Source organism: Coregonus clupeaformis, chromosome 19, assembly GCF_020615455.1.
Source record: "Coregonus clupeaformis isolate EN_2021a chromosome 19, ASM2061545v1, whole genome shotgun sequence".
NCBI classification, from domain to species: domain Eukaryota; kingdom Metazoa; phylum Chordata; class Actinopteri; order Salmoniformes; family Salmonidae; genus Coregonus; species Coregonus clupeaformis.
The window spans coordinates 44,876,415-44,997,846 of record NC_059210.1 but is presented as its reverse complement, the minus strand read 5'-3'; the positions used below and the strand labels follow the sequence as shown (position 1 = coordinate 44,997,846).

Below are 121,432 nucleotides of genomic sequence, written 5' to 3'. Positions count from 1 at the left end.
GAGGGCAGAGAGAGAGATATGACAGAAGAAAAGTCTGCAGATCAGTCTGTTCAGGCAGAATGTTGGAGGATGCAGGGTTTCAGTACTTCAGAGAAGAAACATGATGACATGAATCACTACATTCGTTTACACCCCTCTCACACCCCCATGCACACACGAACTCACACACACACACACACCGGTCCTTGGCTCCCCTCCAGTCTAAAAGACCGAGCCAGGTTTTAGGTCAACCTGAGCAGGAATCCACAACACTCAGCTGAAGGAGGATAATGTTTTTTTTTAAAGAGGGAGAAAAGAGGGGAGGTATAAAAGAAGAAAAGTGTTGTCCCAGGGGCGGGGGCAGCGGAAGTGGGTCTTTGACACTATGAACAAAATAGAATTTCCTGGGCGGATAAAAGTATGGAAAGAGGGATAGATAGACGTATAGAGAGAGGAGTAAATAGAGGTAGTCCATTTAAAGAAGGATATAGAGACCAGAGCAGAGCAAGCCCCTGAGCTGCAGAGTTATTCCACTCCAGTAATTCCCAAACTGTGTTGTGTGCTGTCTGTCTCCCACATCAAGGCTTCAGAGTTATTTGTGATCCTAAAAACAGCCCAAACAAATGTCTAGCCAAATCCTAGACACCAATTATGAAATACTTTTCTCATTGAAAATGTTTATTGGGGGGGCTACTCTAAATCTTCTGCTCTGTGCGAGTTAACCCACACAGTGCTCAGTGTTGCAACTTTTGGTATGCTCATGGTATGGCTAGAAGTTTGAGAGAGTTTACCTTCAGGAGAAGTATGTGTATGTGTGAGAGAGAGAGAGAGGGGAGAGGATTAACGGACACGCCTGGTGCCCAAATTGAGGACTTGTATGTCGTGCAGCTGAGAGCCGAGTGAAAACTAATGGATATGGTTCAGTCAGTCGTCCTGGTGAGCCCTTCCCAGCTAGCTAGTTTATGCTGGCTAGTTGGCAACGACAACAGCGGTGGCGCTAGTTTCAAGTTGTACAGGATACACATGGTATACACGTCCAACGAAATGCTTACTTGCAGGTTACATATTCGAAAAAGTCAATTATCACACAATTTTGATCACAACGCATTTCGTGTGTATTACACGATATTCTTTCTTCATAACGCATTCGTGTACATTACAGAAATTCCCATTTGTTGTGGCTAATGTTAGCTAGGCTAGCTAGGTGGTTAAAATGAAAGTTATTGTTAAGGGTTAAGATTAGGGTTAGGTAACATGCTAGCTAAGTAGTTAAAGGGTTAAGGTTATGAGTTAGGTTAAAGAGTTAAGGTTAGGGGAAGGGTTAGCTAAAATGCAAAGTAGTTGCAAAGTAGCAAAAAAGTAGTAAGTAGCAAAGTTGCTAATTAGCTAAAATTGTTTGTGATGAGATTCAAACACGCAACCTTTGGGTTGCTAGACGTTCACATTCGAACACGCAACCTTTGGGTTGCTAGACGTTCGCGTTATACGCCCACCCATCCTCCGACCAACCTCCCTCCTATTGTTTCTGTTTTAAGTAATCTACTGTCTTTATCTGTGATTGAAATTCACTGTTTACTGCACACAAAGAAATACACTTTTTCGTGTGCCTGTCACGAATTTCCAATAATTTCACAATAATCTGTGATACTGGGTTGACAGTCTACCCACTGGGCACACACTGGTTGAATCGACATTGTTTCCACATTGAAATTACGTTGAACCAATGTGGAATAGACGTTGAATTTACGTCTGTGCCCAGTGGGTAGGCCTACTGGCTACTGCTGCTCAATGGGTAGAGTTTGCGCTGCCGGAAACACAACAACAAGGGGCACAGTGTGTCCTTAGGCCTGTGTCCTGCTTGCTGAGCACTGCTGTCCTACAGTAACTTAGAGGGAAGTACCCACTGGGCAAAAACTGGTTGAATCAACGTTGTTTCCACGTCATTTCAACAACCAAAAAAAATGTGATGACCTTGAACCAATGTGGAAAACTGATTGGATTTGAAAAAAATCATCAATTTAAGGGAGTTTCATCTTATTTTCTCCCAACTTTTAACCTACATCCAATGACATGGTGACTTTTCTGTTGTTGAATTCATGTTGAATTCACATTTGTTGCTTTTGTAGTCTGGTAAAAAGTGCATGAGTCACAACTTCGGCAGACAAGTTTTTAAATTCTAGACTCAAGCATAAACTAGTAATACTACCTAGCTGTGGAGGGCTCATTAGGACGTCTGACGAAACTGATTAAACCGAATCCGTTCGTCCCCACTCAACTCTCGCTGCCCGACATACTTCAAAAATGTTGGGCACCAGGCGTGTCCATATAGCCTCCGCTGAGATAGAGATCCTGCCTGCATCCAGATGTTTCGTGTTTCTGTGACGCACATCGCTCGGTGACATCAGGGAAGAGGAGTTGAAGTCTAGGGGGACGCAGTTTAGAGAGACCGTGTTGGAATAAGGACATAACTTGTTTGCGCTTCTTTGTTTGTCAAATTAACGTCTCAAATGAACGGTTTTGAATTTCAAATTATCGCATTTAACTAGGCTATTTAAACTCATTGTCACTACTATGGAGTAACTTTTCGTGCGGATTTGAGGCGCGCAAAGTGTAAACTGAAGGGGAACTTTCTTTCTGCGGAGGTGTTCACACACTCTCACAACCAGCTGTGGGGGAATGGAGGTCCGCTGGCTGAAGACCCTGCTGTGTGTGTTGTTGAGTGTTTGTTCGTCCCTTCGAGCCCACCCTATAGATCATGATGACCATGAGAACGGTATGTGTATTCGATATTGGCGCCCGCAAAACTGGTTCTCAGAACAATGGTTAGGTTGCACTTTGTGTGTGTTTGTGTGTGCGTGTGTGTGACATGATTTGATGATCAGATTAAAAGTATGCCTGCCAGCATCTGTTTGTCATTGTATCACATTAATCAGTGACTGTGTTGAAATGTTAGACTACTTTTTGCATTAATTTAGGATCAGTGACATCGTAGGAACATTGACACTGGGTGTAGGCTGCACAGTCTCTATCTCCACCTCTCTGTCCCGATCTGGCACCACAGGGTCAAAAGTGATCTCATGACCTGGTCAGGTAAATCTCTGGGTCCTATTCGTAGTCTATGAAAAAATAGTATTATTATAAATAGCTCCCTTTTTCATCTGTGCTATGACTATAGGGCAGGGCTTTTTCTTGTCGGGTCATATGAAATGGAAACACTCCTGGCCTAAGGTGGATGAAACCCTTTCAAACTACCACAAACCATGTTATTATTCATTCTGAATCTGATATCAAAAGAGCCAGAGACAACCACTTCAATGGACAACATACAGTACTGTGTAGTTTAGTGAACTACTATAGCATGGCTGAATGTTATGCAAAGAATGGTTACAATGTCACATTAACTCTATACATACACAATGTTAAGCAGTGGATTTGAAAAATAAAAAAGACAGACAGGTTTCAATGTAGAAAAGTCATCTAATTTTATGTCAGAAAACCTATTATTTGTTCATCTGACCACAGTGCTCTTCTACAATTATTAATTATGTAAGATTTATGTGAGGCAGGGTTACATGTAACACTATACACAGTGGACATTGTAACAAGGCAGGGTTACATTTAACACTATACACTATGTGCACGTCATAAAACCACTAACCATGTGTTGTTGTGCTGGTCTCCATTTGGCCACAGATTATCCATTATATTGACCAGATACTCTAGTGGTCACTCTAACAATGAAAATATATAGGCAGTCGGGAGGGGGAAAGATCAGGTGGGACCATTTTAGCTAATGTGTCCTATTTACAGTGCATTCGGAAAGTATTCAGACCCCTTGACTTTTTCAACATTTTGTTACATCACAGCCTTATTCTAAAATGTATTAAATCGTTTTTCCCCCTCATCAATCTACACACAATACCCCATAATGACAAAGCAAAAACTGGTTTTTAGAAACTTTTGCAAATTTATTAAAAATAAAAAACGGAAATATCACATTTACATAAGTATTCAGACCCTTTACTCAGTACTTTGTTGAAGCACCTTTGGCAGCGATTACAGCCTTGATTCTTCTTGGGTATGACGCTACAAGCTTGGCACACCTGTATTTGGGGAGTTTCTTCCATTCTTATCTGTAGATCCCCTCAAGCTCTGTCAAGTTGGATGGGGAGCATTGCTGCACAGCTATTTTCAGGTCTCTCCAGAGATGTTCGATGAGGTTCAAGTCCGGGCTCTGGCTGGGCCATTCAAGGACATTCAGAGACTTGTCCCTAAGCCACTCCTGCATTGTCTTGGCTGTGTGCTTAGGGTCGTTGTCCTGTTGGAAGGTGAACCTTCGCCCCAGTCTGAGGTCCTGAGCGCTCTGGAGCAGGTTTTCATCAAGGATCTCTCTGTACTTTGCTCCGTTCATCTTTCCCTCGATCCTGACTAGTGTCCCAGTCCCTGCCGCTGAAAAACATCCCCACAGCATGATGCTGCCACCACCATGCTTCACCGTAGGGATGGTGCCAGGTTTCCTCCAGACGTGACGCTTGGCATTCAGGCCAAAGAGTTCAATCTTGGTTTCATCAGACCAGAGAATCTTGTTTCTCATGGTCTGAGAGTCCTTTAGGTGCCTTTTGGCGAACTCCAAGCAGGCTGTCATGTGCCTTTTACTGAGGAGTGGCTTCCGTCTGGCCACTCTACCATAAAGGCCTGATTGGTGGAGTGCTGCAGAGATGGTTGTCCTTCTGGAAGGTTCTCCCATCTCCACAGAGGAACTCTGGAGCTCTGTTAGAGTGACCATATGGTTCTTGGTCACCTCCCTGACTAAGGCCCTTCTTCTTTGATTGCTCAGTTTGGCCAGCGGCCAGCTCTAGGAAGAGTCGTGGTGGTTCCAAACGTCTTCCATTTTAGAATGATGGAGGCCACTGTGTTCTTGGGGACCTTCTATGTTGCAGACATTTTTTGGTACCCTTCCCAGATCTGTGCCTTGACACAATCCTGTGTCGGAGCTCTATGGACAATTCCGTCGACCTCATGGCTTGGTTTTTGCTCTGACATGCACAGTCAACTGTGGGACCTTATATAGACAGGTGTGTGCCTTTCCAAATCATGTCCAATCAATTGAATTTACCACAGGTGCACTCCAAACAAGTTATAGAAACATCTCAAGGATGATCAATGGAAACAGGAAGCACCTGAGCTCAATTTCGAGTCTTATAGCAAAGACTCGAGTCTAATAGCAAAGTCTGAATACAGTGAGGGAAAAAAGTATTTGATCCCCTGCTGATTTTGTACGTTTGCCCACTGACAAAGAAATGATCAGTCTATAATTTTAATGGTAGGTTTATTTGAACAGTGAGAGACAAGAACAACAAAAAAATCCAGAAAAACGCATGTCAAAAATGTTATAAATTGATTTGCATTTTAATGAGGGAAATAAGTATTTGACCCCCTCTCAATCAGAAAGATTTCTGGCTCCCAGGTGTCTTTTATACAGGTAACGAGGTGAGATTAGGAGCACACTCTTAAAGGGAGTGCTCCTAATCTCAGTTTGTTACCTGTATAAAAGACACCTGTCCACAGAAGCAATCAATCAATCAGATTCTAAACTCTCCACCATGGCCAAGACCAAAGAGCTCTCCAAGGATGTCAGGGACAAGATTGTAGACCTACACAAGGCTGGAATGGGCTACAAGACCATCGCCAAGCAGCTTGGTGAGAAGGTGACAACAGTTGATGCGATTATTCGCAAATGGAAAAAACACAAAAGAACTGTCAATCTCCCTCGGCCTGGGGCTCCATGCAAGATCTCACCTCGTGGAGTTGCAATGATCATGAGAACGGTGAGGAATCAGCCCAGAACTACAAGTACTAAGTAATTTTTTGCAGAGGGGTCAAATACTTATTTCCCTAATTCAAATGCAAATCAATTTATAACATTTTTGACATGCGTTTCATGTTCGTATTTTGATTGGCTCGCTTGCTGATCTGTCTGTCAGTTCTGATTCATTGTCTTGTCTGTCCCTCAGTGATTGACCTACTGGAGGCTCTCAACATGTCCCGCCCCTTAAAGGGTGTATCCAAAGTCCAGGGGGAGTGGCCTGGAACCCAGGCCTACAAACTCCGCCCCCGCTCACCTCACCTGACCCTTCCCAAACAATACTCCAACTACCTTGTTTCCTCTCTGCAAGGCAGTCTGGGAATTCACCTGGTGGGACGTCAGGGCGCAGACTCCAGTGGCACTCTGCTCTCTTTCTCCTCCTCCTCCTCTTCCTCGCCCCTCCTCCAACTCTACTCCTCTACCCGCTCCAAATCTCTGCGTCTGGACCACCAGGCTGGCTCGGGAGGCCAGGGGCTTGCCAGCGTACTGTTCCCAGGAGGAAGTCCCTTCTCTGGGGGAGGCTGGGTGCGGTTGGCCCTGAACCTGGAAGCTGGCCATGTGTCTCTGTTTGTGGACTGTAGAGAGGCGGTGGTTATACAGAGAGACAAAGAGGAGAGAGTCAAACTACAGCTGCCCCCAGACCTAGTCATCACACTGGCCAGCACACAGGGTGACATGGAGAGCAAGTTCACTGTGAGTAAACACACTCACATACACATATTCACACGTACACACATGCAAGTATGCACTCCATAACGGTTTCTCTTTCTCTCTCTCTCTCTCTCTCTCTCTCACTCGCTCTCTCTCTCTCTCTCTCTCTCTCTCTCCCCCCCTTCTATCTCTCCATCACTCTCTCTTTATAGGGTTATGTGCAGACAGCTGAGATCTCTACCAGAGCGTATCAGAGGCGTCCGTGGCACTGTGACAACATTACAGGTAAAGGATTTTTAACCTGGCTATTGGTTTTATGGCTACTTTGCCATAAAGGCAAGTCCATGTCATTCTCTACGAATGAGGAACTGAGTATACTAATCTACAGTGCATTCGGAAAGTATTCAGACCCCTTGACTTTTTCCACATTTTGTTACGTTACAGCCTTATTCTAAAATGGATTAAATAAAAAATGTCCTCACAATACCCCATAATGACAAAGCAAAAACAGGTTTTTAGACATTTTAGCAAATGTATTACAAATAAAAAACAGAAATACCTTATTTACATAAGTATTCAGACCCTTTGCTATGTGACTCGAAATTGAGCTCAGGTGGATCCTGTTTCCATTGATCATCCTTGAGATGTTTCTACAACTTGATTGGAGTCCACCTGTGGTACATTCAATTGATTAGACATGATTTGGAAAGGCACACACCTATCTATACAATGCATTCGGAAAGTATTCAGACTCCTTCACTTTTTCTAAATTTTGTTACGTTACAGCCTTATTCTACAATTGATTCAATAGATTTTTCCCTCATCAATCTACACACAATACCACATAATGACAAAGCAAAAATAGCTAATTTATTAAAAATATGAAGCTTAAATATCACATTTACATAAATATTCAGACCCTTTACTTAGTACTTTGTTGAAGCACCTTTGGCAGCGATTACGGCCTCGAATCTTTTTGGGTATGATGCTACAAGCTTGGCACACCTGTATTTGGTGAGTTTCACCCATTCTTCTCTGCAGATCCTTTCAAAATCTGTCAGGTTGGATGGGGAGCGTCGCGGCACAGCTATTTTTAGGTCTCTCCAGAGATGTTAGATCAGGTTCAAGTCCGGGCTCTGGCTGAGCCACTCAAGGACATTCAGAGACTTGTCCTGAAGCCACTCCTGCGTTGTCTTGGCTGTGTGCTTAGGGTCGTTGTCCTATTGGAAGGTGAACCTTCGCCCCAGTCTGAGGTCCTGAGCGCTCTGGAGCAGGTTTTCATCAAGGATCTCTCTCTGTACTTTGCTCTGTTCATCTTTCCTTCGATCCTGACTAGTCTCCCAGTCCCTGCCGCTTAAAACATCCCCACAGCATGATGCTGCCACCACCATGCTTCACCGTAGGGATGGTGCCAGGTTTCCTCCAGACGTGACGCTTGGCATTCAGGCCAAAGAGTTCAATCTTGGTTTCATCATTTACATTTTTACATTTTCGTCATTTAGCAGACGCTCTTATCCAGAGCGACTTACAAATTGGTGCATTCACCTTATGATAGCCAGTGGGACAACCACTTTACAATATATCAATTTTGATTATTATAAAAAAAATGTTGGGGGGGTGGGGTAGGGGGAGGGTAGAAGGATTACTTTTATCCTATCCCAGGTATTCCTTAAAGAGGTGGGGTTTCAAGTGTCTCCGGAAGGTGGTGAGTGACTCCGCTGTCCTGACATCGTGAGGGAGCTTGTTCCACCATTGGGGTGCCAGAGCAGCGAACAGTTTTGACTGGGCTGAGCGGGAACTGTGCTTCCGCAGAGGTAAGGGGGCCAGCAGGCCAGAGGTGGATGAACGCAATGCCCTCATTTGGGTGTAGGGACTGATCAGAGCCTGAAGGTACGGAGGTGCCGTTCCCCTTACAGCTCCGTAGGCAAGCACCATGGTCTTGTAGCAGATGCGGGCTTCAACTGGAAGCCTGTGGAGTGTGCGGAGGAGCGAGGTGATGTGAGAGAACTTGGGAAGGTTGAACACCAGACGGGCTGCAACGTTCTGGATGAGTTGTAGGGGTTTAATGGCACAGGCAGGGAGCCCAGCCAACAGTGAGTTGCAGTAATCCAGACGGGAGATGACAAGTGCCTGGATTAGGACCTGTGCCGCTTCCTGTGTAAGGTAGGGTCGTACTCTGCGAATGTTGTAGAGTATGAACCTACAGGATCGGGTCACCGCTTTGATGTTAGCGGAGAACGACAGGGTGTTGTCCAGGGTCACGCCAAGGTTCTTTGCACTCTGGGAGGAGGACACAATGGAGTTGTCAACCATGATGGCGAGATCATGGAGCGGGCAGTCCTTCCCCGGGAGGAAGAGCAGCTCCGTCTTGCCGAGGTTCAGCTTGAGGTGGTGATCCGTCATCCACACTGATATGTCTGCCAGACATGCAGAGATGTGATTTGCCACCTGGTTATCAGAAGGGGGAAAGGAGAAGATTAATTGTGTGTCATCTGCGTAGCAATGATAGGAGAGACCATGTGAGGATATGACAGAGCCAAGTGACTTGGTGTATAGAGAGAATAGGAGAGGGCCTAGAACTGAGCCCTGGGGGACACCAGTGGTGAGAGCACGTGGTGCGGAGACAGATTCTCGCCACGCCACCTGGTAGGAGCGACCTGTGAGGTAGGACACAATCCAAGAGTGAGCCGTGCCGGAGATGCCCAACTCGGAGAGGGTGGAGAGGAGGATCTGATGGTTCACAGTATCAAAGGCAGCAGATAGGTCTAGAAGGATGAGAGCAGAGGAGAGAGAGTTAGCTTTAGCAGTGCGGAGAGCCTTCGTGACACAGAGAAGAGCAGTCTCAGTTGAATGACCAGTCTTGAAACCTGACTGGTATGGATCAAGAAGGTCATTCTGAGAGAGATAGCAAGAGAGTTGGCTAAAGACTGCACGCTCAAGAGTTTTGGAGAGAAAAGAAAGAAGGGATACTGGTCTGTTGTTGACATCGGAGGGATCGAGTGTAGGTATTTTGAGAATGGGTGCAACTCTCGCTCTCTTGAAGACGGAAGGGACATAGCCAGTGGTCAAGGATGAGTTGATGAGCGAGGTGAGGTAAGGGAGAAGGTCTCCGGAAATGGTCTGGAGAAGAGAGGAGGGGATAGGGTCAAGCGAAAAGGTTGTTGAGCGGCAGGCCGTCACAAGTCGCAAGATTTCATCTGGAGAGAGAGAATCTTGTTTCTCATGGTCTTAGAGTTCTTTAGGTGCCTTTTGGCAAACTCCAAGCAGGCTGTCATGTGCCTTTTACTGAGGAGTGGCTTCTTCTGGCCACTCTACCATAATGGCGTGATTTGTGGAGTGCTGCGGAGATGGTTGTCCTTCTGGAAGGTTCTCCCATCTCCACAGAGGAACTCTGGAGCTCTGTCAGTGACCATCGGGTTCTTGGTCACTTCCCTGAACATGTTCGGTCCCCTCAAGGATAGTAAAAAATATGTTGTGTTTGTGCATGTGTGCTCGTGTGTGTGGCCGCTTGTGCGTGCTCGTGCGTGTGTATGCTCTCTGGACTCTGGGGACTAGTGTAGATATTATCTGTGATCGCCCGGCTACTTCCTATATGTTGTTTATTTATGAGTTCTAAGTTTAGAGTCTGACTGTTAATTCACATTTTCAGACTGATTAACTCTGTTTTTGTATTAGATCAACTGATTACTGGCTTCCTCCTCTCCCTCCGTCTTTCACTCCCCCCCGCTCACTCTCTTTCTCGCTGTTCTTCTCCTCTCACCCTTCCCCTCTTTCTCAGATTCTCTGCCCAGCCCTCCCCGTGCCCAGCTTAATAGCTCTGCTCCAGTAGACAGTGTTGACAGTGGACCTGGGCTGGAACCTCAGCAGGATATAGCCAACGACCAGCCACATAACCCCTCTCCCCACCCCCATCATCCCCAGGGCGACCAGCCCCAGAGAGGTGGGGTGCTTCTGGGTCCTCCAGCAACCCAGGGGGTGAAACCTGTCTCTCAGACCCAGGGCGAGGATAGGCTGAGGGGGTTGGAGGAGAGGCTAGAAGGCCTGGAGCGCATGCTGGACATGGTCAAGGCCCAGGTAGCCACAGCAAAGTCATGTATTATAATGTGATGTTTATTTAAAGATTTCAATGGACAATTGAGGTATACTCATCATTATCCACGCAAGACTGACGATTGACTATGTATTTTTGTGTGTGTGTGTGTCTGTGTGTGTGTAGAATGTGGACCTGCAGGCTCGTGTGCAGTATCTGGAGGGGTGTGAGTGTGTGAGGCGTGGGTGTGTGTGGGAGGGGAGACAGGTGGAGGAGGGGCATCGCTGGGAGACGCACCGGAACACGTTCTGTACCTGCACCTCTGGACAGGTCACCTGCTCTGCTTCTACTGACGGTAGGTACCGTACTGCACACACACAAACACAGGCACACCAGTGTTTCCCACTAGTATTTTTTCCAGAAGCGGTGGCAAAGTTAGTGTGGGGGGAGTGGGGAATCTACACATTTTGCCATGGGGCAGAGATACATTTTCACAGTTGTAATGCTAGTTTCCTGCAATTCTACAGATTTTGTCATAGGGCTGAGAGAAGAAAATGCTGTTTTAAAGCTAATTTCCTGCAATTCTACACATTTTGCCATGGTTTCACACTGGGCACAGATGTCAATTCAACGTATTTCCACGTTGGTTCAACGTCATTTCATTGAAATGACGTGGAAACAACGTTGATTCAACCAGTGTGTGCCCTGTGGATTTTGCCATGTTATTATGCTATCTGAGTCACTCAAACATATAACTAAATCAATGCCATGACATTTTTTGAATTTTAAATTCTCCCTGGCTGTCTAGTTTTTATTTTGGTGATTATTATTCTCAAAGATGATCTTATTTAAAAATATATAGCTCCATGATATTTTCTACGTACAGTACTTTATATCTGGTTTTAGGATAATATTTTTTGGGAGTGGTGGCAACGATTTATGAGTATAGGGGAAACACTGTGCACGCACACACACATTCACACACATGCACAAGACACAACCAACACTCACCCACACAAGCATCCAAGGTGTGAAACAAACAGAGGCATTCATTGCTGCCCCCCCAGAATCCCGCCCCTGTCGTAATGGGGGTGTGTGTGTCTCTTTGACCTCTGACCTTGCTGGGTTCCGCTGCCTCTGCCCCCCCTATACCACCGGGACATACTGTGAAACACAGCTGACACAGGTACTACCACATAGGATAGACATTTAAACTATTCTAGATTAGTGTATTAGATTAAACTAAACTTTACCATACTAGTGGAGTGTGTTGGTGTGATTCTTGTGTGATCCTTGTGGCTGCTTGGTTTATCTGACAGGTCAGAAGAACATTTGACAGGCTTGAGGTGGGTCAGAACTCTGACAGGTTTGGACACCACTTTATAGAGTTTTGTGTTTTCTAGAGTTGTGTGTGTTGTAGAGTTTTGCTGTGTCCTGCAGAGCTGTGCATTTTCTAGAGTTGTGGGTGTGTGTGTACTGTAGAGCAGCGATTCCCAACTTTTTCCTTTCTGGGGAAATCACTGTCAAAAGCGCTTGAGGACCACCATTCACAGAGTCGCGATTTTTATTAAACATAAAATATCTTAGCAGTCAAATTTAGAGTTCATTTTTACAGCGAATGTAACAGATTAAATGCCTATTATTACAGATGGATGTTTGTTAAAGAATTTGCATTGTGATAAGTAATGTAAAATTGTTTATAACATCATTATGTTATTATTTTTGGAAGAAAAACTAATTAAAACAATTGCGGCCCACCTGCAGTACCCCCGCAGACCACACGTTAAAAACCACTGCTGTAGAGTTGTGTTGTAGAGTTGCTTGTGTAATGCAGAGCTGTGTTTTCTAGAGTTTTGCATTGCTGAGTAGTTAATGTTGTACATTTTTCCTGAGATGTAAATAGCGTGTAGTGATCTGCTGTGGGGTAGTGCTGTGTAAGAGTTAGAGCTGTGTTGGTAAACAATCTGGGTTGAGTTTCCCAAAAGCTTCATAGCTAAAGTGGTACTTTTCTCTCAAGGACTGAGACCCAAGTTACTCTGAAAGCCGATTTATGGTCTATCCAGGTCTGCAGTGGCCATACAACATTTACAGCTATGCGGCCTCCGCAGAAGTTAGAGCATTCATACTTCTTACTCTTCGGGGAGCTGTCATACGCATCCAATAAATTGGTCTGCACCGCACCATTCGTAGTGATTCAGGGCTAATCTCTATAGCCATCCAGCTAATTACGAGCAACTGGCTAAATGAAAAGACAAGACCGTACCTCTTCTGAGATGTTGGAGTCCGTGTCCCGGTGCTTGACATAGGTTGCCCAGCCAAGATAGCATGGAGTAAAAAGGCTGCACAGTTTTCCCACCTGCATCTCCATTCCAAATCTTCCAATTGCCCCCCAGCAAAATTAGCATAGATTTAGGCTATTGTTTATATGTGTATTTCACACTATGTTGAGGTAAAAATTGTATAATGCTTGTATGGATGTCAACCCCAATACATGTTCATGTCATCGTTATCAATCAGCTGCATTACAGTTAAAAACAACTTTGACTACCACTTTTTCTAAACCTGAAAAGGGACAACATCTAAATGTTATGGAGCGAAAACACCCAAATATATCCAAATGGGATTTTAGTAACCATATTATGGCCCTGTTACAATACATCAATCATGACGGATTTGACAAATATCCAATTTGTTAGATCAAATTTGTTGAATGTGCGCCAATCCAGCAGCCTTCTATCCCCCACTATCTGCATTCCATTGACCTCTTTACCGCATCTATCCGCATTACCTCCCCAATCTCTTTCCAGGAGTTCAAACTCATTTTCGTGTCTTTGAAATCCCTACACGATTTCAAAGACACAAAATATGTATTTTATTTGTGAACTTGTTCTTATCAGTGGTGAGGGGAGGATGGCTCATAATAATGGCTGGAACAGAGTTCTCCATGTTTGTTCAAAGTTCTCCATGTTTGTTGTCAAGGAAGGTGTCAAGGAAGTGAGTTTGTGTTTATATAGGATGTACCATCCCCACCTACCATCAACCAATCATTTCAATGCGGAGCTATACGGTGCTATGTGGAGCCCTCTGCATTGTTACAACATTTGGCGTACGGAGCTCGATTTGGCCTCCGTAAGTCTCTGGAGGCTTCGCAATTGCGTCACACCCGCCTTATGGAAACCTCCGGACCGCAGTCCGGATCAAGCATAAATTGGCTTTTAAACAAAGTGCTTCATTCATTGTCAAAAATACATTTCGCAATTGTTACTCTCTCACGCCTGGTGCGGCTAGTTTGTTGAGAGAAAAACTTAACGTTAGCTATGAGGCTTTCCGGAAACTCACCCCTGCTTTGTAGTACTTCATGCCTAACATTAGACTAGCATTGTCCTGATGTTTAATGGAGAATGCTGCACTGGGTTAGGGAGGGTAAGAGGCACTGTGTGTGTGATTGTGTGTGTGTGTGTGTGTGTGTGTGTGTGTGTAGGCATGCTGGCAGCCCCGTCCAGAGGGCAGCTGTAGAGGTCAGAGTTCACCTCAGCGTCGCTGGTTCTTCAGCCCTGCCCACGGCCGCTGTGACCACTTCCTGTTCTGCACAGGAAACAGCAACAACAACTTCCTCTCCCTCGAGGCTTGCCAGGAGCAGTGCATGATGGGAGCCTGCTGCTTCCGCCTGCCCAAACCGAGTCCTCTCATTGGCTACGACAGCCAGGGCAACGGTCGCCAGGGAGATAACACAACCTCTGACCAGGAGCAGAGTGGGAGGGGCCAAAAGGAGGATGAGGCGTGGTTTGGAGAAATAACTGACAAGAGGACATTGGAGGAGGACGGATCTGAGCACTTTGGTTACCAGTGGATCAACCTGACCAAGCCAGACCAGCAGAGAGAAAGAAAGGAGGAGAGAGGGAGAGAGAAAAATGCTAGTGGGTTTGACTCTAGAGGGATGGATACTGATTTCACCTACAGCTGTGAGTACCTGTCTGTGTCGGCCTGTCAGGCCAGGGTCAGGGACCTCCACGGAGAGGGAGAGGCTGTGAGTTTCTCTCCCGGCCAGCGCTGCTCTGATGTGGACTGCGGCCACGCCGGTGGCTGCCTCTACCATAGCCTGCCACAGAGCTACGGGGAGAGGTTCAGGCATGGCTGTGAAGAGTGTTTGTGTAATCAAAGCGGAGCGGTGCAGTGTGGGTGTAGTCAACTGACACAGCGGAAGGAGATACGAGACCTGACCCTGAAAGAGAGACGTCAGTACCAACGAGCCATCAGGAGACTCTACGCACAGCCAGGTACACCTGTGTACAGCTAACTCCCAACTACATTTAGCTAGTTACACCTGTGTACAGCTAACTCCCAACTAGCTAGGTTCACCTGTGTACAGCTAGTCTGCACTAGGTACACCTGTATAGCTAACTCCCAACACAGCCAGGTTGTAACGATCCCGGCTGTCTGAGTCGGGTCCTGGCTGGTGACTAGTGTTCCTGTTCGTAATCTCCAGTTTCCCGAGGGTTCGGGAACGCTCCGGGGAGCGCTCTTGTTTTCGCACCTGCATCCCATCAGCAATCTGCACACCTGGTCCTGATCATCACCCTTCTTAGGCTCTGGCCTAACATCCAGTTCCTGCCGGATGCGTTAGCCATGAACAGTATGTTTGTCAGCGTATCAGCCTTGAGTTCTAGCGTTAGTTTTTGTTGTTTTGCACCTTGTTGATTTGCTGTGTACTCACCTCCGTTTTGTTCTGTCTGCAGTCTCTCACCCGGAACCTTCACCCAACCTCTGCCTGATGGTCGGCGGCTGCCGAGCCATGTCTGGACCTACCACTGCACCCTCAACAACCCATCCACGCCACCCGCTCTGTCCCTGGATTATTCAGCCTCACTCGGGAGTCAATTAATAAACACTCACCTTTTTCTCTAAGTACCTTGTCCTGGTCTGCTTCTGGGTTCTGGCGTAGTAAACCGTGACAGAGGCCGGATCGTTCTGTCACGGTTTACTACGCCAGAACCCAGAAGCAGACCAGGACAAGGTACTTAGAGAAAAAGGTGAGTGTTTATTAATTGACTCCCGAGTGAGGCTGAATAATCCAGGGACAGAGCGGGTGGCGTGGATGGGTTGTTGAGGGTGCAGTGGTAGGTCCAGACATGGCCGGCAGCCCGACCATCAGGCAGAGGTTGGGTGAAGGTTCCGGTGAGAGACTGCAGACAGAACAAAACGGAGGTGAGTACACAGCAAATCAACAAGGTGCAAAACAACAAAAACTAACGCTAGAACTCAAGGCTGATACGCTGACAAACATACTGTTCATGGCTAACGATCCGGCAGGAACTGGATGTTAGGCCAGAGCCTAAGAAGGGTGATGATCAGGACCAGGTGTGCAGATTGCTGATGGGATGCAGGTGCGGAAAACAAGAGCGCTCCCCGGAGCGTTCCCGAACCCTCGGGAAACTGGAGATTACGAACAGGAACACTAGTCACCAGCCAGGACCCGACTCAGACAGCCGGGATCGTTACACAGGTACACCTGTGTACAGCTAACTCCCAACTACATTTAGCTAGTTACACCTGTGTACAGCTAACTCCCAACTAGCTAGGTTCACCTGTGTACAGCTAGTCTGCACCAGGTACACCTGTATAGCTAACTCCCAACTAGCTAGGTACACCTGTGTACAGCTATAGTGAGCTCCAAAAGTATTGGGACAGTGACACATTATTTGCTGTTTTGGCTCTGTACTCCATCACTTTGGATTTGAAATGATACAATGACTATGAGGTTAAAGTGCAGACTGTCAGTTTAAATTTATTTTCATCCATATTGGTAGACTGTTTAGAAATTACTGCACTTTTTGTATCATGATGAGTGAGAACGTTACAGACACACACATATCATACTCCCCCAATTATGCTAACCTCCCCTGTTATTGTAATAGTGAGAGGTTAGCATGTAACGGAAACCCTGGTACACCTGTACAGCTAACTCCCTAGCAAGCTAGGTACACCTGTATAGCTAACTCCCTACTAGCTAGGTACACCTGTATAGCTAACTCCCTACTAGCTAGGTACACCTTTATAGCTAACTCCCTACTAGCCTGGTATACCTTTACAGCTAACACTAACTCTAATAACCAGCTGCACCTGTTCAGCTTACTCTACTAGCTAGATACACTTGTATAGCTAACTCTACTAGCTAGATACACTGTACAGCTTACTCTACTAGCTAGATACACGTGTACAGCTAACTCTCTACTAGTCAGGTACACATGTACAGCTAACTGAGATTTGTTCTCTCTGATACCTTAGATCAGTCTTGTTTTCATGTTGGTTTTTGTGTAGGTGTATGGGACGGTTTCACCAAGCTGAGAGCTGAGTTCTCCCCTCAGGCTGGTGGCCACACCTACTTCCTGCCCTGGCAGCGCTACTTCCTGCGGGTGGTGGAGCAGGAGCTCCAGGCTGTGTCGTCATGCCAACTGGGTGTTCCGTACTTCGAGTGGACGGTCGACTCTGGTGATCTTTTGACCTCAGCTGTCTGGCAGGCCGAGATGTTTGGAGGGGACGGAGAGAGAGAGAGGGATGGCGAGAGGGAAAGGGATGAAGAGAGAGAGAGGGATGGAGCGAGTGAGGGGGATGGAGAGCAAGAGAGCAACTCTGTCTCAGGCTGTGTCCCCCACCACTCCTTCCAGGGCTTGTCTGCACGGTTCCGCTGGTCCCCCTGTCTACGACGGAGCTTCAACACCTCGGTTAGCCTCATGATTTTACAATTTTCCTCATGTTTAAGGCTGTATACACTATGAAAGGATTACTGTATGTCATTGCTAAAGGTCATTAAAGTGATCTTTATTTGTCTGTCATGTTTTCCTCTGACGTTGTCCCTTGGTCTCAGCAGGTGTCTGTGCCTGACGCGGTGAGCGTCCAGAGGCTACTGTCCCAAGGGAACTTCCTGTTGTTCTCCCAGGCTCTGCAGGGGCTGTCTGGGCTATTTAGGCTCTGGGTGGGGGGCCACATGGCCTCTCCTCTGGCCGCCTACGATCCCCTCTACCTCTCACACGCCGCTTTCATCGACAAGCTCTGGACACACTGGCAGGACAGGCACAGAGACGTGCACACTCACGAAGAAGCTCATGGGCACACTCACGTACACACACAGTACCCGGTGAGGCAGCGTCACGTGAAGATGAAGCCGTTCGGCATTGCTCCTGATGATGTGATGTCTTCACGGGAACAACTGTGTGTGGTGTACGTACCCATAACCCTCGGAGCTCCCTGTAATGTGACATCATCACTCCGTGCCGAAAGAGGGAAGGGCCGCCGCAGAGCAGCGAAAGACACTGCCAGCTATCACAGAAAGAGACAAGATACACACAACAACCATATACACAGCACCTATGATTACAATGCACAAGGCTATGATGGCTTTGACCACAGTGGTTACAATCGCAATGGATATGACAGACAAGGTTTCAACCGCATGGGCTGGGACCTGCTTGGTTATAGTAGGGATGGTTTGGACCGTGACCACATCGACAGAGAGGGCTATGACATTTCTGGATACAACCGCTATGGGTTTAACCGCCAAAATGTTACATGGTTCGGGATGCGCTGGGATGGATTGTTTATGAGGGAGGAAGAGAGAGAAGAGGAGAGTCAGGGGGAGAAAGAGAAGGAGAGTGAGGTGAGAGAAGAGGAGAGTGGAGAGAAGGAGGAGAGAGAACGAGAGAAGGTTATGTCAGAGCTCTTTAGCGACAGTGGCTACAGTGTTTATGGTTTTGACCCCTTTGGTTTGGACCGGGGTGGTTTTGATGCGTTTGGCTTTCGACCAGACGGTTACGATAAGGACAGCTGTAACTGGTTCTACAACGGACCGCACTACCTACGGTTCTACTACCACACCCAACAGCAGCTCATTTCAGCCAATCAACACACTCTTAACCACATTACAAGAATCTGCCCTCCAATCACAGCCCTGCCTCAGCACTGGCCTTTGCAGGATTGGATGGCTCTGGACCCAGAGGAGAGCCAAGCCCTGATTGGTCAGCTGGAGCGGGAGTGGGCGGGACAGAAGCGTTCTGATGACGACTACACCCACAAGATGATGTCACAGAGGGGACGTGGCATTTGGCTGCCGATCACCCCAGACAGCAGGTAACCATTGGTCAATTAGAGAGGTGATGTAAACAGTAGCCAATGAGTAGTGAGTAGATCGCTTTACAGTAGAAGTTGTTCTTGTATCTTCTCATAGGTTTGTGTGTGTGTTGTAGGTTTTGTTTTGAACTACACTGGTTCTCCGGTTGTCCTCTTGGCTCTGCCCCCATGACCTGCCCTGACCTCTGCCGTGAAGCACGTTGTCTTGGTAACCCGATGGCTGAGTGTCGTTTGCGGAACTGTGGCTCCTGCTTCACTGAGTGGCTTGACCCAACCACCGGAGCATACGTCATCTGCCAGGGCTGGTAACCAATGCTGACCGGCGCCCATGTCATTCAGCGTAGTGGAAGATGACTAGAAAATGCTTTTTTGTCATGAAAAACCAATGCAGTTCGACATTAGAGCCTTCATGAGGGGTTGTAGTGATAACCACGGCAAGTTACCAAGACTGGTTACCAAGTCTGGCACACCCTGTATCTTTCCAGGACTAAGCTGGAACTAAAGCCCGCATTCCCTGTAGCACTTCCTTTGAACATTTAACTGAAGTAGGATATATTTAGACATCAGGAGGTGTAATCAATGTACCACACTGTATTCGATAAAGCGAGTGAATGTTTCTAGTGTTCTTTGTTGCTGCTTTACACTCTTCATCTATTAAGCTGTTTACCCACCACATTATATCCCCCCCACACACACACACAGTACCCCGGTATTCGTAAAATGTGTCATTGTTCTATCATGTTCCCTACATAAATGAAAAGGTTACTTTTCAAACAAGTTCCATCTCCACACACACACAAATACACACAGTAGGCCGGTATATGTGGAATGGGTCTCTGTTCTGTCATGTTCCCTATAGAAACGACCCTGTTGGAATGTACTGTAAACATGAAATTATGCCTTCAATCTCTCTGTCTCTCCCACCCTCTTTCTCTCTCCGTCTTCTCTTCATTTCTCTCTCTCTCTGTCCATCCCTCACACTCTCATTCCTACCTCTCTCTCTTTTCTCCTGTCTTAATCAGTCTTTTTTTTTCTTTCCCCCGCCTCTCTGTCTACTGTCTTTGTCTCCTCTGGTTTCTTTCCCCCTCTCTCTCTTAATTGTTTCTGATGGCATCCAGCCAACACACACACAGTCAGTCACTTTTATGCAGACACAAACACTCACTCATACACTCTTTGATCTTTCTGCGTTGGCCTGCATGCTCGGATGAGTGGCGGAAATGCTTCCTGGCACAGTTGGTGAGCAGCCTCACACACGCACGCACGTACACACACACATACACACACACACACACACACACAAACTGTTACTCTGACAAGTCAATCGTGTGTTAATGTACTCACCGGGACAGTCTCTAACTCTGTACCACCGCAGGCCCCTCTGTTTATGGTCACAGCCGTAAAACATCTGTGTGTGTGTGTGTGTGTGTGCATGTGTGGGTGTCTATGTGTGTGCTATATGAGCAGCATTCTGTTGTGTCATTACTAAAGAGGAAAGCCAGATGTTCTCCTAACTGACCTGGAGAGAGAGAGAGGGAGGGAGAAAGAGGGAGGGGGAGGGAGAGGGAGAGAGGGAGGGGGAGGGAGAGGGAGAGAGGGAGGGAGGGAGGGAGGGAGGAGGGAGAGGGAGGGAGAGAGAGGGAGATAACACACACTCCAGTAACCAGGGTATTATTTCTTCTTAGATAGGTCTGATTGTTTGTCAGATTAGTAGATACAGCTGACAACTAGACACTGATCCCCCGCCCCCCTCCTCAGCCCACTACCCCAGTATACCTTAAACACATCCATCATATACACACACGTACTTGCTAGCGTACACACACAAATGTGTGTGGACATAGACAGATACGAGTACATTTAACACACATACACACACCTCCCTAACCTCTCTCTCTTTCTGTCTGTAGGGTGTAAGTTGGACGGTCGTCCCTATAATTCCTCTATCAACACCATCGATGGCTGCCAGACCTGCACCTGCAAGGTGAGTATGTCTGCCATACATTGACACACAGGTACATACAGTACGTACCAACATACACTTACATACGTTGACTAAATGGTGATTCTTTGCTCTCTCTTTCTGTGGGTTGCGCTAGGAGGGTAGTATGGTGTGTTCCCCCCCTTCCTGCCCCCCCGTCGACTGCTCTGAACAGGAGACACTTCATGGAGAGTGCTGCCCTAGCTGTAGAGGTTTGTATAATTCATACACTCTGTCAGAAGAAATTGTGTGTTCTTATTACTGACATATGCATTTATTTGTGATGGGGTGTCTGTAGGTTGTATCCATACAGGCATCCGTTACCACCACAGAGCTAAATGGAGACCATCAGAAAACCCCTGTAGTCTCTGTTACTGTCTGGTGAGTCTCTCTCTCTCGCTCTTTTTCTCTCGCTCTTTCTCTCTCGTTCTTTCTCTCTCTCTCTTTTTCTCTCTCTCTCATCCTCTCTTTCTCCTTCTTTCTCTCTCTCTTTTGCTCTTTCTATTTCTCATAATCCTCTAGAGATGGCTTCATGTGCTGACAGGAATTTACTTTTACTGTAGATTAATTTCCTGACCTTTAACTTTTGCCAGGAGGGTGTTGTTAAATGTGAGACAGAGAGGTGTAGCCCTCCATGTCGGAACCCCGCCTCCCCACCACCCAATACCTGCTGCCCAGTCTGCCATGGTGAGACACCCGCTCTGCATGTGCGTGTGTGTGTGTGCGCGCGCGCATGTGTGTGTGTGTGTGGAATTGAGTATACAGTGACAGTGTGTGTTTATGTGTGTTTCAGGTTGTGGAATGAATGGCCAGGACTTCCTGAATGGAGCCCAGGTCCCTAGTGTAGACCGCTGTCAGGAGTGTGTGTGTGTGGTAAGACTTTGAGAGAGCTCTGTCTCTGTAAGTCGCTCTGGATAAGAGCGTCTGCTAAATGACTAAAATGTAAATGTAAATGTATGTCAAATATTTGTGCATACAGTATGTCTAAAACGGCTCTGAAGTGTGTGTGCGTGTTTCTCGTCTCTCTCTCTCTCCTCAGAATGGAGATGTCCACTGCTCGCCTCGACCCTGCCCCGCCGTTTCCTGTCCGAACTCTGTCCGTCGCCCCGGAGACTGTTGCCCACGGTAGCACACACATAAAGCCTCCAGTATCATAGCTGTAGTAGCACATGTAGTTAAAAATGCATCGCCTTTCGCCTGTGTGTGTTATAGGTGTGAGCAGTGTGAGTATGACTCTCAGGTGTTGATGTTCCCCTCCAGGACAGATCCCTGTCTCCGCTGCCATTGCTCTGTGAGTACTGACTATGTGTGTGGATGTGTTCAAGTCGGGAATCAGTATGGCCACAACAAAAAAGTGACATATTGGAAGTATATGAATAGGCTGTTGAGGTGTCATTTGATGTGTTTCTCTCTCTCCTATAGGCTGGAAAGTTGTCATGTGATATGTTTCTCTCTTACCAATAGGCTGGAGAGATGTCATGTGAGCGTATGGATGCATCATGTCCTCCTCTGCGTTGTAGCCACCCTGCCAAGCCTAGAGGACAGTGCTGTCCCACCTGTGATCGTGAGTTCAGCCGTCCGCAGTCTTCACACTCTATCTTCTAACCTTCACCACTATCTACCCCATCGGATCTCTTTGTGTGTGTGTCTTTGCAGAATGTGAGTACGAGAGGAGAGTCTACGTTAATGGTAACGTTTTTAACCCAGCTGGAAGTGGACCCTGTGTCCAGTGCAGCTGCAGGGTGGGTCTGAACACACACACATAGATATACAGTGGGGGAAAAATGTATTTAGTCAGCCACCAATTGTGCAAGTTCTCCCACTTAAAAAGATGAGAGAGGCCTATAATTTTCATTATAGGTACACGTCAACTATGACAGACACACACATTCATGCACATACTAATGAACAATACGTAAGTTCTCAGTGTGTGTGTGTGTGTGTATCAGGGTGGAAATGTGAGGTGCCAAGAGGAGAGGTGTCCTCCGGTCCAGTGTTCCAACCCCATCATCGACCCCCAGTTCTGCTGCCCCATCTGCAATGGTACCACACACAACTGAAGATTATTTTGCAACAATGATAACTTCCTATACATACAGAGATAAAGACAGGAATATATCTTAACTTTATCAATCCTTCACCCCCCTCTCTCTCTATAGTGTGTGTGTTGGAGGGGTTGGAGTATGAGGAGGGTTCTCAGTGGCAGGCTGAGGGCTGCTCCAGCTGTACCTGTCTAAACGGAGAAGTGGTGTGTACACACACACACTGTCCCCCCACCGCCTGCACACACCCCACCAAGACCACCGGTAAGACTGTGTGAGTGTGCATGTCTGTCTGTGTGTATTTATTTGAAATGGCTATCTTTCTTTTCCATTCTCATTCCATTCTATTGTCTTTTTCCTCTCTCTCTAGGTTCGTGCTGTGCAGAGTGTGAGCGCTGTACCTTCAACCAGCGTATCTATAGCAACAGACAAACCTTTACACACCCCGACCAGCCTTGTCATACCTGCACCTGTCTGGTGAGAGGACACACACACAGGCAAACATACACACAAACATAACATACTGCAACATAGAATTGCATAACATGGTCCTACCCCCCACTCCCCAGGACGGTACAGTGCAGTGTGTGAGGAGAGCCTGTCCCCCCCTGAACTGTTCCAACACACACACACCGCATAGAGAGTGCTGCCCTAAATGCCCAGGTACTCTTCGCCTAAAACACACACACATATATTAACCTTGTAAATGCAAAACACATGGGTTTTCTAAGTGTATTTCTGCCTGTGTGTTTGTTCCAGACTGTTCCTTTGAGAATCGTGTGTTTGTGGACGGCGAGGCGTTCCCCAGCCCGGTGAGTGTGTGTGAGGAGTGTGTGTGTGTGTCAGGGAGGGTCAACTGCCACGCATCAGAATGCCCCCGGCCTCACTGCACCACCCCCCTCCCAGGGACCTGCTGCCAGAACAACTGTAACGGTACACACACAGACACAGACATACACAGACATACACACACGTGGGCATACACACACACACATATGTATAGTGTCAAAACATGTCTAAGTAAATAACACCCTTTTTGCAGGGTGTAGCTACGCTGGGAAAGAGTACCCCAACGGACAAGAGTTCCCCCATCCCACTGACAACTGCAGGACCTGCCACTGTATAGTAAGAACACACACATCACCACCATCAATGTTGAGGGTTATCCGTAATCCAGTGTTTTGCCCATTCTAAAATTGCCATCCTACTGTAGCTCAAGGTTTGTGTGACAGTCCCGTGTGCCTACAACCATGAAACTGTTAAAATCAAATCAAATCAAATTGTATTTGTCACATGCGCCGAATACAACAGGTGAAATGCTTACTTACAAGCCCTTAACCAACAATGCAGAAAATAAGTGTTAAGTAAAAAATAGATAACTAAAAAATAAAAATAACAAGTAATTAAAGAGTAGCAGTAAAATAACAGTAGCGAGGCTATAAACAGAGGGTACCGGTGCAGAGTCAATGTGCAGGGGTTAGTCGATGTAATTGAGGTAATACAGTTGAAGTCGGTAATGTACAAACACCTTAGCCAAATAAATGTAAACTCAGTTTTTCACAATTCCTGACATTTAATCCTAGTAAAAATTCCCTGTTTTAGGTCAGTTAGGATCACCACTTTATTTTAAGAATGTGAAATGTCAGAATAATAGTAGAGAATGATTTATTTAAGCATTCTTTCATCATATTCCCAGTGGGTCAGAAGTTTACATACACTCAATTAGTATTTGGTAGCATTGCCTTTAAATTGTTTAACTTGGGTCAAATGTTTCGGGTAGCCTTCCACAAGCTTCCCACAATAAGTTGGGTGAATTTTGTCCCTTTCCTCCTGACAGAGCTGGTGTAACTGAGTCAGGTTTGTAGGCCTCCTTGCTAGCACACGCTTTTTCAGTTCTGCCCACACATTTTCTATAGGATTGAGGTCAGGGCTTTGTGATGGCCACTCCAATACCATTTTGCCACAACTTTGGAAGTATGCTTGGGGTCATTGTCCAGTTGGAAGACCCATTTGCGACCAAGCTTTAACTTCCTGACTGATGTCTTGAGATGTTGCTTCAATATATCCACATAATTTTCCTTCCTCATGATGCCATCTATTTTGTGAAGTGCACCAGTCCCTCCTGCAGCAAAGCACCCCCACAGAATGATGCTGCCACCCCCCCGTGCTCCACGGTTGGGATTGGTGTTCTTCGGCTTGCAAGCTACCCCTTTTTTCCTCCAAACATAACGATGGTCATTATGGCCAAACCGTTCTATTTTTCTTTCATCAGACCAGAGGACATTTCTGCAAAAAGTACGATATTTGTCCCCATGTGCAGTTGCAAACCGTAGTCTGGCTTTTTTATGGCGGTTTTGGAGCAGTCGCTTCTTCCTTGCTGAGTGGCCTTTCAGGTTATGTCGATATAGGACTCGTTTTACTGTGGATATAGATACTTTTGTACCTGTTTCCTCCAGCATCTTCACAAGGTCCTTTGCTGTTGTTCTGGGATTGATTTGCACTTTTCACACCAAAGTATATTCATCTCTAGGAGACAGAACGCGTCTCCTTCCTGATCGGTTTGACGGCTGCGTGATCCCATGGTGTTTATACTTGCGTACTATTGTTTGCACAGATGAACGTGGTACCTTCAGGCATTTGGAAATTGCTCCCAAGGATGAACCAGACTTGTGGAGGTCTACAATTTTTTTCTGAGGTCTTGGCTGATTTCTTTTGATTTATTCCCATGATGTCAAGCAAAGAGGCACTGAGTTTGAAGGTAGGCCTTGAAATACATCCATAGGTACACCTCCAATTGACTCAAATGATGTCAATTAGCCTATCAGAAGCTTCTACAGCCATGACATTATTTCCTGGAATTTTCCAAGCTGTTTAAAAGCACAGTCAACTTAGTGTATGTAAACTTCTGACCCACTGGAATTGTGATACAGTGAATTATAAGTGAAATAATCTGTCCGTAAACAATTGTTGGAAAAATTACTTGTCTCATGCACAAAGTAGATGTCCTAACCGACTTGCCAAAACTATAATTTGTTAACAAGAAATTTGTGGAGTGGTTGAAAAAAGAGTTTTAATGACTCCAACCTAAGTGTATGTAAACTTCCGACTTCAACTGTACAGTCGTTGTCAAAAGTTTGGAGAATGACACAAGTATTGGTCTTCACAAAGTTTGCTGCTTCAGTGTTTTTAGATATTTTTGTCAGATGTTACTATGGTATACTAAAGTATAATTACAAGCATTCAATAAGTGTCAAAGGCTTTTATTGACAATTACATTAAGTTTATGCAAAGAGTCAATATTTGCGGTGTTGACCCTTCTTTTTCAAGACCTCTGCAATCCACCCTGGCATGCTGTCAATTAACTTCTGGGCCACATCCTGACTGATGGCAGCCCATTCTTGCGTAATCAATACTTGGAGTTTGTCAGGATTTGTGGGTTTTTGTTTGTCCACCCGCCTCTTGAGGATTGACCACAAGTTCTCAATGGGATTAAGGTCTGGGGAGTTTCCTGGCCATGGACCCACAATTTTGATGTTTTGTTCCCCGAACCATTTAGTTATCACTTTTGCCTTGTGGCAAGGTGCTCCATCATGCTGAAAAAGGCATTGGTCGTCACCAAACTGTTCTTGGATGGTTGGGAGAAGTTGCTCTCGCTGTGTTCTTAGGCAAAATTGTGAGTGAGCACACTCCCTTGGCTGAGAAGCAACCCCACACATGAATGGTCTCAGGATGCTTTACTCTTGGCATGACACAGGACTGATGGTAGCGCTCACCTTGTCTTCTCGGGCAAGCTTTTTTCCGGATGCCCCAAACAATCGGAAAGGGGATTCATCAGAGAAAATGACTTTACCCCAGTCCTCAGCAGTCCAATCCCTGTACCTTTTGCAGAATATCAGTCTGTCCCTGATGTTTTTCCTGGAGTGAAGTGGCTTCCTCTTAACACCAGGCCAACTGCCCTTCTAGACACCAGGCCATTCTCCAAAAGTCTTCGACTCACTGTGCGTGCAGATGCACTCACACCTACCTGCCTGCTGCCATTCCTGAGCAAGCTCTGCACTGGTGGTGTCCCAATCCCACAGCTGAATCAACTTTAGGAGACGGTCCTGGCGCTTGCTGGACTTTTTTGGCCCTGAAGCCTTCTTCACAACAATTGAACCTCTCTCCTTGAAGTTCTTGATGATCCGATAAATTGTTGATTTAGGTGCAATCTTACTAGCAGCAATATCCTGGCCTGTGAAGCCCTTTTTGTGCAAAGCAATGAGGACGGCACGTGTTTCCTTGCAGGTAACCATGGTTAACAGAGGAAGAACAATGATTTCAAGCACCACCCTCCTTTGAGTCTGTTATTCTAACTCAATCAGCATGACAGAGTGATGTCCAGTCTTGTCCTCGTCAACACTCTCACCTGTGTTAACGAGAGAATCACTGACATGATGTCAGCTGGTCCTTTTGTGGCAGGGCTGAAATACAGTGGAAATGTTTTTGGGGGGATTAAGTTCATTTTCAGGGCAAAGAGGGACTTTGCAATTAATTGCAATTCATCTGATCACTCTTCATAACATTATGGAGTATATGCAAATTGCCATCATAAAAACTGAGGCAGCAGACTTTGTGAAAATGAATATTTGTGTCACACACTACCCTCTGTAGTGCCTTGCGGTCGTAGGTCGAGCAGTTGCCATACCAGGCATTGATGCAACCAGTCAGGATGCTCTCAATGGTGCATCTGTAGATCTTTTTGAGGATCTGAGGACCCATGCCAAATCTTTTCAGTCTCCTGAGGGGGAATAGGCTTTGTCGTGCCCTCTTCATGACTGTCTTGGTGTGTTTGGACCATGATAGTTTGTTGGTGATGTGGACACCAAGGCCCATACCTTGTGTGTGTTGTAGAATGGTAACGTCCAGTGCTTGATGAGGAGGTGTCCACCGTTGGGGTGCTCCAACCCCAACCTGCTGCCTGGAGAATGCTGCCCCCAATGCCCAGGTACGCAACTACAGGCAGGGACAAAGATTGAGTAATTGAAATTAAAAGTAAATGTATTATTTTATGTCATAAATGATTCTATGTGTCTGTGCAGCCCCCCCTGCTGACTGTGTATATGAGGGTCGGCCCTACAGACACACTGAGCGTTTCTATGACCCCGCTGACCCCTGTCGATCATGCCTCTGCACCAATGGGACGTCTCGATGCCAGCGCAAGCCCTGCCCCCTTGCTCACTGCTCACACCCCATACAGCAGGAGTGCTGCAGGACCTGCGACGGTACGACACTTCTACATAACATGACATTATACTTCATACAGCCTGCATAGCATGACATTGCACTTCACACAGCCTACATAACATGACATTGCACTTCATACAGCCTACATAACATGACATTACACTTCATACAGCCTACATTACATGATATTACACATACAGCCCACGTGTGTGTTTCAGGCTGTCTGTATGAGGGTCGGGAGCGGGCCAACGGGGAGTCATGGGGTGATGTGTCGGACCCGTGTGGAGTGTGTGTGTGTCGCGAGGGTTCCGTCCACTGTGAGAGGAAACGTTGCCCTGCTGTCAGCTGTCCCTACCCCATACAGAGAGAGTGCTGCCTAGCCTGTGATGGTGAGACACCTTGTGGGATACGGTGTGTGTGTCTTTGTGTGTTTGTCTGTGTCTGTTTGTCTAAATCAGTCCCTGATTAGAGGGGAATGATTAAAACCCTTCTCTCCACCCTTCTCTCGCTCTCTCTCTGCAGGCTGTATGTATGGGGGTAAGGAGTATCCTGATGGCTATGAGTTTCTCAGTGGAGAGGACCCGTGTCGAGTGTGTACATGTTACGCAGGTGATGTGGTGTGTAGCCAGCTACCCTGCTACCAGGACTGCACACACCCCTACAAACCACCCGGCCAGTGCTGCGGAGAGTGTAACCGTGCGTACACACACACACACCTCATACCCACACCATATCTCAGTGTTCCTCTAAGTAACATATTTACAATGTTTCTCCTTTAGACATGGTTTCTATGGCAATTTCTTCCTGTGACAGGTTGTTCCCATGGCAATGTGGTCCTCATCAGCAGCCAGTCCATCCCTGACCCCACTGACCCCTGCTCAGAGTGTACCTGCCAGGTAACACACTATTCAGTGTTTAATACACAATGGAAAGAAAGTATACCCAAACAAGCATCAGCTAAGCTTGAACAAAAAGGGAATCAGGTGCTCAACTGAGGGACTTGAAAATCCCCCAAATAAGTATTATCCAAGTACACTTCGACGGGTGACTGTCCAGGAAAATAAAGGAAAAGGAGCACTCTGTTTCTGCATAGATCTGATTATTTATTGACGGGACATACATTCAGGCTTACGTTTCGGCGTAATCGCCTTCATCAGACACCTATTTGTACTTTGTATGTGTAACTGTAACTTTATTTTTATCTTTCTCTCGCTCTCCCTCCCGCTCTCTCTCCTCTCTATCTCTCTCTCTCTGTCTGTAGGGTGGATCAGTGAGGTGTGTGAAGATGTTGTGTCCTCCAGCCTCCTGCTCTCATCCTGCCACCAGCCCCTGTGGCTGCCCCGTGTGTGACGGTACTCTACCCACTATAACATGTCTGTCTGTCTGTCTTTCTGTCTGACACTGACATTAATGTTTTTGTTGTGTGTATGTCTGCCTGCCTGTGTGTGTGTGTGTGTGTGTGTGTAGGCTGTGTGTTCAAGGGCGGAGCTTACGTTGATGGACAGGTCTTCCCTGGAACCAGAGGAACCTGTGATGACTGCACATGCTCAGTAAGTGGTCAAGTGTCAGGGTCAGAGTTCAGGGTGGGGTCAAAGTTAAATGGCTGCGTTGCCTAATTCTCTGCAATCCTCTTTCTGCACATGTGCGAGATTCTCTACTTTACTACTCCTTCCGCTGCCGCAGCATATCAAACACAAGCAGGACTCAGACAGGCAGTCTATATAGCGATGTAATGCTCTTTTTTAAAATCATCATTGCAAACATTGCCTAAGCAGGAAGCAGACAGGGAGTCAAAGTATTAGTGTTCTTTTTTCAGTTTTTAACAGTTGTATGTTATTTGTGGTTAAAAACGCAGATTGTTTTTGCCCCAAAGCAGTGTGTAGACTGCACTGTAAAGCCGGATAAGTTCTGGCTACTCATTGAGGAAACCGATTACCTAAACAAAAAATTGTTAAGAAAGTGAAACAGCTGAAGTGAGCAGTACTACCTTCATAGTTTTTTGATTAAGGTATACTTAAATTGAATGCCCCCACTAAGCCACGACTCCAATAATTTCCCAGTGTGCTTTGCCTTTTCGATTGAATTGTAGAGTTACCACCCATGACTGTATTTGTTCTTGACAGAGACATGGTTGTTGTATTCGTTCATTTAGTCCTGTGGCCTTCACCAAGTGAGTTCCTAGGTGAATATTATCAGTATAATTTAACCATTACATATATCATAAGGCCTTATACAGTGGCCTGAAACTCATAGTTTACAGCCCACATCAGGCCTGCAAGTAGGGTTGCAACATTCCACAAACTTTCCCCAAAACTATTCCACTAATCTTCCAACCAGGAGTTCTGGAAACCTGGGAAATGTACCATAATTTTGCAACCCTAACTGTAAAACACATTATGCTGGCTTTCAGTAACGGGTGCAAAAATGCAATTATTGGATTAGTTTAGATTTTTTTTTGTATCTTTGTGTAGCATAACATTTAATCAATCAATCACTCAATGTACATGCAAAACACAGATATTAAAAACAATTCCAAAAATATCAACCTGCAGTATAGCATGTTGTGAGAAAAGTTAATTTGTTATCATATCTTTACAAAATGTAGTTGGTGTGACTTCTCATTTAGTTTTGAGTCAGTACCACATAAACATTTCAAGTAATAATTACTTTTCATTGACTTTGAGTACAACTTACTACAAGTGTTTGAGTAAAAAATGCCTTGGGGTTTACAGTGTGGGTCCTGATTGTGCTACTGCAATATCCTTAGTTACAACAGAAAGAGAAAGTTGAAACCTACATCCTAAATTTGCCTAGAAAATATATATATATTTTTGGAATGTTCGTTCAAATCGCCGCAGATTTTTGTCGGCTGTTCAGAAATATGAGGCCGAGACGTAGGCTACATCAGGGTTTCCCAAACTCGGTCCTGGAGCCCCACCTGGGTGCATGTTTAGTTTTTTGCCCTAGCACTACATAGCTGATTCAATTAACCAATTCATAATCAAGCTTTAATTATTTGAATCCGCTCTGTAGTGCTAGGGCAAAAAACTAAACGTGCACCCAGGGGGGTTCCCATGACGAGTTTGGGAAATCCTGGGCTACATCATCATGTCGATCAAATTGGTTGATAGGAAGGGTTCAGAAGAGGGTGAGTAATGTGAGAAATGTGAAGGGAGGGTGATGTTTACAGTGAGGGAAAAAAGTACGTTTGCCCACTGACAAAGACATGATCAGTCTATAATTTTAATGGTAGGTTTATTTGAACAGTAAGAGACAGAATAACAACAAAAAAATCCAGAAAAACGCATGTCAAAAATGTTATAAATGGATTCGCATTATAATGAGGGAAATAAGTATTTGACCCCTCTGCAAAACATGACTCAGTACTTGGTGGCAAAACCCATGTTGGCAATCACAGAGGTCAGACGTTTCTTGTAGTTGGCCACCAGGTTTGCACACATCTCAGAAGGGATTTTGTTCCACTCCTCTTTGCAGATCTTCTCCAAGTCATTAAGGTTTCGAGGCTGACGTTTGGCAACTCGAACCTTCAGCTCCTTCCACAGATTTTCTATGGGATTAAGGTCTGGAGACTGGCTAGGCCACTCCAGGACTTTAATGTGCTTCTTCTTGAGCCACTCCTTTGTTGCCTTGGCCTTGGGTCATTGTCATGCTGGAATACCCATCCACGACCCATTTTCAATGCCCTGGCTGAGGGAAGGAGGTTCTCACCCAAGATTTGACGGTACATGGCCCCGTCCAACGTCCCTTTGATGCGGTGAAGTTGTCCTGTCCCCTTAGCAGAAAAACACCCCCAAAGCATAATGTTTCCACCTCCATGTTTGACGGTGGGGATGGTGTTCTTGGGGTCATAGGCAGCATTCCTCCTCCTCCAAACAAGGTGAGTTGAGTTGATGCCAAAGAGCTCGATTTTGGTCTCATCTGACCACAACACTTTCACCCAGTTCTCCTCTGAATCATTCAGATGTTCATTAGCAAACTTCAGACGGGGCTGTATATGTGCTTTCTTGAGCAGGGGGACCTTGCGGGTGCTGCAGGATTTCAGTCCTTCACGGCGTAGTGTGTTACCAATTGTTTTCTTGGTGACTATGGTCCCAGCTGCCTTGAGATCATTGACAAGATCCTCCCTTGTAGTTCTGGGCTGATTCCTCACCGTTCTCATTATCATTGCAACTCCACGAGGTGAGATCTTGCATGGAGCCCCAGGCCGAGGGAGGTTGACAGGTCTTTTGTGTTTCTTCCATTTGCGAATAATCGCACCAACTGTTGTCACCTTCTCACCAAGCTGCTTGGTGATGGTCTTGTAGCCCATTCCAGCCTTGTGTAGGTCTACAATCTTGTCCCTGACATCCTTGGAGAGCTCTTTGGTCTTGGCCATGGTGGAGAGTTTGGAATCTGATTGATTGCTTCTGTGGACAGGTGTATTTTATACAGGTAACAAGCTGAGATTAGGAGCACTCCCTTTAAGAGGGTGCTCCTTATCTCAGCTCGTTACCTGTATAAAAGACACCTGGGAGCCAGAAATCTTTCTGATTGAGAGAGGGTCAAATACTTATTTCCCACATTAAAATGCAAATCAATTTATAACATTTTTGACAAATGCGTTTTTCTGGATTTTTTTGTTGTTATTCTGTCTCTCACTGTTCAAATATACCTACTATTAAAATTATAGACTGATCATTTCTTTGTCAGTGGGCAAACGTACAAAATCAGCAGGGGATCAAATACTTTTTTCCCTCACTGTATGTAAAGTAACACATGCACAGCCTGTCAAGAAGTTAGTGTGAATTTTTTTTAAATAATTGCTCCATGTTAGACATCTGATCCAATTAAGTATTTGTGTGTTCATGTTTGCATTGATATGTGTGTGACGGCTGTTGATGCGTTTTCTTGTGTTTGTGTGCGTTTACATTTGTGTGTATGTGTGTGTAGAGAGGAGAGGTAGTGTGTGTGAAGCGGAGTTGTCCTGCTGTGTCCTGTCCACACCCTGCGCTGGACGGTTGTGTGTGTGGTGTGTGTGATGGCTGTCGCTTCAACGGACGAGACTGTTCCAATGGAGAGCGCTTCCCGCACCCCTCAGACCACTGTCAACGCTGCACATGCCTGGTACACACATACACCACAAACTTCATACACACATACACTGTGTCTGTATGTGACCAACCTTCGATACTCCACTGAGATAAAACTTAAGGCTTAGACAGTAATGGGGGCTAACACAAATCTGCAGGTCTCTGGAGAGACACAATGTTATTACTGTATTTGCTCTAGTTTTGGTACATGTTTCTATGTGTATGTGACTGTGTGTAGAACGGTGGTGTGGTGTGTGTGTCGGGGTCGTGCCCGCCCGTGTTGTGTGCGCGTCCTGTGGTCCCTCAAGGGGAGTGCTGCCCCATCTGCATAGGGGTGTGTCTTTACCAGGGGGAGGAGTTTCAGTCTGGGACTTCCTTCACCCCCCCCACTGACCCCTGCTCCACCTGCAGCTGTCTGGTGAGAATACAGCTTTATCTCTTCCCCCTGTCCCTCCCTCTATCTCTTTGAAGTATCTGTCTATCCTCTTATATCACTGTTTCCCAGTTGTTCCATATTGTGCTATTCTACACCTCTGTCCCATCTTTCTCTCCCTCCATCTTTCTCGCTCTCTCCCCTCTCTCTCTCTAGAATGAAGTGGTGACGTGTCATAAAAAGCTGTGTCCTGTTCAATGTTCCCACCCCCTCCCCTCTGAATCATCCAATGGCTGCTGTCCACTGTGTGAGGCCTGCCTCTACGGGGGTGTGGTCTACTCTAACAGGTAGGTCTAATTCCACACACACACCCTCTGACGCCCACACACACACACACACACTGTTACCCACTCACACACCTTCACTATTACGTCTCGCTCCTGTGACAAGCTGGATGTCTGTAAACACTCTCCTCTCTCCCCTAACAGACAAACCTTCACCCCAGCAGCCACACCCCTCACCCCAGGGCTAGCCAATCCCTGTCAGCGCTGTACCTGTGTGAGGGGGAGTGTCACTTGCGTGCCCCTCCTCTGCCCCCCCACCTCCTGCCCCCAACCAATCACACTGCCAGGAGACTGCTGCCCCCAGTGTGCAGGTAAACCCACAAACTGAATGAAAACATGGAATATCTCATGTTTTCCATCCAACTATTTTGCAGGTTAGGGTGCATTAGAGAATGTTGCTATTAAAATCCCTGTGTGTTTGTTTCTCTCAGTGTGTGTATACCAGGGTGAGGAGTACAGTGAGGGACAGCAGTGGACTCCCAGCTCCAACTTCTGCACTACATGTGCCTGTCAGGTCAGACTATACCTCCTCTCTCTTTCCTGCGTGTGTGTTTGTGCAGGTGTCTGCGGCGTATGTGTGTGTATAATGTGTGTGTGTTTGTTCCAGACAGGGAAGGTGCAGTGTGTGGGTCCAGAGTGTCCTAAGCTGACCTGTATGCATCAGCTGACAGAACCAGGAACGTGCTGTCCTCGCTGCAGAGGTAACACACCAGCTTGGGCTTTGTAGTTGCCTTCCCATATATTTAACAAGTTATAGATTTACACAATTTAGCGCACTCTGTGGACGTAAAATGTTGTGTGTGTGTGTATCTCAGGGTGTGTGTATGACAGAGAGGAGCATGCTGAGGGCAGTAGCTGGTTTGCAGACTCTACTCCCTGTATGAGCTGTATGTGTGTGGACGGAGTGACCACCTGCTCGGAGGTCCGCTGTCTGTCCCCCTGCATCAACACCATCACTGTACCTGGGGAGTGCTGCCCTGTGTGTGCAGGTAACTATAATACACACACCCTGTTTACCTTCTGTGTTCCTCTGTTTAGTTCAGTGTCTCTGTGTGTGTTTGGTCAGACTGTGATCAGTGTCTCTCTTTGTGTTTGGTCAGACTGTGATCAGTGTCTCTGTGTGTGTTTGGTCAGACTGTGATCAGTGTCTCTCTTTGTGTTTAGTCAGACTGTGATCAGTGTCTCTGTTTGTGTTTGGTCAGACTGTGATCAGTGTCTCTGTTTGTGTTTGGTCAGACTGTGATCAGTGTCTCTGTTTGTGTTTGGTCAGACTGTGATCAGTGTCTCTGTGTTTGGTCAGACTGTGTGTTTGAGGGCAGAGTGTACGGTCCAGGAGACAGCTTCCACCCTGCAGATGACCCCTGTCACATCTGCACCTGCGAGGTACTACACACACACACACACACACACACACAGCCTTGAGTCTAGATACAGTATTGTAGCAGGTGATGGTGTTGTCATTGTTTCCTGTGTCCAGGTGATGCCGGATGGAGAGCAGCACCTGAGGTGTTACCGTAAGCAGTGTCCCAGCCTGGTGGACTGTCCTAAAAGCAACATTCTGTTCTCTGGACCAGAACCCTGCTGCCCTGTCTGCGCACGTCAGTACACATACACACACACCAGCTTACACACGCACACAAACTCACACACACACACTCTTTAACTCTCTCTCCCTCACTCTAAGACTTCCAGTAACCTGTGTTAGTGATGCGCGGGTTGACTCATAACGGGTTTAGGGTCATGAAATATTGTGTGGATGAAGGGTGGGTGGCGGGCTGGTTGAATAAAGAAAAACAATACCTTAAAAAAATCAGATGTATCAAATGTACAGTTGAAGTCGGAAGTTTACATACACCTTAGCCAAATACATTTAAAAACTCAGTTTTTCACAATTCCTAACATTTAATCCTAGTAAAACTTCCCTGTCTTAGGTCAGTTAGGATCACCACTTTATTTTAAGAATGTGAAATGTCAGAATAATAGTAGAGAATGATTTATTTCAGCTTTTATTTCTTTCATAATATTCCCAGTGGGTCAGAAATGTACATACACTCAATTAGTATTTGGTAGCATTGCCTTTAAATTGTTTAACTTGGGTCAAACATTTCGGGTAGCCTTCCACAAGCTTCCCACAATAAGTTGGGTGAATTTTGTCCCTTTCCTCCTGAGAGAGCTGGTGTAACTGAGTCAGGTTTGTAGGCCTCCTTGCTCGCACATGCTTTTTCAGTTCTGCCCACACATTTTCTATAGGATTGAGGTCAGGGCTTTGTGATGGCCACTCCAATACCTTGACTTTGTTGTCCTTAAACCATTTTGCCACAACTTCGGGAAGTATGCTTGGGGTCATTGTCCATTTGAAAGACCCATTTGCGACCAAGCTTTAACTTCCTGACTGATGTCTTGAGATGTTGCTTCAATATATCCACATAATTTTCCTTCCTCATGATGCCATCTATTTTGTGAAGTGCACCAGTCCCTCCTGCAGCAAAGCACCCCCACAGCATGATGCTGCCACCCCCGTGCTTCACGGTTGGGATGGTGTTCTTCGGCTTGCAAGCAACCCCCTTTTTCCTCCAAACATAACGATGGTCATTATGGCCAAACAGTTCAATTTTTGTTTCATAAGACCAGAGGACATTTCTCCAAAAAGTACGATCTTTGTCCCCATGTGCAGTTGCAAACCGTAGTCTGGCTGTTTTATGGCAGTTTTGGAGCAGTGGCTTCTTCCTTGCTGAGCGGCCTTTCAGGTTATGTCGATATAAGACTTGTTTTACTGTGGATATAGATAATTTTGTACCCGTTTCCTCCAGCATCTTCACAAGGTCCTTTGCTGTTGTTCTGGAATTGATTTGCACTTTTCGCACCAAAGTACGTTCATCTCTAGGAGACAGAACGTGTCTCCTTCCTGAGCGTTATGACGGCTGCGTGGTCCCATGGTGTTTATACTTGCGTACTATTGTTTGTACAGATGAACGTGGTACCTTCAGGTGTTTGGAAATTGCTCCCAAGGATGAACCAGACTTGTGGAGGTCTACAATTTTTTTTCTGAGGTCTTGGCTGATTTATTTTCATTTTCCCATGATGTCAAGCAGAGGCATTGAGTGTGAAGGTAGGCCTTGAAGTACATCCACAGGTACACCTCCAATTGACTCAAATGTTGTCAATTAGCCTATCTGTCACGAGAATTGTGTTATCTCAATGGTTGCAAGCTTTGAATAATTCCCAGAGGGTGTAAGGCTCTGGTTTAATAATGAATTAAACAAAGTCCCGTTCTGCATTAGGTCAGTCTTTTTATTCATGAGAGCTCTGGCGCTAAAAACACACACAGCATTTTATATGCCTTCACACAAAGGAACTTTGCTCCGCCCACCTTTAGGCAGCCTGTGACTTTCCGCAGTATAGCTTTCAGCTGTTTCTAGGTCCCCCCTTACTATGGAATGTTCGCCTCCAACAGTTTCTACCCATCTTCCCTATTAGTGGTTTTATTGTCTTATAACTCTAACACAGTTTACACATTTATACAGTATCGGGATGGAAACACTTTAGTCATAACTTTACACATACAAATCTTCTATCAATCCACCCTTTGACTACATTTTTCACACTCAGGATAAATGTATTTACAAGCATGATTAACCTCAGAGATTAGTTCTATTAACTACTTTCCAATCATAGGTCTTCTTTTTGAGATTTTCCCTATGACCTTCACACGTCAGACCCAATAAAAGTTGTATCTAATTGCAGGTTATCAGGGTCAAAGTCCTCGTTATACACCAAGCCTGGAGGATCGTTTTTCACATTCCACTGGTCAGTCTGGAGTCGGTCCATATCTCATCATCTGTTGAGACACTGCATCCTCCAACGCCTTACTGACCAACCCTCGGACACAGGGAATAAGACAACAACCACACAATACAAGCATACCCATACAGGCAATAACTGCCCCCAAAATTGTGGCTACTATGGTTTTTATTTCCCAAACATTTCATCAAACCATCCGGTCACAGAGGTTTTGATTCCAGAATTCTCAGCCCACTCCTCGCTTAAAGCTGTTAACCCCATCAGAGCTCTTGCCACAGCAACGTCTGGTGCTGTTGTTGGGGATAAATGTGCAACAATGGCCCCCCACCATTCTACAGACACCGCCCTTTTCTGCCAGCAACATATCTAGAGCCAACCTATTTTGCCAAGTCATGAGCGAGGTGGCGGATAATTGATCTGAGATTCCCCTCACTGCATCTCTAGTCTGGTTCACAAACCGTTGTTGGCTGTAATATATATAATGTATCCAATCCACATTTTTATTGATTGTTACCCACCAAAAGAACGTTGTAGTAAATCCTTCCCCTACTTGATTCATAGCTTTGTATTATTCTGGTAACCCCCTTGGTATCCCAATTGTATCCATCGAAATAGGGCTATTCTCCTTCTGGTCAAAACTCATCCTACGTCTGTTTAACCCTTTCCTTGGTTTCTGGTGACTAATTCTAACTGGCTGAACCAGTAGAACCGGGGCGCAGGTACCTACCCACCCTTTTGGCATTATCTGCCTTATACAGCCTTTACTGGTACACGCCCACCACACATTGGTTACAGGGGCTGTAAGGTTCAGAATTCTCTCCTGTGCTTCCGAACCTAAGTCAGTCACATTACTACTATTTCCAATTGACAATTCGTGATATCTTTGTTTCTCTTTACCCCCCATCTGGATGTCCAGTCCCGCCCGGTCTCATATCCCCGTCCCCAAGTGTATTTAAACACTTGAGTCCAGGAACAATCCGCCGTGGGGCCCGAACACAAATATGATGGGGGTATTATTCCATTCTGTTGCTTGTTGACATGTACCCCACCCATTGGCTACGTCCCTAACCCTTATTTTGAATCCTACAGTCTGCCCTTCTCTGACTCCTATTTTGTAGGTCACTCGTCCTTGACGGTCGGTATGTCGGTTGTTTCTCTTTTACTTCTTATCAATGGTGGGGCATAGTATAATTGGTACGGGGAGGTGGTGGATCTTGATGTATCAGGAAGATTGTTAGGACTATGATGCAGCTCAGGGTCCCTCATATTCCCAAGAACCGCCACCCCTCTCCTGCCCTGTCTTTCTGCTTGATACCACCCCATACTCACACCCCTAAGAACACACTACAGTGATGATAGGTCGGGGTAGGAGATCTTCGTTATCAGAGGTGATCCCCGGACTCTATTGGTCCAGTTCTTCTCTCTAACTCTGCGTGTGTTCAATGGTGCTTGTATGTGCTCTCTCTGCTATTCTAATGGCAAAGGCGGTGACTAACAGAACCTGATAGGGGCCTTCCCAACGGGGCAGCTTCCAGTCTTTCTTCTTTAGGGATTGGATCCATACCCAGTCACCTGGTTGGATAGAGTGGGTCACCTTCTCCTTTCGTTCACCTGTGGGGCACAAAACCTTTGACATACGGGTGTGGTTAATAAACAACCTTCTCATGTGTTCGGCTAGGGTGTTCTCAGTTTCTATCGCCGCCTGCTCTGGTCCTCCTAACTCGGGCATTCTGTATGGTCTACCAAATACTTTCTCAAATGGCAATAACCCTTCTTTATCTGGAGTTATCCTGATCGTCATTAATACTATCGGTAGACATTGTACCCAATTTCTTCTTGTGCTCCTGTGTTTTCCTTAACCCCTCTCTAATCATACCGTTCATATTAGCATTTTCTTTCTAGACTGTATCCAAATAGATTTAGTCCTCTAGTTATCTTTAATCCTACCATCTACCATCATCCCCCCTGTTGACACATGGCTCTGCCCATGTGTCAATATTGCCACATCTCTAAACAATCACTTAGGTAAGATTGGTAAATTATCCTTATGCCATATCCCTTCTTTTGAGACTGCCCCTTGCTTCTTTATCGCTCCTTGCTTCTTTATCGCTCCGCCCACTTCCTTTGTCTATTATGGCGGCTAAATTCGACTTCCATTCAGTTCAGAATCAATATTGGTCCTCTGTAGCTCAGCTGTAGCTCAGCTGGTAGAGCACGGCGCTTGTAACGCCAAGGTAGTGGGTTCGATCCCCGGGACCACCCATACACAAAAATGTATGCACGCTTCACTGTAAGTCGCTTTGGATAAAAGCGTCTGCTAAATGGCATTATTATTATTATTATTATTATTATTAATACAAACAATCCCTTATCTTGTAAAAACACTCATGTTTAGTTTAAACTCTGTTCAACCCCGGCTCTCCCAGGCTTGACCTGAAGACTGATTGTTGGACATGACAGGTCCATACTTAAATCTTTCAAACATACACAAACCCCACCCCATCATGCTGTAATCAATCAAGAAGATAGCCAAGGAGAGACAAAGGTTTAGCCTGAACTCTGCTCAACCCTGGCCACTTATTCCACTCTGTTTGAGGAGAGAAGCAAAAGGCCACAGTCTGCTTTCAGTCACTGATAACGTAGGACAGCCATGGATTTAAGTAAGAGCGAGTAATTCGACCCTAGGTCAGATTCCCACTTCACCCATACACACACACAGTGAAATGACCCAATTAAGTTATTTGCCTAGCAACAAAGAATTCTAACTCTATGTTCGTGATTAACCCAGTTTTATCTCATAGTCCACTAAAAAAATCTTCCTCATCACCATGTTTCTGAGTCAAGACCACTGTCATATATCCCTCCCTACAGTCTACCGTTTGGGTAAAGGGCCTGTCATATCTAGGAAAAGCTAAGACTGTTTGGGAAGTGAGCAACTTTTTTATCTCTATAAATTGTTCCTACGCCTCGGAGTTCCAAATGATTTTCATCATGGGCTGCCATTACCTTCCCATAGATAAGATCACTTTCCCAATACTGTTAAGGTGAGGTATGGTTTCTGTTCTTGTTGCAGCGGTAATTCAATTATTGCCAATTCAATAACCTCACACGTATCGTTCTGTATTTCGTCTCGGCATTTATTCCTTAACTCATCCTTTTTTGTCTATCTGGACAGCTAGTCCCTATCCTAAATTATTCTACCTAGATTTCTATTATTACTATCATCCTGGTCTCATTACTGAATCAATGACATAGGTAATAGCTGTTTCACATTAGATTGTGCCCTTTTCTGATAATGTTATTACTGCAGCCCATTGCATTAATTTAGTTTCAAATACCAACTTGTTGTTTAACAAATCTAGAACCTACATAAAGTTGGTGCTATCCCATCAGCATAATATTTAAAACTACCTACACTCCACTGGTCAAAGTAACGAAAACAAATTATTGTTTACTTGATCAACAACATAGGAAATATCTGTTTCCCCTTCTATTGTTGATGTCACCCCTTTAAATGTCATATTTCATTCATTAGCCAATATAATCCCTTACTCCGCATGAGTAAGCCTTGCTATTTTATCCCATGCATCTATTAAAAACATTTGTTTGAGACTTTGTCTCCTACTCTCCACTTAACATAATACTATAGGAGACTTCCATCAAACCTGGAAAAAAGAAAACTCCCACTCAGAAGACACTAGATAATACCACATTTCATTAAGTTCACTACACCTTCTACTATAAACCTTTAACCCCTTTCTAGTAATTTAATCATCACAACCTGTTGCATTGATGTTTTAAAATATAAACCTATTGTTTAATAAATCCAGAACTTAGCCTAATAGTAACAACTATCTCCCATTGTTCAATTTACCACAAACAGATTATCGTTATTAGAAGTAATGAACTGTATGCATAACTCATTGCTGTTTAAACAAACTATAGAATGTAATAATATTAATAATAAAAATTATCAAAGAACGTTCCATATTCAACCCTCTAGATAAAGTGGGGGAAAAAAGTATTTAGTCAGCCACCGATTGTGCAAGTTCTCCCACTTAAAAAGATGAGAGAGGCCTGTAATTTTCATCATAGGTACATGTCAACTATGACAGACAAAATGAGAAAAAAAAATCAAGAAAACCACATTGTAGGATTTTTTATGAATTTATTTGCAAATTATGGTGGAAAATAAGTATTTGGTCAATAACAAAAGTTTCTCAATACTTTTATATACCCTTTGTTGGCAATGACACAGGTCAAACGTTTTCTGTAAGTCTTCACAAGGTTTTCACACACTGTTGCTGGTATTTTGGCCCATTCCTCCATGCAGATCTCCTCTAGAGCAGTGATGTTTTGGGGCTGTCGCTGGGCAACACGGACTTTCAACTCCCTCCAAAGATTTTCTATGGGGTTGAGATCTGGAGACTGGCTAGGCCACTCCAGGACCTTGAAATGCTTCTTACGAAGCCACTCCTTCGTTGCCCGGGCGGTGTGTTTGGGATCATTGTCATGCTGAAAGACCCAGCCACGTTTCATTTTCAATGCCCTTGCTGATGGAAGGAGGTTTTCACTCAAAATCTCACGATACATGGCCCCATTCATTCTTTCCTTTACACGGATCAGACGTCCTGGTCCCTTTGCAGAAAAACAGCACCAAAGCATGATGTTTCCACCCCCATGCTTCACAGTAGGTATGGTGTTCTTTGGATAGTACGATAGTATGTCCATAATACTTCTAACAAAGCTACATTATCCCTATTGTTTGTTTAATAATCCTATTCTCTGAGTTCCCCTCTCTTCCGAGCCTCAGAGTGCCACACCCTAGCAGTTTCTAGCCCCTCTACTCTGTTTCTTTAGATCAGTTCCACAGTTTACATGCATCTGTTTAATCATAAACTCTAACTTATCTACATCCCCGGTTGACTCCGGGACCTCCTTTGAGGATTTGCTTCCCATGCCGACTATCTAGTTATGTCCCTATAATCTAGTAATAATTCACTCAATAATTATTTTCCTTTGGACTTATTATTAGGTGCGACTTTTGAGCAAATGTTATGATCAACGTTTGTAATTAACCCTTTAAATTATTCAACCCGTAACCCAGTGTGTTTTAAGACCCCAGTTTCATGAAACGGATGGGACAACCATTCTTTCTCACGCAACCTATTTTACTCCCTTCCTTGAAACAATTAATTATCGCGACTTTCGATGGATCATTAGGTCTCACACGTATACAACCTTATATGATTATTAGTTAACACTATCGGTAACCCGGAGTTTGTAAGGCTCCAGTTTCATGAAATGGATAGAGTTACGGCAAATCTACAGTTGTTTATGACTTTTGACTTGTTTAATGTATCTATCTCACACAATGATAATTATCTCCCTTCCTGTTTATATTGTAAAGACTGTATCTTGTACAATCTCAATATTAACTAGTTTATATTGGTATTGGCCTATTACCTTGAGTCAATTGCGGACCCACTTCCTTCCTTCCTTCCTTTTTGATAAACGTCGAAAAAACGGTTTACCGAATGACGATCCCTTTTTGGATTATCGACGGATTACTACCCTCACTACAGCAGATTTAAACTGTAAATTTTTTCCCACTGCAGTTTCAAGATATCAATCCCCCAAAATAAATGAATAGAAATTACTGACCTTATCTTTGCAGCTGGGACATCAATTTTTGTTTAATCTCGTCACCGTTTCTGTCATCTATCAGTTTGCCATCGGCCTGTAATGAACCCCCAATATCAGAGGCCAGGTCTTTATCTATACAGATGTATCATCCGCCCATGCACGGTTTTCGGTGTTCCCCGGAACGACAGAAAACGGGTATTGAGATCCAGCTCGAAGGACCAATTGTCACGAGAATTTTGTTATCTCAATGGTTGCAAGCTTTGAATAATTCCCAGAGGGTGTAAGGCTCTGGTTTAATAATGAATTAAACAAAGTCCCGTTCTGCATTAGGTCAGTCTTTTTATTCATGAGAGCTCTGGCGCTAAAAACACACACAGCCTTTTTATATGCCTTCACACAAAGGAACTTTGCTCTGCCCACCTTTAGGCGGCCTGTGACTTTCCACAGTATAGCTTTCAGCAGTTTATAGGTTCCCCCTTACTATGGAATGTTCGCCTCCAACAGTTTCTACCCATCTTCCCTGTTAGTGGTTTTATTGTCTTATAACTCTAACACAGTTTACACATTTATACAGTATCGGGATGGAAACATCAGTCATTACTTTACACATACAAATTCTTCTATCACTATCAGAAGCTTCTAAAGCCATGCCATCATTTTCTGGAATTTTCCAAGCTGTTTAAAGGCACAGTCAACTTAGTGTATGTAAACTTCTGACCCACTGGAATTGTGATACAGTGAATTATAAGTGAAATAATCTGTAAACGATTGTTGGAAAAATTACTTGTGTCATGCACAAGTAACCGACTTGCCAAAACTATAGTTTGTTAACAAGAAATTTGTGGAGTGGTTGAAAAACAAGTTTTAATGACCAACCTAAATGTATGTAAACTTCCGACTTCAACTGTATATACTGTATAGGCTACATTGAGGTTCATTCTTTCATTATTTTAGGCGATCTGTCATTAGTGCATAAGCCTAAGCTTTAGGCCTAACTGTACGCGCGCCAAATAGCCTGCGCGCCAAATAGCCTACACGCCAATCGCCAAATGCTTTTGGGAACGGGCAGAAAAAGTTAGCGTCAATCCACGGACACAAAAAGGACAATGTCAGAGTTCAATAAGAGAAATGCTGCAAAATGATGAGTTGAAAATAAAGAGAAGGGAGGGCCAGACAAGTAATGTTAGGAAAACATTTGGTGAAGTGGTAAAAGTGGATGATAGGAGTGCCGCGCTACAGTATGTTATGTGTGATGATTGTGAGGTGCTATACAAATTCGACAGTCACAAGACGGGGACTTCAAATAGGCCTATGGCACATCAAGGGAACTGTAGCCTACTGTTCAGATGGGTTAAATGGAAACTGAAATATGGACACTGACTGTAAGTCTATAACCTCTCACATAGCCTTAATATTAACTCCTGCAGAATTAAGCATTTCTTGCAGTAAAATGATACACCAAATGTAGGCAAATGTTTTACTCAGGAACAGGAGTGGAGAAATATTATTTATTTATTTCAGCATCTTGAGAGAATGTGAATGCACAATTAGATACCGTCTGTAGAGGTGCTATCTTTATCAGCATCATAAAAGCTGATAGTATTTCAACCACATACAATAATCATCCTAGCCAATCTGAAATCTTATCAAAAACATGTTGGGTCATTTTCACAGCTTTCTATTTCCTGACAACTGGTCAAACTGATGTCATTTGGAAATTTTGCACAGAAAATTGTTAAATTTTTTTGGGTTATTGCATGTTCTTAAACGTCTTTGCTCCACAAAAGAAGCAGAGATGACAGAGAACTTTACCGATGTCAACTAGATTGAAGCATTCATTCTATCGATTTATGACATTATTCTGGTGAGCAAAGATTTAGTCTTCTAGGGCAACATGCTTGTATAATGCATGTGGTCCTCTGTAGCTCAATTGGTAGAGCATGGCGCTTGTAATGCCAGGGTAGTGGGTTCGATCCCCGGGACCACCCATACGTAAAAATGTATGCACACATGACTGTAAGTCGCTTTGGATAAAAGCGTCTGCTAAATGGCATATTATTATAATGACAGAAGAGAAGCTGCATGTATCTAATTAAGTTGACTAACAAATAGCCTACCAATATGTTGGAAATTATAAGCAGAAATATATCTAAATCAGACAAAAAAAATCCTGCACCCCTTGTCGAATATTGTTCCGCCGTCTCTGACTGTAGCCTATAGCACATTTTTCTATATTTGTGAGTTAGGGTCGAGTGCGGGCCTCAGATTTTTTTATTTATCCCATATAGTTGGCCAGTTGCGGATGGGTTATTAGCAATTGCGGGCGGGTGAATAAACAGATGACCTGCGCATCACTAACGTGTGTGTGTGCGTGTGTGTGTAGAGCCCCTCAGTAACTGCACGGCCAATCTGATCGGTAACGAGGTCCTGGCTACAGACGACCCCTGCTTCACCTGCCAGTGCAAGGTACCATGGCAATGACCACTGACCTGTGTTTATGTCTGTTTAAAGCTATGTATTGTGTGTGGGAGTAGTGGTATAATAATATAAAGCTGTGTATTGTGTGTTGGACTGAGCTACAGTCCCCTGTAGCTCAGTTGGTAGAGCATGGCGCTTGCAATGCAAGGGTTGTGGGTTCGTTTCCCACGGGGGGCCAGTATGTAAATGTATGCACTCACTAACTGTAAGTCGCTCTGCATAAGAGCGTCTGCTAAATGGCTAAAATGTAAATGTAAATGATATACTGTATAACCTGTCTACCTGTGTGTTGTTGCGTTGGTCAGGACCTGACGTGGACATGTCTACACCAGAGCTGCCCCCCTCTCAGCTGCCCCCCTGAAGAACACCACACACCCCTTGACTCCTGCTGCCCCGTTTGTGACGGTACACGCTCAACCCTACCCCCTTTTTGTACACCTTAAACACCAAACCTTAACCTCAAAACCCTGTGTTATCAAGTGTGTGTGTTTTTCTTTCAGAGTGTGTTATTGAGGGTGAGAAGAGGCGTGTGTCTAATGGTGAGAGCTGGACAGACAGTGAGGATGAGTGTGTCACATGCACCTGTAATGTAAGTTACACAAACACACACAAATGCACACGCACGCTAACGCACTCACAGAATGGCACAAATGGCACAAATTTCCATTGTTGTATGTGTGTGTATTCTAGCTGGGTTACATTGAGTGCAGTATAGAGGAGTGTGTTCCTGTGGAGTGTGAGCAGGGCCTGGTCAGAATGAAGACTCCTGGAAAATGCTGTTACGAATGCCAAGGTACAACTTCTACAGTACTCGCTAACCAATATAAATAACTACGCAATATCACCACTACACAGCTAAACTGTTAATATACCACTACATAATGTGTGTGTGTTTCAGACTCGGGGGTTCAGTGTGTGTACCAGGGCTCTGTGTACCAGTCTAATGAACAGTGGGAAGTGGATGAGTGTACCAGCTGTACCTGTGTGTTTGGAGATGTACACTGTTACAGCCAACGCTGTCCTCCACTAGGCTGTGCAGCAGTAAGTATAACACACACTTGACTCTCAGTGTTCTGTCTGGTCTCTCAGTGTTCCATCTAGTCTCTCAGTGTTCAGTCTGGTCTCTGTGTTGCGTCTGACTCTGTGTTCCATCTGGTCTTTCAGTGTTCTGTCTGGTCTCTCAGTGTTCCGTCTGGTCTCTCAGTGTTCCATCTGACTCTGTGTTCCATCTGGTCTTTCAGTGTTCCGTCTGGCCTCTCAGTGTTCCGTCTAGCCTCTCAGCGTTCCATCTGGTCTCAGTGTTTTCTGTCAGGTCTTTCAGTGTTCTGTCTAACTCTGTGTTCCGTTTGACTCGTGTGTGACAGGATGAGGCTCCTGCTGTGATCCCAGGTGTGTGTTGTCCCCACTGCATACCACGGCCAGCCACCTGCGTAGTGTTTGGGGATCCCCACTACAGGACCTTCGATGGCCGCATGCTCCACTTCCAGGGGGCCTGTACTTACATACTGTCCCAGGACTGTGACGGAGGGGACTTTAGGTATAAAGCAAGGTTTTTTCTATTAACAAGATTTATGTCAAGCAAGGTTTGGTATTCGTTGATTCGTTGATTTGAACTAATTTGTGTACACCTGTGCGCGTCCAGTATCCATGCGACCAATGATGACCGTGGTCGAAAGGGAGTGTCCTGGACCAAAGAGGTGACTGTTTTCATAGGAGATGTGGTGGTGCAGCTACTCCAGGACTGGGTCGTTAGGGTGAGTGGGTTTCTGGTTGTAGATGTTCTAGCAGCGAGCCAATCAGAGCATGTGTATAAGAGGTGAGAGCCAATCTGAGCTGAGTTGTGTTTTTTATTCCAGGTGGACTACAAGGTTGTCACCCTGCCTTTCCTCAAGGAACCATACATCTACCTGGAGCGCCAGACAAATACCATCCTACTCAACACTAATATAGGACTAAAGGTACTAAAACTACTGTATCTATTTACTCTTAGTTGTCTAAACCCTTACCTGTGTTAACTCTTACATGTCTGAACTCCTCAGGTGTTGTGGAGTGGGCGGTCCCACCTGGAAGTGAGTGTTCCGGGTTCGTATAAAGGTCACACCTGTGGTCTCTGTGGCAACTTCAACAACTACCCCCAGGACGACCTACGAACCCCTGCAGGAAAAGTCAGTCAATCAGAGGCGGACTTTGGAAACAGCTGGAAGGTGAGTGAGTGTGTGTCTGTCTACTTTGTAGGTAGAGAGTGTTAACCACAACTCCTGTCAGCGCAGCCATACACAGACAGACAGAGACCCTGGTATCTCTATTTCCCCCTGTAGGTGGGTAGTGGTAACAGCAGCCTGTCGTCCTGTCGGCCTGGGGAGGATATCGACCCCTGTAAGGCAGCAGGCTACCAGGCCAGGAAGTCGGCTAATGCACGCTGCAGGTAACACACACACCAGACTTTTCAAATACATTAGCTGCGCTTGAGCTTGCCTGCTAGAATGATTGATTGATTGACCTTTGTTCCTCAGGGTTCTGAAGTCTGGGGTGTTCCAGGCCTGCCACCACCTGGTGGCTCCAGAGCCCTGGTACGCAGCGTGTGTCTATGACCTGTGTGCCTGCGGAGCCAACGCTGACGAGTGTCTGTGTGATTCCCTGGAGGCCTATGCAGCACAGTGCAGAGAGGCTGGGGCTAGACTGTCCTGGAGGAGCTCCTCACTGTGTGGTAAATACACACAAAACCACAGTATAACACATTATTTTACCACAGTGAAGGGCCCCATCTCTCTGTGTTGATATAATCTATCCCTCCCTCCCTTCCTGCCCACCCTCCCCATTTCTCTCTCTTTATCTAGCGGTGGGCTGTCCAGTGGAGCGTGGTTTCGTGTTTGATGAGTGTGGTCCCCCATGTCCAGTGACCTGTGTTAACCGTGACGTGCCACTAGGGGTGATAGAGAGCCACTGTTTTAAACCCTGTGTGCCCGGCTGCCAGTGTCCTGCTGGACTGGTACTACACAACAACCACTGTGTACCGCCAGAGACATGCCCCAAGATCATACATGGCAAGTCCTAACACACACATATTCCTAAGGGCTGCATGGACCTCTCCCAACTCTGACAGTGTGAATGAACTGTCTGAGGAGGCGCCTCACTCACCTGTGGACTTTGTTGTTGTTTTATTAACATTCTGTGAAGCTGAATGCATTTTCATCAACATTGTAATGAATGCACTGTATTTTATGACTGCACTGTTAAGAGTGTTTGTAAGTGTTTGTGATGTGACCACTCTGTGCCTCTGTAGCGCTCAGGATAGGGCTGCTGATACACTATGGTGCTCTGCAGGGATGTAGTGGGAAAACAACAAGGTGGTTAAACACCGTTGAGAAAATAAAAAGGTGGGTTAACAGTGTTAACATGTTGTTACACTCCACTACATCCCAGGTGCTTTTACTATATAAACCTCATTCTCTGTTGTATCCACAGGGAATTATTTGAATATATTTGAATATATTATGTTTCTTTGTCACTTAATGTATGCATTATGTGTTATGCCGGACTACACAGCCTGACAATATTGGACACATTCCCTCCGCCATTTCACAACAAATAAAGATAACTATCCAACGTGTGGTTTTTGGGCGTGTTTGAAATCATTGTACAGGCCAGAGGAACTAAATGCTCCTAGGCGAGACCAGTAACACAGGTGTCACAGGTCTGATTGAGGCTGACAGACAACTTTCACTATTGTTTCCTGGTAACCGGATCCGGCTGTTGTCTGGGCGACTAACGTAACCGTGCCAATAGTGTGTATAATTCATCAGTCTACGGCGTAAACATGGAACAGGTAAGACACTGGCTTATTAGTATTGTGTGTGTGTATCCGTGTGTGTAGCACGGATACACAATGTGTGATGTGTAGCCTACTGTGTGTTCTCTCCAGGTGTGATGGAGCAGTGTGTAGGTAGGCTTTACCCGTTTTTAGGTCGTTCTCTGGGAGGACAGCTTTCTCCTCAGGATGTGTGTTCTGTTCCACAAGCTGTTACATGAACACACCGGCATGGAGGACGCACACACAGCTATACAGAAGGTGACACACACAAACACAAACAGCTCTAATTTACATTTACATTACATTTAAGTCATTTAGCAGACACTCTTATCCAGAGCGGCTTACATTATTACATTATTATAATTTTTATTATTTTTATTTATTTTTCATACTGGCCCCCCGTGGGAATCAAACCCACAACCCTGGCGTTGCAAACGCCATGCTCTACCAACTGAGCTACATCCCTGCCGGCCATTCCCTCCCCTACCCTGGACGACGCTGAATCCTCTTTCAATTCAATACAGGCAAATCTGTGTTAACATTGCCAAACTGTATTGTTAAAACCTCTTCCCCTCCCTCTCTTAGGTTGCAGGCGATGATGAGGGTTGGTCCGGCAGTGACGGAAAGGTTTTAGACATTCTTCTGGAGATGAAGACAGAGAAAGGAGAGATGAAGTATAGTAGCTGTCACAGCTGTGGGTGTGTGCATGGATCTGTGTCTGCTAAATCTGATTAGTTTCCAAAAGGTCAATGGGCGGAGTTTAACAGATGCACAACTTTTGAAATATTGTAAATAAAACTTTGTTATAAGTTGTAATGTTTTTAAATCATTATTGTGTTACAGTTGTCAAACAAATGTGACTATCTCTAAGGTACAACTGGTCTCCTGACTCTGAAGCAAAGAGTAAAATGTAGCAAGCTAGCAGCAACATGCTAAGCTAATCAGAGCATGCTAGCTAACTAAGCATTTAGCAACCTTATTGCTACTCATGTTGTATTAATAAAGAGAGCTAGCTAGCTAGTAGGTGTCAAATATATAGTACAAGTAAGTCAGCTAACATTTTCTTTATTGAAATGTTAAGTTGAATAAGCTATATGAAAAAAAAAAATTGAGAATGGACTGTTATGCTTCCCTGGGGGCAGAAACGTCAAATAAAATGAACTAGCTGGCTAAGCAGAACGCTACCTCTTACTAATGCTTAATCATAAAATAGAGCTAGCTAGCTAGGTCTCAAATATGGCAGTAAATAAGAAAATGATAAGAAGCAAAAATAATTGGTAAGGTTAAGCTTAAACTAGAAATTGGAATGCACTGTTTAAGTGCTGCTCCAGGGGCAGTAATGTTAGTTTGGGTGAAGATAACCGTAGAATATAATTTAGATAAGTCCATGGTTGCCCCTAGGGCAGTAAATACTTTTTTTGTATTACCTTTTGTGCTTGAAGTCTGCCCTTAGGGCACCTAAGTGACCTTAACCCAAATTAACATTACTGCCCCTGGGGAAGCATTTAAACAGTGCATTCCAATGGCTTCCCTGAGGGCTGTAAATACTTTTTTTAAATTACCTTTTGTGCTTGAAGTCTGCCCTAATGGCCTCAAGTGATCCTGACCCAAATATTTATGCCCCCAGGACAGCATAGACAGTCTGTTCTAATTTTTAAGTTTATATCGCTTATTCAACTAAACTTGATAAATTTGATAAAACAAATATTAACTAACCTACTGACATATGAGACCTAACTTGCTAGCTATTTCTATTTTATAATTCAACATTAGTAAGAGATAGCTAGCTATCTGCTAGCCAACAAGCTCTGTTTAGCTTAGCATTTTTCGTTGCTGCCCCAGGGCAGCATAACTGTCCATCACGTTTTCTTAAGTTCATATAGCTTATTGAACTTAACATTTCAATAAAGTAAATGTAAGCTGACTCAATTGTATATTTGACACCTATCTAGCTAGCTCTGTTTATTAACTCACCATGAGTAGCTAAGAGGTTAATAAATGCTTAGCTAGCTAGCTTGCTCTGATTAGCTTAGCATGTTGCTGCTATCTTGCTACATTTGAGACTTTGCTTCAAGTCAGGAGACTAGTTGTATCTTAAGAGATATTGTCACATTTGTCTGACTACTGTAACACAATGCTTTAAAAACATTACAACTTGTAACTCAAAGTTTTATTCAGGTTCTCAGTTCAAACCTCCGCCATGTTTTCAAAAGCATATATTTCAAACACAAAGTTTGAGCGTAAAACAACCTTGACTGGGGTGTGTTTCTGAACCTTGATTCTACAGATCTACTGGGACCGACAGTTGCTGAACACAGGAAAACCCAGAGACCTGTACCACACAGACACAAGACACACACACATCGTACACCTCAAGCAAGCCCTGTACCACACCGCCGGTCATGCTCAGTACGACAGTGACGCACAGAACATACCCACAGAGAAAGAAGAGAGAGAGGAGAGAAAAGAGATAGAGACAGAGGTGTGTGTGAGTGGAGACCAAGGAGAGCAGCTAGACAGCGCTGGGCCAGGTAAGCTGTTTGTTTGTCTGTAAGACTGTCTCTCTCTCTGTCTCCCTCCCTCTCTCTTTCCCTTCCTCTATCTCTGTTTCTCTCTTTCACCCATAATCAAACTGGGTGTGTGTCTGTCCCTGTCCCAAGGCTGGTGCAGGAGGGTGTGTGCGGAGCCCTGCAGTCTCTGAGCGGTGGTCAGAGGTCAGGGGTGAGAGGTCAGGCGTTGGGGTGTGTGTCTCTGTCAGAGCTCCTCCTACTGGTGGGAGTAAAGTATGACGCCGTCACACACACTCTACATTTACATTTACATTTTAGTCATTTAGCAGACGCTCTTATCCAGAGCGACTTACAGTTAGTGAGTTTTTTTTTTCATACTGGAATCGAACCCACAACCCTGGCGTTGCAAACGCCATACCACACAGAGATGCTGCAGGAACACCACAGTGAGACAAACACACACACACAAACACAGTATGTGTATACGCAGTACATCCCATGTTTCTGATATTTCAGGGCTGGTTGCCTGGGAGACGCTGTTGCTGTGCGAGCTTGAGGAGAGGGAGGACTGAGCTAGGTTTGCTATGGGAGGAGATTCAGGAGTCAGGTGACATGCTGAGTCAGTCTAACCTATCTGGAGCCTTCAGGATATACAGGTAACACACACACTTAGATGGTTTTAGGCTGTGCATAACAAAATGAGTTGATATAGAGGAGTAATTTAATTGAGTGGGAAACCTAAGGATAAGCAGCTGTGTGTGCAGCAGAAGGCTACCTCTCTGATCATGTGATGACATGATTAACAGGCGCAGTAAGGGCGTGTCTCTGAAGGGCTGTCCTGATTGGGTGAAACCCAGTGAGCAGTCTTGGTCGGCCATCACCCTCCTCACTGGAATACACGAGACAAATACACTCACAGCCCTGGCCAAGGAGGTACACACACAGAAACACACACACGCATACCTCAAATCCACAATAACTGCCCTGACCGAGAGGCAAACACATTTTCCAGGTCCTGCAATAAGCCAATCACAACCTTGACTGTGAGAATGTGTCCCTCTGCCCCTGCAGGCTGGACAGGGAGACCCTGCGGCTGATGGGTCTGTACGCCAGCCTGGCCACCATCAGAGCTCAGAGGGATAAACTGTCCCATGGTGCACTGCTGGCAGCCAGACAGGACTGGGAGACATGGTGAGGCCTTCATGGCAACCACAATGGGAATAAGTCTCTGACTTTACTGTGTCAAGGATTTCATACATCTGCCTTGTTTCCAGGTCCAGTATTAGCGGCTCCTGCAGTAGAAATCAGGCCCTGCTCTAGATGCAGGAGGATTGGCTGGAGTGGTGTTAAGCTCGCAGCCATTGGACTCTGGAGCAGTGGAAACGCGTTCTCTGGAGTGATGAATCACTATCTGGCAGCCCGACGGATGAATCTGGGTTTGGCGGATGCCAGGTGAACGCTACCTGCCCGAATGCATAGTGCCAACTGTAAAGTTTGGTGGAGGAGGAATAATGGTCTGGGGCTGTTTTACATGGTTCGGGCTAGGCCCCTTAGTTCCAGTGAAGGGAAATCTTAATGATACACCATACAATGACATTCTAAACGATTCTGTGCTTCCAACTTTGTGGCAACAGTTTCCTGTTTCAGCATGACAATGCCCCCATGGACAAGAAATACAGAAATGATTTGTTGAGATAGGTGTGGAAGAACTTGACTGGCCTGCACAGAGCCCTGACATCAACCCCATCTAACATTTTTGGGATGAATTGGAACGCTGACTGCAAGCCAGGCCTAATCGCCCAATATCAGTGCCTGACCTCACTAATGCTCTTGTGGCTGTATAGAACCAAGTCCCCGCAGCAATATTCAAACATCTAGTTGACAGCCTTCCCAGAAGAGTGGAGGCTGTTATAGCAGCAAAAGGGGGTCCAACTCCATATTAATGCCCATGATTTTGGAATGAGATGTTCTTTTGTGTATGTACTGTGCGCATTCGGAAAGTATTCAGACCCCTTCCCTTTTTCCACATTTTGTTACGTTGTAGCCTTATTCTAAAATTGATTAAATATATATTTTTTCTCATCAATCTACACACAATACCCCATAATGACAAAGTGAAAACACGTTTTTTAATTTGTGCAAATTAAATTAAAAATACATAAGTATTCAGACCCTTTGCTATGAGACTCAAAATTCAGCTCAGGTGCATCCTGTTTCCATTGATCATCCTTGAGATGTTTCTACAACTTGATTGGAGTCCACCTGTGATTGGACATGAATTGGAAAGGCACACACCTGTCTATATAAGGTCCCACAGTTGACAGTGCATGTCAGATCAAAAACCAAGCCATGAGGTTGAAGTCCGTAGAGCTCCGAGACAAGATTGTGTCGAGGCACAGATCTGGGGAAGGGTACAAAAAAATGTCTGCAGCATTGAAGGTCCCCAACAACACAGTGGCCTCCATTCTTAAATGGAAGAAGTTTGGAACCAGCAAGACTCTTCCAAGAGCTGGCCACCCGGCCAAACTGAGCAATCGGGGGAGAAGGGCCTTGGTCAGGGAGGTGACCAAGAACCCGATGGTCACTGACAGCTACAGAGTTCTTCTGTGGAGATGGGAGAACCTTCCAGAAGGACAACCATCTCTGCAGCACTCCACCAATCAGGCCTTTATGGTAGTGGCCAGACGGAAGCCACGGAAGGCACATAAAAGGCACATAACAGCCCGCTTGGAGTTTGCCAAAAGGCACCTAAAGGACTCTCAGACCATGAGAAACAAGATTCTCTGGTTTGATGAAACCAAGATTGAACTCTGGGGCCTGAATGCCAAGCGTCATGTCGGGAGGAAACCTGGCACCATCCCTACGGTGAAACATGGTGGCAGCATCATGCTGTGGGGATGTTTTTCAGCGGCAGAGACTGGGAGACTAGTCAGTATCGAGGCAAATATGAATGGAGCAAAGTACAGAGAGATCCTTGATGAAAACCTGCTCCAGAGCGCATAGGCCCTCAGACTGGGGTGAAGGTTCACATTCCAACAGGACCACGACCATAAGCACACAGCCAAGACAACGCCGGAGTGGCTTCAGGACAAGTCTCTGTATGTCCTTGAGTGGCCCAGCAAGAGTCCGGACTTGAACCCGATCGAACATCTCTGGAGACACCTGAAAATAGCTGTGCAGCAACACTCCCCATCCAACCTGACAGAGCTTGAGATGATCTGCAGAGAAGAATGGGAGGAACTCCCCAAATACAGGTGTGCCAAGCTTATAGCGTCATACCCAAGAAGACTTGAGGCTGTAATCGCTGCTAAAGGTGCTTCAACAAAGTACTGAGTAAAGGGTCTGAATACTTATGTAAATATGATATTTCCGTTTTTTATTTTAAATCAATTCACAAACATTTCTAAAAACCAGTTTTTGCTTTGTCCTTATGGGGTATTGTGTGTAGATTGACGAGGGGGGAAAAAAACAATTTAATCCATTTTAGAATAAGGCTGTAACGTAACAAAATAGTAGCAGCAGCATTTGATGAGTGTAAAAGTGTGTGTGCGTGTATGTGTGGGTGTATGTATGTGTGTTTGTGTTGTGTCGGAATGTGTGTGTGTGTTGTGTGTGTGCGTATGTAGTGTATTTGAATGTGTGTGGGTTTTGTGTGAGAGTGTCAGTGTTGTGTGTGTGTGTGAGTGTTTATATAGTGTCTATATATTTTCTTGTGAGTGTGTGTAGAGTCAGTGCAACAAGATATGGTCTGTGCAGCTAGTCCGGGTAACCATTTAATTAAATATTTGTGGCGATTTAGTAGTCTTATGGCTTGGGGGTAGAAGCTGTCGCGGAGCCTGTTGGTCCGAGAGCCGATGCTCCGATACCGTCTGCCGGATGGTAGCAGAGTGAACAGTCTATGGCTTGGGTGGATGGAGTTTTGGGCAATTTTTTGGGCCTTCCTCTGACACCGCCTGATATAGAGGTCCTAGATGGCAGGGAGCTCGGCCCCAGTGATGTACTGGGCTGTCTGCACCACCCTCTGTAGCGCTTTGCGGTCGAGGGCGGTGCATTTGCCATACCAAGCGGTAATGCAGCCAGTCAAAATGCTCTCAATGGTGCAGTGGTAGAACCTTTTGAGGATCCGAGGGCCCATGCCAAATTACTCCTATTGTGCCCTCTACACAACTGTGCGGGCGTGTGTGGACCATGTTAAGTCCTTAGTGATAGGGACGCAAAGGAACTTGAAGCGCTCGACCTGCTCCACTACCGCCCCTTCAATGTGGATGGGGGCGTGCTCTCCCCTCTTTCTCCTGTAGTCCACGATCAGCTCCATGATAATCAGTGATGCACAGTATTGTGACTGTAATCTGTGAGGTTTTGTGTTACCAGAGTGGGTCCAGCACAGGGAGGGAGCTCTGTGTGAGGAGGCTGAGACACACACACACACACACACACACACTGTCCTGCTGACTCAGGCCCTAACACAGGCCCAGCTCCAATCCTGTCTTCAGCCCCAAACCTTGTCAGCACAGGGCTCTGCCCAGCCCCAGTCCCAACCCTGGTCCCAACCCCAGTCCTCCCTCCAGCCCCAGTGGAGAGGCTGTGCTCTGGTCCTGCTGGTTGAGCTGATGGATCTCCAGGAGGCCCTGGTCTCTGTGGTGCTGTCGGCTCTACTGGACACGGTCAGTCACAATACAGCTTTAAAATCAAAGCAAGGTTCCATTGTGGCTACACTGGCCTGCTGGCCCTGGAAGAGGAATATAAGTCTGAACTCAGTGCCTCGTCTCTCCTGCCTGCTCACCTCTAATCACTGCATGACCTCTGACCCCAACACACTCCTGTCCGTTAACCCGTGCCTGGGGCCCTCCGAGCCAATCCCAGTCCAGAACATCTCCTCAGCTGCCCCGTCCCCAGACCTGACCAGAGGTGAACAAGAACAACAACACATTGAGGACCTCTGCACAGGTAAAACACAGACACACACACACTCAAAATGCAGGGTTCTCTCATCACTCTGGCCTGGAGCAAACAACCAGAGGGAGACACAGAGCAGCTTACAGGAACCACAGTAAGATACCCTAAATTACCTCACACACAGATCTAGGATCAGAAACACTAAATCACACAGATCTGAACTCTGTATTCTTTGTGTGTGTGTTGTGGTTCTGTAGGTCATGTCTACTGCAGCAGAGGAACAGGAAGTCAGTGTGCAGGACGAGGGTGGTCACTGTGACACACAACACTCCAGGATACACACACTACAACGACACAGTGTGAGGACACAGCCAGAGACAAGGTGGAGGTTTTGGACTCGTCTCTGTTCCAGTCCAACTCAGGTTGAACAGCTCTCACCGCCTACAGACCAGCACCCCACTACTGGCCAGGTGGTCTATGTCTGGCTCTCTAAGATTCCGTCTGGCTCTCGGATTCTGTCTGGCTATCTAAGGTTTTGTCTGATAATACTGTAACTGTGTGATAACTCTGTGTGTTGTAGAAGGAGCTAGTAATGGAGCAGTCATAAAATACAGAAACTGATCTGGCCAGACACACCTCTGTCACACACACACTACCCCAAGAGTACACACACACTGAGGAGCCTCTGACATGGAACATAGCCCAGCAGGAGGTTGAGGCTGAGAGGGGCCAGGGCAGTCCTCCTTTCAATGAGGAACACACTGATGACTTCACTGCTGTGGGTGTCAATGAGAGTGCTTACCTGGGCTCTGTGGGAGCCAATGAGAGCGCTTACCTGGGGTCTGTGGGAGGGGAGAGGGAGGAAGTGACAGAGACAGAGCCCTGGGCCATGAGTGGACCTGCTCCCCCTAGATCAGACCAGAAGACCCACAAAACTCCACACACTACTCTAGAGGGAGACAGAACGATGTGGAGTGTGATGGAGAGAGGACATTGGAGCCATTCTCTGCGATGGAGAGGATGATGTGTAGCCTGGTGGACCTGCAGAGGAAGACTGAGCAGAAACAAAAGAAAGACAGAGACAACTACTGGGGAGGCCGGTAGCCTAGCTGTTAGAGTATGGGCCAGTAACCGAAAGGTCACTAGTTCGAAACCCCATTCCGACAAGGTGAAAAATCTGTGCCCTTCAGCAAGGCACTTAACCGTAATTGCTCCAGGATCGCCGTTGATTATGGTGACCCTGGCTGTGACCCCACTCTCTGAGGGTGTCTCAGGGGGAGTTGGGATATGCTAAACAAAAAACATGTTCAATTCACACATGCGTATTAATAAACACTTATCTTTATTACTGAGAGTGAGACAGGGGAGGGGGTGATCGAGAGACAGAGAAGGGATAGAATACACCGAGAGAGACAACTACTGAGAGTGGGAGAGAGAAAGAGGGAGAGGGACATGTCCTGAGAGTGGGTTTTAGGAAGAGAGCCACAACACAAGGGGAAAAAAGAAAGCAGCTTAGTTATAAAGAGAGATACTTCCTGTGTCAGGTCCAGGAGCGGCTGTCAATCATCCAGAACAGGAAGTCCCAGAAGGACCTGATGGGCCTCAGACAGACTGACAGACGCAGACACCTCACGCACAACCTGCCCCAGGTAACACACACGCACAACCTACCACATGTAATATACCCTTTTGTCAGGCATTGGAGGGTGGTGTATGATTCTGGGCTGTGTGTGTCTCTCAGGAGGATAAGCGCCAGCAGAAGATGGTGGTCAGACAAAGACTGGAGCGCTCTTATGTCATGCAGTACAAACGAGACAGATAACACACACAAGTAATATGTAAGAGATACAGGTAACAAGACTGGTGTCAATTTCCACCTCTTACTCATTCTTTATTCTCCCTCCTCCCAGGAATACAGCAGGCTTTAAGGAGCTGCTGGGTCCAGTGGAACTCCACAGTGCAGAGACAGACGACACCCTTGACTCACTCAGGCTAGCCACCAACGCTAACTAATTATACAATCACTACCCATCTAGCGATGCCATTACTACACATCTATGTCACTAGAAATCTGATCGGTAAGTCCCGCTCCAGCTGTTCCTCCTCAATCTGTCAATCGCTATACTACTACCCACCCCGTTCACTAGCCATACTGGCTGCAGTTCAGTAATTATTTTAGTGCATGCATAAGATTCAGCTTTCCTCAATTAAATACAGTGGACCTCAAAGAGCTATACTTTTTTTTATTAAACCGTCATCAGCTTAAATACTGTAGCCTGCTGGTAAGTGGATGAATAGAGGCAGAGAGCTGATGGTGACAGAGTTTATTATACAGTTAAATTGTCATCCTGACAAACATGAACATCATCAACAATAATATCACTTACTTAATAAAGCCCCCGTCTGTTGGTCTGTAGTATGTCCCTCCAGTGGCCTATATCATATATACAGTGACAGTCACATGACTACATCTCTACAGTCTAAAGTAGCCTCCTATCCTCTCCATCTGCACTGATCTCAGAACTGGACAGGAGAAAGAAAATCCATGTGGCCTAGTAATGCCATAATGCTTTCACCTGGACCATGTTCAATAGGGCAGACTGTAGCAACATGTTTTGAAACTGGAAATGAAAGTGTTTTTTTATTGGACAAGTTCAAGTTGTTAAAAAAAAAAATCTAATTTGTGCCAACTGAACATGACCCTGCTGTCTTGTCCCATCAGTGCAGATGAAGGACAGGAATTTGGATAGGAGGGGAGGAGGCAGCTGAAAAGTATTGAGATGCGACCGTGCACAGGGGATGGGGTTGTGGCTGGTATTTACAGAGCTAAGGGAATGGAAGTTGAGATGGCATGTGACAGTTCTACTGGCATGGAGAGTTGTGTATAATACAGAGGTTAGGGGTCGAGGGTTAAAGGTGACATGGTCAAGGTGGGAGAAGTTCTTAACCAATTCAGGTGTTTTTATCTTTAATTGAGCGTAAACATGAGGTCTTCACTCACACTGCCGCTACACACAGAATACATACCGCTATGAGTAGAGAAGCCAGAACATTCTACACACAGAGCCTTGCCTGAGTTTAGAAAGAGGAATAGAGTATGCTACTCAGACAAAAGATCTGTGGTCACACGCACGCATGCGCAAAAGCACACAATCCTCACGCAGAAGAGAAACATGTTGTTTTCTGACTGAAAGGTAAATAATCCTAAAGATTCAAGCTATGTGATTGGTGGAAACAAATCTGAACCAGTAAGTCCCCAGGTAACTCATGATGAGAGGAATTTGAGCTTACAGGAAGTGATGCACTCGCTTCCTGTGTGGCTCAGCAGGCTGCCGTGTAGGCCAGGGGCTATGGTAGGCCTGTGGTTAAATGTCTTTCAGCATGCGCTGATGTGACTAAGACTAGACTACGACACTGATCCTGTTAGATAAATGAATTAATTTTACCAGACAATATATTCATTTTATACACAAGGTTCCCAAATGACAACGTTTCCAAAGACAGCTGTAGGGCCTAAAATCCTAGGATGTCAAATGGCCACCACACATCCAGCACAGCCTGCTGACCACACCCACACACTCTGATGGCGGAATGAAGAGGATGGAGGGTCCTGATGGGACCTGGGGGAGGGGCAGGGTGCAGTAGGGAGGTGCCCTTCCCTCACAACAGATGGGCACACAGACTGGAGAGAGAGGGTTGTCGGGGTGTGTGTGTTTATTCAGTCTACTGGTGGGCACACTGTACCCCTGGGCCGTGCGGCCCCCCCTCCTCATCAGAGCTGTCGTTGTAGGCCTCCCTCCTGGCCCCCGCTGACCCCTGACCTCTGACCTCACAGTCCTGGAGGTCAACCTCCTCTGCCTCCGACGAGATGACTGGTCCCTCCGCACGCGCAGGCAGCAGGTCCTCCAACTCCTACACACACAGGTAAAACACACATTCTGTATATTACACACACAAAGTAAAGGTTAAGACAATGTGTGATGCACGTCAGTGGTTAGACACCTTAGACGGGCTATTTGGTTCTCTGGAGGTACTCACGGTGAGTTTCTCAGGGCTGATCCAGTTGTTGTCAGGGAACTGGACATCAAACTTGATGAACAGATCTCCCTTCTCAAAGGGGTTCCTGTACTGAGGCATCCCCTCTCCCTTCACCACTCGGATACAACCTGACACACACACACACACACACACACAAACAATCATCAATGTAATGATACAGGGCGAACCAAATAGATCAAGTTAAAGAGCGACTGCCCCTAAAAAGAAACTTCTCGTTTTGAAAACGTCCTATTTGGCATCGATATTAGTCAGAAACATGTATTATCATGTCAAAATGTACTACAAAGTGTAAATTGGATCATTTGGATCATAAAGTCATTCTCAAAAAAATTGTATGTCATGGAATGAAGGGTACCGTACGTGTTCCTTTGGTTGGGTTTATTTCAATCCTACCACAGCTGGCAGCACACAAGTAATCATCAATTTGGAGCGCAGCTGCATGCGACCCGATCGTAATGCCCATGGTCAATTTGGATTTGATATGCCTATGGGGCTAGTTAGGGACCATAAGTCAATTACACAATGTACATGGGACAATATTTTAAAATGTCAATAGCTCCAAATTTCAATGACTTAAAAACCTCAAACCATCTATTAATTGTAGAAATATTAATATACAAATATTGAACGCATTTAATGAGATAACGAAACGATGTGCAACATGACAATATTGTTTAATTTACATTTAGCTATTTATTGACGGTCCCTAACTAGCCCCAGAGTTAGGCTATACAATATCAAACCAACTTCGCCACTGTCGCACACCAGCCGGCTGAAGCTAATTGGCGAAAGAAGTTGGCTAGCACTAGCTAGCCTAGGCGACTTCAAGACACATGGTTAGACTGTTTCAAGTTATCTACAAGCGTGAGTGAATAACTGTGTACTGTTTTGGCATAGTGAATGTACAAACGCTTGCCACATCCGAACACACACACACACACATTAAACCCCCCCCCCCAAAACAACTCTTGTTTGGCTTCAGTCATGGCAGCTGCATTTCTTAATGACCAAGCCGAAAAACTAGGCCAAATCAGGAAGTTCAGCCCCCCTTTAAACTTGAGGTGGTGTGTGTGTGTTGTGGTGTGTGTTTACCTGGGTCTATGACCTTGCCAGGGGGATATTTGACGGCTAGCTGGCGTCCGTCGAGGTGTGTGACCGCCAACTGAAAGCCACACAGAGCTTCCACCAGGCCGATACGCTGCGTCATGTGGAGGTCATGGCCATCACGACGGAACTCCTGCAGAACACACTCAATTAACATTTTCTCAGCACTTTGACCCAACCTCTCTGGGTGACAAGTGGGCGAAAGTGTTTCAGGAATGTCTCAAACTCAGGAGATGTGAATTGAGAACCACCTTCAGGAAGGAAGCTAAGACATTTAGTCACTGTTACTGTTACCGGCTACCACCCAGACTCTATGTACATAGTCATTGAACACTGGTCACTTTAATAAATGTTTACATACTGTAAATGTAAGTATGTAATGTTTTACCCACTTCATATGCATATACCGGTACTGTATTATAGTTAAGGCTCATCCTATACAACCACTGCTGTACACACCATTATATACACACACTGAACAAAAACATTAACGCAACATGCAACAATTTCAACGATTTTACTGAGTTACAGTTCATATAAGGAAATCAGTCAATTGAAATAAATAAATTAGTTCCTAATCTATGGATGTCACATGACTGGGCAGGGGCGCAGCCATGGGTATGCCTGGGCTCTATTACAGACAGAATTACTCCTTAGTTTCATCGGCTGTCGGGGTGGCTGGACTCAGACGATCCCACAGGTGAAGAAAACTGATGTGGAGTTCCTGGGCTGGCGTGGTTACACGTGGTCTGCGGTTGTGAGGCAGGTTGGAAGTACTGCCAAATTCTCTAAAATGACGTTGGAGGCGGCTTATTGTAGAGAAAAACATTAAATTCTCTGGCAACAGGTCTGGTGGACTTTCCTGCAGTAAGCATGCCAATTGCACACTCCCTCAAAACTTGAGACATCTGTGGCATTGTGTTGGGTGACAAAACTGTACATTTTAGAGTGGCCTTTTATTGTCCCCAGCAATAAATTTATCAGCTTCTTGATATGCCACACCTGTCAGGTGGATGGATTATCTTGGCAAAGGAGAAATGCTCACTAACAGGGATGTAACAAATTTGTGCACCAAATTTGTGAGCAATAAGCTTTATGCGCGTTTGGAAAATTTCTGGAATCTTTTATTTCAGCTCATGAAACCAACACTTTACATGTTGCGTTTTTATTTTTGTTCAGTATATATACACACACACACACACACACACACACAGTAAAAACACACACACTACACGGCCAAAAGTAAGTGGACACCGCTTCAAAATGGTGGATTTGGCTATTTCAGCCACACCCGTTGATGACAGGTGTATAAAATCGAGCATGCAGCCATGCAATCTCCTTAGACAAACATTGGCAGTAGAATGGTCTTACTGAAGAGCTCAGAGACATTCAACGTGGCACCGTCATAGGATGCCACTTTTCCAACAAGTCAGATCACCAATGACAAGCTCCGGCTAGAGTGGTGTAAAGCTCACCGCCATTGGACTCAGGAGCAGTGGAAACACGTTCTCTGGAGTGATGAATCACGCTTCACCATCTGGCAGTCCGACGGACGAATCTGGGTTTGGCGGATACCAGGAGAACGCTACCTGCCCGAATGCAATGTGCCAACTGTAAAGTTTGGTGTAGGAGGAATAATGGTCTGGGGCTGTTTTACATGGTTCGGGCTAGGCCCCTTAGTTCCAGTGAAGGGAAATCTTAACGCTACAGCATACAATGACATTCTAGACAATTCTGTGCTTCCAACTTTGTGGCAACAGTTTGTGGACGGCCCTTTCCTGTTTCAGCATGGCAATGCCCCCGTGCACAAAGCGAGGTCCATACAGAAATGGTTTGTTGAGATCGGTGTGTAAGAACTTGACTTGCCTGCAAAGAGCCCTGACCTCAACCCCATCGAACACCTTTAGGATGAATTGGAATGCCAACTGCGAGCCAGGCATAATCGCCCAACATCAGTGCCCGGCCTCACGAGTGCTGTTGTGGCTGAATGGAAGCAAGTCCCCGCAGCAATGTTCCAACTACTAGTTGAAAGCCTTACCAGAAGAGTGGAGGCTGTTAAAGCAGCAAAGGGGGGACCAACTCCATATTAATGCCCATGATTTTGGAATGAGATGTTTGACGAGCAGGTGTCCACATACTTGCCTTCGGAAAATATTCAGACCCCTTGACTTTTTCCACATTTTGTTAGGTTACAGCCTTATTCTAAAATTGATTAAATCGTTTTTTTCCCTCCTCAATCTACACACAATACCCCATAATGACAAAGTTCAAGTCACAGACACATCTCAACATCAACTATTCAGAGGGGACTGTGTGAATCAGGCCTTCATGGGCGAATTGCTGCAAAGAAACCACTACTAAAGGACACCAATAATAAGAAGAGACCTGCTTGGGCCAAGAAACACAAGCAATGGACATTAGACCGGTGGAAATTTGTCCTTTGGTCTGGAGTCCAAATTGGAGATTTTTGCCTCCAACCGCCGTGTCTTTGTGAGACGCAGTGTGGGTGAACGGATGATCTCTGCATGTGTAGTTCCGACCGTAAAGCATTAAGGAGGAGGTGTTATGGTGTGGGGTACTTTGCTGGTGACACTGTCTGTGATCTATTTAGAATTCAAGGCACACTTAACCAGCATGGCTACCACAGCATTCTGCAGCGATACGCCATCCCATCTGGTTTGGGCTTCGTCGGACTATCATTTGTTTTTTAACAGGACAATGACCCAACACACCTCCAGGCTGTGTAAGGGCTATTTTACCAAGAAGGAGAGTGATGGAGTGCTGCATCAGATGACCTGGCCTCCACAATCCCCCGACCTCAACCCAATTGAGATGGTTTGGGATGAGTCGAACGGCAGAGTGAAGGAAAAGCAGCCAACAAGTGCTCAGCATATGTGGGAACTCCTTCAAGACTGTTAGAAAAGCATTCCAGGTGAAGCTGGTTGAGAGAATGCCAAGAGTTTGAAAAGCTGTCATCAAGGCAATATATTTAGATTTGTTTAACACTTTTTTGGTTACTACATGATTCCATATGTGTTATTTCATAGTTTTGATGTCTTCACTATTATTCTACAATGTAGAAAATAGTAAAAATCAAGAAAAACCCTTGAATGAGTAGGTGTGTCTAAACTTTTGACTGGTACTGTATATATATTTTTTTCTGACTGACATTGCTTGTTCTGATATTTCTTTATTTTGGGGATTTGTGTGTATTGTTAGGTATACTGCATTGTTAGAGCTAGAAACATAAGCATTTAGCTGAAACTGCAATATCGGCAAAATGTGTGTTCGCAACCAACAAAATTCTATTTTGAATTTCTTAACACTTCACTCAGTGGTTTCCTAAGCAGTTCTTTTAAGTCTTCAAGTACTCTCTGCTACAGTGTGTATGTGTGTGTGTTTTACCTCGTGCTCCTTCTCCTGTAGGACCAGTAGGATGTCTCCAGGCTCAGTGCCTGGGGCTTGGTCAGCCTCTCCAGTGAAGCTGATCTTCTGGCCATGCCTCATGCCTTTATCAACATGGACCTCCAACAGCTTGGTCTCCTTGTTCACCTTACGACCCTCACACTTCTTACAGCGGTCCTTCTCACTGATTACCTCCCCTACACAAACACAACAAACAGATTAGTTTCCTAGCAATTAAAAAAATAAATATGTATAGTGTATTGATAATTGCAGACTACGTGTGTGTGTGTGGTCCTACCCTCTCCGTTGCAGTCTGTGCAGACTGACTGCATCTGTTGGACCATGCCAGGAGCCAGCTGTCTGATCATGATCCTCATGCCTCTCCCTCTGCATGCCACACACTTCTGCACCGCCCCCGCCTTACCACCCGCACTGGAGACGGACCAGAGAGAGGAGAGACAAGTATCACATTAAACAATATATCACATGTTAAACGGGCAATCAGCAATCCTGCCTATATTCATTTTTGGACATATAAATTAATGACACGTACCCATTGATTCTTAAAGAATAGAACTTATAAATGCCTCATGAGCTTAGTTCAACTGTCATATCCTATCATAACCCAAAATATAACCTTGTTTTATAAACAAAGTAAACAAATGTTATATAGCTTCAAAACATTGTTAAAACTATAAATGTTTATATCATGAATGGTCAGTCCTGCATCCATAGCTCTGTCCATGAAAGATGATATTTATACTGAATAAAAATATAAACGCAACATGTAAAGTGTTGGTCCCATGTTTCATTAGCTGAAATAAAAGATCCCAGAAATGTTCAATACGCACAAAAACCTTACTTCTCTCAAATTTTGTGAGGAAATTTCTTTACATCCCTGTTAGTGAGCATTTCTCCTTTGCCAAGATAATCCAGCCATCCTGCCCTGCCTTGCCTTTCGAAAGCCAAGTTAACAAACCGACCATTTCCAATCCCACCGTACCTTCTCCGCTATGCAATCTGGTTTCCGAGCTGGTCATGGGTGCACCTCAGCCACGCTCAAGGTCCTAAGCGATATTATAACCGTGATCGATAAAAAAACTGTACTGTGCAGCCGTCTTCATCGACCTGGCCAAGGCTTTCGACTGTCAATCACCGCATTCTTATTGGCAGACTAAATAGCCTTGGTTTCTCAAATGACTGCCTCGCCTGGTTCACCAACTACTTCTCAGATAGAGTTCAATGTGTCAAATCGGAGGGCCTGTTGTCTGGACCTCTGGCAGTCTATGGGGGTGCCACAGGGTTCAATTCTCGTACCGACTCTATTCTCTGTGTATATCAATGATGTCGCTCTTGCTGCTGGTGACTCTCAGATCCACCTCTATGCAGACGACACCATTTTGTATACATCTGGCCCTTCATTGGACACTGTGTTAACAAACCTCCAAACGAGCTTCAATGCCATACAACACTCCTTCCGTAGCCTCCAACTGCTCTTAAACGCTAGTAAAACTAAATGCAGGCTCTTCAATCGAACGCTGCTTGCACCCGCTCGCCCAACTAGAATCACTACTCACGGCGGGTCTGACTTAGAATATGTGAACAACTACAAATACCTAGGTGTCTGGTTAGACCGTAAACTCTCCTTCCAGACTCACATTAAGCATCTCCAATCCAAAGTTAAATCTAGAATCAGCTTCCTATTTCGCAACAAAGCCTCCTTCACTCATGCTGCCAAACATGCCCTCGTAAAACTGACTATCCTACCGATCCTTGACTTCGGCAATGTCATTTACAAAATAGCTTCCAACACTCTACTCAGAAAATTGGATGTAGTCTATCACAGTGCCATCCGTTTTGTCACCAAAGCCCCATATACTACCCATCATTGTGACCTGTGCGCTCTCGTTGGCTGGCCCTCACTACATATTCGTCGCCAAACCCACTGGCTCCAGGTCATCTATAAATCACTGCTAGGCAAATCCCTGCCTTATCTTAGCTCATTGGTCACCATAGCAACACCCACCCGTAGTATGCGCTTCAGCAGGTATATCTCACTGGTCATCCCCAAAGCCAACACCTCCTTTGGCCGCCATTCCTTCCAGTTCTGTTGGCAATGACTGGAACGAACTGCAAAAATCTCTGAAGCTGGAGACACTTATCTCCCTCACTAACTTTAAGCATCAGTTGTCAGAGCAGCTTACAAATCACTTCACCTGTACACAGCCCATCTGTAATTAGCCCACCCAACTACTTCATCCCCATATTGTTATTTATTTTGCTAATTTGCACCCCAGTATCTCTATTTGCACATCTATCACTCCAGTGTTAATACTAAATTGTAATTATTTTGCACTATGGCCTATTTTATTGCCTTACCTCCATAACTTACTACATTTGCACACACTGTATATAGATCTTCTATTGGTCTTTTTGACTGTACGTTTTGTTTATCCCATATGTAACTCTGTTGTTTTTAAATCGCACTGCTTTGCTTTATCTTGGCCAGGTCGCAGTTGTAAATGAGAACTTGTTCTCAACTGGCTTACCTGGTTAAATAAAGGTTAAATAAAAAATTTAATAAAAACCTGACAGGTGTGGCATATCAAGAAGCTGATTAAACAGCATTATCATCACAGGTGCACCTTGTGCTGGGGACAATAAAAGGCCACTAAAGTGTCCAGTTTTGTCACACAACACAATGCCACAGATGTCTCAAGTTGAGGGAGCATGCAACTGGCACGCTGACTGCAGGAATGTCCACCAGAGCTGCTGCTAGAGAATTGAATGTTAATTTCTCTACCATAAGCCACCTCCGTCATCATTTTAGAGAATTTGGCAGTACGTCCAACCGGCCTCACAACCGCAGACCAAGTGTAACCACGTCAGCGCAGGACCTCCACATCCTGGCTTCTTCACCTGCGGGATTGTCTGAGACCAGCCAACCGGACTACTGATGAAACTGTGGGTTTGAACAACCAATGAATTTCTGCACAAATTGTCAGAAACCGTCTCAGGGAAGCTCATCTGCATGCTCGTCGTCCTCACCAGGGTCTTGACCTGACTGCAGTTCGGCATCGTAACCGACTTCTATGGGCAAATGCTCACCTTCGATTGCCACTGGCATCCTGGAGAAGTGTGCTCTTCACAGATTAATCCCGATTTCAACTGTACCATGCAAGTGGCACACAGTGATGTCGTGTGGGCGAGCGGTTCGCTGATGTCAGTGTTGTGAACAGAGTGCCCCATGGTGGCGGTGGGGTTATGGTATGGGCAGGCATATGCTATGGACAACGAACACAATTGCATTTTATTGATGGCAATTTGAATGCACAGAGATATCGTGATGAGATCCTAAGGCCCATTGTCGTGCCATTCACCCGCCGCTATCACCTCATGTTTCAGCATGATAATGCACGGCCCCATGTCGAAAGGATCTGTACACAATTCCTGGAAGCTGAAAATGTCCCAGTTCTTCCAAGGCCTGCATACACACCCATTGAGCATGATTGGGATGCTCTGGTTCGACATGTATGACGTGTTCCAGTTCCCTTAACTTCGCACAGCCGTTGAAGAGTGGGACAACGTTCCACAGGCCACAATCAACAGCCTGATCTGGTCACACCAGATACTGACTGGTTTTCTGATCCACGCTCATACGCCCCTACCCCCCCACTTGGAAATCCCGCTCATCGCTCATGGAGCACCGCACCGCTACGGCGCTCCACGTCCTTTCCAACCACTCCGCTAAAAACCGCTCCGCGCTCACAGAAAGAAAAAAAAACACTGCCGCTCCAAATTCGCTCCATTCACTAAAATCACAATTTAACCAACACCCATCTATTTCTGTGACTACCTGGACCTACCATTTGGTTTTGAATTATTGAAACCAAACCATATGATTTTAATGAAAAGTATTTTAATAAACATGAAAAGGTGAAAGCAAGAAGCGCTCATAATTACAAATAGGCTACATGTCATATTAAACAGCATTTAAAACACTCTAAATAGGTCAGGAGCCAGACAGGGAGCATAAGAAGGAACAAAAATGAATTATTTAGACTATATTATTTCAAGGCTATAACCTACAAATAAATGCATTGTGAAGCATTAGCGAGTGCAACACAATAGGCTGGTAGGGACATAAAGCCCTCAGCATCTAAACAACATTTCGTTGTATAAAAATAATTTTAGTCTATAAATAGTGCATATACAGTGCATTCGGAAAGTATTCAGACCCCTTGACTTTTTCCACATTTGTTACGTCACAGCCTTATTCTAAAATTGATTAAATTGTTTTCCTCAATCTACACACAATTCCCCATAATGACAAAGCAAAAAAAAGTTATACATTTTTGTACATTTATTAAAAATAAAAAAACAGAAATACCTTATTCACGTAAGTATCAAGACGCTTTGCTATTACACTCGAAATTGAGCTCAGGTGCATCCGGTTTCCATTGATCATCCTACAACTTGATTGGAGTCCACATGGGGTAAATTCAATTGATTGGACATGATTTGAAAAGGCACACACCTGTCTATATAAGGTCCCACAGTTGACAGTGCATGTCAGAGCAAAAACCAAGCCTTGAGGTCGAAGGAATTGTCCGTAGAGCTCTGAGACAGGATTATGTCGAGGCACAGATTTAGGGAAGGGTACCAAAAAATGTCTGCAGCATTGAAGGTCCCCAAGTACACAGTGGCCTCTATCATTCTTAAATGGAAGAAGTTTGGAACCACTAAGACTCTTCCTAGAGTTGGCCGCCCGGCCAAACTGAGCAATCATGGAAGAAGGGCCTTGGTCAGGGAGGTGACCAAGAACCCGATGGTCACTCTGACAGAGCTCCAGAGTTCCTCTGTGGAGATGGGAGAACCTTCCAGAAGGACAACCATCTCTGCAGCACTCCACCAATCAGGCCTTTATGGTAGAGTGGCCAGACAGAAGCCACTCCTTAGTAAAAAGGCACGACAGCCCGCTTGGAGTTTGCCAAAAGGCACCAAAATGACTCTCAGACCATGAGAAACAAGAGTCTCTGGTCTGATGAAACCAAGATTGAACTCTTTGGCCTGAATGCTAAGCGTCACATCTGGAGGAAACCTGGCACCATCCCTACGGTGAAGAATGGTGGTGGCAGCATTATGCTGTGGGGATGTTTTTCTGCGAAAGGAACTGGGAGACTAGTCAGGATCGAGGGAAAGAAATGGAGCAAAGTACACAGATTCTTGATGAAAACCTGCTCCGGAGCGCTCAGGACCTCAGACTGGGGCGAAGGTTCACCTTCCAACAGGACAACGACCCTAAGCACATAGCAAAGACAACGCAGGAGTGGCTTCGGGACAAGTCTCTGAATGTCCTTGAGTGGCCCAGCCAGAGACCTGAAAATAGCTGTGCAGCGACGCTCCCCATCCAACCTGACAGAGCTTGAGAGGATCTGTAGAGAAGAATGGGAGAAACTCCCCAAATACAGGTGTGCCAAGCTTGTAGCGTCATACCCAAGATGACTTGAGGCTATAATCGCTGCCAAAGGTGCTTCAACAAAGTACTGAGTAAAGGGTCTGAATACTTCATGTAAATGTGATATTTCCCTTTTTAATACATTTGCCAACATTTCTAAAAACCTGTTTTTGCTTTGTCATTATGGGGTAGTGTGTAGATTGATGAGGGGGAAAAACTATTTAATCAATTTTAGAATAAGGCTGTAACGTAACAAAGTGGAAAAAGTCAAGGCGTCTGAATATTTTCCCAATGCACGGTAGGCTGTGACTTACTTAGAATTAAATACAAATTAAACAAAAAATGTCTTATTAGTGCCTTTGAATTCATTTTTAGAAACAAGAGTTTGGCCAGTCTGTGGCTTCAGGCTCATGCGATGGTGCCTGGAGAGCATGCCAGCAGCGATACATGTATTTTCAGATTCAACAATGATTATTTAGTTGTGGACACTACATCACCGCACTCCCTCTCTTGGTCCTCATCTTTGTAAGTCACCTTGATTTTGCACCTGTGTGTTTTATCCGTTTCTTTATGAAAATATTTAGCGAACTCCACGACAGTAGCTAAAGCAAGGGGCTATAGCAGTACACAAGTAGACTACAAATGCATGCTGGGCCGGGCATGCCCAGAGCTCGTGATGTGAGCACTATTGGAGCGAAATTGGAGCGGACGAGTAGGCCGACACTCCAGCATTTGGGAATCTCGCTCTGCGCTCCAGTCTAATTGGGCATGCTCCGCTCTTCGCTCCGCTCACATACTGTATTCCCAGTCATGTAAAATCCATAGATTAGGACCTAATTCATTTATTTCCATTGACTAATTTCCTTATATGAACTGTAACTCAGTAAAATCGTTGAAATTGTTGCGTTTATATTTTTGTTCAGTGTATTTCAAAAAGTGTAACTAACATTGATTTCCATGTCAATTACATTAAAGTGTGTGTGTAGACTCACCCATTGCAGGAAGCACACAGGACATTCTTGCTGAGTTGTAGTTTAGTTGTTTTACCATTGTAGAGGTCTTCCAGTGAAACTCTGTTAGACAGGTAGGCAGGGTTAGGTAAGGCATAACTAGCAATGTCTGGATAGAGGACCATAGATGTGAAGGGAGAGTAACTGTCACTCACTTGAGGGGGTGCACCATGTCCTCTCCTCTCCTGCGCCCCCCGTTGCGTCCTCCTCCTCCGCGTCCCTGCCCCCCCATGAAGCCAAACAGCCCACCTCCAAAGATGTGGGAGAAGATGTCATCCATGCCAGCCCCTCCACCACCTCCCTCCCGCAGCCCCTGCTCTCCATAACGGTCATACAGCTCCTTCTTCTCAGGATTGGTCAGCACCTCATACGCAAAACTGATCTCCTTAAACTGGGAGAGAAGGGGGGGGGTGGTAATCATTAGGGAGGGACCTGCCATTCTCTGTCATAACTACCCCCAGACATTCTACAACCCCAGGTGACATTTTCCGTACTGTTTACTTTAAATCCACATGAACAATCATCACATGTAGTTGTCTCACAGATCCTCTCCTCCCATCTCAATTGTCTAACATGGTTTCCTCTCCATCTGCACTGATGTTACACAGGACAGCTGATAGAGATGCAGAAGAAGATGCCGGTTGGGGCAGTGCTGCAGATGAAGCAGATGAGACCAGGAGAGAGGGTGCCTCAACAGACTAGCTGGTGCACTCTTACTCTGGAGAGGTGGCCATTTGAGTAATACCAAAGGCGATTGATACCAGTCTCTGTTACTGCTCAATACAGATAGGCCTTTGTGATGGTCCTACCATGGCTGGTGGTCGGGATGTCGCTTGATGAGCGTTATGTGCTGCTGTGATTCGTTTTGTGTGTGTGTGCTGTGTCATGTTGTGAATGTGTTGTTTGTGTAACTGCCTGTCTCTTACCTTGTCCCCGGCATCTGGGTTCTTATCAGGGTGAAACTCTTTGGCCAATTTGCGGTATGCCTGAACACAAGAGAGACAGACGTGCATCATCAGTCACTGTCTGGGAGTGGGCTGTTGTAGGGCCAACATTTTCTAACTGCGTAGCTTTACCCTGCTGCTGCGGCAAGAGCAACACTTGGTGAATCTGAAAGTCTTCTAACGTTAGCTAACGAACAGGCTAACATCATCATCATCCTCTTCATGACTATCCCTAGTAAGATAGCAATCTGTAGTATCTGTCAAAAACATGACGACAGAGTGTAACTAACTTTAGACATTAGCTAACGTTAGCTAACAATAGATTCAGCTAGCTAGCTAACATTACCAGACAAATTAGATAAATTACGATCTCATTATGTACTAGCTGGCTATAACTAGCTAACTAACAAATAACATACCTAGTACTTCTATATGGTTTTACTCTGCCAGCTTTGTTTTACTCACGTCAGCTAGCGCAGTATATTACGCTAACGTTAGCTAGCTACTGCAGCTAACGTTGCGTAGAAGTCTGCACTGCCTAGCAACGATCGGCCGCTGCCTGGGCTACTTTTCTATGCCTAGTTTCTCATGTATAAAATACATCTAACCAACTTTCTAACAGCTAGTTAACTAACTAGTCAGCTAGCTACCTTAGCTCGCGCTTTTCAATCAGAGAAAGACTATTACTTTTCATTAGATATTTACAACAGAATATGCACTGGCTAGCTTGCACGATTAGCTAGTTGTCTAGCTAACGTTAACTAGCGATAGGTTAACTAGCTAATTAGCTTAGCATCTGAACAGTGTTGGCAAGGCCACATCAACCCTGTTTTGCGGTCTTATAATTTTTCGCCACATTTTCTGTAGGCACGGATTGTGTATTATTTATTTACACAACACCAGTCACGTACCTTCTTTAGGTCGTTTTCTGAGGCGGAGGGTGAAACTCCGAGGATGTCGTATAGCTTGGTATCCACAACGTTGGCCATAATGCTAGCTAACGTTAGTCGGCTACAGACAGAAATACGTTCTACCGAGGAAAGGAAACGAGAGGAGAGGAGAGGAGAAGAGAAACAAGCCGGGTGGAAACGTCATAAGAAATGCGTCAACTTGGGTCAGTGCTGACAATCAGCTGATAGGCTCCAGAGAGCAGCAGAGATTTTGGAGGTATGAAGCGACAAACATTCATATTTATTTGTATAATACTATCTCTAGGCTAGTAGTTGCAGTTGAGAATAACGCTGGCAAGTACCCTTCTGACTGTGTCACCTAGTTAGCATTTTACTAATACGTCAGGGGGATGCAGTCTGGGCTATGTTTTAATGGTGCTACCCATTTTTGGGGGGACTTGTCAAGAATATTCAAGCAGCGCAGTCTCATTGGCACAACGATACATTTGGCGTAGATTTGATTCCTCGTTCCCGCAACAGTGTCCGCCATTTTGATTTAAAATATGTATGAATCCTTTTCTGTCTTGCTCCAATCTTGAGGATAAAAGCAACAACTCATTTACTGGACCTGGGATTGTACTATAGCGGTTGGAAGGGTCAGGCAGCGTCTGGTGAGCTGACAAGGAAACACTCGACAGATTACTGACAGATTTGGTTAAATAACCTGGACGTGCATCACCAGTTGACTGGTTTGGAACATAAACAAACTGCTCAGCTAGCAGGCTAACAACACTGACGCCCTGGAGCTAAAGTCAAGGTAGGTGCTTGTCGAAACTTAGCTGAGAATTCTCAACTCCACGATATCGTGGAGATGACAATTCTCAGATAGTCGTAGCTGTGATATGGCAAGATTTCAATAATCAGCTTGACTACATACGCAGTCTAATTAACGTTAACTAGCTAACGTTAGCTAGCTAATATATGCTCAGACATTTGACAGTCATGGACAGCTAGCTAGCCACCTTGCTACGCAGCACTGCTTCCTAAAGATTGATTAGGAGAGTCAGAGCGGTGTGTGCTGGAACACACTGATTACTGTTCTCTCTATCTATCACGTTCAGGTTGCAGAGGTGGTGATGGAGTGTGAGTGTGTGTCAATGGTGTGGGTGTAATCATCCATGCAGATTCAAGACCATTCCTTCCTGCGTATTTGAGATAAATTACTTAAGAGGTCTGACCGAGGAAACACTTTACTAAGGTAAGAAGAAAACACTCACACGTGACATTATGCTCACTAAAAGTTGCAGTCTAGACTATCTGTTCACTTCAGGTTTAAAGTGCTTCCCCTGTAAACTGAGGGGGGGGGTGTCTGGCAGTTCCCCCCACCCCATCAATCATACCCCCTCCTTGCATCCTTCTTTAGCAAGACCACAGGAAAACTCATCACACACAAGACCAAACAGAAAAATGAAAGTTGCAAAACCTATGATACACAGTGAAGTTGGTGAGGATGTCTTTCTATTCACTGTGTCTCCTCCCAGCAGCGGCAGCCATGTTCTGGAAGTTTGACCTGCACACGTCGTCCCAGCTGGAGGCCCTGCTTGAGAAGGACGATGTCACGCTCACTGAGCTCATGGAGGAGGAGGACGTACTGCAGGAGTGCAAGGCCCAGAACCGCAGGTTAGCCTTTAGCATTAGTGCCTGCACATTGTTTATTAGCGCTAGCTTTAGCATTTCCAATAGGAAATGGTATAATGCTAATGCAAACAAGTGTATTTTGGCTCCTCCTCTCTGGGCCCCAGGCTGCTGGTCTTCCTGTCCCAGGACACCTGCATGCAGGAGCTGCTGCACCTCATAACCACAGAGCCCCCTGCTGGTCTGGAAGAGACAAAACGCTTCAAGTGAGTAGATGCACACACACGCAAGCGCGTACGTTCAGTCAGTCAGTGGGATACTTCACTGTGCGTGCGTGTGTGTTCCAGGCACCCTAACATAGCGTGTGAGCTCCTGACGAGTGATGTAGGGGTGATAAATGATAAGCTGGGAGGAGAGAAGTCCCTGCTGGACACCCTGTACTCCTTCCTGGAGCAGCCCCCTCCCCTCAACCCCCTCCTTGCATCCTTCTTCAGCAAGACCATCGGAAACCTCATCACACGCAAGACCGAACAGGTACAGTAACAAACACATCTCACACACAGTTAAAGGGATACTTCGGGGTTTAGGCAATCATACTTACCCAGAGTCAGACAAACTCATGGATACCATTTTTATGTCTGTGTGCAGTTTGAAGGAAGTTGAAGGTATTATATCGTTAGCTTAGTGCATTTGTTGGAAGTCTCCAGGAACTACTAGCCAGCTCCTCTCAAAAGCAGGGAAATAGACCTTCTAACTACTCCTAAGCTGGGTGATTGGTCATTTATAGTCTTACAAAGTTATACATAGTAATCAATATTTTATACATTCGTACATTTCTGATAATCGTAAGAAACAAGATTCTATCCACTTCCTCATTCTGTCCCCTTGTTGCATAGAGATTGCAATGTTGTATCTGTCTCAGTGGCGCTGCCCATGCGCTCACAGATGCAATAATAGGACAGATACAACGTTGTGATCTCTATACATCTCTATTCGACACCCGAACAGAATGAGGAAGTGGATCGAATTTTGTTTCTTATGATTAGCTGTAAAATTAACACATTTATAAAATATTGACTTCTGTAGCTTTATAAGACTAAATGACCAACCACCCAGCTTTGGAGTAGTTAGGTCTATTTCCATGCTTTTGAGAGGACCTGGAGACTTCCAGCAATTGCGCTACGTTAACAATATGTTACCTTCAACTTTGTTCAAACTGCATGCAGAGACATAAAAATGGTATCAATGAGTTCGTCTGACTCTTGGCAAGTAGGAAAAAAGGCTTAATTGCCTAAACCCTGAAGTATCCCTTTTAATGGTTATAATCTGGTTGTGTTGTGGTCCGTTTCCTGCAGAGCAAGGAAGGTTTTTTCTCTCTAGTGTAGATAATAAAATTGGTTAGAATAATCTATATTGTTGTATGATGTTGAAAATAGGTTTTTAGTTGATGTGGTTGACAGGTGGTTGTATTATGGTTGCGTTGTGGTCTCTGTAGGTGATCTCCTTCCTGCGGGGAAAGGAGGGTTTCCTGGGTCTGGTTCTTAAACACATCAACACATCGGCCATGATGGACCTCCTGTTACGCCTCATCAGCTGTGTAGAGCCTGCTCCTCTCAGACAGGACACACTCAATGTATGTTTCTCACACACACACACACTCAGTGTGACGTAAAATATGTAATGGTGTGTTTGTGTTCCCTCTGCAGTGGTTGAATGAAGAGCGGCTGGCCCAGAGGCTCATAGAGCTCATTCACCCTGGGAAAGACAAGGAGGTGAGACACACACACACACACACTATCTACTGATGACTAGAGTGCTGTCAGAGGAGTAACACCAGCCATGTGTGTTTCAGAGACAGTCAAATGCGTCCCAGACTGTGTGTGACATCATCCGTCTGAGCAGAGACCAGGCCAATCAGCTCCAAGACAACTCTGAGGCCGACCCTCTGCTTGCCGTGCTGGAGTCGTAAGTCTCTCTCTCTCTCTCTCACTCACTCACTCACTCACTCACTCACTCACTCACTCACTCACTCACTCACTCACTCACTCACTCACTCACTCACTCACTCACACACACACACACACACACACACACACACACACACACACACACACACACACACACACACACCCCTACCTACCTGTAATGTCCTGTGTGTTCCTGCAGGCAGGAGTGTGTGGGTCAGCTGCTGGACAACATGTTTGTGGGAGAGGGCACTGAGAGCTGCATCGTCTACGGAACTCAAGTCCTTCTCACCTTACTGGAGATCAGGAGGCCGGGGTGCGTGTTCTATTCTCGCATGCCTAAAAAGCTTACCAAATGGGATATATAGGAATTTGGTCACAGGCTAGCCCCTCTTTGACTCACAAATTTCCACAAATCCTAACTGTGTTTTTGGTATGTGGTGTGTGTGTGTTCCAGGGTGGAGGGTGTGTTGGATGTGTGTGTTCAGGGATATGAGAGGTGTGTCAACAGCAGCATCCTGCAGGCTGTCCAACCCCACCTCACACACTATCACCAACTACTGCTGGATCCTCCCAGGGTAAACTCGCACACACAGACACACACACAGGGTTGGGCGGTATCCAGATTTTCATATCGTCATACCGTCCTTTTCGCATCATGGGATTTACGGTATTACTGGCTTAGTACGCAAGGGGGCACCAAAAAATGCTAACAAAATTAGCACAAGTAATAGCGAATTTCCATGGAGGCTGCTAGCTTAATATGCTAACGAGCGCAAACGAAAATAGACTAATTGCAAAGACGGACAATCCAGCTCATAAAGTTATACATGTATAGGTAGGAGCTACCGAATGTCATTTTTTGGGATTTTGGACATTTACAAGCGAATGTGAACAAGATATATTTATTGTGCAAATGAACAAAGTTTTGACTCATGCTTGTCTGAAGGAAGGACAGTACTAGCTCTGGAGCAGCATGTGTACAAGCTGTGTCTGTGTGGAGTCTGGAGTCGCTAGGGCAACGGGGCCTGCCTGCTCTGCTCGGAGGAGGGGAGGAGCAGACAGGCCTAGAATGGAGAGGAGAAAAAATGCAAGGGAATTAAGATGGCACTGGCAGCTGTACAGATAACTCATCCAAAGGGCTTTGACTTCTCAAACACAGCAGAAAGCTAATACAAAATGATACCCCATCCCCTTATTAATTAATCCACTTACATAACTAGCAAATTAAACTTAGGGGTTGCTTTAACGCAGAATTCTGCGTTTTTCACGCATGACAAAAAGATAAAACACATAAGAAATATCGGGCATTCTATCAACAGACAGCGCTCTGACTGATGTGTAGCTACTTTTACGGGCACTTTTCTCAATGTAGCCAGACTAATTTTCTCAGGTAAAATGCAAGATTAACATAAAACAAAACATTAGGAAATGTAGCTGGCTACATTCTTTCCGGGGGCGGCAGGTAGCTTAGTGGTTAAGAGCGTTGTGTCAGTAACCGAAAGGTCACTGGTTCTAATCCCCGAGCCGACTAGGTGAAAAATGTCTGTGCCCTTGAGCAAGGCACTTAACCCTAATTGCTCCTGTAAGTCGCTCTGGATAAGAGCGTCTGCTAAATGACTAAAATGTAAAAAAATGATGTTTTAGCAAAAAATACCTTGCTTTTTCATTGTAAGCTCATTTACTTGTGTGGCTGCCAGCCAAATAGCGTAGCACTTCTGTTGTCATCTGATGAAAATGAAGCTATTTTATGCCGAATGTGTTGCACTAATGTATTTTCTGTGAATGATAACTTTAGTTGCACATCCCTGATCACTCTTTTGAAGCAAAAAAAACACTTGACTTTCAATATAGAACGCGACCCCTGTCAATACACAGCTGGACTCACCTGCTCACGCTTTCTCACGTTGTGCTATTTACAAATTAACAGGTGATGGCTCAACTGTTCTGTGGAACTAAGGTAAGCTTCATAATGTAAAATAATGTGACCGGTGAAATGAAGAACACGATCTGCTTTATCTCCTAACGTATTGCACAAGTTGACTGCAGGTATTTACTTAAGTAGCTACAAATATAAAAATGTATTGAAAAACTTCAAATAAATCGTTTTTAATGGTGTTGACGGTATTCCAAATACCCCGGTATACCGCGCAAGCCTACACGCACATGCACACTATCAACATACACAAATCCTGTATTCTCTGACTATGTCACCCATCCAGTCTTGCGGTGTTATGTGTTGTACAGTCTCGGAGCTGTAATGTCAGCTATTCAACACATCATAAAACTAAATTACACCTGTGTGTGTGTCTGTGTGCGCGTGTGTTTAGCGGACCCCCATGCTGACCAGTCTAGGTGTGTTGGAGGTGCCACTGGGTAACTGTCGTCTCCATGTGGCCAGACTGATGGCCTCCCTACTACAGACCACTAACACAAGTTATTACACCTGTTGTGAGGACACCATTTATAACAACACCGTCACAATGGAGCTCTGCAGACTCCAGACCATAAACCTTCTACTGGTGAGTACACACACGCACACCATGTCCTGGTTTGTATACATATTTTAACTGTTAACCTGTTTGTGTTGTGTGTTGCAGGACCTGTTCTTTAAGTACACCTGGAACAACTTCCTGCACTTCCAAGTGGAGCTGTGTGTGGCAGCCATCCTCAGCCACTCTGCCCAGGAGGAGAGACCCCAGGTTGGCCTGGTTATCCAGGAAAGGCCCTTGGTTCCCCTAGAGGACATGCCCCAGGCCAGCTTTGCGACCCAGGAAAAGCCCATGTTTCTCCAGGAGGAGAGGCCTCAGGCCAGCCTCCCAACCCAGGAAAAGCAGGCCTCGTCCGGCCCCAAACCCCCACTGCCCTCTGTTCCTCCTGACATCTCCACACATAACCCACTGGTGACCCATGTACGAGTCTCTGTCTCTGCGTGCCTGTGTTCCTCTGTAACATTCTCTCTCAAGGTCTCCCTCTCCCTCACGCTCGCTCTCTTTCTCTTCATCTGTAGTTGTTTCAGGACTGTCGTCTGGTTCAGAGGATATTGGAGGCCTGGGAGGAGAATGATAAGACTCAGTAAGACACTCAGGGCTCTATTTTCTGCTGGCACTAAGGAGGCACAAGTGTCAAACGCACATTAGTTTGCAATTTCGTCATGTAAAAACTGCCGCAGTGGCATTTTCCAGCCGTACGCCAGGTTCGACAATTTACCTGTCTAACATTAGCTCGCTTTCGCTGAGGTGGGAGGGGTGGCAATATTTGAGGTGTGTCCTTTAAAAAGAAGCGCAAAAGTGACAATTTCATGTAGCGCTAATGGGAAGAACCACAAAAAGCAGGTCTTAAGGGTAACGCAATTCATAATGGCATGGATTTTGAGAGTGGAAGTGCAGCCTTACCAGGTGTATCTCGTATTTAGAAACATACTAAAACTATTGATTTCCCCACATTTCATTTAAAAACCAAGCATATCCTACCCTCCCCTTAATCAAAGTTGGTTTAGCAGCATTGTATAGGTGCATATTTTTTATCCTGGCCATTAGCCAAGTAGCCTATGAATAAAGGCTTTTAAATGGTCTACTGAGAGTGCTTTGAAATATGAGGATTTTGCCATCATGCTATCCATCCCCATTTTCAAAGAGCGCCCTTCATCCTATTACCAAAAACACGCTCCTCCAAACTATTCAGTCCTCATCTAATGCCATATCAATGGCAGATGTTTTTGAGAATCTGCCTCGCACATAGGCAATGATACAATTGACAGGTGCCTAATATTTTGTATAGACGTGTGAATGTAATGCGTAAAGACATTCAGGCCTACGTGTGCACACCGTGCCATGGAACGAGAGAAGCGATTTATGATATCATGCTTCTGACCCCATCCTATTTAGAAATATTGTTGGTGTTTTAATAAACAGATTGCTTGTTTTCTGTTTCATATCAAGCCCTCCATAGGCTACCCTTACTCGAGGCTACCAAGGCTGGTTCAACAGCAATGCGTTGTCTTTTTTACCCTGGCCTTGCAAAGTAGCCTATCCATAAAAGGAGTTTAAAAGGTCTATTTGTCGGAGTGCCTTGAATTGAAAATATACTGCACATCCTAAAACATACAGTGAGGGGAAAAAAGTATTTGATCCCCTGCTGATTTTGTACGTTTTATACAGGTAACAAACTGAGATTAGGAGCACTCCCTTTAAGAGTGTGCTCCTAATCTCAGCTCGTTACCTGTATAAAAGACACCTGGGAGCCAGAAATCTTTCTGATTGAGAGGGGGTCAAATACTTATTTCCCTCATTAAAATACAAATCAATTTATAACATTTTTGACATGCGTATTTCTGGATTTTTTTGTTGTTATTCTGTCTCACTGTTCAAATTTAACCTACCATTAAAATTATAGACTGATCATTTCTTTGTCAGTGGGCAAAATCAGCAGGGGTTCAAATACTTTTCTCCCTCACTGTACACACACATTCCTACCTGCATACTTGATTTCGTTTTTCAAGTATCCATCTCCAAAGAGTGCCAATCTCTCATGCGGTGACCAAAGACTCACTTCTCCAGAGTTAATTAAATTATTCCGTCCTAAAATGCAGTATCAACGGTAGGCCTAGACTATATTTAGCATATTGAAAATGTGCCTCACACATAAAATGTATGGGAGCCTAGTATTTTTTATTTTAGGAGACGTGCAATGCATAAAGACAAGCAGGCTTGGCTAGGCTCGTTGAAGGGAATTGCAATGTTGAAAACATAGGCTGTTGAGCAAACACTGGCTGTTGTGTTTTTTACTGTTGCTATTACTTGTTACTGTAGCCTATGCTATTTAATAAACTGTAGTATCAATCCACAATGGGCCAGGATGAGAATACTCCGAATTGGAGTTGATGACAATGCAAATACCATCAATAACCTACAGAACTTGAAACAAAACGCATGCGATATTAAGCCAAGGAAGCCAAGCCCTCATCACACCGACAACTTGTTTATTCATGAAAACCCAGCCCTTTCGCGCCACCGCCAGCTATTGCGCTCATAATTCCCTCTGTGAAAATAGCAAAAAATATTTCTGACACACCCTGGACCTATTGCGCTACCGCCAGTGCTTAGATTTACCACTGCGTTAGGTTTGTTAAAAATAGAGCCCTCAAACTGTTAAAGTTCAGCTGTTTTTGCTCCTGTTTTGTCATCTGTGATTGATGTGTAATAGTGTGTCACGAGTGTAGTGTTAACGTTTATAAATGTAATTGTGCGTGTTACATTTTGTCACGAACGTGTGTGTTCTCAGGGCAGAGGGGGGAATGAGGAGAGGCTACATGGGTCACCTGACAAGGATCGCCAATACTGTAGTCTGTAACATGGAGAAAGGACCAGTACACACCCAGATCAGCAGCCTCATTACAGGTAGGGCTGTGTGTGTTACTTAGGCCTACGGGCATAGCAAACCTATTGTAGAATAAATGTGTGTATGTGTGAAGCTCTCTACTGTCTGTGTGTTGCAGAGCTGCCTACGGATTGCAAGGGGCGCTGGGAGAGCTTTGTAGACCAGGCCCTGACAGAGACCAACAGGAAGAACACTGTAGACCTGGTACCCATACCTGCTCACACAAACGCACACCAGTGTTTCCCCTAGGGGTTTTTTTTCAGCAGTGGTGGCAAGGTAGCCGGGGTTGGGGGGTGCATTGCTACAAGCGGGGGACTTCCAGTCATTAAGCCAACGACTATCCATCTAAAAGCGCGTCTCAGCAGATATATATTCCGACTTCAACTGTATATATACACATTTTACATTTTAGTCATTTAGCAGACGCTCTTATCCAGAGCGACTTACAGTTAGTGAGTGCATGCATTTTTCATATATATATATATATATATATATATATATATGAGCGCAATAGCTGGCGGTGGCGCGAAAGGGCTGGGTTATATATATGAAAAATGCATGCACTCACTAACTGTAAGTCGCTCTGGATAAGAGCGTCTGCTAAATGACTAAAATGTGTATATATACAGTTGAAGTCGGAAGTTTACATACACTTAGGTTGGAGTCATTAAAACTCGTTTATCAACCACTCCACAAATGTCTTGTTAACAAACTATAGTTTTGGCAAGTCGGTTAGGACATCTACTTTGTGCATGACACAAGTAATTTTTCCAACAATTGTTTACAGACAGATTATTTCACTTATAATTCACTGTATCACAATTCCAGTGGGTCAGAAGTTTACATACACTAAGTTGACTGTGCCTTTAAACAGCTTGGAAAATTCCAGAAATGATGTCATGGCTTTACAAGCTTGTGATAAGCTAATTGACATAATTGGAGTCAATTGGAGGTGTACCTGTGGATGTATTTCAAGGCCTACCTTCAAACTCTGTGCCTCTTTGCTTGACATCATGGGAAAATCCAAAGAAATCAGCCAAGACCTCAGAAGAAATGTGTAGACCTCCACAAGTCTGGTTCATCCTTGGGAGCAATTTCCAAACGCCTGAAGGTACCACGTTCATCTGTACAAACAATAGTAAGCAAGTATAAACACCATGGGAGCGCGCAGCCGTCATACCGCTCAGGAAGGAGACGCACTCTGTCTCCTAGAGATGAACGTACTTTGGTGCGAAAAGTTCAAATCAATCACATAACAACAGCAAATGACCTTGTGAAGATGCTGGAGGAAACAGGTACAAAAGTATCTACAGTGGGGAGAACAAGTATTTGATACACTGCCGATTTTGCAGGTTTTTCTACTTTCAAAGCATGTAGAGGTCTGTAATTTTTATCATAGGTACACTTCAACTGTGAGAGACGGGATCTAAAACAAAAATCCAGAAAATCACATTGTATGATTTTTAAGTAATTAATTTGCATTTTATTGCATGACATAAGTATTTGATCACCTACCAACCAGTAAGAATTCCGGCTCTCACAGACCTGTTAGTTTTTCTTTAAGAAGCCCTCCTGTTCTCCACTCATTACCTGTATTAACTGCACCTGTTTGAACTCGTTACCTGTATAAAAGACACCTGTCCACACAAACAAAGGTTTCTGTACCAAATATTAAGTTCTGCTTTTCTGATGTATCAAATACTTATGTCATGCAATAAAATGCAAATTAATTACTTAAAAATCATACAATGTGATTTTCTGGATTTTTGTTTTAGATTCCGTCTCTCACAGTTGAAGTGTACCTATGATAAAAATTACAGACCTCTACATGCTTTGTAAGTAGGAAAACCTGCAAAATCAGCAGTGTATCAAATACTTGTTCTACCCACTGTATATCCACAGTAAAACAAGTCCTATATCGACATAACCTGAAAGGCTGCTCAGCAAGGAAAAAGCCACTGCTCCAAAACCGCCATTAAAAAGCCAGACTACGGTTTGCAACTGCACATGGGGACAAAGATCGTACTTTTTGGAGAAATGTACTCTGGTCTGATGAAACAAAAATAGAACTGTTTGGCCATAATGACCATCGTTATGTTTGGAGGAAAAAGGGGGTCGCTTGCAAGTCGAAGAACACCATCCCAACCGTGAAGCACGGGAGTGGCAGCATCATGCTGTGGGGATGCTTTGCTGCAGGAGGGACTGGTGCACTTCACAAAATAGATGGCATGAAGAGGAAGGAAAATGATGTGGATATATTGAAGCAACATCTCAAGACATCAGTCAGGAAGTTAAAGCTTGGTCGCAAATGGGTCTTCCAAATGGACAATGACCCCAAGCATACTTCCAAAGTTGTGGCAAAATGGCTTAAGGACAACAAAGTCAAGGTATTGGAGTGGCCATCACAAAGCCCTGACCTCAATCCTATAGAACATTTGTGGGCAGAACTGTAAAGGTGTGTGCGAGCAAGGAGGCCTAAAACCCTGACTCAGTTACACCTGCTCTGTCAGGCGGAATGGGCCAAAATTCACCCAACTTATTGTGGGAAGCTTGTGGAAGGCTACCCAAAACGTTTGACCCAAGTTAAACAATTTAAAGGCAATGCTACCAAATACTAATTGAGTGTATGTAAACTTCTGACCCACTGGGAATGTGATGAAAGAAATAAAATCTGAAATAAATAATTCTCTCTACTATTATTCTGACATTTCACATTCTTAAAATAAAGTGGTGATCCTAACTGACCTAAGACAGGGAATCTTTACTAGGATTAAATGTCAGGAATTGTGAAAAACTGAGTTTAAATGTATTTGGCTAAGGTGTATGTAAACTTCCGACTTCAACTTTGTGTATATATGTATACATACATACATACATACAGTGCATTCGGAAAGGATCCACATTTTGTTACGTTACAGCCTTATTCTAAAATGTATTAAAATAAATAAAAATCCTGATCAATCTACACACAATATCCCATAATGACAAAGCGAAACGTTTTTTAGAAATTATTGCAAATTTATTAAAAACAAAAAACATTACTTATGTAAATAAGGTTTCACACCCTTTTGCAATGTGACTCGAAATTGAGCTCAGGTGCATCCTGTTTCCATTGATCATCCTTGAGATGTTTCTACAACTTGATTGGAGTCCACCTGTGGTAAATTCAATTGATTGAACTTGATTTTGAAAGGCACACACCTGATTATATAAGGTCCCACAGTTGACAGTGCATCTCAGAGCAAAAATCAAGCCTTGAGGTCGAAGTAATTTTCTGTAGTGCTCCGAGACAGGATTGTGTCGAGGCACAGATCTGGGGAAGGGTACCAAAACATTACTGCAGCATTGAAGGTCCCCGAGAAGACTGGCCTCCATCATTCTTAAATGGAAGAAGTCTGGAACCACCAAGACTCTTCCTGGAGTTAGCCGCCCGGCCAAACTGAGCAATCGGGGGAGAAGGGCCTTGGTCAGGGAGGTGACCAAGAACCCGATGGTCGCTGACAGAGCTCCAGAGTTCCTCTGTGAAGATGGGAGAACCTTCCAGAAGGACAACCATCTCTGCAGCACTCCACCAATCAGGCCTTTATGGTAGAGTGGCCAGATGGAAGCCACTCCTTAGTAAAAGGCATGGCAGCCCACTTGAGGTTTGCCAAAAGGCACCTAAAGGACTCTGACCATGAGAAACAAGGTTCGCTGGTCTGATGAAACCAAGATTGAATTATTTGGCCTGAATGCCAAGCATCACGTCTGGAGGAAACCTGGCACCATCCCTACGGTGAAGCATGGTGGTGGCAGCATCATGCTCCAGGGAAGTTTTTCAGCGGCAGGGACTGGGAGACTAGTCAGGATCGAGGGAAAGATGAACGGAGCAAAGTACAGAGAGATCCTTGATGAAAACCTGCTCCAGAGCGCTCAGGAACTCCAACTGGGTCGAAGGGTCGTTGTCCTGTTGGAAGGTGAACCTAAGCACACAGCCAAGACAACTCAGGAGTGGCTTCGGGACAAGTCTCTGAATGTCCTTGAGTGGCATAGCCAGAGCCCGGACTTGAACCCGATCAAACATCTCTGGAGAGACCTGAAAATAGCTGTGCAGCGACACTCCTCATCCAACCTGACAGAGCTTGAGAGGATATGCAGAGAAGAATGGGAGAAACTCCCCAAATACAGTTGTGCCAAGCTTGTAGCATCATACCCAAGAAGACTCAAGGCTGTAATCGCTGCAAAAGTTGCCTTAACAAAGTACTGAGTAAAGGGTCTGAATATTTATGTAATTGTATTATTTCATTTTAGTATTTCTTAAACATTTGCTAACATTTCTAAAACCTGTTTTTGCTATGTTGTTATGTGGTATTGTGTGTAGATTGATGAAAAAAATTAATAATTTAATCAATTTTAGTATAAGGCTGTAACATAACAAAATGTGGAAAAAGTCGATGGGTCGGAGTACTTTCCGAATGCACTGTGTATGTGTGTATATTAAAATGTGTATATATAAATGTGTTTTTGTTGCAGTGGTGGCAACAATTTAGCAGTTAAATTAATAAAGAGGAAACTCTGCGTACACACACCATCAAATATACTGAACAAAAATATAAACGCAACAATTTCAGTTCATATAAGGAAATCAGTCAATTGAAATAAATACATTTGGACCTAATCAATGTATTTCACTTGACTGGGCAGGAGCACAGCCATTGGTGTGCCTGGAAGGGCATAGACCCACCCACTTGGGAGTCAGGCCCACCCACTGGGGAGCCAGGCCCAGCCAATCCGAATGAGTTTTTCCCCACAAAAGGGCTTCATTACATACAGATACACTGTCCGGGTGGATGGTCTCAGATGATCCAGCAGGTGAGGAAGCCGGGTGTGGAGGTCCTGGGCTGGCGTGGTTACACGTGGTCTGCGAATGTGAGGCCGGTTGGACGTACTGCCAAAGTCTGTAAAACGATGACGGAGGCGTCTTATGGTAGAGAAATTAACATTAAATTATCTGGCAACAGCTCTGGTGGACATTCCTGCAGTAAGCATGCCAATTGTGCGCTCCCTCCAAACTTGAGACATCTGTGGCATTGTGTTGTGTGACAAAACTGCACATTTTAGTGGCCTTTTATTGTCCCCAGCACAAGATGTACCTGTGTAATGATCATGCTGTTTAATCAGCTTCTTGATATGCCACACCTGTCAGGTGGATGGATTATCTTGGCAAAGGAGAAATGTTCACTAACAAATCAAATCAAATTTTATTGGCCACATGCGCCGAATACAACAGGTGAAGACATTACAGTGAAATGCTTACTTACAGCCCTTAACCAACAGTGCATTTATTTTAAACAAAAAAGTAAGTGTTGAGAAAAAAAGAGCAGAAGTAAAATAAAATAACAGTAGGGAGGGTACATATACAGGGGGGTACCGGTGCAGTGTCAATGTGCGGGGGCACCGGCTAGTTGAGGTAGTTGAAGTAATATGTACATGTGGGTAGAGTTAAGTCTCCTGAGTGGCGCAGTGGTCTAAGGCACTGCATCGCAGTGCCAACTGTGCCACTAGAGATCCTGGTTCGAATCCAGGCTCTGTCGCAGCCGGCCGCGACCGGGAGACTCATGGGCGGCGCACAATTGGCCCAGCGTCGTCCAGGGTAGGGGAGGGAATGGCCGGCAGGGATGTAGCTCAGTTGATAGAGCATGGCGTTTGCAACGCCAGGGTTGTGGGTTCGATTCCCATGGGGGGCCAGTATATATAAAAAAAATATATATATGTATTCACTAACTGTAAGTCGCTCTGGATAAGAGCGTCTGCTAAATGACTAAAATGAAAAAAAAAAATGTTAAAGTGACTATGTATAAATAATTAACAGAGTAGCAGCATCGTAAAAGGATGGGGTGGGGGGGGCAGTGCAAATAGTCCGGGTAGCCATGATTAGCTGTTCAGGAGTCTTATGGCTTGGGGGTAGAAGCTGTTGAGAAGTCTTTTGGACTTAGACTTGGCACTCCGGTACCGCTTGCCGTGCGGTAGCAGAAAGAACAGTCTATGACTAGGGTGGCTGGAGTCTTTGACAATTTTGAGGGCCTTCCTCTGACACCACCTGGTATAGAGGTCCTGGATGGCAGGAAGCTTGGCCCCAGTGATGTACTGGGCCGTACGCACTACCCTCTGTAGTGCCTTGCGGTCGGAGGCCAAGCTGTTGCCATACCAGGCGGTGATGCAACCAGTCAGGATGCTCTCGATGGTGCAGCTGTAGAATTTTTTGAGGATCTGAGGACCCATGCCAAATCTTTTCAGTCTCCTGAGGGGGAATAGGCTTTGTCGTGCCCTCTTCACGACTGTCTTGGTGTGTTTGGACCATGATAGTTCGTTGGTGATGTGGACACCAAGGAACTTGAAGCTCTCAACCTGTTCCACTACAGCCCCGTCAATGAGAATGGGGGCGTGCTCAGTCCTCTTTTTTTCCTGTAGTCCACAATCATCTCCTTTGTCTTGGTCACGTTGAGTGAGAGGTTGTTATCCTGGCACCACACGGCCAGGTCTCTGACCTCCTCCCTATAGGCTGTCTCATCGTTGTCGGTGATCAGGCCTACCACTGTTGTGTCGTCGGCAAACTTAATGATGGTGTTGGAGTCGTGCCTGGCCATGCAGTCATGGGTGAAGAGGGAGTACAGGAGGGGACTGAGCACGCACCCCTGAGGGGCCCCCGTGTTGAGGATCAGTGTGGCAGATGTGTTGTTACCTACCCTTACCTCCTGGGGGCGGCCCGTCCATTTTTTACATTTACATTTTAGTCATTTAGCAGACGCTCTTATCCAGAGCGACTTACAGTTAGTGCATAAATTTTTTTTTCATACCCCCTGTGGGAATCGAACCCACAACCCTGGCATTGCAAACGCCATGCTCTATCAACTGAGCTACATCCCTGCCGGCCATTCCCTCCCCTACCCTGGACGACGCTGGGCCAATTGCACGCCGCCCCATGGGTCTCCCGGTCGCGGCCGGCTACGACAGAGCCTGGTGGGAAAGGGCAGTGTGGAGTGCAATAGAGATTGCATCATCTGTGGATCTGTTGGGGCGGTATGCAAATTGGAGTGGGTCTAGGGTTTCTGGGATAATGCTGTTGATGTGAGCCATGACCAGCCTTTCAAAGCACTTCATGGCTACAGACGTCAGTGCTACGGGTCGGTAGTCATTTAGGCAGGTTATCTTAGAGACCTTGGGCACGGGGACTATGGTGGTCTGCTTGAAACATGTTGGTATTACAGACTCAGTCAGGGACATGTTGAAAATGTCAGTGAAGACACTTGCCAGTTGGTCAGCACATGCTCGGAGTACACGTCCTGGAAATCCGTCTGGCCCTGCGGCCTTGTGAATGTTGACCTGCTTAAAAGTCAGGGATGTAAACAAATTTGTGCACAACATTTGAGGGAAATAAGCTTTTTGTGCGTGTGGAATGATTCTGGGATCTTTTATTTCAGCTCATGAAATATGGGACCAACACTTTACATGTTGTGTTTATAGTTTTGTTCAGTGTACATACACATGTAAAACCCCTGGCCTCTGTGTTCCAGGTGTCTCACAACCTGCGCTCCTCCAGTGAAGACGATGACAGACAGAGTCCCTTCCCCAAAGAGTTGTCACTGCAACAGGTACACACACACACACGTATTTACAGATAGTAATCTACTGCTCCTACTCTGTCTTGGTAGCTACCATAATCCAGTTCTGTTTTATATGGCTGCTATCTTCCAGACATTCTCAGACTACCAGATCCAGCAGATGACTGCTAACTTTGTGGATCAGTTTGGCTTCAATGACGACGAGTTCTCAGAACACGGCGACAACATCAAGTAAGACGCAAACATGCAACATCAAGTTAATCCTCTTAAGTGGGTCTGACTTGATTGTGACTGAGTGTGTATGTTCTGTGCTGCAGCGCCACCTTTGTCCGGATCACAGAGATCAACTTCAACGTGGACACAGAGGACACTGTGAGTGACTGAGTCAATAGCCTCTACCTCCTAGGTGCTTCCATTTTTGAAATTCACTGTTTGTCATTATCTAAACTGGTCTAAGAGTACAGTCATGCATGGAATCTATACGCATACATTGTTGTGTGTGTGTGCGTGCGCTCACAGGCTAAGACTGCAGCATTTGAGGCCTGCACTAAGGAGAAGATCCAGTTGTTTGATGACAGCGAGGAGGAAGACATCTGGGAGGAGAGAGAGATCAACTATACCACGCACACCAAGTCTAGGACCAGGTACACACAAACTCAGATTAACAATACAACACACCAGGACCAGGTACACACACACACACATAGGCCTACAGATATGCTATCTTAATTTGAAGCTGCTTCTCACAGCAGGATTATACTTAATGGAAATGTTTGTATGGGTTGATACATTTTTCGTTAGGGAAAATCTAATCTGACATTTTAAAGTGGAAATTACAAACTTTAGAAGCCTTTTTAAACCATGAATACAATAGAATGTGCATTTCCTGCTGCTCAGGAAAATTATTTGTGACAACAGAGTGATCATATTTAGATAGCAGATCTATATGCAGACACACACAAGTAATGCTCCCTCTCTTGGTCTCTCAGGTTTGGGGGGCCGCATACGTCTGTTGGATCGGCTCAGAGTGATGGGGTGAGCGATACTCCTGATAGGTCAACAGGTTCTGACACAGATGAAGGTGAGGTGCCTAATGAGGTCACAGGTCAGACTGAACACAGCAAGAACATCAGCCAGACAGAGACTGCACAGAGTAAGAATGACTATTTGAACCCAGGTCTGTTTGTGTTTGAGTATTTCATGGGTTTGCTTTGGAGTGTTTTTGTGGTTGTGTGTAGTTATAATTTTCTTTGGTTGTGTGTTGCTGTGGTAGTATATATTTATCCTTCTGCCTGTTTTGTTTGTGTGTGTCTGGTGCTCAGCTCTGAGTTGTCTTTTCTCAGGCCCTGGCTGGGCGGCTAGTTTCGGGGAGGTGAACTTTAACTCCCCCTCATCTGGAGTGGACATGGACCCATGGGGTAGCCCCGCCCCCATGCCTGGAGTGGGTGTAGACCCATGGGGTAGCCCCGCCCCCAAGCCTGGAGTGGGTGTAGACCCATGGGGTAGCCCTGCCCCCAAGCCTGGAGTGGGTGTGGATCCATGGACTACCCCCGCCCCCAAGCCTGGAGTGGGCGTGGACGCATGGGGAAGCCCTGCCCCCCAGCCCGTAACTACAGAGGCTGAGAAGGGCTGGGCCAAATTCACTGATTTTCAGCCCTTTTGCTGGTGAGTGTAGCCACGTTTCAGCCTGTCTTTTTGAACCTTCTGCTGCTCATGTATAGGTTTATATTCTGACGTGTGTGTGTGTGTGTGTGTTCAGTTCAGAGACCGGTCTGAGGTGCACTTCTCCAGTGAACTCAGAGATCTGTGGGTCAGACAAAACCAAACCCAGCCAGGGAAAGAACCGTAAGTCTGTGTGTGTTCTTCCTGCATTGTGAGTTGTGTGTGTGTGTGTGTGTACACTGAGTGTATGAAATATTAGAAACACCTTCCTAATATTGAGTTGCACCCCTTTTGTCCTCAAAACAGCCTCAATTCGTCGGGGCATGGACTCCACAAGGTGTCGAAAGCGTTCCACAGGGATGCTGGCCCATGTTGACTCCAATGCTTCCTACAGTTGTGTCAAGTTGGCTGGATGTCCTTTGGGTGGTGGATCATTCTTGATACACACAGGAAACTGTTGAGTGTGAAAAACCCAGCAGCGCTACAGTTCTTGACACACTCAAACTGGTGCTCCTGGCACCTACTACCATACCCTGTTCAAAGGCACTTACATCTTTTGCCTTACCCATTCACATGAGACATGGATTGGCACACATACCCAATCCATGTCTCAATTTTCTCAAGACTTAAAAATCCTTCTTTAACCTGTCTCCTCCCCTTCATCTAACTGATTTGAAGTGGATTTAACAAGTGACATCAATAAGGGATAATAGCTGGTCAGTCTATGTCATGGAAAGAGCAGGTGTTCTTAATGCAAAGTATGTTCACTTTGCAGAGCATGTTTGTATAACCGTGTGTGTGTTTTCTCTGCAGCGTGTGTGTGGAGTGTTTGTGTGGCGAGGAAGGCTCCCCTGGTAGCATCAGACACCTCTTCATCAGGAGGCTCAGACAGCGAGGAAGAGGAGGAAAAGACTGAATCCGTTACTATGGAGATGGTATCCAAGGAAATGGTCACTACAGAGACCATTGTCACAACCGCTGGACTGGAGACCATCAGACTTACCATGGATGCCAAGAACGAGAGAGCTGGCACCAGGTATATACTGTGTATTCGGAAAGAATTCAGACCCCTTCATTTTTTCCACATTTTGTTATGTGACAGCCTTATTCTAAAATGGATTAAAATCGTTTTTCCCCCCTCATTAATCTACACAAAACACCCCATAATTACAAACCAAAAACAGGTTTTTTGACATTTTTGAAAATGTATAAAAAATAAAAAACTGAAATCACATTTACATACGTTTTCAGACCCTTTACTCAGGACTTTGTTGAAGCGCCAAGGACATTCAGAGACTTGTCCCGAAGCCACTCCTGAGTTGTCTTGGCTGTGTGCTTAGGTTCATTGTCCTGGCTCCGTTCATCTTTCCCTCAATCCTGACTAGTCCCCCAGTCCCTGCCGCTGAAAAACATTCCCACAGCATGATGCTGCCACCACCATGCTTCACCGTAGGGATGGTGTCAGGTTTCCTCCAGACGTGACACTTGGCATTCAGGCCAAATAGTTCAATCTTGGTTTCATCATACCAGATCATCTTGTTTCTCATGGTCTGAGAGTCCTTTAGGTGCCTTTTGGCAAACTCCAAGCGGGCTGTCATGTGCCTGAGGAGTGGCTTCCGTCTGGCCAGTCTACCAAAAAGGCCTGATTGGTGGAGTGCTGAAGAGATGGTTGTCCTTCGGGAAGGTTCTCCCATCGAGGCCACAGTGTTTTTGGGGACCTTCAATGGTGCAGAAATCCTTTGGTACCCTTCCCCAGAGCTGTGCCTCGACACAATCCTGTCTCTGAGCTCTACGGACAATTCTTTCGACCTCATGGCTTGGTTTTTGCTCTGACATGCACTGTCAATTGTGGGACCTTTCCAAATCATGCCCAATCAATTGAATTTACCACAGGTGGACTCCCTTGAGATGTTTCTACAACTTGATTGAAGTTCAATGGAAACATGATGCACCTGAGCTCACTTTCGATTCTCATAGCAAAGGGTCTGACACAATTTGTTTTATTTAATCCATTTTAGAATAAGGCTGTAACGTAACAAAATGTGGAAAAAGTGAAGGTCTGAATACTTTCCGAATGCACTGTACTCACACCCACTGTTTCTCTGTTTAGTAGTGCAGTATGTTCAGGGCCGGCGTTATGGGGGGGCCTTAGGGAGCCGTACCTCTTTGCCCTTCCAAATACAATATTGATCATTTATTTGACAGAGAAGTGCGCCAACAGAAAGACTCATCAATCTTAGTTTAAAGCATCCGAGTGAGCGAAACGGCGCCCCTCTGTCTTAGTTCGTGTAGACGAATTATCTGATGCTGTCTGGACCAAAAGAGTATGGCATGTCATACTATTTCTGGAGAGCATCAGATACATGGGCTACATATAGAGGTGCGCTGTTTCGCTCGCTCTGATGCTTTCTCCGGTGATGTACATCTCCCGAGCGGCGCAGTGGTCTAAGGCACTGCATCGCAGTGCTAGCTGTGCCAGTAGAGATCCTGGTTCGAATCCAGGCTCTGTCGTAGCTGGCCGTGACCGGGAGACCCATGGGGCGGCGCACAATTGGCCCAGCGTCGTCCAGGGTAGGGGAGGGAATGGCCGGCAGGGATGTAGCTCAGTTGGTAGAGCATGGCGTTTGCAACGCCAGGGTTGTGGGTTCGATTCCCACGGGGGGCCAGTATGAAAAATAAAACAATTGTGTATGCACTCACTAACTGTAAGTCGCTCTGGATAAGAGCGTCTGCTAAATGACTAAAATGTAAATGTAAATATAGTTTCAGCAGAGAGGAAGAAGCGAAGCGAGAGGGCTCACTCTTGCCAAAATCAGTCCAGAATAAGCCCAGTCCAGAATAAGCCCAATTCATTTATATGGGAATAATATACAGACCTAAGCTTGTCGCCTGCCTTCCCGCCTTTGGTACAAAGACTCCCATTGTTAGGGTGGAGACATGGGCATCTCGTCATTATGTACAGATCTCTGGTTTCAGCCTCTTGCGAATTGGAAAGGAAAGTTGGCAGGTGCACACTGCACTGTTAGGATGCTGGATTGCCCTAAGGTAAATTGATGTTTCGCCAAAATTATATAATTACTCCTGTCTAAATAAAATCATTCAAAATACTTCACCAGGGAGCATGACTTAGCCACAAGAGGATAATTATCTTGTTATTATTATTTTAATTGCTGTGGATTGTTTAAAATCACAAGTGTGTTTGGGAAGCCTGCGATTTGGGTAGTGCGCGTGGTAATGGGTTTAGCTGATTGAGTTGCAGCTCTCAGTGAAAAGCATCTAAAATATGTGTGAAGATTTGTCTTGAGTATAATTTAAAATGTTGCATCAAGAAGAAGGGGAGGGGGGTGTGGCAAAGCTATGGTGAGTATCTCTCCAGAATGCATGCATATGTAGGAAAGTGATTGTCTTAACTCACCATGTACACCACTCATTTTTTCTTCAACTCACACAAGTCAACGAAGTCTGTTTTTTTAACATCCATTGTGAATGATAGTTCCTCAGTATCTGAAAAATATTTCCAACACTCCCAGCCTTGCTAATCACCAAGCGGTGTGAAAGAGCAAAATATCACGATCTAATGATCCCAGTGGAAACGTCATAAAAACAGCTTTCTGTCCCGAGCTCACTGGCGCAGGAAACTCTCCGGGCCCGGAATAGGCTAGTTGATACAATGTTGCAAGTTCGCTAGCGACAGCCTCTGGCCAGAACAAGTGATGAGTCATTTAGCCGATGCTCTTATCCAGAGGGACTTACAGGAGCAATTAGGGTTAAGTGCCTTGTTCATGGGCAAATTGACAGAGTTTTCACCTAGTCGGCTTGGGGATTCGAACCAGCAACCTTTTGGTTACTGGCCCAACGATCTTAACCGCTAGACTACCTGCCGCCCTACAATGTTGCACTTCACTAGCAATAGTTCAAGTCAAGACAGATAGAAAGGGAGGCGGAACAGAGAGATGAATGTGATTGAAAGAACCAGAATTTTCATCACAATATTTTCTACTGTTTTTATTTGTCGGCTTTAGGCCTATGTATTTGACTTAGTTGACGATGGAAGTTATAGGCCTACTCCTGCATCTCTGAGTTCTATGCTCTCATTTCTTTAGCCGCCAGTGGATCACAGTGGATCAATATGTCCATATGGCAGAGGCTATTGCTCTCCCAATAGTTGAATTTTAATTTTGAGATTTTTATGATTAACCACGTGAAAATGATTTTGAGAAACGAAAACGTTATTATCGAAATTTAACTGTTCCACGAATATACACATATAAAAATAATCATAACTGGCACGCAGATCGGTAGAAATGGTAGGATAAATTGTAAGCTTCCCCAAACTTGAAACTCACGAGCTGCCTATGGTCTTTACTATTACATCCATGAAAAAACGTGGTGCCGGGTCTGAATTTATTCCCCTCCTTGCCTTACTGTCCACACCACTCCTCTGATCTTACCTTCTCTCCTTCCCACCCTCCCAATACTCATTCTTTCCTAATCTGTCCTCCCAACTCTTTTCCTTTCCTACTCTCATCTTTCCCCCAGTCGTTTCTTCCTCTCCTCTACTCCCTCATTCCCTATCCTCTCTTATCCACTCCCCCATTTCCTCCCCTCGCCGCCTCATGTAGTGTATGAGGTCTACAACCACAGTGTGTTGCCTGTGGAGTTTGTAGCATTGGGAGTTTATTACAAAGTGTACAACACTTTGCAGACCAAAAACCAACGACCTAGTGTGTGTTAGCCACAGGTGAATTCTGCTAATAAGGCATTGAACTTTGTGTGCAACTGCATGATAACTAACTGTATGTTTGTGACCTCTGACCTTTGGATGGGCATCCCTCCGTTCCTCTCTGACCCAATCACTATGCCTCTCTACTCTAGGTCTGTGCTGAGATCTACTAGGGGCAAATCTGAATAGGCTCGAAAATCCTATATAGTGCACTACTTTTGGCCAGAACCACATAGGCCTGCCACATAGGGCTCTGTCTAATAATAGTGCCCTATACAAGAAATAGGCTGCGATTTGAGACACAACCAAGATGTTCTTAGTTGTGCCTTTCTACTTTTACAGTGAGGCTGACATGAAAGAGAAGGAAAAGGAGAAAGAGAGGGTGATGGGTAGAGGAGACCTGCTTAATGCCACCGCTGCTCCTCTCACAGATCGGCCTGCCACCGTCACAAAGTAAGTATGTGTCTGTCTGTCTGTCTGTCTGTCTGTCTGTCTGTGTTGTGTACCTGCTTCTTCACTGACACCACCCCCTCCACTCTCCCCACAGAGAGACACCCTCCTCAGCAAACGGACTGGCCTAGTACTGCGCTACCACGACACACACACCTCACACACATACACACTCCATTCCCTAGCTAACACAACCACACTCCACTTCCCAACAACACAATGCCATGCAACATCCTGTATTTGTGAGCAGTGCTGCCCTGTCATTGGTCCGTGTCGAGGACATCTACGGTGGATGAGAGGGACAAAAACCAGAAGAGAAAAGCCAGTTCAGAAACCAGACCACAGCTCCTAAACACAACAACTAATAAACAGGTTCATGTGATGTTTGTCTCTGCCCTTCTGCTGTAGTCTCTCCTACACACCTATCACATCACCACACGACACACTGGGACATGACGTGTGTGTGTATGCGCACGTTAGGGCTGCACAATTAAGCAAATTCACATCGACATCGCAATATTGACATGTGCAATGTCCATTCTCGACATCCAAAATTGCAAGCAATATTTTTAAACGCCTCTATGCCGCGCGTAAGGTCCGTTGTTATAGTTTACTCTGTCGTCCCTCTTCCCACACACACCAAGACTCTACCCCTGTCAATCAAGCAGCGCAGTTCCTCCTCCTCGGTCAAATGCAGTCAACAGATTGTTCTAACAAGAAAGATGCTTCTTTCCACTTTGCTTCTTAGTGTACATCATTGTGTTTCTATGATTCCAACAGTTTACCCAAGTGTTTTGATATTTATAACGAGTCAAATCGCAATATTTGGTTAAATAAATCGCAATTCATTTTCTGGGGCTATCGTGCAGCCCTAGCGCACGTGCACACGCACGTGTGTGATCCAGCTTTATGTAGTCAGCTGGGTGTTTTTGCACTTAACTTAAGCTCTTTGTTGAGTAGCGAGACGAGACACTCCACTCCCGCTGTAGTCACATCCTCAGCCCAGAGCAAAGTCTGAGGCTTGGGGAGAAGGGGAATGAGTAGTCCGTAAGATACTCAAAGCCAAAATGTGTTCTAAAAATGTTCCTAGTTTAATTGATTTGACTCAATCATTTCAACATAGAAAATCCAGACTGATTATGAAATTCAACCACTATCTTTCTCTCTCTGTGTGGACTATTACAGGTAGTGAAAATATTGATTGCTACTGTGCTGTATATTCGTGTGCGTGCTTGTGTGGGGGTGTGTGTGTGTTTGTGGGAGATTTGGGATATATTCTCAGGTTAAAAGAGCAGTCCTGTGGATGTGATGAAAGCCTGTGTGATGTCACACAAAAACACACAGACTATATACACACACACACGAGACTAAAAACACACACACACACGAGACTATATACACACACACACGAGACTATATACACACGAGACTACAAACACACACACACGAGACTATACACACACACGCGACTATACACACACACAAGACTATACACACACACACAAGAGACTAAACACATACACACACAAGAGACTAAACACACACACACACAAGACTATATGCACACACACACACACGAGACTATATACACACACGAGACTACACACACACAAACGAGACTACACACACACACACGAGACTATACACACACACACGAGACTATACACACACACGAGACTATACACACACACACACAAGAGACTAAACAAACACACACAAGAGACTAAAAACACACACACACGAGACTATATACACACGAGACTATACACACACGAGACTATACACACACACACGAGACTATACACACACACGAGACTATACACACACACAAGACTATACACACACACAAGAGACTAAACACATACATACACAAGAGACTAAACACACACACACACAAGAGACTAAACACACACACACACACGACTACACACACACAAGACTATATGCACACACACACGAGACTAAAAACACACACACGAGAATACACACACACACGAGACTATACACACACACACACGAGACTACACACACATACACACAAGCGACTACACACACACACAAACAAGAGACTATACACACACACACACACAAGATACTAAAAACACACACACACACAAGAGACTATACACACACACACACAAACAAGAGACTATACACACACACACACAAGACTATACACACACACACACACACAAGACTATACACATACACACACAAGAGACTATGCACACACACACACACGAGACTACACACACATACACACAAGCGACTACACACACACACAAACAAGAGACTATACACACATACACACACACAAGATACTAAAAACACACACACACACAAGAGACTATACACACACACACAAGACTATACACACACACACACACACAAGACTAAACACACACACAAGACTATATGCACACACACACACATACACGACTATATGCACACACACGAGACTAAAAACACACACGAGACTACACACACACAAACGAGACTATACACACACAAACACAAGATTATACACACGAGACTACACACACACACGAGACTATACACACACACGAGACTATACACACACACACAAGACTATACACACACACACGAGACTATACACACACACACAAGAGATTAAACACATACACACACAAGAGACTAAACACACACACACAAGACACTAAACACACACACACACACAAGACTACACACACACACACACACACACACACACAAGACTAAAAACAAACACACACGAGACTATATACACACACACACACACACAAGACTATATGCACACACAATCACACACAAGACTAAAAACACACACACACAAGACTAAAAACACACACACACGAGACTATATACACACGAGACTATACACACACACAAGAGACTATATGCACACAAACACACGAGACTAAACACACACACACAAGAGACTAAAAACACACACACGAGACTATACACACACACACACGAGACTATACACACACAAACGAGACTATACACACACACACAAGACTATACACACACACACACGAGACTATACACACACACAAACGACTATACACACACAAACAAGAGACTATACACACACACAAATGACTACACACACACAAACAAGAGACTATACACACACACACAAGACTATGCACACACACACACAAGAGACTATACACACACACAAGCGACTACACACACACGCACACAAACAATATACTATACACACACACACACAAGAGACTATACACACACACACAAACAAGAGACTATACACACACACACACAAGACTATACACACACGAGACTAAAAACACACACACAAGACTACACACACACACACACAGGACTACACACACACACACACACACACACAAGACTATACACACAAAAGACTATACACGCACACACACACAGGACTACACACACACACACACAAGACTCAACACACACACACAAGACTATACACACACACAAGACTATACACACACACAAGAGACTATATACACACACACAAGACTATACACACACACACAAGACTATACACACACACACAAGAGACTAAACACATACACACACAAGACTAAACACACACACACAAGAGACTAAACACACACACACACACAAGACTACACACACACACACACACACACAAGACTAAAAACACACACACACGAGACTATATACACACACACGAGACTATATGCACACACAATCACACACAAGACTAAAAACACACACACAAGACTATATACACACGAGACTATACACACACACAAGAGACTATATGCACACAAACACACGAGACTAAACACACATACACAAGAGACTAAAAACACACACACGAGACTATACACACACACACACACGAGACTATACACACACACACGAGACTATACACACACACACAAGAGACTAAAAACACACACACGAGACTATACACACACACACACACACGAGACTATACACACACACACGAGACTATAAACACACACACAAGACTATACACACACACACACGAGACTATACACACACGAGACTATACACACACACACAAACGACTATACACACACACACAAACGACTATATACACACAAACAAGAGACTATACACACACACAAATGACTACACACACACAAACAAGAGACTATACACACACACACACACAAGAGACTATGCACACACACACACAAGAGACTGCACACACACACACAAGAGACTATACACACACACAAGCGACTACACACACACACACACAAACAAGATACTATACACACACACACACAAGAGACTATACACACACACACAAACAAGAGACTATACACACACACACACACAAGACTATACACACACGAGACTAAAAACACACACACAAGACTACACACACACACACACACACAGGACTACACACACACACAAGACTATACACACACAAGACTATACACACACCCACACACACAGGACTACACACACACACACAGGACTACACACACACACACAAAACTATACACACACACACACACGAGACTATACACACACACAAGACTATACACACACACACGAGACTATATACACACACACACAAGACTATATACACACATGACTATATACACACGAGACTATATACACACGAGACTATACACACATGAGACTATACACACACAAGACTATACACACACACACAAGAGACTATATACACACACAAGACTATATGCACACACACACACACACACACAAGACTATATGCACACACGAGACTATATGCACACACACGAGACTATACACACACACACAAGACTATACACACACGAGACTATACACACACAAGAGACTATATACACACACAAGAGACTATATGCACACACACACAAGAGACTAAACAAACACACACAAGAGACTAAAAACACACACACACGAGACTATATACACACGAGACTATACACACACGAGACTATACACACACACACGAGACTATACACACACACGAGACTATACACACACACAAGACTATACACACACACAAGAGACTAAACACATACATACACAAGAGACTAAACACACACACACACAAGAGACTAAACACACACACACACACACGACTACACACACACAAGACTATATGCACACACACACACACACACGAGACTAAAAACACACACACGAGAATACACACACACACGAGACTATACACACACACACACACGACTATACACACACACACACACACACACACAAGAGACTATGCACACACACACACACACGAGACTACACACACATACACACAAGCGACTACACACACACACAAACAAGAGACTATACACACACACACACACAAGATACTAAAAACACACACACACACACAAGAGACTATACACACACACACACAAACAAGAGACTATACACACACACACACAAGACTATACACACACACACACACACAAGACTATACACACACACACACAAGAGACTATGCACACACACACACACACGAGACTACACACACATACACACAAGCGACTACACACACACACAAACAAGAGACTATACACACACACACACACACACAAGATACTAAAAACACACACACACACACAAGAGACTATACACACACATACACAAACAAGAGACTATACACACACACACACACAAGACTATACACACACACACACACACAAGACTAAACACACACACAAGACTATATGCACACACACACACACACACGACTATATGCACACACACGAGACTAAAAACACACACACGAGACTACACACACACAAACGAGACTATACACACACAAACGAGACTATACACACACAAACACAAGATTATACACACGAGACTACACACACACACGAGACTATACACACACACGAGACTATACACACACACACACAAGACTATACACACACACAAGAGATTAAACACATACACACACAAGAGACTAAACACACACACACAAGACACTAAACACACACACACACACAAGACTACACACACACACACACACACACACAAGACTAAAAACAAACACACACGAGACTATATACACACACACACACACACAAGACTATATGCACACACAATCACACACAAGACTAAAAACACACACACACAAGACTAAAAACACACACACACGAGACTATATACACACGAGACTATACACACACACAAGAGACTATATTTACACAAACACACGAGACTAAACACACACACACAAGAGACTAAAAACACACACACGAGACTATACACACACACACACACGAGACTATACACACACACACGAGACTATACACACACACACAAGACTATACACACACACACGAGACTATACACACACACACAAACGACTATACACACACAAACAAGAGACTATACACACACACAAATGACTACACACACACAAACAAGAGACTATACACACACACACGAGACTATGCACACACACACACAAGAGACTATACACACACAAGCGACTACACACACACGCACACAAACAAGAGACTATACACACACACACAAACAAGAGACTATACACACACACACACAAGACTATACACACACGAGACTAAAAACACACACACAAGACTACACACACACACACAGGACTACACACACACACACAAGACTATACACACAAAAGACTATACACACACACACACACAGGACTACACACACACACACACACAAGACTCAACACACACACACAAGACTATACACACACACAAGACTATACACACACACAAGAGACTATATACACACACACAAGACTATACACACACACACAAGACTATACACACACACAAGAGACTAAACACATACACACACAAGACTAAACACACACACACAAGAGACTAAACACACACACACACACACAAGACTACACACACACACACACACACACACAAGACTAAAAACACACACACACGAGACTATATACACACACACACACACGAGACTATACACACACACACACACACGAGACTATACACACACACACGAGACTATAAACACACACACAAGACTATACACACACACACACGAGACTATACACACACGAGACTATACACACACACACAAACGACTATACACACACACACAAACGACTATATACACACAAACAAGAGACTATACACACACACAAATGACTACACACACACAAACAAGAGACTATACACACACACACGAGACTATGCACACACACACACAAGAGACTATACACACACAAGCGACTACACACACACGCACACAAACAAGAGACTATACACACACACACAAACAAGAGACTATACACACACACACACACAAGACTATACACACACGAGACTAAAAACACACACACAAGACTACACACACACACACAGGACTACACACACACACACAAGACTATACACACAAAAGACTATACACACACACACACACAGGACTACACACACACACACACACAAGACTCAACACACACACACAAGACTATACACACACACAAGACTATACACACACACAAGAGACTATATACACACACACAAGACTATACACACACACACAAGACTATACACACACACAAGAGACTAAACACATACATACACAAGAGACTAAACACACACACACACAAGAGACTAAACACACACACACACACACGACTACACACACACAAGACTATATGCACACACACACACACACACGAGACTAAAAACACACACACGAGAATACACACACACACGAGACTATACACACACACACACACGACTATACACACACACACACACACACACACAAGAGACTATGCACACACACACACACACGAGACTACACACACATACACACAAGCGACTACACACACACACAAACAAGAGACTATACACACACACACACACAAGATACTAAAAACACACACACACACACAAGAGACTATACACACACACACACAAACAAGAGACTATACACACACACACACAAGACTATACACACACACACACACACAAGACTATACACATACACACACAAGAGACTATGCACACACACACACACGAGACTACACACACATACACACAAGCGACTACACACACACACAAACAAGAGACTATACACACACACACACACACACAAGATACTAAAAACACACACACACACACAAGAGACTATACACACACATACACAAACAAGAGACTATACACACACACACACACAAGACTATACACACACACACACACACAAGACTAAACACACACACAAGACTATATGCACACACACACGACTATATGCACACACACGAGACTAAAAACACACACACGAGACTACACACACACAAACGAGACTATACACACACAAACGAGACTATACACACACAAACACAAGATTATACACACGAGACTACACACACACACGAGACTATACACACACACGAGACTATACACACACACACACAAGACTATACACACACACAAGAGATTAAACACATACACACACAAGAGACTAAACACACACACACAAGACACTAAACACACACACACACACAAGACTACACACACACACACACACACACAAGACTAAAAACAAACACACACGAGACTATATACACACACACACACACACAAGACTATATGCACACACAATCACACACAAGACTAAAAACACACACACACAAGACTAAAAACACACACACACGAGACTATATACACACGAGACTATACACACACACAAGAGACTATATTTACACAAACACACGAGACTAAACACACACACACAAGAGACTAAAAACACACACACGAGACTATACACACACACACACACGAGACTATACACACACACACGAGACTATACACACACACACAAGACTATACACACACACACGAGACTATACACACACACACAAACGACTATACACACACAAACAAGAGACTATACACACACACAAATGACTACACACACACAAACAAGAGACTATACACACACACACGAGACTATGCACACACACACACAAGAGACTATACACACACAAGCGACTACACACACACGCACACAAACAAGAGACTATACACACACACACAAACAAGAGACTATACACACACACACACAAGACTATACACACACGAGACTAAAAACACACACACAAGACTACACACACACACACAGGACTACACACACACACACAAGACTATACACACAAAAGACTATACACACACACACACACAGGACTACACACACACACACACACAAGACTCAACACACACACACAAGACTATACACACACACAAGACTATACACACACACAAGAGACTATATACACACACACAAGACTATACACACACACACAAGACTATACACACACACAAGAGACTAAACACATACACACACAAGACTAAACACACACACACAAGAGACTAAACACACACACACACACACAAGACTACACACACACACACACACACACACAAGACTAAAAACACACACACACGAGACTATATACACACACACACACACGAGACTATATGCACACACAATCACACACAAGACTAAAAACACACACACGAGACTATATACACACGAGACTATACACACACACAAGAGACTATATGCACACAAACACACGAGACTAAACACACACACACAAGAGACTAAAAACACACACACGAGACTATACACACACACACGAGACTATACACACACACACAAGAGACTAAAAACACACACACGAGACTATACACACACACACACACACGAGACTATACACACACACACGAGACTATAAACACACACACAAGACTATACACACACACACACGAGACTATACACACACACACAAACGACTATACACACACACACAAACGACTATATACACACAAACAAGAGACTATACACACACACAAATGACTACACACACACAAACAAGAGACTATACACACACACACAAGAGACTATGCACACACACACACAAGAGACTGCACACACACACACAAGAGACTATACACACACACAAGCGACTACACACACACACACACAAACAAGATACTATACACACACACACACAAGAGACTATACACACACACACAAACAAGAGACTATACACACACACACACACACAAGACTATACACACACGAGACTAAAAACACACACACAAGACTACACACACACACACACACACAAGACTATACACAGGACTACACACACACACACAGGACTACACACACACACACAAAACTATACACACACACACACACGAGACTATACACACACACAAGACTATACACACACACGAGACTATATACACACACACACAAGACTATATACACACGAGACTATATACACACGAGACTATACACACATGAGACTATACACACACAAGACTATACACACACACACAAGAGACTATATACACACACAAGACTATATGCACACACACACACACACACACACACACAAGACTATATGCACACACGAGACTATATGCACACACACGAGACTATACACACACACACGAGACTATACACACACGAGACTATACACACACAAGAGACTATATACACACACGAGACTATATACACACACAAGAGACTAAAAACATACACACACGAGACTATACACACACACACACACGACTATATACACACACACACACACGACTATATACACACACAAGAGACTATACACACACAAGAGACTATACACACACACACACACAATAGACTATACACACACACACGAGACTATACACACACACAAGAGACTATGCACACACACACACGAGACTATACACACACACACACGAGACTACACACACACACACACACACAAGCGACTACACACACACACACACACACAAACAAGAGACTATACACACACGCACACAAACAAGAGACTATACACACACACACAAATAAGAGACTATACACACACACACACACAAGAGACTGTATACACACACATACACACGAGACTATACACACAAGAGACTAAACACACACACACACACAAGAGACTAAACACACACACACACACAAGACTATACACACACACACACAAGACTATATGCACACACACACACACACACACACACACACACAAGACTATATGCACACACACACACACAAGAGACTATGCACACACACACACAAGAGACTATGCACACACACACACAAGAGACTATACACACACACACACACACACACGAGACTATACACACACACACAAGACTATACACACAAACACACGAGACTAAACGCACACACACAAGAGACTATACACACACACACGAGACTATACACACACACGAGACTATACACACACACACGAGACTATACACATACACACACGAGACTATACACACACACACACAAGACTATACACACACACACACACGAGACTATACACACACACACGAGACTATACACACACACACGAGACTATACACACACACACACACACACAAGAGACTATACACACACACACACACGAGACTATACACACACACAAACGACTATACGCACACAAACAAGAAACTATACACACACACAAATGACTACACACACAAACAAGAGATTATACACACACACACACACACAAGAGACTATACACACACACAAGCGACTACACACACACACACACAAACAAGAGACTATACACACACGCACACAAACAAGAGACTATACACACACACACAAACAAGAGACTATACACACACAAGACTGTATACACACACACACACACACACAAGACTATACACACACGAGACTAAAAACACACACACACACACAAGACTATACACACACGAGACTATATACACACACACACACACACACACAGGACTACACACACACACACACACAGGACTACACACACACACACACACACACACACACACACACACACACACACGAGACTATACACACACACACAAGACTATACACACACACAAGAGACTATATACACACACACACGAGACTACACACACACGAGACTATACACACACAAGACTATACACACACACACACAAGAGACTAAACACACACACACAAGAGACTAAACACACACACACACAAGAGACTAAACACACACACACAAGACTATATGCACACACGAGACTATATGCACACACGAGACTATATGCACACACGAGACTATATGCACACACACGAGACTATACACACACACACACGAGACTATACACACGAGACTATACACACACACACGAGACTATACACACACACAAGATACTATATACACACACACGAGACTAAAAACACACACACACACGACTATATACACACACACACGACTATATACACACACACACACGACTATATACACACACACACGAGACTATACACACACACAAGAGACTATGCACACACACACACGAGACTATACACACACACACGAGACTACACACACACACACAAGCGACTACACACACACGCACACAAACAAGATACTATACACACACACACACAATAGACTAAAAACACACACGAGACTACACACACACACACACAAACAAGAGACTATACACACACACACACAAGAGACTGTATACACACACATACACACGAGACTATACACACAAGAGACTAAACACACACACACAAGACTATACACACACACACACAAGACTATATGCACACACACACACACACACACACACAAGACTATATGCACACACACACACACACACACAAGACTAAAAACACACACACACAAGACTATATACACACACACACGAAACTATACACACACACACAAGACTATACACACACACAAGAGACTATATGCACACACACACACAAGAGACTAAAATCACACACACACGAGACTATACACACACACACACAAGACTATACACACACACACACACAAGTGACTATACACACACACAGACGAGACTATACACACACACAAACACGAGACTATACACACACACACAAACAAGAGACTATACACACACACACAAACACGAGACTATACACACACACACACAAACAAGAGACTATACACACACACAAGACTATACACACACGAGACTATATACACACACACACAAACACAAAACTATACATACACACACACGACTATACACACACACACACAAGACTATACACACACACACACACACACAAGACTATACACACACACACAAGACTATATACACACACACAAGACTACACACACACACACACACACGAGACTATACACACACACACACACACACACAAGACTAAAAACACACACACACAAGACTATATACACACACACACGAAACTATACACACACACACAAGACTATACACACACACAAGAGACTATATGCACACACACACACAAGAGACTAAAATCACACACACACGAGACTATACACACACACAAACACGAGACTATACACACACACACACACAAGTGACTATACACACACACACAAACACGAGACTATACACACACACACACAAACAAGAGACTATACACACACAAGACTATACACACACGAGACTATATACACACACACACAAACACAAAACTATACATACACACACACGACTATACACACACACACACAAGACTATACACACACACACACACACACAAGACTATACACACACACACAATACTATATACACACACACAAGACTACACACACACACACACACACGAGACTATACACACACACACAAGACTATACACACAAGACTATACACACACACACAATACTATACACACAATACTATACTCACACACACACAATACTATACACACACACAAACAAGACTATACACACACACACACAAGACTATACACACACACACACACTGTTATGAGAATTTCTATCCCAATGTTTCAAAAATGAACTTAGTCTGTATCCTAGAGGTTGTAAATCTATAATAATCAGACCAAGCAGCCCAGCATACAATCATCAGGGTTTATTCATGAGAACGTTCTGAAACAAAATGGTCGTACAATACTTTTATATGCACACGTCATACGAAAATCCCACCCCTCTGTGGGCGGGCTGTAGTTTTCCACTTTAAAACTGCTCTCCTGACCATCAGTTCACACACATACATTGACATTTACATTTTAGTCATTTAGCAGACGCTCTTATCCAGAGCGACTTACAGTTAGTGAATACATATTTTTTTATACTGGCCCCCCGTGGGAATCGAACCCACAACCCTGGCATTGCAAACGCCATGCTCTATCAACTGAGCTACATCCCTGCCGGCCATTCCCTCCCCTACCCTGGACAACGCTGGGCCAATTGTGCGACGCCCATGAGTCTCCCGGTCGCGGCCGGCTGCGACAGAGCCTGGATTCGAACCAGGATCTCTAGTGGCACAGTTAGCACTGCGATGCAGTGCCTTAGACCACTGCGCCACTCAGGAGTACATACACACACACACACACACATGCATACACACACACATGCATACACACACATATACACACATAGGCTGCATTCCTTAGTTATCGTCGTCCTCACAATATCCTGCACCATATTTCATACTCCTTAAAAGCCTAACATTTTCTCTCCTCCCTAAATTGGGAGGCCTCTTTATCTTGGTTTCTCAGTTGTCTGTAGACAGTTCTCCTTGTCCTTTGTTGTCTGGCCTAACTCTTACTCACATTGCTAAATAGTAACACAATGTCATAATCTTTACTGGTCCTACACTCACACATTACCAGGTAGTAGATTCTAACACATCTCACACAGTTTCGGAGTATAATAATTAGTCACTACTAAGAAAGTACTAATCACTTAAAACAAGAACATTTCACAACTATATTTAAGGGTGGAACATTTAGTCATTACTTTTAACCTGTATATATTTTAATTTCTATATCACACACACACAAGACTATACACACACAGACACAAGAGACTATACACATACACGAGATCATACACACGCACAAGAGACTATATACACACACACACAAGACTATACACACACACGAGAATATACACACACGAGAATATACACACACAAGAGGCTATAAACACACATACACGAGATCATACACACACACAAGAGATCATACACACACACAAGAGACTATACACACACACACACACACACGAGACTATATATACACACACACACACACACACACAAGAGACTATACACACACACACACAAGAGACTATACACACTTACATACACTAGATCATACACACACACACAAGACTATACACACACCCACACACATACACACAAACAAACGGGACTATATACACACACACACACACACACGAGACTATACACACACACACACAAATATATACACACACACACACAAGACTATACACACACACACACGAATATATACACACACACACAAGACTATACATACTCACATACACAAGATCATACACACACACACAAGACTATACACACACACACACACAAGACTATATATACAAACACACACACAAGACTATACACACACACACACACACACACACAAGAGACTATACACACACACACACACGAGACTATACACACACACACACACACGAGACTATACACACTCACAAGACTATACACACACACAATACTATACACACTCACACACACACAAGAGACTATACACACACACACAAGACTATACACAAACACACACACACACATGAGATCATACACACACACAAGAGACTATATACACTCACACACACAAGACTATACACACACACACAAGACTATACCCACACACACGAGACTATACACAAACACACGCACACACAAACAAGAGACTATATACACTCACACACACAAGACTATACACCAGGGTTCTTCAATTCCGGTCCTGGAGGGCCGAAACACTTCTGTTTTTTATTTCTACCTGGTAGTTAATTGCACTCACCTTGTGTCCCAGGTCTGAATTAGCCCCTGATTAGAAGGAGAGGATGGAAAACAGAGGTGTTTCGGCCCTCCAGGACCGGAATTGAAGAACCCTGCTATACACACACACACAAGACTATACCCACAGACACGAGACTATACACAAACATTTACATTACATTTTAGTCATTTAGCAGACGCTCTTATCCAGAGCGACTTACAGTTAGTGAATACATATTTTTTTATACTGGCCCCCCGTGGGAATCGAACCCACAACCCTGGCATTGCAAACGCCATGCTCTATCAACTGAGCTACATCCCTGCCGGCCATTCCCTCCCCTACCCTGGACGACGCTGGGCCAATTGTGCGCCGCCCATTAGTCTCCCGGTCGCGGCCGGCTGCGACAGAGCCTGGATTCGAACCAGGATCTCTAGTGACACAATTAGCACTGCGATGCAGTGCCTTAGACCACTGTGCCACTCAGGAGTACTATACACACACACACACACAAGACTATACACACACACACACACACACAAGACTATACACACACACACAATACTATACACACACACACACACAAGACTATACACACACACACACACGAGACTATACACACACACAAGACTATACACACACACACAATATACTATACACACAAGAGACTATACACACATACACACACGAGACTAAATACACATACACACACGAGACTAAATACACATACACACACACACACACACACACACACACACACACGAGACTATACACACACACACACGACTATACACACACACACAAGAGACTATACACACTCACATACACTAGATCATACACACACACACACAAGACTATACACACACCCACACACATACACACACACAAACGGGACTATATACACACACACACACACACACAAATATATACACACACACACACAAGACTATACACACACACACACGAATATATACACACACACACGAGACTATACATACTCACATACACAAGATCATACACACACACACAAGACTATACACACACACACAAGACTATATATACAAACACACACACAAGACTATACACACACACACACACAAGAGACTATACACACACACACACGAGACTATACACACACACACACACACGAGACTATACACACTCACAAGACTATACACACACACACACACAATACTATACACACTCACACACACACAAGAGACTATACACACACACACAAGACTATACACAAACACACACACACACATGAGATCATACACACACACAAGAGACTATATACACTCACACACACAAGACTATACACACACACACAAGACTATACCCACACACACAAGACTATACACAAACACACGCACACACAAACAAGAGACTATACACACTTACACACACAAGACTATACACCAGGGTTCTTCAATTCCGGTCCTGGAGGGCCGAAACACTTCTGTTTTTTATTTCTACCTGGTAGTTAATTGCACTCACCTTGTGTCCCAGGTCTGAATTAGCCCCTGATTAGAAGGAGAGGATGGAAAACAGAGGTGTTTCGGCCCTCCAGGACCGGAATTGAAGAACCCTGCTATACACACACAAGACTATACCCACAGACACGAGACTATACACAAACACACACACACGAGACTATACACACACACGAGACTATACACACACACACACACACACACACAAGACTATACACACACACACACACAATAATATACACACACACACACACAAGACTATACACACACACAAGACTATACACACACACACACGAGACTATACACACACACAAGACTATACACACACACACAAGATACTATACACACAAGAGACTATACACACATACACACACGAGACTAAATACACATACACACACGAGACTATACACACACACACACGAGACTATACACACACACACACAAGACTATACACACACACACGAGACTATACACACACAAGAGACTATATACACACACACACACACACACACAAAGCGTGAGGCATACACACACACACAACTGCCTGAGCACACAAACACAGTCACACCCTTCCATATCACCCCTCCACAGAGCTGTGTAAATGTAATATTGTGACATTTGAACCTGTATTATGTTGTGGTATAATGTAAACGTATTATGTAAACAGTATATAAATAAACACATCTATTTTTGGTATCAATTCAGATGTATCGGAAAGCGGTTTGCTGTGTGTGTGTGCGTGTGCGTCTGCCTGCCTGTGTGTGTTATAATGTTGAAATGAGGCAATAATGACATCTGTGTTTTGGTTTTTACCCCAGAATCAGACCCTGTAACCCTGCTACATGCTTTCTCCTGTGTGTGTGTGTGTGTGTGTGTGTGTGTGTGTGTGTCTGCACATGTATGATGTTTATGTTTGATAAATTGGAAATGTCTTCCATAACTAGTTGTGTGTACAGGGTTATATCATACCTTCACCCCAACACCGCACTGCATCTGACCCATATGTGTGGGTGTGGGTGTGCTCTCTGTAGTCAGAAGTCTTTTGTAAAGGGCTCTGATGCTGGTGGTTCATTTCTGTATAAGTAATAGGTCTGTTATTGTTGTCAAACCTAGCCTGTACAATCAGATGATCAAACTAATAAATATGTCAACCATCAATACTGGCTTCTGAATGTCATTGCTTAATGTGCTGAAATGATTTATGAGTGTGGCACACACAAGCAGCAGCAGCCAGCACAAATACAGTATGTATTTTAAAGGTCTCTGTGATTATAATGCATTATAACTTATTATAAACTGGGTGGTTTGAGCCCTGACTGCTGATTGGCTGAAAGCCGTGGAATATCAGACCTTGTACCACGGGTATGACAAAAATATATATTTTTACCCTTTTATTTACGTTGGTTACCAGTTTATAATAGTAATAAGGCACCTCAGGGGAGTGTGGTATATGGCTAATATACCACGGCTAATGGCTGTATCCAGGCACTCTGCGTTGCGTCGTGCTTAAGAACAGCCCTTAGCCGTGGTATATTGGCCATATACCACACCTCCTCAAGCATTATTGCTTAAGTATAACTCTCTCTCACTGTATCAGCTCCTCAACCCGCCCCTCCTCATCTCTGATTTGTTACACTGAACAGGCGTTTCTGTAATGACCAGACATAGCTCATGAAACCCCATTACACAGGCACATAATGAATTCACTGAATTGCCCATGAGCACTGGAGATGAGACTGCAGCAACAGTTGTGTGTGTGTGTGTGTGTGTGTGTGTGTGTGTGTGTGTGTGTGTGCGTGCGTGCGTGTTGTAGTAAACCAGAGAGTCCAGACTACAGCAAACTGTGCAATCTCATGACTGCAGCTGGAGCAATGAAACACACACTTGAAACACCCAGGAAAGGGCTTAAAATAGCCCATATTAATTTATATAGCATTAGAAATTAGGTTCATGAAATCAATAAGTTGCTAACATCAGATAACATTAATATATTAGCCATTTCTGAGACTCACTTAGATAATTCATTTGATACAGCAGTAGCAATACAAGGATATAACATCCATAGAAGAGACAAGAATGCTTATGGGGGAGGTGTTGCTATATATATATTCAGAGCAATATCCCTGTAATGCTTAGAGAAGATCTTATGTTAAGTGTTATTGAAGTGTTACGGTTGCGGTTGCAGGTTCACCTGGCACATCTAAAGCCTTTTATTTTGGGGTGTTGCTATAGGCCACCAAGAGCTAACAGTCAGTATCTAAATAATATGTGTGAAATGCTTGATAATGTATGTGATGTAAACAGAGGTTTACTTTCTTGAGGACCTGAATATTGACTGGTTTTCATCAAGCTGTCTGCTCAAGAGGAAGCTTCTCACTGTAACTAGTGCCTGTAATCTGGTTCAGGTCATTAATCAACCTACCAGGGGGTGTACAAACACTACAGGAACAAGATCATCCACATGTATTGATCACATTTTTACTAATACTGTAGAACTTTGTTCTAAAGCTGTATCCATACTCATTGGATGCAGTGATCACAATATTGTGGCTATAGCCAGGAAAGACAAAGTTCCAAAAGCTGGGCCTAAAATAGTGTATAAGAGATCATACAAAATATTTAGCTGTGACTCTAATATGGATGTTGTTAAAAATATTTGTTGGTCTGATGTGATTAATAAGGAGCATCCAGACGCTGCATTTGATTAATTTATGAAATTGCTTCTTCCAATTATTGATAAACATGCACCTGTTGAGAAACTGACTGTTAGAACTGTTAAGGCTCCATGGATTGATGAGGAATTGAAAAACTGTATGGTTGAAAGAGATGGGGCAGAAGGAGTGGCTAATAAGTCTGGCTGTACATCTGACTTGCTGCAAATTGAGAAATGATGTGACTAAACTCAACAAAAACAAGAAGAAACTCTATTATGAAGCCAAGATCAATGATATAAAGAATGATGGGGTAAAAAATATTTTGAGTACTATAAATGAAATAATGGGCAGAAAGACAAATCTTTCATCGAATCAGATGGCTTATTCATCACAAAACCATTTGATGCTGCTAATTACTTTAATGATCACTTAGTTGTCAAAGTGGGCAAACTTAAAAAGCTAGTGTGGGAGAGGTGGAAAAATTGTTAGTGATCAATAATGACAAACCTCCTAGCATTGACAACTTAGATGGAAAGCTACTGAGGATGGTAGCTGACTCTATAGCCACTCCTATCTGTCATATCTTTAATCTGAGCCTAGAGGAAATATTTGTCCTCAGGCCTGGAGGGAAGCCAAAGTCATTCCGCTATCCAAGAGTGGTAAAGCGGCCTTCACTGGTTCTAACAGCAGATCTATCGGCTTGCTGCCAGCCCTTAGCAAACCTTTGGAAAAAATAGTGTATGATCAAATACAATGCTATTTCTCTGTAAACAAATTAACAACACATTCAGCATGCTTATAGAGAAGGGCACTCAACATGTACTGCACTGATGATTGGTTGAAATAAATGGATAATAAGAAGATTGTGGGAGCTGTACTGTTAGATTTCAGTGCAGCCTTTGATATTATAGACCATAACTTGTTGTTGAGAAAACGTATGTGTTATGGCTTTTCAACCTCTGCCATATCGTGGATTCAGAGCTATCTATCTAATAGAACTCAGTGGGTTTTCTTTAATGGAAGTCTCTCTAATGTCAAACATGTAAAGTGTGGTGTACCGCAGGGCAGCTTTCTAGGCCCTCTACTCTTTTCTATTTTTACTAATGACCTGCCACTGGCATTAAACAAAGCATGTGTGTCCATGTATGCTGATGATTCAACCATATACGCATCAGCAACCACAGCTAATGAAGTCACTGAAACCCTTAACAAAGAGTTGCAGTCTGTTTTGAAATGAGTGGCCACTAATGAACTGGTCCTGAACATCTCTAAAACTAAGAGGATTGTATTTGGTACAAATCATTCCCTAAGTTCTAGACCTCAGCTGAATCTGGTAATGAGTAATGTGGCTGTTGAACAAGTTAAGGAGACTAAATTACTTGGTGTTAACTTAGATTGTAAACTGTCATGGTCAAAACATATAGATTCAGTGATTGGAAAGATGGGGAGAACTCTGTCCGTAATAAAGAAATGCTCAGCTTTTCTGACACCACACAGCAAGTCCTGCAGGCTCTAGTTTTATCTTATCTTGATTATTGTCCAGTCATATGGTCAAGTGCTGCAAAGAAATACCTAGTTAAGCTGCAGCTGGCCTAGAACATAGCCACACATCTTGCTCTTCATTGTAATCAGAGGGCTAATATTAATACTATGCATGCCAGTCTCTCTTGGCTAAGAGTTGAGGAAAGACTGCCTGCATCACTTTTTATAAGAAACATTAATATGTTGGAAATTCCAAATTGTTTGCATAGTGAACTTACACACAGCACTGACACACACACTTACCCCACCAGACATGCCACCAGGAGTCTTTTCACAGTCCACAGGTCCAGAACAAATTCAAGGAAACCTACAGTATTATACAGAGCCATGAGTGTATGGAACTCCCTTCCATCTTATATAGCGCAAGTGAACAGCAAACCTGGTTTCATAAAACAAATAAAGGTACACCTCACGGCACAACGCCTCTCCCCATGTGACCTACTTGTTGTTGTGTGTATGTACTCACATGTATGTGTAACTAATAGATACACACTACATGTAAATGTTTTGAAATGTATGTAAATTGTATAGTCTTTTGTCTGTAATGTCTTTTCGTTATGTGTCAGACCCCAGTAAGACTAGCTGTCACCACTGGCGTGGACTAATTGGGATCCTAATAAATCAAATCAAAACGTATGCATGCTCACACACACCCAAAGACTAGAGGTTAAATTGGAAATTCAGAAATGGGGGAACCCTATTTAGGAGGGTTAGGATTGAGTTAAGCCAGGGTTGAACATAAAGCGAGTTAGGATTATGCCAAGTTTAAGGTTATGCAAATTTAAGGGATAGGGCTGTGGTTAGGGTTAGGGTTAGGGTTGAACCGGGATGTGGACATGGAGCTACGGTTAGGATTGTGGTTGAGGCTAGGGTTAGGGTCAAATCGGGATGAGGACATGAAGCTAGGGTTAGGGTTGAGGTCAGGGTTAGGGTTGAACCAGGATGTGGACATGAAGTTAGGGTTATGCCAAGATTAGGATTAGGCTTATGCCAATTTTGTCATAAGCCTCATTTAGCATAACCCTAACCCTAATCTTGGCATATCCCTAATCCTAACTTCATGTCCACATCCTGGTTCAACCCTAACCTCAACCACAACCCAACCCTAATATTGGCATAACCCTAATATTGGCGTGACTATAACCTTAAAGGAAAATTCCAACCCAAAACAATATTTTGGTATTTATTTCATTAGTCCATATAGTCCCATATACAGTTGAAGTCGGACGTTTACATACACTTAGGTTGGAGTCATTAAAACTTGTCGTTCCAACAATTGCTTACAGACAGATTATTTCACTTATAATTCACTGTATCACAATTCCAGTGGGTCAGAAGTTTACATACACTAAGATGACTGTGCCTTTAAACAGCTTGGAAAATTCCAGAAAATTATGTTATGGCTTTAGAAGCTTCTGATAGGCTAATTGACATAATTTGAGTCAATTGGAGGTGTACCTGTGGATGTATTTCAAGGCCTACCTTCAAACTCAGTGCCTCTTTGCTTGACATCATGGGAAAATCAAAAGAAATCAGGCAAGACGTCAAAAATTTTTTTGTAGACCTCCACAAGTCTGGTTCATCCTTGAGAGCAATTTCCAAACGCCTGAAGGTACCACGTTCATCTGTACAAACAATAGTACACAAGTATAAACACCATGGGACCATGCAGCCGTCATACCGCTCAGGAAGGAGACGCGTTCTGTCTCCTAGAGATGAACGTACTTTGGTGCGAAATGTGCAAATAAATCCCAGAACAACAGCAAAGGACCTTGTGAAGATGCTGGAGGAAACGGGTACAAAAGTACAGTGGGGAAAAAAGTATTTAGTCAGCCACCAATTGTGCAAGTTCTCCCACTTAAAAAGATGAGAGAGGCCTGTAATTTTCATCATAGGTACACGTCAACTATGACAGACAAAATGAGAAAAAGAAATCCAGAAAATCACATTGTAGGATTTTTAATGAATTTATTTGCAAATTATGGTGGAAAATAAGTATTTGGTCAATAACAAAAGTTTCTCAATACTTTGTTATATACCCTTTGTTGGCAATGACACAGGTCAAACGTTTTCTGTAAGTCTTCACAAGGTTTTCACACACTGTTGCTGGTATTTTGGCCCATTCCTCCATGCAGATCTCCTCTAGAGCAGTGATGTTTTGGGGCTGTCGCTGGGCAACATGGACTTTCAACTCCCTCCAAAGATTTTGTATGGGTTTGAGATCTGGAGACTGGCTAGGCCACTCCAGGACCTTGAAATGCTTCTTACGAAGCCACTCCTTCGTTGCCCGGGCGGTGTGTTTGAAGTCATTGTCATGCTGAAAGACCCAGCCACGTTTCATCTTCAATGCCCTTGCTGATGGAAGGAGGTTTTCACTCAAAATCTCACGATACATGGCCCCATTCATTCTTTCCTTTACACGGATCAGTCGTCCTGGTCCCTTTGCAGAAAAACAGCCCCAAAGCATGATGTTTCCACCCCCATGCTTCACAGTAGGTATGGTGTTCTTTGGATGCAACTCAGCATTCTTTGTCCTCCAAACACAACGAGTTGAGTTTTTACCAAAAAGTTATATTTTGGTTTCATCTGACATTCTCCCAAGCCTCTTCTGGATCATCCAAATGCTCTCTAGCAAACTACAGACGGGCCTGGACATGTACTGGCTTAAGCAGGGGGACACGTCTGGCACTGCAGGATTTGAGTTCCTGGCGGCGTAGTGTGTTACTGATGGTAGGCTTTGTTACTTTGGTCCCAGCTCTCTGCAGGTCATTCACTAGGTCCCCCCGTGTGGT

At 44.5% G+C, this 121,432-nt stretch overlaps 4 protein-coding genes across 5 annotated transcripts; 3 read left to right on the top strand and 1 right to left on the bottom strand.

The window, feature by feature from the left end:
- The first annotated feature begins 2,370 nt into the window (after positions 1-2,370).
- Positions 2,371-49,255, top strand: LOC121531973 (kielin cysteine rich BMP regulator). Its single transcript, XM_041837594.2, has 48 exons — positions 2,371-2,752; positions 5,994-6,538; positions 6,709-6,781; positions 10,275-10,570; positions 10,713-10,881; positions 20,561-20,634; positions 20,750-20,843; positions 20,930-21,012; positions 21,225-21,318; positions 21,425-21,504; positions 21,671-21,756; positions 21,844-21,922; positions 22,096-22,195; positions 22,288-22,373; positions 22,581-22,674; positions 22,791-22,937; positions 23,044-23,150; positions 23,243-23,336; positions 23,433-23,606; positions 23,716-23,798; positions 27,564-27,657; positions 27,752-27,934; positions 28,115-28,285; positions 28,419-28,592; positions 28,710-28,792; positions 29,158-29,248; positions 29,364-29,446; positions 32,847-33,020; positions 33,225-33,404; positions 33,576-33,706; positions 33,848-34,014; positions 34,135-34,217; positions 34,311-34,404; positions 34,519-34,692; positions 35,004-35,086; positions 35,181-35,301; positions 45,534-45,616; positions 45,934-46,033; positions 46,129-46,217; positions 46,319-46,421; positions 46,527-46,669; positions 46,993-47,165; positions 47,271-47,382; positions 47,485-47,586; positions 47,668-47,832; positions 47,947-48,053; positions 48,142-48,335; positions 48,466-49,255. Exons 1-48 carry the CDS (start codon positions 2,656-2,658, stop codon positions 48,681-48,683), a joined length of 6,330 nt encoding a protein of 2,109 aa, XP_041693528.2. The 5' UTR covers positions 2,371-2,655; the 3' UTR covers positions 48,684-49,255.
- Positions 13,984-19,257, top strand: LOC121531974. Its single transcript, XM_041837595.2, has 4 exons — positions 13,984-14,803; positions 16,845-17,248; positions 17,395-18,650; positions 18,767-19,257. The coding sequence occupies exons 1-4, from the start codon at positions 14,170-14,172 to the stop codon at positions 18,957-18,959; spliced, it is 2,487 nt and encodes an 828-aa protein (XP_041693529.1). The 5' UTR covers positions 13,984-14,169; the 3' UTR covers positions 18,960-19,257.
- A 9,899-nt stretch (positions 49,256-59,154) lies between the features above and the next one.
- LOC121531972 (dnaJ homolog subfamily A member 2-like) lies at positions 59,155-73,906 on the bottom strand. The gene is made up of 9 exons (XM_041837592.2): positions 73,737-73,906; positions 72,808-72,867; positions 72,037-72,272; positions 71,864-71,944; positions 65,712-65,845; positions 65,414-65,610; positions 61,997-62,141; positions 60,884-61,011; positions 59,155-60,757 (listed from the first exon to the last, which is right to left on the bottom strand). The coding sequence occupies exons 1-9, from the start codon at positions 73,812-73,814 to the stop codon at positions 60,569-60,571; spliced, it is 1,248 nt and encodes a 415-aa protein (XP_041693526.1). The 5' UTR covers positions 73,815-73,906; the 3' UTR covers positions 59,155-60,568.
- Positions 73,907-73,981: 75 nt separating this feature from the next.
- LOC121531971 (serine/threonine-protein phosphatase 6 regulatory subunit 2) lies at positions 73,982-97,511 on the top strand. 2 transcript variants are annotated; one of them, XM_041837591.2, is made up of 25 exons: positions 73,982-74,532; positions 74,837-74,973; positions 75,260-75,395; positions 75,518-75,616; positions 75,698-75,884; positions 76,846-76,983; positions 77,057-77,122; positions 77,203-77,315; positions 77,517-77,630; positions 77,772-77,892; positions 79,645-79,836; positions 79,915-80,226; positions 80,325-80,389; positions 82,598-82,713; positions 82,812-82,897; positions 90,247-90,324; positions 90,428-90,525; positions 90,612-90,666; positions 90,814-90,938; positions 91,284-91,447; positions 91,638-91,959; positions 92,054-92,139; positions 92,770-92,992; positions 97,022-97,132; positions 97,227-97,511. In XM_041837591.2, the coding sequence occupies exons 3-25, from the start codon at positions 75,268-75,270 to the stop codon at positions 97,258-97,260; spliced, it is 3,033 nt and encodes a 1,010-aa protein (XP_041693525.2). In that variant the 5' UTR covers positions 73,982-74,532; positions 74,837-74,973; positions 75,260-75,267; the 3' UTR covers positions 97,261-97,511. The 2 variants fall into 2 exon arrangements, with proteins under 2 accessions (XP_041693525.2, XP_041693524.2); XM_041837590.2 differs by having other exon boundaries at positions 75,257-75,395.
- Positions 97,512-121,432: the final 23,921 nt, after the last annotated feature.

What these genes read in the sequence shown, in the direction of transcription:
- LOC121531973 (XM_041837594.2), top strand. Translation starts at nt 2,656, where the DNA reads ATGGAGGTCCGCTGGCTGAAGACCCTGCTGTGTGTGTTGTTGAGTGTT. An exon ending in ATGCTGCCCCCAATGCCCAG is followed by an intron (nt 27,658 to 27,751) that starts GTACGCAACTAC and finishes GTGTCTGTGCAG; the next exon opens with CCCCCCCTGCTGACTGTGTA. An exon ending in GTGCTGCCTAGCCTGTGATG is followed by an intron (nt 28,286 to 28,418) that starts GTGAGACACCTT and finishes CTCTCTCTGCAG; the next exon opens with GCTGTATGTATGGGGGTAAG.
- LOC121531974 (XM_041837595.2), top strand. Translation starts at nt 14,170, where the DNA reads ATGATGGGAGCCTGCTGCTTCCGCCTGCCCAAACCGAGTCCTCTCATT. An exon ending in GACGGAGCTTCAACACCTCG is followed by an intron (nt 17,249 to 17,394) that starts GTTAGCCTCATG and finishes TGGTCTCAGCAG; the next exon opens with GTGTCTGTGCCTGACGCGGT. An exon ending in CCGATCACCCCAGACAGCAG is followed by an intron (nt 18,651 to 18,766) that starts GTAACCATTGGT and finishes TGTGTGTTGTAG; the next exon opens with GTTTTGTTTTGAACTACACT.
- LOC121531972 (XM_041837592.2), bottom strand. Translation starts at nt 73,814, where the DNA reads ATGGCCAACGTTGTGGATACCAAGCTATACGACATCCTCGGAGTTTCA. An exon ending in CTGTGTGCTTCCTGCAATGG is followed by an intron (nt 65,846 to 71,863) that starts GTGAGTCTACAC and finishes GTCCGTCTCCAG; the next exon opens with TGCGGGTGGTAAGGCGGGGG. An exon ending in TGGCAAGGTCATAGACCCAG is followed by an intron (nt 61,012 to 61,996) that starts GTAAACACACAC and finishes TGTGTGTGTCAG; the next exon opens with GTTGTATCCGAGTGGTGAAG.
- LOC121531971 (XM_041837591.2), top strand. Translation starts at nt 75,268, where the DNA reads ATGTTCTGGAAGTTTGACCTGCACACGTCGTCCCAGCTGGAGGCCCTG. An exon ending in ACCCTGGGAAAGACAAGGAG is followed by an intron (nt 77,123 to 77,202) that starts GTGAGACACACA and finishes TGTGTGTTTCAG; the next exon opens with AGACAGTCAAATGCGTCCCA. An exon ending in TACTGCTGGATCCTCCCAGG is followed by an intron (nt 77,893 to 79,644) that starts GTAAACTCGCAC and finishes GCGTGTGTTTAG; the next exon opens with CGGACCCCCATGCTGACCAG.